Here is a 103,273-nt window from a genome sequence, read left to right as displayed (position 1 = left end):
CTGTATTACAACCGTTATTCTAAAGTATTCAAACTATAAGAAATAAAATTAAAAGCAAAAATTAAGAAGCACACCGCAGCTTGCACAGTGGTCCTAAGACCCTGCGCAATTTTCAAGCGGTCCATGGGGGTAATTTGGGAACCACTGATTTATTGCAAGTGCAGGCGTGTGAGCTTTGTGGCTGCAGAGCTCGAGCAGAACTAGGGTGGCCTCCTGGCTCCGCGAGTCACTTGAGAGAGACCCGCCCTTGTTGGCTGGGCCTGAAGGGAATTGCGCCCCAGTAACGAGGGTGAGGTACAGAGATGATGCTGCCGCAGCCCCTCTAACCCCAGAGCAAAGGGCCACGGCCACAAGCCTTCTGCTATACAGGGAAGAGCTTCTAGTTGTGGGCTACTACCTCCCTTTTCTTGTTACACGTGTAGGTATAGTTGAGATCAGGGGGCAGTTGAATGCCTCCAGGAAGCCCACCAGCAGGGCAGAAGTCTTCTGCAGCGTCTGTTCTCTAGCAGCTGGTATTCAGTGATACCAAACCCCTTTGATAGCCATCTAAGCCGCTAGCCACCACCCCGTCTTGTGGCAGTGAGTTCCAAAAGTTCAGCTGCACTGGCAAAGAAAAAGCGCATTACATGCGTTGCTTAATGCATTCTAACACTGTGACACCAGATGGCGCTGTGGAGTTTCGTTTTTGCTAACCCGATTTCTCATACAAAGTTTAAAACGCGTTTAACTGAAACATTTATTTGATGTGTCTAGATCCTGAATCTCCCTGATCCTGAACGAGAGGGGAAAACTTGCTTCTCTCTCTACTACCTCTGCACTGCACATGCCTTTATCGTATCTTCTGTCACGAGTTCCTTGGAGAAAACTGTGGCAGTATACAAATACTGTAGTACGGTAATAATAATGCACCTGAAATAAAAGTAATCGGCTGCCCTACCATCCGTAGGCCCCAGAGGGCACCAGAGCACCGCAGTACTGCCCGCTGCGTGCTGATGACGGCTGCTGCTGCTGTGTTATGCCGGTTTGCGCAGCAGGCTCTTTTCAAGGAGGGGGTGCGTGGAGGGGGTGCATCTTGGCCAGGGATGAAAGCGGCCCACCGCTTCTGCCAGAACCTCCCGTCGCGTTATAACGGTACGCTAATGAGCCTCATGAGGCAATGTGGGGGTCAAACCACCCCAAAACATCTAGGCGCTTGAGGCTGAAACTCCGAACTGTACGGAGACAATCGGGCTAATTCAAAGGACGCAAAATTCCCCGGAGAGGCGCTGCCAGCCAGCCTCCTTCGGATGAGCAGGCGCTGGCAGCCCCCCTGCGCTGCCCCCTGACTCTTCCAGGGGGGGTTGCGCCCAGTGGTGGGTGCGATCAGCCTGTCCCCCACGCGCCAGGCCCGTCCATCATGCCATGCAGGGCCGCTCCAGCGGCAGGCAACCAGCTCTGGACGTCCTCGGTGCGGGTGGCTGCGGGTGCGCTGGAACTGCCCCGCCAGATGGGCTGCCCGGGTAGCGAGTCCTGCCTGGGATGCCAAGAAGCCCCTGAGCAAAAGGAGGGAGACGCTTTCACCGCCCCCTTTCCCTCGTCCTCGCTGGAGGGCAGGACAGTCGAGCTCAATGCAATGGCGAGTTAATCCTCCAGCTCACGGAGCGTGCGAACCTGCCCTCCCCGGTCTAAATATCATCCGAAGGGGACATGGAGGAGGACGAGACGGGGCTATGCTTGGCGGGGGCGGGGGTGCAGGTGTGCCTCCAGGCAGTCCGCCCTCTCCCCTCTGTGATATGGCCAGGCGACCTGGGCAGATCGCCATCTCCAATCCTGCCCGGGGTCTGGGCGCCCAGGGCTGCCATCACCCAGCTCCAAGATGCCGGGCGCGCACGCAGGCTCCGGGGCCGGGCTCAAGGGATGGTCTCGCTGGGGAGGCGCCTTTGGTGGAGGCTGGGCGCTGTCCGTCCGGCCCCGCGGCCCCCCAGGACGTCTGCCCGGCGAGAGGAGGGGGGGCCGCTAGCTCGCTCGCCTCTTCCCCCGACTTGCGCAGCAGCGGCTGCTCCTCCTCCCCACGCGGGTTGCTGCGGGAGGCGGCCGGGCGGTCGCGCTGGCAACGCGCAGCGCCAGGCGAGAGATGCGGGAGGCGGCAGCAGCAGCAACAGCAACAGCAACGAGGATGGCGCCGCTGCCGGGAAGGACCAGCGCCCCGCCCGCCGCCGGGCCCGCGGCGCGCCTCTGAAGGTAGGCGAACGGCTCCAAGGGCGGGCAGAGGCCGGCGGGCCAGGCACGGCGCAGGTGGGGTGGCCGGCTGGGCCCAAGCTCTTCCCGGCTCGAGAGGACGCCTATTGCTGCCTTGCAGGGCGAGGCTGCGCCACCGCCCCGGCCAAGGGCATCCAAGCGCCTGACACCGTGGCGAGGCGCTAGGGCGCGCGAGAAGGCACTCTCGGTCGCGGGAGGTATCGCCCTGGCCCCTGGCCCTTAGCTCACGGTACCCGGAGCTCCCTGCAGGAGCAGTTCCACGTCCAAGGAACGCCGAGGCTGCCCGCCGGCCCTGCTGCTGCTTTGCCGAGGGGGTGTATGGGACCCCCCCAGAACGTGGAATCAGTCTATGGAAATGGAATCAATCCGAGCTGGGTCGCCGACTGCTTAGGGGCGCTCGGAAAAGCCCTTCCCGGGAGGGTCCGTCCAGCTTGGACTGAAGTCCCCTCCCCCGCCTTGGCTTGGGCCTTTTAAATGGGGCTCTCCGATGGTCCGTCCCGTCCCCCGTCCCCCAGCTGCCCGCCCTCCACCTGGCCTGGTGGTCCAGCCCTGCTCTCTTTGTGGATGGAGAATCCCCTCGGGCATGGAGAGACCCGGCAGAGGCAACCGCCCGGGACTGAGCCTGAGCGAGGAAGCGATTGCTGCGTTGGATCCCTCGGCCTTCCCAGCGGGGAGGGTTCCGGCGCAGGGTCCGTTGGGGGCGCCCCTGAGCCATTTGGGGAAGGGGCAGAGCGCGAGCAGGGTGTAGCTGCGAAAGCAGTTGAATGGAGTAGGATGCGGGCAGGGTGAGCTTTCTTCAAACTACCTGGGGAGGCTCACAAGTGGCAGGGGAGCGCAGGAGTGCGCAGGCAGGGCTGGCCTCGAAGGCGGGGGCTCCAAATCTCAGCACCTCTTGTAGGGGGGATTGAAGCACCTTTGGGCGCGGGGTCAGGAAGGTGTCACAATGACTGCCAGCTCGTGGGGATGCGGTAAGTCATGGCCTGGAGGGCGTCAACCTCCGAAACAGGTGCAGCGCTGCACCTGTTGGGCGCCCGTCAAAGACTGGGGCGGTATGTGTGGGGCTGAGGCGAGGGTCCAAACCCAGCGCGGGCTGGCAGCTCTAGAGCCTCTCCGGCTAGGCGAGGCAAGTGCAGGGCCTGATCCTCAGGCCCAGAGGCGGCCCGGCCCCTGGCGGCCCCGTCTCTACCCGCAGGCCTCCTCCTCCAGCCGGGGCGCGGCCCGCTCGTGCTTCGTCACGACGCTCCGCTTGCTGGCTGGCTGCTTCCCCGGCGGCGGCGGGCGGAGGCTCCCAGGCACACAACGCGCGCGCCCTCGGAGCGGCAGCATTCGGCGTCGGGTGCTCGGCGCTGCCCGCGCAGTCCCCACAAGCAGCAGCCTCGCTCGCCCGGCCTGGTAAGTGCCAACTTTCTGCGGAGCCAGGAGACAGTTGGGGGTACACCTGTTGGGTTTTTGTCTGTCGTAGACTTCTAAAAGACAGGGCGGGGGGGGGGAAATAAGCCAGTCCGGCCTGAGCCCCCTTTCCTCCCCAAGCTAGCTGGGAATCGCTCCTTCCTTCCGCTTCGCCTCCTGCGTATTTGGACTAATTTTGGCGGCCGTCGAGCGGGAGGCGGCTTGGGAAGCGTCGGCCGGGCCGAGCTGAGCTTCTCCTTTCCGAGGTGAGTTCCAATAAGGCACCCCCGGCGGACTCTGCCTTGTTGTTCCTCACAGCCAGGGAAGGGCGAGGCCAAGAGCGCCAGTCTACACGTCTAACCAACCAGATTAAGCAGGGTTGCCAACTTTTTTCCGGCGCGGCTCCTGTGCCACATGTCGAGCTCGAAAACTGCGCGCAGGAACACAGATGGCGGGATGGCGGTCTGGAGTCCGGGGGATAGGAAGCGCTGCTTGACGGCGTGAATCGGGCCCCGTCGGGTCTGGCTGTTGTTAAAGGCACGGGACTCCGGCCAAGAAACGTTGGCCGCTGAGTTTCCGAGGGAGGGTCGTCTGCTGGGGTTCTCCAAGGTACAAAGTTGACTGCGACGACCTTTTCCAAGTTCCAGCCCGAGTCTCCTCGAGAGGCGGCGCCAGGACTGGCCTCGCTCTCGTCTTGTCCCCTCCGTGAGGTGTTTCGGGGTTGGGCCTCCTCCCTGCTCCCTGGTAAAGGCTAAGGGGGGGATCGGGAGCAGCCAAGCCAACGGCTGGCAGGCTGACAGGTCGGCCTCTCCCGGACTGGACGTGCCCGGGGGTCCCCCGAGTGTTGACGAGCGCTCCGACGGGCGTGGCAGCCTCCGACGTCTAAAGTTTGAAACGGAGCTTATTGGCGCAGGAGCCGCTGAGCGCGTAATTCGCCTTGCAAAGCCTCCCTCGACGGCTGCGGCGCTTTCGGCCGCCCCTGCCAGCGATGCCCTCCGCGGTTTGCAAGTGGCGATCCCAGGCGGCGATTCCGGAGCGGGGCCACAGCCCCCCCCCCCCCAAGCTGCACACACATCCAGCGCAAACCGCGTGACGGCTGCTTCGCTGGACTGGGACGCGGGGCCGTTAATACCGGAGCACGTATGTAAATATCTGTCCCACTCGTCGTTCTTCCTTTATTTTAAGGGGAGAAGCGGTGCCAAAGGCCCCCGTTAGTCCCCAACATGAGATCCCTACCCACCTGCAACCTTGGCGAGCTATTGCTGCCAGTAAGTGTGGGCAATGTGTGTTTAGGTGGGCCATTGGTCTGACTGCCCAAGGCAACTTCCGATGCGCGCCTGTGTCTATAACCCCCCCCCCCAAGCTCAGGAGCTCTTTTGTCAGACCCACAAACAGTGCAAGGAAGAAAACGAGGGACGCCAAGGAGGCGGGAAGGGAGCCCAGAATGTTTTGAAGCCAGGAGGGTGTGGCAGGTGAAGCAAACGGCCTGGGAGGGGGCACCATTGTAGAGCAGCAGCAGAGGTCTCTCGGTCCTTTTTCATGCTCCAGACTGAATATCCCACCTGTTCTTTGGTGCGGGAAATTGTCAAGGGGGACAAAGCGGAGGGGGCTGGACTAAATGACCCATATGGTTCCTTCCAACTCCACAGTTCCATGAATCTATGATTCTATGCCATTGGCTGTTATTAAAAGAGAGGGGGGGCAGGCAAGACCCCACTCACAGTCCCATAAGGGGCATCCTGACGACGCTTGGGAAGCAATTTTATGAGGGGGGGGGGAGATTCCTCCTCCTCCATCAAGGGCACTTAGATGGAAGCCTCCCTCAAAAAAACAGATTTCCATGACATGAGATCCCCTTTATCCTCAGAAGTACCGAAGAAGAGTCCTGCCCAGTGGGACAGGAAGGTGTGGGTGTCCATAGCCCCCTCCCCCACACCTACTGGAGGTAGAGCATAGCCATCATGCCTAGTGGTCATCCACAGCCTTCTCCTCCATGAATCTGCCTAAATTCCCTTTAAGGTCAGCCAAGCTGGAAGCCATCATGGCATCACTGGTTGTGGGAGCAAATTCCTTAGTTGGTGCTGAGTGGGAAAAGTCCTGAACCTTGCAACATTCTGCTTCCTTGGGTCCCCCCCCCCCATTTCTAAGCATTTCTTGTGCCGCTGCCAAGTGACTCTGCCCCTTCTCTCTCACAGCCACACAAGACCGCTCCTCTTCTTTCCAACTTTCCCCTTCACCCTCATCACCTAATCGCCCTCATCACCGCACGGCAAGGGGGCTGCAAGTGGGGGAAGTCTCACAGTCTTCATGGGGTGCCAATGGAAGACCTTGGGTGCCATTTTACGCGTCTGTTTTGATGGCCATCCTTATCCACATGCTTACTGATAAGGAGAAACTCCTCTGGGAGGCAAGGAGTATTGGAGGCAGCAGGAGTGCCAGCTTGACCTCGTGTCCATGGGTGCCTGAGGCAGTGGGTGCCCTGGCACAAAAAATTGTGGGTGCCCAGCCGCTTCATGGGAAATTTTGTGGGTGCTCGGGCACCCAGGGCCCCAGGGAGTTGGCACCTAAGGGAGGCAGCAGTGCTGCTGTTTACCAGTTGCTGGAAACCACAGGAGAGGAGAGGGATCTTCTCCCTGGGTCCTGCTGCTTGTGGGCTTCCCAGAAGGGCCATCTCTTTGCCTATTGTGAAAACGGGATGCTGGCCTAGGTGGGCCATTGACCCGATCCAGTAGGTTCTTCTTATGTTCTTGTGTTACATTTGGGGCTTTAGTGAAGTCCTGTGGGAAGGTCCTGTGTGAGTGCCTGGAGGCGGTTGGAGGATGGATGGCGGTTAATGGATTGAGGTTGAACAGTACTGAGGTTGAAGTACTGTTCTTGGGGGACAGGAGGTGGGCAAGTGTGGAGGATTCCCTGGTCCTGAATGGGGTAACTGTGCCCCTGAAGGACCAGGTGCGCAGCCTGGGAGTCATTTTGGACTCACAGCTGTCCATGGAGGCGCAGGTCAACTCTGTATCCAGGGCAGCTGTCTACCAGCTCCATCTGGTACGTAGGCTGAGACCCTACCTGCCTGCAGACTGTCTCGTAGAGTGGTGCATGCTCTAGTTATCTCCCGCTTGGACTACTGCAATGCGCTCTATGTGGTAGCCACCTTTGAAGGTGACCCGGAAACTTCAATTAATCCAGAATGCGGCAGCCAGACTGGGGACGGCCGCCAAGACCATGTAACACCGGTCCTGAAAGACCTACATTGGCTCCCAGTACGTTTCCGAGCACAATTCAAAGTGTTGGTGTTGACCTTTAAAGCCCTAAACGGCCTCGGTCCAGTATGCCTGAAGGAGCGTCTCCACCCCCATCGTTCTGCCCGGACTCAGGTCCAGCGCCGAGGGCCTTCTGGCGGTTCCCTCACTGCAAGAAGCAAAGCTACAGTGATCCAGGTACAGGGCCTTCTCGGTAGTGGCACCCACCCTGTGGAACACCCTCTCATCAGATGTCAAAGAGATAAATAACTACCTGACATTTAGGAAACGTCTGAAGGCGGCCCTGTTTAGGGTAGTTTTTAATGTGTGATATTTTAAATGCATTTTAATCTGTTGGAAGCCACCCAGAGTGGCTGGGGAGAACCAGCTGGATGGGCGGGGTACAAATAATAATAATAATAATAATAATAATAATAATAATAATAATAATATGTTGTTGTTGTTGTTGTTGTTGTTGTTGTTGTTGTTGTTGGAAGGTGACTAACATATGATGCAGATAATTCATCCAGCCTCTCTGCAATTTCCTTTTCATCCTTTAGCACACCTCCCCCCCCCATCTAATGGCCCAACTGCCTCCCTAGTCGGTCCCCTGGTCATGGGCGTAGGCAGGGGGGCAGTTGTCCCCCCCTAGAAGCAAAGGGCTGAGGGGCGCAGCGTGGCGGCCCCAGGCTTACGCTCCCCACGCGCCTCCGAAGCTTCGCGCGGGGAGCGAGAGCCTGGGGCTGCCTCCTCAGAACATCTGAAAGGCGCAGGCCATGTAGCCCCACCCACATTCCCACTGTGGCCCCTCCCCTCCCGCCCCTTGGCCCCTCCCCTTGCCCCCCTAATTTTGATCCTGGGTACGCCCCTGCCCCTGGTACTAATGCGCCTGGCAGTTTGTTTTCATGTTGGTCTTGGTGTTTGTTTACTTTGGTGAGAGATGCTTCTCTTTCCAAACGCCTTGAGCTTTCCAGCTCCTTGTTCCTGGAGCCCATGCTCAGTGAGAGCTGGGAGGTTTCCTGTGTTTCTCCTCCTGGCAAAGGAAAGGGATGTTTTACAAGCCACCTGCACTTCGGAGAGCAGCTCCCTCCTGCGGCTCAGGATAAGGTCCAAATGCCCATCTGGCACCGGTGAGAGGGGAAATAATAGAAGGAGATGCTTCATACTGAATTGGACGAAGAGGCTGAGAGGCAGAAGGGAGCAGGGGAATGTCCCCAAATATGTCTGTCCCAGCTGTTGAAGAATCCTAAAAATGTAGAGTTGGAAGGGACCCCAAAGGTCATCATGTCCAACCCCCTGCAATGCAAGAAACAGTATGTGGGATTCACCAAAATAATACATGATGAAACGGTGGGACTTTCGGAGGGGGGATTAAGATGGACATGAGAGTTGCTTGGGGGTCTCCAGGAAAAATGGGCTGGGGTGGGGGGGGGGAGAGGAGGAAGAGAGAATCAGGTAGGAGGCAGAGAGAGCTGAAGGGAATCATGTCCCCCTTTGGGATATCAGCCACGTGGTCATTTTGGTATGCAGTTCACGAGTTGCAAGAACGTTTGCCACACATTTTGAATGAAGCGAAAGCAAATTCCTGTTGACATAGGCAATCCTGTTAACTTAAAATCAGCTTAGCTGTGAGACGAACTGCGAGATCTAGACCTCCAGATTGTTGCAATGGACAGGGGCGCTTTTGTGTGTGTGTTGCCCCTCTGGTGATGAGGCAGCTGTGACCCTTTTCCATGTCTGAACAAGCGGCAGCTGTCCATCTCCATGGTGCAGGTTAGGCTACTGCGGTGCGAGGAGCTGCCCTTGAAGGCTGATCAGAGGCTTCCGCTATTGTGTGTTGTTACAGCCTGTCTCCTGATAGCATTGGGTTGTGGGGTTCTGTTACCCTTGTGCTCCAGTGTCCTGGCTGGCTCACACTTCAGATGTTCAGTGTTAACTGATAAAGAACAACCACTTGGGGACCAAGACTATAAAAACTGGCTCCTGCCCTTCTATCCTATTTCTCCAGTCTGCTGAGAGCCCCCTTCTGTTCATTTTGTCCCATCCACATAGTGAACCCATCAGACGTTCTGGCAATTTTGTAACTCCTCTGTCAAAGCATTTGTAGGATGAAGCAACATAAGACCTGGTGTTTTGATGCCCAGTGTCCGGCTGGAATGGGTCTGATCCTAATTGGAGATTGTATGGATTTGACATTTGTGCTTTATTCTGTTCTTTTAAAAATGAATTTTGTGGCCTAACCCCAATTTTCAGGGTGTCATTTATTTATTTATCTCATGAAATGTGTAGACCAGGCACCCCCAAACAGCGGCCCTCCAGATGTTTTGGCCTACAACTCCCATGATCCCTAGCTAACAGGACCAGTGGTCAGCGATGATGGGAATTGTAGTCCAAAACATCTGGAGGGCCGAAGTTTGGGGATGCCTGGTGTAGACTGCTTGGTTGTAAAAACACCCCCCCCCCACACACACACACTTAAGTGTATACAAAAAGATAAAACAATAAATATTTCAATAATAATAATTAACAACAAAATTTTAAAACTTTCAGAAAGTTAAATTAAATATAGACTAAATACAGATTATAGTTAAAGCTTTGGTTTTCCCAGTAGTGATGTATGGAAGTGAGAGCTGGACCATAAAAAAGGCTGATCGCCGAATAATTGATGCTTTTGAATTATGGTGCTGGAGGAGACTCTTGAGAGTCCCATGGACTGCAAGAAGATCAAACCTATCCATTCTGAAGGAAATCAGCCCTAAGTGCTCACTGGAAGGACAGATCCTGAAGCTGAGGCTCCAATACTTTGGCCACCTCATGAGAAGAGAAGACTCCCTGGAAAAGACCCTGATGTTGGGAAAGATGGAGGGCACAAGGAGTAGGGGACGACAGAGGACGAGATGGTTGGACAGTGTTCTCGAAGCTACTAACATGAGTTTAACCAAACTGCGGGAGGCAGTGGAAGACAGGAGTGCCTGGTGTGCTATTGTCCATGGGGTCACGAAGAGTCGTACACGACTAAACGACTAAACAACAACAACCACGGATTAAAACTCGCATCAACTTGCTAAACATCTGGACAGCCTTGTCTAAAGAAAAATGTTTTCAGCAGGTGCCAAAAAGAGGGCAGGGAACGTTCCAGCTTTATGTCAATAGGCAGGGAGTTCTGACGTGTAGGTGCTGCCACACTGAAAGACCAGGTTCTTACAAATGCAGAAAAGGTTTGATGTGGCACGTACGCCAGTTCTGCTTATCAAAGCGTTACATTCAGGATGTCACTGAATGTTGCTCCTCTGCGGAGACCTGTGGAGCATCCACACCATCATAGAGGCAGTCTACCTTCAAGTTCTACTTAGCTGTGACAGGTGGCCATTGGCCTCAAGCCCTGGCTCTGAGTTTCTCAGGTGTATCCAGCTGGCCACTCTTGGCAACACAGATCACTGGACTGAAGGTGCTCTTGTGGACCTTTAGGAGGTGGGTCTAGTCCAGTTTGGTCGATTATGTTCTTATATTTATATCTTCCATCATGGAACCCAAGGAGGCATGCATGAGGGGCTCCCAGGTGGTCCCATCCAGGCACTGGCCAGACCTGCCTACTTTCAGCAAAGTAGTGCCCACATATACCTACAGACCAAACACCTGGGAATTAGGGAGGGCTAGTGAGGTCGGATCCAGCAGGACAATGCTTAGGTTTTGTTCTGAGGACTGGGAAAACCAGTCCCTGCTCAATGTGATTGGAGAGTCTCAGAGAAGTGCCAAGAGGTATCCTTAGCATGTTGGCTTCCCAAATGCTGACTTCATAAACAGATAAACCAACCAACACAGTCCTGCCTACTCTCTGGAAAATGTTTGAATGTTGTGGGTAGCAGGAGAGGATATATTGGTTAGCTATTATCTTTCTTAACTCACGTTCATGAGTTTATTCACACAGCAGAGCACATTCCCCTCTTTACACAGCAGGAAGCTAGTTGCAGATTCGTTAGAATCTCTTAAGTTAAGCAATCCAATCTGGCATGCCCAGGTTGGAGTATATTCCTGATCTGATTCCCTCCTAAAAGAATAAAGACACAACAGTCTTCTTTTAAAAGTAATAAGAAGTTTACTCACATTCAGTTCACAGTTGGATCCCTGAAGGCAGACTTTAGCTTTAGCTTAGTTACAGGAGAGGGTTTTAGTTCATCCCATGTAGGAACTCATCCCACATGCTGCTAGCTGAGAGCCAGCAGTGCAGTCCAAGAGAAGGAAAGGCATTAAAAGAGGAAAGTGGCTGTGTGACTGGACCTTTTGTGGGGTCTGGAAGGGTCACGCCCACCTACCAGGTCATATGCAAAGGAAGGATGCTCCTGACCAGGTGTAACAGGAAGTTCAACTGTCTGGACCGACATTCCTCTGAATGTCCACTCTAGGCAAACAGGAAATGTTGTACAGTGTTACCTTGGTTTGCATAAGTCTTGGTTTGCATACGTTTTGGATTACAAACTCGTCAAACCCGGAAGTGCGTGTCCCGGTTTGCAACCTTTTTTTGGACTACAACCCATTTTGGGGGGATTATGAACAATTTTTTTTGAGGCCCCATTGGTGAAAGCACACCTTGGGTTACAACCTGTTTTGGTTTACAAACGGACCTCTGGAACGGATTATGGTCGTAAACCAACGTACCACTGGATTTGACTGCTTATGTTACATCCCACAGAAAAGCCTCCCCCCCCCATCACCCGATATGCTTCTAGGGGGATATAGGAGCTTGCCTTGTGCCAAGCCTAGCCACTGGTCCACCTAGCTCAGGAACCTGGGTTGTCTACACCAGCAATGGGAAGCCTCTTAACCCTCCACCCCACCCTCAAGATGTTGCTGGATCACGACTCCTTTCACCCCCTGCCCATGGTCCATGTTGCTGGCTGAAGGTGAGGGTTACGGGGAGCCCAGCAGCGCCTGAAGATGCCACCGGTTGAACAAGGCTGTTTTCCAGACGTGGGATGGAACTGGGCACCTTTCTGGGTGCAAAACATTTACTCTTCCAGAGAGCAAAGACCCCTTGCCCCTCCCCCGCCCTGGTATGATGCTCCATCTGGGCACCTGGCCTAGTGGTTCATTGTCTGGCTGGGCTGAGCCAGTGCGGGGGGTGGGGGCAAGAAGGCATTGGGCAAGACTGCAGTGGATCCTGCCTGCAACAGATCCTGCCCTGGTTGGCTCTCAGCTTAGGAACACTTCTCTATCCCGAGTAGAGCGTTGGCGTGGAGGACAGGTGACTCCCTTAGTTAAGCAGACAGTCAGGATGGCACAGTTTTTTGGGGGGGAGTCTCCAGCTGATGGGGAAGGGGTGCCCTTCCAGCTGCCAGATTTATACAAGTGCCCTGATCTCCTCCCCCCTCCCCCCTCCCCCATTGCTTCACCACAAAGGAACTTAGGAAATGTCACTCGGCTGCTCTCTGCTCTTCCGTGTTCCGGACATTCAGATCCAGAGTTTTGGGAGTGCTGCAGCAGTGCCCGGGTTGGGCTGCCAGGAAGCTGCCAGGGAAGGCTGAAAAGGTCTGTCTTTTCCCACCAAGCAGCCCTCCCTCATGCACTTGTGGACATCCAGACACACAGTGGATTCCTGGGCAGGCCTTAGATGGCTGATAAGGTTTGTGCCAGAAAGACTCTTGAGAGAAGGCACTGAGGGGCTGGGGATGGGGAGGAGATTGTCAGCCAGTAAGTTCGAGTTTCTTTTTTTATGTTTGAAGGGACCTGATTGCTGCTTCCGCTGCCTACTATATTGCTCCTCTCATTTCTGAGAAGGGGAGGGTGGTGCCATTTCTGTGCCTTAAAAACTCACCACTTTGTACAGTTCTGGTCGCCTCACCTCTCAAAGGATATTGTAATGCTGGAAAAGGTTAGGAAAAGGGCAGCCAAAATGATCAAAGGGTTGTTGCGACACCCCCCCCAAAAGGTTGCAGAGTTTGGGACTTTTCAATTTAGAACAGAGGTTAAAGGTAAAGGGGCCCCTGACCATCAGGTCCAGTTGTGTCCGGCTCTTGGGCTGTCCCGAGAATCCACTGGATAACATTGGGGGAAGACCATTGCCTCAGGAGAGTGAGGAAAATTCTTAGGGATGATTCACACCCTGGCTGGCACTTTCTTGATCTCCTGCCCTCGGGCAGAAGATATAGAGGCATGATTAGTCGCACCAACAGGGTAAAGAACCAAGCTTCTATCCATGGGCTGTTAGGCTGCTAAATGAAAAGATAACAGGGCAACTGACTTTCAGGTTTGGTAGGTGTGCGTCAGTAAATTAGGGGAATTAAGACTAAGAGAGCTGAGTGGGGTGCTCATGTAACCTCACTGTATACAAGTTGTACAAGTGACAATAAAGTATTTCAATTTCGATTAGAGAAATGTTTTTTTTTGGGGGGGGGAGGCTACTAGCCATAATGGCTGTGCTCTGCCTCCACGGTCAGTCAGAGGCAACAATGCTTCTGAATGTCAGTTTCTGGAAGCCACAGGAGGGGAGAGGGCTCTTGTGCTTGGGGGCTTCAGTTTGGGGCATTTGTTTGTCCTCTGTGAGAACAGGAGGCTGGACTAGATGGGCCATTGGCCTGATCCAGCAGCCTCTTATGTTCTTACAAGGCAAAAATGCTGCTATTTGTTCCTTTGTGATGAGTCCCGACTCTTCCATCTTCCTGCATTTGTCCGCCTCCCCAACCCCCGAGGACATTGAGCTTCTGGGTCTCAGGCAGAGAAAGCTCTTTCCTGCTTCCTGATCCTGTTAACTTGAGATGCTGCTGGGGGATTGAACCTGCAGAGTGTCTGTTCTGCTACAGAGCTTTGCAGGGAATTCCAAAGGAGGCAAATCCCTCCTCAGCCAGTGGAAGTTTCCTTGGGTGAGGAAAGAGCACAGTCCTTTTGCTCACAGTGTGGCCTGCCAGCTCTGGAGACTGACTGGACAAGTTCCAACATGGGGGAAGAGGGGATCTCACCACCCAGATTTGAGAGGAGGCGCTGAATAGGGAAAGTCAGTTTGGCGACATCAGTTGAATGATGGCTCTTTCAGGGCAAATATAAAAATCAATCAAGAAGCAATTGCAAGGGTTTTTATGTATGTGGGCAAGAACTGCCAATCTCCTGGGTGTCCTGTGGGTAGCAGAATAGGCCATTAGGGCAGGCTGTGATGATGTTATTCGTCCATAAGAACATATGTAGAGTCTGCATCCTGTTCTCACAGTGGCCAACCAGATGCCCACAAGCAGGATTTGAGCACAAGAGCATTCTCCCCTCCTGTGGTTTCCAGCAACTGGTATTCAGAAGCATTAACGCCCCCAACTGTAATGGCAGAGCATAGCCAACATGACTAGTAGCCAGTCTTTGTGGTCTTGCCCAAGCGAATAACTCTGGATCCCCATGAAAAGCTTTGCAGAGTCCCTGGCCTCAAAACATCCAGTAACTTTTCTGCTGGGCAAGTTTCCTCTCTCCCCACCAGTCCTGGGTGGGTTTCAGATTCCCTGGAGGTCTTTATTGCCAAACTGCGTGCTGTAAGAGAGCCATTTAGTACTGTAGGTTTGTTGCATTTTATAGAATCATCGAATTGTAGAGCTGGAAGGAACCCCGAGCGTCATCTAATCCAACCCCTCTGCAATGCAGGAATTTATATCCCAGCCTTTCCTCCAAGGAGCCCAAGGTGGCGTAGATGGTTCTTCCCTCTCCTCATTTAATCCCCATAACAACCTTGTGAGGTAGGCGAGGCTAAGAGGCAGCAGCTGGCCCAAATTCACCCAGCGACCTTCATGACTGAATAATGACTCGAACCCTGGCCTCACAGGTCCAACGCTCTCTTGTAGCTGGTGAGGAATAAATAACCTCTGAGCCCCAAAGCACCATCTGCACTGAGGCCAATGGGACCTGGCCTCTTACCCATTCCACAAGCACCCACCTTCAGGGCCGCCTTAAGCATATCCAGCGCTGTGGTGCAAAGCTCCCTCCGGTGCCCCCACCCCATTTCACAGAGTTGACAACCTTTTTTTTAGGGAGGAGGTGGGGGGGGGCTGGAGGTGGGGGGCAGTGGCTGGAGGGTGGCTCCTCTGGCAGGGAAAAGACTGAGGCTGGACACAGCACCTCCCGGCTCAGCTGGCCGCTTCATGCCACAGTGGCCACAGCAGATGGAGGCTCCTGGCGTGGCGCTGCTTCTGCGCGGCATGGCAGTGGCAGGTGAGGGTGGCGAGCTTGTGGGAATGATAGGGATGTGGATTAGGATATATTATTAGATAGATCCTATCCAAGCTTGTGTTAGCAAGCTTCCAATATCAGCAGAGTGACATTCCCCTTTTGTGCGCAGCAAAGCATATTACACTTCCTGGCAAAGGTCCCCTTTGTCCCTCTTAAAAGAAATACACAACACAGTGTTTATAAAATAAGATAGAGTTTACTTACAGTTTCATCCTGAGTTAACAGCATAATCTCAGAAAGGCAGGCTTGCTTAGATAAGTTACAAGTATATACATGTGGAGACTACTTAGTAAAGTAAGGCTCCATCTGGTCTCACTCTTGGCAGCAGGCCAAGAGGGAGAACCATCCTAACTGGAGATTCTCTGGAGATGTGTTCCCATCGAAGGATAGAAGGCTAAGAGAGAGAGTGGCTGCTGGTTAGAGGTTTTTGTCAGCAGGTCCATCTCATTTGCATGTCTTTATGTACAGGAACTTAATCAGGTGTCCCTCCAGGTAAGTTCCTGTTAGTGGACACTCTAGGAACTGTTGTGACTTGTCTGCCCCAGTGTTCCATCCCACAGAGCTGATGCCGAGAGGCGCTGCGTCCAGCCTCCACCTCTACCCTGGCACCCTCCAGAGCTCGGTGCCCTGGCGCCCCATGCCACTAGCCTCTATGGGTAAGATGCCCCTCCCAATCTTTCTCCAGCCTTCCTCTGCTGAGAACACGTCATTCTGCTCTGAGGTTCCTGTTTGGTTCCCAGCCCTCCCCCTCCTCTGCAGCCCCGAGAGGCAGCCTCTCTCTCTCCCACGTGCACACCAGAACACGATGAGTATAATCGCGGATTATGCATCTCATGAGCCCCTCCCTGTCTATCAGAACAAGGCAGTGCGGCTTCCCCTTCACAAAGGGCCTGAGTTCCAGGGCTGCCCCAATATATTTGGGTGCCTAATGCAAAATCCCCCCCTTCGCTCCCTCCCCATTACACACAGAGAAATGGACATGGGACCCAGTCCATTGGGGATTTCTCTCCATTGCAGTGAGCAAGCATGCTCTTGTTTCATGTCCCCTTGGCTTCAGGGGACCTCACACAGGAAAAGATACAGGTGGCTTGTTATATTATGTTGCTGTTTATTTATATGCCACCTTTCAGGCAGAAAGGCAGCTCCCAAGGATAAACAAGTATAAACAAATACAGTAATGCAAAGGACAAAATATTGCAGTGCAGCAAACATACCAGCATGCCAATACAATACTATACGCGTCTAAATTAAGCGTCTGACGTTGCAAAAGTATTAAAACCCATTCATTTTCCTGCCCAAAAGGCAGCCGACTATTCCCCACAAAAACATTGAGAGAGCAAGTATGTGGAAATGTAAAGAGAAGGGTGGTGAATTTTATCATATGTGGTGGACATGCGAAAAAGTTAAAAGATTTTGGGAAATGATATGCAATGAATTGAAAAAGATTCTTAAATATACTTTTCCCAAAAAACCGGAGGCTTTTTTATTGGGACTTATAGGACAGGAGATTGTAAAAGGAGATCAAGTACTATTTTTGTATGCGACAACCGCGGCTATGACTTTGTTAGCCCAAAAATGGAAAACCCAGGAGTTACCGACGATTGAAGAGTGGCAGACGAAAATGATGGACTATGCGGAACTAGCAAGACTGACTAGCAGGATCCGAAACCAGGGAGAGTCAAAGTTCCAAAAGGACTGGAGTAAATTTGTGGACTATATGGAGAAGAACTGTAGAAGTTTGAAGACACTCGCAGGACTGAAATAAAGCCTACGAATTGACTCTAGATAGAAGGAATAAAGAAACTGCAAACAGGAATCGACAAAAAAACCGACTGGGGGGAGGAAGGGAAGTCAAAGCTCGGCAGAGCAAAGAAAACTGTAATAATTGATAAGATGGTTAGAAGAAAAATTCTGTGTTTGTTATGTTTATGTTATGTTTGTTGTTGTTAGCTTTGTTATTGTTAAATGTGTTTAATTGGAAAATTTAGTAAAATGTCTTTAAAAAGAGAGAGAGAGCAAATATGAGAATTTCAGCAGCAGTTCCTCCTTGTAAGGGTCCCAGGCTGCCTTCTCCTTGCAGGAGTTGAGAGGCAGCTCAGCTCAGTAGCAATTGGCACAAGCACTGGAGAGGTCAAGAAGCAGGTTTGCACAGCAGGAGCTGCCCTGGAATGCTGAGCCCTGTTTGGGGGTGGCTGAGATCCAAGGCAAGGCTGGGATGCAACACGCCCAGCTGTGTAGCTTGCAACAGCAGAGGAAATGTGGACTTCATTTTTCCACCTCGTTCTGTTCAGCAGGAAACATCAGCCCAGCTGCCGACGCTTTGTCCCACCAGCTTGAAACACTCTCGCCTGCATCTGAAGCTTCTAACAAACTAGACAGTCAGTGTCTCGCCTCTGGTTGCTTGCTTGCAGGAAGCAGGTCTGGTCCATTATATAGTGCTGCCTGAGGTGGAGGGCGAAACGGGGAGCATTCATAAGCTGGCTGACTGGAGGCCATAGACTTCTCTTCTAGGGCATCTTCTAGGGCACCTGCTCTGCCTCCTGCACCTGTGGCTCAGATGCCAGCTTTGGAAATGGAAGATTCTGAGTGGGGCTGGGGGGGGGCATACCCTTTCTGGGCAACTGGCCTAGAAGGAAAAATAGCAGCAGTCAGGCCAGTTTTGGGGGTGATGGTGGGAGAAGCCCTTGTGCTCGCTTCTTGCTCTCTTCCTCGCAGAATGCCAATGCCAGGAAGGGGCTGCTGTTGTCTGCCTTGTGAAAAGGGCATATATATCTAGGCCAGGCTGACATCCTGTATAGAAAAAGGGTGTGGGGCTGTGTGTGTGTTTGTGTGTGTTGCTCTTTCCCTAAGCCTGACTGCGCTCAGCTCTCTCCTTATGGCAGTTTCCGTGCCATTAACTTGGTGGCTCCTACATTAAGATTTCATTGTCTCTAATGGACTCTGCTGAAAAGGGAGAGGGAGGAGGGGCACTTCCTTGAGCCCCCACCCCCACCCCGGCTGCCCTCAGAAATCCATGGGAAACTTGTGGCTTTGAGCTGCCAGTCACTTGTGATTCAATGAAGGCTCTTCAGATGGAACGGGAGAAGTGTACACACACCTCCGTTTACTCCAATGCGCTCCCGCTACTGCTTTGAGGAGTGTGGGGTCTGCACATTAGCCGCACTCCATTTCTCTCTCCTGTGAGATGCTCTGCTTGGCGCAGTTTTCCCCAAAACCAGCTTCAGTCTGAATTGATAGAAGGGGAAAGAACAGCCTAACTGCGTTTTAAGGGGGTAGTGTGGTTACAGCCACGGCTACTAGCCAGGATGGGGCTGCTCTGCCTCCCCAGGGGAGGCAGCAATGCTTCTGAGTATCGGTTGTTGGAAACCACAAGAGGAGAGAATTGCTTTAGTGCAGGGGTGGCCAATTCCCAAGAGTCTGCAATCTACTCACAGAGTTTAAAAAAACTGGCAATGATCTACCCCCTTTTTTGGGGTTCGGGTCAAAGTTGTTGGGCTTTTTTTAGGAAGAAGGAAGGTCCATTTGGGGGAGGGTTGGGTCAAAGTTGTTGAGTTTTTCAGGGAGGAGGTAAAATGTTGAGCTTTTTTTAGGGGAGCCACAGTTGTTCAGCTTCTTTGGGGGGAGCCAATGATCTACTAGTGATCTAATGCAGGCATCCAGTGATCTACCAGTAGATCACTATCTACCTGTTGGACATGCCTGCTTTAGTGCATGGGTAGGCAACCTAAGGCCTGGGGGCCCAATCACCTTCTAAATCCAGCCCGCAGACAGTCCAGGAATCAGTGTGTTTTTACATGAGTAGAATGTGCCCCTTTATTTAAAATGCATCTCTGGGTTATTTGTGGGGCACAGGAATTCCTTCATTCCCCCCCCCAAAAAAATAAGGTCCAGCCCCCCACAAGGTCTGAGGGACAGTGGACCGGCCCCCTGCTGAAAAAGTTTGCTGACCCCTGCTTTAGTGCTTGGGTCCCACTTGCAGGTTTCCCAATACAGTAGAGGCATCTGGCCAGCCACTGTGAGAACAGGATGCTGGACTAGATGGGCCACTGGCCTCATCCAGTAGGCTCTTCTGACGTTCTTGTGTTTCTGTGCTGTTTCTCTTTTCAGGGAATGGCTTTAAACAGTCTTTAAATGTATTGGATTCAAGTTCAGTCACTTTTGCAATTGCTGCAGAAGATCCCGGCCGTCACGGGCGTAACAGTATGTTTCTGAGCACAATTCAAAGTTTGGTGCTGACCTTTAAAGCCCTAAATGGCCTCGGTCCAGTATACCTGAAGGAGTGTCTCCACCTCCATCATTCTGCCCGGACACTGAGGTCCAGCACCGAGGGCCTTCTGGCGGTTCCCTCGTTGCAAGAAGCCAAGTTGCAGGGAACTAGGCAGAGGGCCTTCTCGGTGGTGGCGCCTGCCCTGTGGAACGCCCTCCCAACAGATGTCAAAGAGGAAAACAACTACCAGACTTTTAGAAGACATCTGAAGGCAGCCCTGTTCAGGGAGGCTTTTAATGTTTAATAGATTATTGTGTTTTATTCTTCTGTTGAAAGCCGCCCAGAGTGGCTGGGGAGACCCGGCCAGATGGGCGGGGTATAAATATATTATTATTATTATTATTACTATTATTATTATTATTATTATTAGTGCTCCTGTGTCAAGGTTGTTGTGGCACAACTTCGCATTTCTTCCTCTGCCTTGTTGTGTGAAGTGTTTGGTCCTCTGTGGAACTGCACTTTGGCTCAGAAGAGCATGGTTAGAACACCTCCTGCATTTCTGGCTTTCATAGAATAACAGAATTGCAGAGTTGGAAGGGACTCCCAAGGGTCATCTAGTTCGACCCCCTGCTATGCAGGAATCACAGCTAAAGATGGGAGGAAAGCTACTTTATGTCCCAGCCAGACCCACAAGCCTTTTTGTTCCTGCCCATGCGTGCACCGGAGGCTTCCTGCCAATGCCACTGTAATCCCCATAACAACCTTGTTATGGGGATTACATGAGGTGCGGGGGGGGGGGGGGGAGAACCATGTAAATGCCACTTTGATCTCCTTGGAGAAACAGGTAGGATAAAAATACAAAACATTGACCAGGAACAATGAAACATATGTTGCAGATATTTCCCCCCCCACACACACACATTTATTCTGCTATTTTTTGTGATATACATGAGAAAACTTGGTCTACTTATTTGTAAAACATTCTTGTTTGTAAAACCCAATAAAAAAACAAACAAATCAAGAAGCCTTGGCCAGGTCGTGGGGGTGGGGGGCGTTCCTGGTGCAAGGTGAGGTGAGCTGGGGCTGGGGCAGCCCCGGAGCCTCCCCGATCCCCTGGCCCGACGGGCGCCTCCGCTCCCTCCCTGCTTTGCGGGCCCCTCCGGCTGCTTCTGGAACTTGTGACCCGGCCGAGCGCGCTTCTGGCACCGTCAGCGGCTTTTCCATCGCCGCGGCCTCCTGACCCCGCGAGCTCGTGCAGCCGGGAGAGGAAGGGAGCGAGGCGGGGAAGGCCCGGGCCGCCTGCCTCTCTCTCTCTCTCTCTCTCTCCTCTGCTGTCGGAAGCGCCCTCCCCGCGGCTGCCGGTCCCCGCTCGTGGGAACTCTGGACGCGCTCAGAGGCACCCTTGGGCCTGGCCGGGCGCCCGCGGCTCCTCCTTATCAGCTCGCAGCCGGCGGGCCGGGCGGGGCGCTGCGAGGTTGGAGGGGGCGCAAGCAGGGCGGGCCCCTGCCTGGGCGCGCCAGATAAGCACCACCGACCACCCCGCCGCTTCCCTCGCTGTGCCGCGCGCCGCCGCCGGCGGCCTCATTCAGAGGGCGCTCAGCACCAGCTGAAAGACAGCCAAAGCGCCATTGCGCGCCTCTGCCCCGCCGGGCGCTCCTGGCTCGCTCTGAGTTATTTCCTATGTAGGTCCTCCGGGGCAGAGATCTCGACTGCTGCCCTGGGAGACCTCTGCGCCACGAGGACGTTAACAGAAACACGGCTTGGCTGGAGCAAAACCCGTTCACACGGCGGACCTCCGGCAACCTTCCTCCGCGGGTTTTGGACTACGATTCACATCAGCGCCCCTGGCGCTGCTGGCTGGGGCCGATGCATCCCAAAATATCTGGAAGGGGTCTTTGAGTGTGGCAAAGACCAGCGGGGCCCCCATGCCTTTGTGCCAGGGGGCACTTTGTCCGAGTCACTGCGGGAGATGGTCTGCTTAGCCTTTAGAGGGGAAAACTTCTTGAATGAGGCGTTGCTGCCACTGTGCTGGTCCTTTTAGTCCACCTGGGCAAAGATGCAGAGTGAAGCCAACCTGGTGTCTTCCAGGTGTTTTGGACTACAGCTCCCATCAGCCCCAGTGACATGTGGCTGTGCCTTATACAGGGCTGATGGGAGTAGTAGTCCAGAACACCTGGAAGGCACCAGGCTGGTGCAGAGTCACCCTTTCTAGTTTATTGACAGCTTGGGTCCTATACCAGCCCCTTGTGAAAACCACTAGCTGGGCTGGCGCCTTGTTAAGCTATGGAACTCTCTTTCATAGGAGGCAGTGATGGCCACCAGCTTGGTCAGCTTTAAAAGAGGGCTAGCCTTATATTCCTCTCTGAATTTTTCCACCCATTGCTACCGACCACAATGGCTATGCTCTGCCTCCATCCCCCCCCCAATGGTCAGAGGCAGTGGTGCTTCTGAATACCGATTGCTGGAAACCGCAAGAGGAGAGGCTGTTCTTGTGCTCAGGTCCTGCTTGTGAGCTTCCCGTTATGGGTGTCTGGTTGGCCACTGTGGGAACAGGATGCTGGACTAGATGGGCCATTAGAAGATTCAGGACAGGTAAAATAAACCCCTTCTTCACACAGCAGATGGTTAGCCGGTGGAACTCCCTCCCAGAGGAAGCAGTGACAGCCAGCGACTTGAATGGGTTTAAAAGAGGATTGGACACATTCGTGGAGGAGGAAGAGAGGGCTGTCAATGGCTACCAGTCGTTGGAATGGAAACCTCTGAAGGGGAAAGGGCCCTTGTGTTCAGATCCTGCTTGCTGGTGTTCCCCCAGCATCCAACCGGCCACTGTGGAGAGCAGGATGCTGCACTAGATTAAGGTTACCAGACGTTCCCATTTCCCGGGGACAGTCCCCGGATTTACAAATCAGTCCCCATACAAAACCCATTGAAGTTGAAAAGTGTCCCCAGATTCATTGAAAAAAAAATCTGGTAACCTTACCATTGGCCTGACCCAGCAGGCTCTGCTTCTGTTTTTACGTTTTGTGAGGAAGGGAAGCGGTGCTGGCTGAAGTTGAATGGCTCCCTTTTGCCAGTGACTTCCCAGAAGCCTTACCTGAGGAGCCAACTGGGTGATGCGGCTCAGAGCACCTCAGCAGCTGGCTCATGCAGAAGTCCCGCCCGCCCCACTGAGAGCCGCCTCAGTCATAAGCCCTCTTGAGAACAAAGGGACGTGTCTTCCTCACCCAGTCCTCTTTTCCCTCCTCTTGACTTTCTGAGCTTATGGAAAATGCCTATGGAAAATCTGAGTGGCCGGCCTCTCTGGCACACACAATGTGCCCTTCATGCTCCCTGCCTGCTAACGCTGCCGCCACACACAGACCAGGCTTTCAGGCCAGATGAATGGGACACGCCTGGGCCCAGCATCTTCCACGGGGGATTCCAGGCGGCAGCGGATGCCTCCACGATCCCCTGCCGTCCAGGAAAGAGCTCTTCTGTTTACCGGTAGCTGCAAGGAATGTGAGGAAACTAAGGCACAGAGAGAAGGGCGGCAGGAAGAGACACGCTGGCCTTCCCGATTTCACCCAGCTTTTTCTAGAGCAGGGGTTCCGAACAAAATTTTCTCGAGGACCACTCATCGAGCCGCTATTGTGACAAGGACCCCCATTAATTCCTAATCCTAAAATTAAAAAGTGAGAGCCAAATTAAGAGTCTTTTTATATTTTATATTTATACGTTTTTTACAGTTACAACAGAGTACTCCTTCAGTATACAGTTAGTTTTAATTTTCAGTTCTTAATGAGATGAGTTAAATCTGTCCTTTGAGTCCATTATTTCTGAAATATTAGGTTTGTTTACAAACACTACTGTTTTGCAAAGAGGCAGTGAGCGCCAGGGAGGAGGGAGGGGAATGGAGAAGACCGGGTACCTGCGCAGTAGCGCACAAATGAAGCCGACGCACGCAAAGCATCTTGGGGAGGTGAGCGATAGTAGAATGCGCGCGCTGCCTCTTTGCAAAACAGTAGTGTTTGTAAAGCGCCACCTAGCGGCATACAGCAGAACTACTGCCTCTATCTAATTCTAGTTTTGCGCTAGACTCTGCTCATGCAGGAAGCGGCCAAAACAAAAAATCTGTTATCATACGAAATATATTTAATATATTTTTTATTCTAATAGCATCTTGCGGACCCCTCTGGCATAGCTCGCGGACCCCTGGGGGTCTGCGGACCACCTGTTGGGAACCACTGTTCTAGAGGCTCATTCCTTCTGCAATCATTGCAAGACAAATTCCGGAGGCAACAGCACCTTAAAAACTTGACAGGTTTATTGTGGTTGGGATTGGGTGGCCCTTGTGGTCTCTTCCAACTCTATGATTCTATGACTTCTATCACCACAGTTCAAGAAGGATACTGACAAGCTGGAACGTGTCCAGAAGAGGGCAACCAAAATGGTCAAAGGCCTGGAAATGATGCCTTATGAGGAACGGCTCAGGGAGCTGGGTATTTTTAGCCTGGAGAAGAGAAGGTTAAGGGGTGATATGATAGCCATGTTCAAATATATGAAAGGATGTCATATGGAGGAGGGAGAAAGATTGTTTTCTGCTGCTCCAGGGAAGCGGACACAGAGCAATGGATTCAAACTTCCCTTTGTTTCATCTGTGGCTAATGGCTGCATTCTGTTCCTTTATGTAAATATAAAGGTAAAGGGACCCCTGACCGTTAGTTCCAGTTGCGGACAACTCTGGGGTTGTGGTGCTCATCTCACTTTACTAGACGAGGGAGCCAGCGTACAGCTTCCAGGTCATGTGGCCAGCATGACTAAGCCGCTTCTGGCGAACCAGAGCAGCACACGGAAACACCGTTTACCTTCCCGTTTACCTTCCTATTTATCTACTTGCACTTTGACGTGCTTTTGAACTGCTAGGTTGGCAGGAGCTGGGACCGAAAAACGGGAGCTCACCCCGTCGCGGGGATTCGAACCGCCGACCTTCCGATCAGCAAGCCCTAGGCTCAGTGGTTTAACCCACAGCACCATTATGGATATGTCACTATTGGCTGTTATGAGAGAAGGGGCAAAACCAAATTCCACTTCCTCTGGGCCTGGGACTCTCTGTGGGCTCCGCCCTGTGGATCTGAACCATCATGGAGTTTCCTTTGCACAGGTGCACCTTGAGAAAGGCTCTGTGTCGTTGATTCCTAAATGTTCCTTCTGTTTTTCCTGTGAGATGATCTTCCTCACGGGTCTTTCCAAGTGTCTGCTCTTTGCTCTTCTTCCTCCCTTTCTCTTTGAAGCAAAAAGTTAGGGGCCTAGGAGGCTGCCTTAAAAAGGTAAAGGACCCCTGACAGTTAAGTCCAGTCACAAACAACTCTGCAGTTGTGGCGCTCATCTCGCTTTACAGGCCGAGGGAGCCGGCGTTTTGTCTGCAGACAGTTTTCCCGGGTCATGTGGCCAGCTTGACTAAGCCGCTTCTGGCGAAACCAGAGCAGTGAATGCCTTCCCGCCAGAGCGGTACCTATTTATCTACTTGCACTTTGACGTGCTTTCGAACTGCTAGGTTGGCTGGAGCAGGGACCGAAAAACGGGAGCTCACCCCGTCGCGGGGATTCGAACCGCCGACCTTCCGATCAGCAAGCCCTAGGCTCTGTGGTTTACACCACAGCGCCAAGCAAACCCTTGGCCTAGCTGGCTTGGTATTGGCTCCCCGGAATTCCAAACACGGAATCTTTCCCAGCCCGACATGGAAGTTCCAGCCGGGATGGAACCAGGGAAGGCATGCAAGGCTGATGCTCTGCCCCTGAGCTTTGGCCCTTCCTTCCCCAGGGTTAATGATGCCTGCTAAGGACAAGCAAGCACCAGGGTGAGCAAGAACCATCCTCCCACCTCAGCTCTGCTGCCTCCTCCCTCCTCCTCCCAGAAAGCAGCGGCTGCTCATTAAGGCTGGCTCTGCTTGTCAGCCGAGCGCCTCCGCCCGCATGGCTGTTGCCAGGGCCTTCCTCTGGAGCCTTCCCTGGGGGCCGCTGCTTGCAACAAAAGGGCTCATTACCTCTTCCTTGGCTGGCAAATGCCAGGCGGGCGCGAGAAGCAGGCATGGATCAGTTGCTGGTCACCAGCCCAGAGACAGGCCTCTTTGGCAGACCCAGACCCAGCGGAGCCGGTTCCCCTCCACTGAGCTAAGGGAGAGACCCTCACACGTCCTCAGGCACAGGGCCCCTGCTCAGCAGCCCTTTCTGACATTTTGGGTTGCTGTGATTTTACTGAGTTGCATTCATGGCTCGATAAATTAATGGTTCTGGTTTGCTTTATTTATTGCGTTTGATATTCCAGTGTTTACAGCATTTGTTTTCCCTCCCCTCGTGCTATTGTGATTGTGGTGAGCCGCTTTGAGCTCAGTGTTTGTCGTTGGGGAGGTGGAATAAAAACATTAAAATGGAATAAAAATCAAATGACACCCATGAAAATGGGGGTTGTGGGGAAGAGACTGTTAGTTGAACACAGCTGGGGAGAAGGGACTCAGTTTGTAAATAGTTGTTTGTGGTGCTGCTGGTGCTGCTGGTTTGATCTCAGATGCTGCCCCTGCTTTGGTTTCCTTCTGGAACAGCTAGAATAATAGAATCATAGAGTTAGAAGAGACCACAAGGGCCATCCAGTCCAACCCCCTGCCAAGTAGGCAACACCATCAAAGCATTCCTGACAGATGGCTGTCAAGCCTCTGCTTAAAAACCTCCAAAGAAAGAGACTCCACCACACTCCTTGGTAGCAAATTCCACTGCCAAACAGCTCTTACTGTCAGGAAGTTCTTCCTAATGTTTAGGTGGAATCTTCTTTTTTTGTAGTTTGAATCCATTGCTCCGTGTCCGCTTCTCTGGAGCAGCAGAAAACAACCTTTCTCCCTCCTCTATATGACATCCTTTTATATATTTGAACATGGCTATCATATCACCCCTTAACCTTCTCTTCTCCAGCTCTGGGTCTTCTGATTCGTGCTCAGTTTAGGAAGAACTTTCTGACAGTGAGAGCTATTCAACAGTGGAACGGACTCTCTTGGGAAGTGGTGGACTCTCCTTCCTTGGAGGTTTTTAAATAGAGCTTGGCTGGCCACCTGCCAGGGATTATTTTGCTTTATTCCTGCATTGCAGGGGGGTTGGTCTAGATGACCCTCGGGGGTACCTTCCACCTTTACAATTCTATGATTCTGTCTCCATGGATGGATTTGTGAAGATGGCGTCTGTCAGGGCTGTTAAGACTACTCCTGAGTAACGACCTTCCACATACCTGTCTTTCAAATGTCTTTATTGGTGCACATTATTTACAGTGTAGTGAGCTGTCGGTTTCATGTCTTCTCATTCCGTATCAGAATCCGGCACTGCCCCTTTTCGCGACTTTGACCAACATAAAAGCCTTGGGACAGTGAATCTCCTGCCCTTTCTCCTCCTCCTCAATACCGGTGTGGGGGGGGGAGGGTCTACGGTCTGCCTTCTGCCTGTCCCCCCTTCCCGCCTCTCTCTCTTCCTGCCTGTGGAGCAGGGGCTCTCCCATGCTGCCAGAGCCCTGGCACTCCTTCTCCGTCTCCTGACTCACCCCTTCAGACCCCGCGCTTTCATGACTGCTTGGAGACGGGCTGCTCCTGATGAGAGGGGGGGTTCTCTATAATCCCTCCCCCTTACAGCGTCCCACCAGGCATTCCCTTCTCAGCAGGTGAATGAATCAAGCGCCTGGCCTGCCCCAAATTTCCTCTGCTCTGTGTGCTTCGGGCTCTGAGCCTGAAGGCACTTCTGGGACCTGTCCACCCCCAGCTTACAAGCTGGGCAGCTTGGGGGGGCTGCTCACCAATTGTTATCTCTCATTGCAGAAAGAGGCGCTGATCCAAGTCCCAGCCAGCCAGGAGGGATGGGAACAGCCAGGTGAGCAGGTGGGTGGCCCCACCCACCCACCCATCCCCCCATCTCCAGCAGAGACTGCCTCTTTGGGGCCTCCCTCCATATGAATCTCTTAGCTTCACCTCTGCCATCCTGAGATCATGCTGGCCTGAACCCTCCCCACCCCCAACCCCACCATCCAAGCAGTTCCCCAGCCCCCTGCCACAGAGCCATGAATCTTTCATGTGCCTGTCATCTGCCCCTCATGTTCCATTAGCTTCAGTCCCCCTCCCTCTGCTATCCCGCCCCGCCCCCCTCACCTGCCACCCCCAGTCCACGCTTGGCAACCTCAGCCCCCTAATAGGGTAGGAAGGCAAAGCCCATAGAGACCTGGATATAGCAGAACTGTGGAGGTGGAAAAGTCCTTTGGGGAGTTGCCTTCACCCTTTCTGGTTCCTTCCTTGGCCTTCCTGACTCTTCCCTCATCTGTACGCCTCTTTTCTGTAGTCAAATCATCTTTCACTTTGAACGCTGCCTCCAACTGTGTAGGCAGAGCATAGCCATCCTGGCTAGTAGCCATCGATAATCTTTTCCCCACTGCCTCCAGTGGGAGGGAGTTCCATAGTATAACTCGGTGCTGTCACTGCTGTGTGAAGAAATGCTTCGTTTTTTTATCTGTCCTGAATCTTCCAGCCTTCAGCTTCCTTGGACGTCCACCAGTTCTAGCATTCTGAGAGAGGGAAGAAAGCTCTGCTCTACCCACTTTCTCTGTGCCGTGAATTGTTGCCAATTTGTCAAGGAGTCAAAGGGCCTGGAAAGATGAAGCCCATTTAGGGATGGGGGTAGGGAGGGCGGAGGGAGGGAGGGAGGGAACACGGCAATGAGAAAAGTGGATGCAGCCAGAGTATCCAGCCAGCTTTGCTTTTTGCCTCATTGTCAAATGATCTGGAGCCTTCAGCCAGACAGTGTCCCTTTAAATCCTCATGATGGTCAGTAATACAAAATGTGCTATATGGCGATCCCTTTTTAGGATGCTTTAACAGAGAGAGAGAGAGAGAGAGAGAGAGAGAGAGAGAGAGAGAGAGAGAGAGAGGAGGTACTGCATGTCATTCATTAGCTTTTGCATCCCCTTAAATCAGGGGTCAGCAGACTTTTTCAGCAGGGGGCCGGTCCACTGTCCCTCAGACCTTGTGGGGGGGCCGGACTATATTTTGAAAAAAAAATGAACAAATTCCTAGGCCCCACAAATAACCCAGATATGCATTTTAAATAAAAGGACACATTCTACTCATGTAAAAACACCAGGCAGGCCCCACAAATAACCTAGAGATGCATTTGAAATAAAAGGACACATTCTACTCATGTAAAAACATGCTGATTCCCGGACCGTCCATGGGCCGGATTGAAAAGGCGATTGGGCCGCATCCGGCCCCCGGGCCTTAGTTTGGGGACCCCTGCCTTAAATCAACATGGATAGGGACCCAGGTGGTGCTGTGGGTTAAACCACTGAGCCTAGGGCTTGCTGATCAGAAGGTCGGCGGTTCGAATCCCTGTGACGGGGTGAGCTCCCGTTGCTCGGTCCCAGCTCCTGCCAACCTAGCAGTTCGAAAGCTATACACTGGCTCCCTTGGCCAATAATGCGAGATGAGCGCCGCAACCCCAGAGTCGGTCACGACTGGACCTAATGGTCAGGGGTCCCTTTACCTTTACCTTTAAATCAACATGGAGCCTTATATTAATTTGTTATTTATTTATTCCATTTCTATCCCGCCTTTTTTGTCCACAAGCTCAAAGTGGTGTACGTGGTTCTCTGTTCATTTTCTCAGTCTAATTCTGAATAACTCGGGAAAGTCACTGCCCTTCCATTTTACAGATGGTAAAATGAGGATGAGAGATTGTAGCTGCTGCCTGCTTGGCTGTGATTTCCCAGGATGTGACCTGTCAGTCGGGGGTGGGGTGGGGTGGGGTGGGGTGGGGTGGGGTGGGGTGGAAGCAGACTGCTCCCCTTGGTTGTTTTCCAAAGTGATGACAAGAGGAAACTTATAGGCCAGACTGTTTTGGACTTCAACTCGCAACAGCCCTGCAGGATGCTGTGGGGCTGATAGCATCAAGGCCCTGCTGTCTGGGGCAGATAAGAGTTGGTTCAAAACATCTAGAAGGCACCCAGTTGGGGAAGGGTGTTCCAGGCACTCCTGGAGAAACTGGCCCTGGGGGAATCTGCTCTTTCTAATGTAACCTGCCTCCTTCTCCTTGGACAGGACTTGGTGAATGAGTTGGACCCTCAAGCAGGAGACTAAATGGAGAAACTACAGAAGGTAACAACCGAGATGGTTTGGTCTGTGCCTGCCCTGGGAAACGGGTTCCATGGGTTCTGTGGGGCTCTCGTTATGGGGTGCGGAGGGGATCTCCAGGAAACCAGGTTGTGGGCAGCAGCAGGCAAAACAACTTTGGTGCAGAAATTGTGATGGCTCCCGAGTGCATCGCATGGCAAGTCCTGGCAAACTGGGTCCCACTGCAGAGTTTGTGGGCAGGCACTCTTTGCTTTTCCAAGGGCTCAGGCCAAAAGTTAGATTCAGCAGAATTAAAATGCATTTTCTTGAATTTGCGTGATTTTCACGCAAGTTTCCCTACACCCCGCCCCTCCTTCATATTAATTTACTATATTGATTCATTTTTTAAATAAATAAATGGATTGTTATTTAAATTTCCCTCAGGACAAACAAAAAATACCTAATAACAAACACAAGATGCGTAGCAAAACTTGACTGTGAGCTTAGTCCCGGTGCTGCTTTCTAGACGCATGGGAGGGTGTTGGCGGAATTGAAGTACATAACCAAATGACACAAAAATAGATAATATGTAGAAACGGCACAGGATGTAGGATTGCCAAAAGAGGTAATTCATCCGTTTTTAACCTAAAGGCCCAAAGTGTTTAGGAATAATACCAGTCCACAACAGATGATAAAGATCTGTGGGGGAGGCCTGCCCCCTGTGGTCTCCAAAACAAATTTGACAAACGGAAACTAATAGGGAAGTTTAAGCTTCAGGGCCCGTAATGCCAGAGCAGCCCCAGAAGTGACTCTAGTCCACATTGCTTTAAAATTTTGGGTTTAGTAGACCCAGTTTAAGTGACATGACCCCCAGGGACGTGGCGCGCATTTTGGGGGCGGGACGTGCTGCGCGCAGGGGTGTGGTGCGCGTTTGGGGGGCGGGATGTGCTGTGCGCAGGGGTGTGGTGCGCGTTTGGGGGGCGGGATGTGCTGTGCGCAGGGGTGTGGTGCGCGTTTGGGGGGCGGGATGTGCTGTGCGCAGGGGCGTGGTGCATGTTTTGGGGGTGGGACATGCTGCGTGCAGGGGTGTGGGGCACGTTTTCGGGGCGGGGTGTGCTGTGTGCAGGGGCGTGGTGCGTGTTTTGGGGGCGGGACGTGGTGCGTGTTTTGGGGGCGTTTGGGGGGCGGGATGTGCTGTGCGCAGGGGCGTGGTGCGTGTTTTGGGGGCGGGACGTGCTGTGCGCAGGGGTGTGGCGCGCATTTTGGGGGTGGGATGTGCTGTGTGCAGGGGCGTGGCGCGCATTTTGGGGGTGGGACATGCTGTGCGCAGGGGCGTGGTGCGTGTTTTGGGGGCGGAACGTGCTGTGCGCAGGGGTGTGGCGCGTGTTTTGGGGGTGGGACATGCTGCGTGCAGGGCTGTAGGGCACATTTTGGGGCGGGATGCACAATCTGTGGGGGCAGGGCAGCCACGATAGCGCCCCAGGGATCGCGCTGCCCAGGGTGGCACGCCCTCACCACCCCCACCTTCCTACACTACTGGGTCCACCACTGTCTGGGTGTCAATGTTTTGAGTTTGGCAGGGGGTCCCTAGACCACCGCCTCAGAAGTCTCCTAACAGTGACCTGTTTCATCCAGACACCATGCAAGAACATCACTGTGCCGCTGTGAATAAACAGGAGAGGATGGTCTGTGAAGTGGGGTGATGCAACATTAACATTAATTAAAAAGTAATGCAACATTAACAAGCCTGTGTTTGGATTCTCAAGCAAGCCTAAGACAAGATTCTGCAAGCAATTTTTTATTTAGTTTAAAATCTATGGCTAATCCAAGGAGAGGCCCCTTCACTCTTCTTCTTGACATTAGGATGGCCATGCATTTTGAGGCCTCCAGACAGAGGAAGGACTGTCTTAGCCGATCTGCAAAGGCAGCAACAGCTTTTGCCTTTGTGAGGGAAACATGTGGTCCCAAGGTTGACTGAGGGGAAAGGGGTTACTTGCTCTGTATTAATCTTCTCTTTAACTTCACTGAATGTAATAATCAGTCCAGCCATCAGATTCTTTCAGTACCTGCAAATGAGAAGCTGAGTTACAGCACTACAGGGAGGGCTGTGATGTGACCAGAGATCTAATTACAGTGGTACCTCTACTTACGAATTTAATGTGTTCCGAACACACATTTGTAAGTCGAAAAAATTTGTAAGTTGAATCCCATAGGAATGCATTGGGAGAAAAAATTCGTAAGTCGAAGCAACCCTATCTAAAAATTCGTAAGTAGAAAAAATCCTATCTAAACCGCATCCAAGATGGCGGACGGAACTCCATTTGTATGTAGAAAAATTTGTAAGTAGAGTTATTTGTAAGTAGAGGTACCACTGTAAACGGAGCTATTCTCCTCCGTTTTCCTGCGTTGAGCAAGGTGCTTGAATGGGGTGGCCTTGCAAGGTCCCTTTGGACTCTGTGAAATTTTAAAACCCTGTTGACAGGATTCATGTCCTTCAAAAGGTTGCTGTAGAATTATTTGCAGAGTGATCAGTGGGTTTCTGTTCTGTTCAGCAGAAATATGCAAAATGGGGGAGCAGTTCTAGTAAAACAGATTCCAACACCCATTTGGAAATATTTTTGGAAGAAAAAGCCAACTCCCTCTGTTGACATTTTATTAAGTCGGTGAAGGGGATTTTTTTTTTTAAGTGGCATGTTAGTGACATCCCAGAAGTCTGTGATTCTACTTGGTGAACTGAATTTGATGAATGTTCAGTGGCTCCAATGTCTCTGCTGGGATTACATTCACTCCAGAATCCACACCCAGGGGGGAGATGGCTGAAGCACGGAGCTTCCCAGTCTCCAGCTACCCAACACCCCTTGAGGTTTAGCTCGCTCCATCCTTCCCCAACCTGGTGCCCTCCAGATATTCTAAATGGCAACTCCCATCAGCCCCAGCCAACACAACTGGCAAAGACTGCCGTGTGCTCTCTCGGTTGCTTGGCTAAAAAGATGAAAACGTGATGAAAAGGTCAGAAAAAATACCCCCAGATCAGGTTTCTGTCATCAAGAAGATAGGCTTATTATTGACAAACACAAAAGGCTGTAGAATTGCAGTGAAGTCAGTGAAAAGAGAAAAATAAAGTTCTACCTTGAAATGTTTGCCATGGCTGAGATAATCAGCAAGTAAGTGGCAGAAAACAAAGCGTGGAGTCAGGCTGGCTACAAACTCCAGTTTGGGCTGTATATTCATAGGAAGTGAAATATACTCGGAGTCGAGAGTGAATTTCATGCTCTTTATTCAGCTCATAGTCATCAAGGAGGAGAAGAGAAGACGAATACTCTTTTCCCAAAACCATCTGCTTATATACATTATTTACACAATGGGCCTTGCGTGATTGGCTACTTCAGGGCTACACCTGTGGGCCAATTATATTGTGGATTGACTTCTGCCTGCAGCCTGATTGGCTGCTCCTACAGGCCAATCAGGTAGCAGATTCACTTCTGCCAGCCGCCTGATTGGCTGCTCCAGCAGGCCAATCCGGTTGCGGATTCACTTCCACCTGGAGTTGGATTGGGTAGCTCCCGCTGATTCTGAATCCTATTGTTCTAGGATTCAGCTCAGTACATAACACCCCTCCCCTCTAAGTTCCAGTCCTGCCCGGGAAGTTGCATTCGTAGTCCCCAAGGTCTGCTGGCCGCCTCCGTGTGCGTTGTGGCCTGGGGTGTTCCTTGGTCAGGGGTTCTGGTTCTGGCTCGTGTTCCGAGGCTGCTGGCTGTGCCGGGGCTGTCTGGTCTGGCGCCACTGAACCACTAGGTTGTAGCTCTGGTTCCGGTGTCCTTCCAGCCTCGGGGCGCCCCTCTGTGCCTACTGCTTCTGCTTCCCCTGCCCACCCCTCTCGCTCTACAGGCCTCACTGCCCTGCTGTCCCCTTGGGACCCCTCTGTCCCGCTCTCCTCCCGGGTTCCTCCTGGGAATCGTCGCCGTAGCTGGTCGCAGTGGCGGCGCCAACATTGCCCCCCTTCCGTTAGTACCTCGTACGACACGGGACCGGTCACCTTGGTGACTGTGGCGGGTAACCATGCTGGGCCTGCCCCAAAATTCTTTGCATACACTGGGTCCTGGGCCACAAATGTCCGGGGGTTCCTGCCTTTCCCCACCACTACCTCATCCTGAGCTCTGTCGGGGTGAAGTCGGTCCAGTCTAGTTGCAAGGCGCCGGCCCATTAGTAATTCAGCTGGGCTCCGGCCCGTCGTTGTGCTTGGGGTGCTGTGCTGTGCTAGAAGAAATGCAGCAAGGCGGTATTCCCAGTCCCCTTGTGTCATGCGGCGGAGGCTGTCCTTGGTGGTCCGCACCATGCGCTCCGCTTGGCCATTGGTGGCAGGGTGGAATGGTGCTGAGCGGATGTGGCGGATGGCGTTCTGCGCTGTGAAGGTCTGGAACTCCTCTGACGTGAATGCGGTTCCATTGTCCGAGACGAGGGTGTCAGGGAGCCCGTGGGTCGCAAACAGCTTACGTAGTACCCGGATGGCTGCCGCCGTAGAAGTGGATGGTACCAGTGCGACCTCCAGCCATTTGGTGTAGGAATCCACCACTATGAAGAATGTTTTTCCCTGGAAGGGGCCAGCGAAGTCCAATTGTTGCTTTCGCCCTCGATATTGCACCCTGAAGGTCCCCACCCCCATAGTAGGGACCTTACGTTTCTGGAAGTCCCGGAGGGTGAATGGGGCCGGCCTTAGTTTGGGACCCCCATTAGGGCACAGTTCCCTTAATGTTCGGGCCGAGATTATGGATAGAGTTGAACCCGTGTCCAGCTCCATGCGGCATGGGGCTCCCTCTATCTGTACCTCTATATAAATTTTCTCTGTGCTGGGATGGGGCAACTGGAATACCTGGTAGTCCGTGATCTCCGTTGAGTTGCCTTGGTGCATGGTGCCGTGTGACCTGGGGCTTCTGGGTCGGTCATCTGATGCTTGTCGACGGGTGAGTCGAGCCCGACACACCCGGGCGATGTGTCCCAATTTTCTGCACTGCCTGCACTCTGCGTTGCGGAAACGACAGGTCCTCCTCTCGTGGTTCTCCCCGCAGCTTGCACAGTTCCCTCCTTCTCGTCGAGGCTGCTGTGGTGTGTGTGCTGCTTGAGTGCGCCGCTGTACTCGGTGTACTTCCTCCCTGTCAGATTCGGATTCGTCGGTGAGGTCTTCGTGGTAGACCCTCGGTTGGGATGGCGGGGCCGGTCGTGCCTCTTGCGTTGACCTCTCGGCGGCTTCGGTTGCCAGGGCTTCCTCCAGAGCAATCTGGAACGTGAGGTCTTTTTTGGCGTAGAGGCGTCGTTGCAACATCTCGTCCCTCAGGCCACCGACGAGGCGGTCACGAAGCATGTTCTCCAATTCTGAGAAGTTGCATAACCGGGCGGCTTGGCGGAGGGAGGTCACAAACCCAGTTATGGTTTCCCCCGGGGCTTGCCGCTTTGCGTAGAAGGCATTTCGGCAAGCTACCACTGAGGGCTGTGGTGAGAAGTGCTCCTTCAGCCGTTCCATTATTGTTTTGTAAGAGACGGTAGCGACATCTCTAGGTGCAAGGAGAGCCCGGGCGATTTCAAACGTCTCCTCTCCACAGACGCTGAAGAATGTCGCCCTCTTCATGGCATCGTTGGTGACTTCTTTCGCTTGCAGGAGGAAGTTGAAACGGGCGGCGTACCCTTCCCAGTCTCCTGATGCTGGTTTGAATGGCGAGAAGCTGCTGTTGGTTGCCATTCTGGGTTCCTTGGGTCCTGGAGCTGAAGCCTGGATGCACGGTGCGATGCAGCGGTGCAGCAGGTGGCGGTGCTGCGGTGCAGTGCGTGGTGGCGGTCAGCTCAGCAGGATCCCACCTTCGTCGCCAGTGAAATATACTCGGAGTCGAGAGTGAATTTCATGCTCTTTATTCAGCTCATAGTCATCAAGGAGGAGAAGAGAAGACGAATACTCTTTTCCCAAAACCATCTGCTTATATACATTATTTACACAATGGGCCTTGCGTGATTGGCTACTTCAGGGCTACACCTGTGGGCCAATTATATTGTGGATTGACTTCTGCCTGCAGCCTGATTGGCTGCTCCTACAGGCCAATCAGGTAGCAGATTCACTTCTGCCAGCCGCCTGATTGGCTGCTCCAGCAGGCCAATCCGGTTGCGGATTCACTTCCACCTGGAGTTGGATTGGGTAGCTCCCGCTGATTCTGAATCCTATTGTTCTAGGATTCAGCTCAGTACATAACAGGAAGCTTGGCCAGTGGGGGCAGCGGTTCACAATTTAAAGCAGTACAGAGCCAGCACCGAAACACATTCCATGTTTGGTGTGAAGCAAATGCGACTCTGTCCCCTTAGAAATGGGGGCAGGTTGGTTCATTCAGGCGCAGACCGACAGGATTACAATAGATGTCACTTCATTCCTGCATCGCAGGGGGTTGGACTAGATCACTTTTTGGATCCCTTCCAGTTCCACCTTTTTATGATTCTGTGGACACTGAAAAGCGCAGTCTAGCAGGGACACTTGCCAAGCCTTCTCCCCACTTCTCTGTGACAAACCAGGAAAAAATTCTTCAGAATCTTGGAGATGTCAAAGAGGTTGCTATCACTGCAGATGTATTTTTTATAAATAAGCCAGACGTTGCAACAACAACAAAAAACCCCTCTATACTCCATGATTTTGTAGTGGTCCAGCAGGGGGGTCTGCTACGTTACATTGAGGATGCTGTCAGGAGAAAGTGCACAGATCTCGGAGGAAGTTTGATAACTGCCGCAAGATTAATACTTGCAATGATGATAATAATCACAAACCCCCGGAGTAATAAAGGAACACCTGCTTTAGCGGTGGGAGGTGTGGCTTATATTGTTAGGGAACAGGCTCCAGCATCTGTGGGGACATGCAATTGTGCCACAAGCTCTCTTAGGGGAAGAAAAGGCAATTATCTGTTTGTCATATTGGAATAAAATCTGACTGCAGAATGATGTGAGGCAGCAATACAGGGGCTGTGTTTGAAGGACTGTCAGGTAAAAGATCAGCTAAGGATGACTCAAAAAAGGGAAAGAAGCTGTATGTGTTTGTGGAGGGGGGGCCAGCAGCATGAAGTCCCTCATGCGCAGTAGGCAGCACTTGGACGGTAGATGGAATTATAAAATGACCCAAGGGTCATTTATTCCAACTTTCTGCAATTCAGAAATCACCACCAGGGCCGGATTTAGGTTTGGTGAGGCCGTAAGCTACTGAAGGTAATGGGGCCCTTTAAATGTCCAGCTGTCCTTTGCCTACAACAAATTGTCACAGTTTTTTGTGTTGAATATATTCTTAATGGTAATTTATTGACTTAATAGGTATCTAAAGCCATTTTGAGGAAGCAGGCTAGCAGGGCTAACTATTACAGTGGTACCTCAGTTTATGAACACAATTGGTTCCGGAAGTCTGTTCATAAACTGAAGCGCTCATAAACTGAAGCGAACTTTCCCATTGAAAGTAATGGAAAGTGGATTAATCCATTCCAGACGGGTCCGTGGAGTACTCAATCTGAAGCGTACTTAACCCGAAGCACGGGTGTAATTGGTTCCGGAAGTCTGTTCATAAACTGAAGCGTTCATAAACTGAAGTGAACTTTCCCATTGAAAGTAATGGAAAGTGAATTAATCCGTTCCAGACGGGTCCGCGGCGTTCGTAAACCGAAAATTTGTAAACTGAGGTGTTCATAAACCGAGGTTCCACTGTACTTACATCAAAGGAGCCTACACAACACAAACACTGTTGCTGTATGTAGGTTTTATTTTCTTTGTAATTTATCTTATATTCTGGAGATGTACATCCAGTTGTTGTTTTCCCTTAAATTTTTTGCCCCCCCCCCCAAGAGAGTGGGGCCCTAAGCTATAGCTTGTTTAGCTTATACGTAAATCCGGCACTGACCACCACTAAAAAATCTGTGACGGATGCCCTCCCCTCCCAACCTCTGTTTAAAAACCTCCAACAAAGGAGAGTCCAGCACCTTTCGAGGGAGTCCGTTCCACTGTCAAAGGGCTCTTACAGTCAAAAAGTTATTCCTGATGTTTAGTTATTCCTGATGTCACAGCTTTTTCCACTACAGTGAGGCAATGCCCCTGCAGTTTTCTCTCAGCCATAGTAATTATTTATAGTTTTGCACTTACACGTACAAATTAGCCTACATAAATGGGTGTCCTCTTTTGGGGGGCGATGCATAGAATAGTTGTAGAGTTGGAAGGGACCCCGAGGGACATCCAGCCCAACCCCCTGCCACCGTGGGCAGTGTGCCTTGGCCTTGCTGCCGAAGGAGGGAAATAAACAATCGAAGCCGCATTGAAATGGAAGTCATTGATCAAATGTCAGGTGTGGAGGATTTATTCTGTTTTGTAATTTGACTGCTACGAAGCATCGCCAGATATCTTGGATCCAAAGAAGGCAATCTCTTCCGCAATTCTTTTTGTAGGATTATATTGTAATATATGTGTTATGTATTAGTGTATATAGTTTTCCCTCAGCTCCTCAGGTCCTTGACAGTTGTTTTAGGAGGGAACTTTAGGAGGGAACTTTGAATTATGTTTGATACATTGTTTGAGCCAGCCTCTATAAAAGCAGGCCGGCTCGGCAATGCAGTTCAGTTCTGTTCTGGCTCCCGAATAAAGAGCTTTTTGAAGAACTGCTGTGTTGTCTACCCACTATTTAATACTGGCGACGAGGATGGGATGGAAGGACAGCAGAGCACAGCCAGAATCGGACATGCAATGAGCTGATCACTGAGCGAAATCACTGAGCGAAATCACATTCAGAGCTGACCGTTCTGGCTAGAGCACTGTGTGCCCTCCATCGCCATCCATGTAGGCATCGGAACCATGGCTTCATTCGTGCCTCTACCGCTGTTCGCACCAGCCTCTGAATCATGGGATACGTACCTTGCTCGGTTCGCTTGCTTCCTCCAAGCAAATGCGCTGAAAGCGGTGCCTGATAAGCGGAAGCAGGGTCTCTTCCTCAGTCTGTGTGGCCCCAAGGTATTCAAGACAGCCCGGGCCTTGGTTGCACCCCTAGCTGTCAAGGCAGCGCCATGGGACACGCTCCAAGAGAAGCTCCGTACCCACTACGCGCCCAAGCCGTATAAAATTGCTGCCCGCCACGCCTTCTACCACAGGAACCAGGCCAAAGGGGAGTCCATGAGCAATTACATCGCTGCTCTCAGGAAGGCTGCCCTACATTGTGAGTTCCAGGACCTTGATGACGCCCTGATGGATCGAGTCGTCTGCGGAATCCGGAACATCCGTCTGCAGCGGCGCCTCCTCGCCAAGTCAGACCTCACGCTACAGAAGGCCATGGAGGAGGCCGCAGCCGCAGAAGCTGCTGAACTCTCCGCCCAGGAGATTCGCAAGGCCAGCAGCCCACACTCCACTAAGAAGCCAATTCAGGTGCACCACGAGGAGGTTAGCAGCCACAAGACTTCTTCTTCAGATGAAGACGACTACGTGCACCAAACCAAGCGAGAGCGCAGAAAATTTAAATCAAAGCCCAGAGACCAATCAGCTTGTGCCGGTTGTGGAGGCCGCCAGGACCACGCTAAGTGCCAATTCAGGGACGCCATCTGTCGGCGGTGTTCAAAAAAAGGACACATCGAGAAGGTATGCCGGTCAGCTCCGTCTGACACGCCCCCTTCACCATTTTGCAAGGCCAAGTCTTCACTCCGGTCCACCAACGAAAGCTGTTTCGCACTAACCAACTGCCACTGCGCATCAGGAACCGCGATTGGACAAGCCAACTCGCTGACACAACGCAAGCTACACATCACGGTGCTCATCGAAGGAGCTCCATGTGATATGGAGATCGACACCGGGTCTGCCATGTCCATCGTGTCCTGGAACACACTCAAAAAACTTCTGCCCAGGCTGTCGAAAAGGCAACTTGACCAGCACCGTGTACATCTCAGAGACTACCAGGGAAATGACATTCCCGTAGTAGGCGTCGGCAGGTTCCGGATTGCCTTCAAGGAATTATCGGGCCTGCTCCGACTGGTGGTGGTTGAAGGTCCACGTCCTAGCCTCCTAGGGCTAGAATGGTTTGATGCCCTCGGCATGGAAGTCACCGGCATCAACAGCATCTCCAACGCTGAAACAGAGGCCCTCATCAAAGACTTTGCCGAGGTTTTTGATGGCACCCTGGGCCAATACACGGGCACGCCCATATCTTTCAGCTTGGATCCACAAGTCACCCCCATCAGACTTAAGCCACGTCGGGTTCCGTTCGCCCTCAAAGCTAAGGTGGATGAACAGCTGGACAAGTTGATCGCCCAGGGCGTCTTGGAGCCAGTGGATCATGCCAAGTGGGAGACTCCCATTGTTACACCAGTCAAGCCAGACGGGTCGGTGAGAATATGCGCTGATTACAAGTGCACAATCAACAAGGCGCTTCAGCAGCACGCTTATCCGGTTCCCGTCGTCCAGCACCTGCTGCACTCCCTGGGTGAAGGCAACGTATTTGCAAAACTGGACCTTGCCCAAGCCTATCAGCAACTGCCAGTCGATGACGCCACCGCGGAAACCCAAACGGTCGTCACCCACCGAGGGGCGTTCCGGTGTCGCCGGTTGCAGTTTGGGGTGAGTGTGGCTCCTGGCATCTTCCAAAGCCTTATGGAGCGTCTCCTGCAGGGGCTTCCGGGCGTGGTGCTGTACTTTGATGACGTATTGGTGCCAGCAGAGTCTACCCAACAGCTGTTCGAGCGCCTCCGCACTGTGTTGACCAGATTCCAGGAGGCTGGATTCAAGGTAAAGAGAGAGAAGTGCAAGATTGCTGTTCCGGAGGCGGAGTTCCTGGGCTATCGTGTCAACGCCTCCGGTCTCCACCCGACGGAATCCAAGATCCGGGCCATCCAGCAGGCCCCCACACCAAAGAACAAAACTGAGTTGCAGGCATTCCTGGGACTGCTGAACTTTTATAACATGTTCCTGCCCCACAAAGCGACTGTAGCCGAGCCTCTCCACCGACTCTTCAGCACGAAGACACCTTGGTCCTGGGGTCATCGGGAGACGACGGCCTTCAATGCGGTCAAGGCTCTCCTTTCATCGGACAGTGTGCTGGTACAGTACAGTGAAGCCAGGCCGCTGGTCCTTGCCTGTGATGCCTCACCTTTTGGCATCGGCGCCGTCCTCAGTCACCGTTTTCCAGGACGTTATCTCCAACCGAACGGAATTACAGCCAGCTTGACAAGGAGGCACTGGCACTTGTGGCTGGAGTGAAGAGGTTCCATGAATACCTCTATGGCAGGATTTTCTACCTCATCACCGACCACAAGCCGCTCCTGGGCCTCCTCGCGGGTGATAGACCAACACCACCGGTCCTCTCGCCTCGCCTGTTGCGATGGACTGTCTTTCTGGCAGCTTACCACTACCAACTCATCCACCGCCCGGGAAAGTCGCTGGGCCACGCTGACGCTCTGAGCCGGTGCCCTCTTCCAACGCTGGTGGAAGACCCAGCTCCAGCGTCATCGATCCTCTTGATTGAAGACCTTCCAGCAGCTCCGGTGTCGGCTACTGATGTGGCCTCCGCATCTGCCCAGGACTGGACTATCAGCCGTGTGCTCAACTGGGTGTGGAGGGGATGGCCACAAGGTCCCTTCGCCTCAGATCTCCAGCCGTTTGCAACCAGACAACACGAGCTCTCGGCTCATCGTGGCTGCCTATTGTGGGGGGACCGAGTCGTGATTCCTCAAAAGCTCCGCCAACGCGTCCTCGAGGCTCTGCACGTCGGACACCCGGGAATCGTCAAAATGAAGGCGTTGGCTCGGTGTTACGTCTGGTGGCCGAACATGGACGATGCCATCACTGCATGGGTTGCCGCCTGTCAAAAGTGCCCAGAGTCGAGACCTGCATCACCAGCAGCTAAAGGACACACTTGGGAGACGCCCAAGGCACCCTGGTCAAGGGTACACATTGATCTCACCGGCCCTTTCCACGGACGGACCTTTATGGTGGTGGTCGACGCCTACTCCAAGTGGCTGGAGGTGGCCCTGATGACATCCACCACTTCCGAGGCCATCATCCGGGTGCTGCGAGGCCTGTTTGCAATCCATGGGTGTCCTGATGTTCTCGTCTCCGACAACGGACCACAGTTCACCTCTGGTACATTTGAACGGTACCTCCTGGGACTGGGCATCCGACATGCGCTGACAGCACCATTTCACCCCGCCAGCAATGGGCAGGCAGAAAGAATGGTGAGATCGGCAAGAGGCGCTTGCGCGCCTGAACCAGGGGGACTGGCATGAGCGGGTCACTGAGTACTTGCTCGTGCAGCACATCACCCCTCATGCGGCCACAGGGTGGAGTGTGGCCGAACTGCTGATGGGCCACCGCCTTCGATCTCCACTTGATCGACTACACCCGGACTTTGGTGTGGCCGAACCCCCAGGCTGTGCCAACGCACCACGGTCTTTCATTCCGGGGGATCGGGTTTTTGCCCGGAACTTTGTGGGAGACATTCCTTGGGTGCCGGCCACGGTAGTAGGAGTCACTGGACCCCGCTCATACCAGGTGGCACTTGAAGACGGACGCTTATGGCGCCGACACATTGACCAGCTGAGGCGCAGGGTTGGGAATTTGGACACAGCCACAGTGCCCCCAACTGCACCCCCAGCTCCAGAGCAAGCTCTAACAGAAGGCAAGGCTCAATCTACACCTCCCTCACAAGCTGCGGACGTGGATCCTAGCCAAGACACGTCAGAGGTTCAGCAGGGCCCCCCAGAGACTAGAGCCACTGCTGTGCCTGACCATCCACCGAGTCCGCACATGGCGGTTCCTTCGGCAGTCACAGAGACAGGGAACTTGGACTAACCACCAACATCGGTGGCGCCACAGGCTCAGCAAGAATCGGCCAACCCCCTGAACACTGGTACTGGCCCTCGGCATTCCACCAGGGTCACCAAGCGGCCATCCTACTTACGGGACTATGTCAGTTACTGCACTTGAAACGTTGCATTGTAAATAGAAGCTATGTACCTTGAAACTGTTATGCTCTTGTACCTAATTTAAACCATTACGAATTTAACTAATACCTTTTCTCGGTGGGGAGGGGTGTTATGTATTAGTGTATATAGTTTTCCCTCAGGTCCTCAGGTCCTTGACAGTTGTTTTAGGAGGGAACTTTAGGAGGGAACTTTGAATTATGTTTGATACATTGTTTGAGCCAGCCTCTATAAAAGCAGGCCGGCTCGGCAATGCAGTTCAGTTCTCTTCTGGCTTCCGAATAAAGAGCTTCTTGAAGAACCGCTGTGTTGTCTACCCACTATTTAATAATATGTAGGCTGAAGGAGGTATTCATTTGAAACCTTTAAAAAAGACTGCCCCATTTCGCAGACTGGCTTTCCAGTGTGCCCCTCCCCACCCTGCTTTTTAACAGCCAGGCAGTGAAACTTGGCAGCCAGCTCGCTCCTGGCTTTGTGATGTGTAGCCGGTTCTAAGAAAGGTTTTCTGTTTCTGTCCCTGCCTGGATAGCCAAGAATCTTATCAGTCAGTCTCCAGTCCCCTTTTGGTGGCACATTTGCAAGGGGGCTGGAATTCCACAGCACAACAGTCGGCAGCTCTGCCCAGAAAACAGCACTTTGGGGACACACAGCAACCCATCTGATTGGCAGGAGGGAATACAAATGTATATTTGTGGCAAAGCCAGAGTTTACTGTGCCTGCTGGAAGGAAATCCTTGCTGGAAACGGCTCTTCAATACGCTGCCTACATGGCCAATACAAATTTCTGTTTGGCCCCGTTGAGTGGCACTGACTTTCTTTTTTTAAATAATTTTTATTGAATTTTACCCAGAGAAAAATACAAAAAAGAAGATAATACAACAATCTTATTTCTTCAATATTATATGAAGAACAGCAATAATAATAATAATAATAATAATAATAATAATAATAATAATAATAATAGAGAGAAAAAATAGAAAATACAAAAAAGAAAAAGAGAAAATATGAGAAAAAGAGAAACATCAAAAAATATTATCATACTTCTCAACTTCAGTTCTAAACATTTCAGACTTCCTCGTACCCCCTCCTTGAGTTCTCATAAATTCACTAATTATTGCAGTTTCCAATTCTTCACCCTTTCTTTCTTTCCAAATAAAATTCTTTTTAACTATTAACCCTTTATACTTCACATTGCCTTTTTTACCCAATATTCTCTACCCTTTTACCCAGAAATATTTCAACTTAGTCCAATTCTTTTACCCCCTTTTAGTTCCCACTTAGCAAACTAGATCTACCCCCTTTCCTTGGAATCGGTGTCTCCAGAAGTTACAGCCCGCTCCTAATACAATCCAAAGTCAGACCATTTTTTAATCAGTCCATAAAAAATTCATACAATTCTCATTCACCCCACTCCTGCTCTGTCCCAGTCTAACTTTTGCTGAACCCTTCCCCCCCCTGCTGTATTCCCATCACTTTATTTCCATTTACCTTCTCTTTCAGCCCCCTCCCTGTTTCCTTCTCCCCCTCTCTCACCAGGGTAGCCGCCTTTTTGTTTTCCCTTTTGGGGGGGGGCATTATCACCACCCTTCCCTGTGGCACTGACTTTCTTTCCTGCAGCAGCAGCAGCTGCTGTACATGTATGGAAGACGGAAGTGGATTTTTAATATAATAATAATAATAATAATAATAATAATAATAATAATAATAATGCACTCATATGCAAGCCTTTAATCCATTGGTAGCCATGCAGGAAGGTGGAGTTGCAATTGCATTCAATCTTCTGCCATGTAACTTAAGAACATACGAAGAGCCTGCTGGATCAGGCCAAGTTTAGTCCAGCATCCTGTTCTCATACTGGCTGACCAGATCCCCTTGGGAAACCTTGCAAGCAGGATGCAAGCAAAAGAGTGTTGGCTTCTCTTGTAGTTTCAAGCCACTGGTATTCAGAAGCAATGCTGCCTCCAACTGTGGAGGGCAGAGCAGAGCCATCCTGGCTAGTAGCCATCAATAGCACTCCATGAATTTGCCTAATCCTCTTTTAAATAATAATAATAATTTATTATTTGTACCCTGCCCATCTGGCTGGGCTTCCCCAGCCACTCTGGGCAGCTTCCAACAAAGATTTAAAATGCATTAAAGTCATCTAGACTGGTGGCCATCACTACCTCCAGTGGGAGGAAGTTCCACAGTTTAACCATGCCCAGAATGAAGGGCTTCCTTTTGTGTCACTGAACAGAAACGTTTTATCAGAAGTTCCCTTTTAGCCTGACACCCGGCATTTTTTCCATAGAGTTCTGCACATTTGGCATGAATTTATACACACACACACAATTTTTAAAAAAACTTTTCCTCCCCTTGCAAAATTCTCCTTTTGGCCTCTGGTAACAGACACCCCTTCCCTTTTTCCTCCTCTTTCCTCCTCATTATATATACATCACAGGAATTTCCTTTGCTGCCCCCACCCTGGTCTCTGTTGTTGGAAGTTGGAGGGAAGCCGAGCAGATTTCGCTTGGCCTGTTTCTTTGTGTGTTGTGATGTCCCCCTGTGTTGGTGCTTCTGCGGCCGAACTGACCTATTTTTAACACCCCATCAGTGGAATTAGCCCCCCACCCCGCCCCCCACCTTGGAAGTTTCATGGGAGTCCAAAGTGTGGAACGGCAAAGAAAATGATCTCCGTTGAATATTTCAACCCCACAGCCCAATGAAATGAAATGAAATAACAATAAAAATATGCAGGAAAACAATATACAACCATAGATTGATCAGTAGATTAACAGTTCCATCAAAAACGGAACAAAACTCAACAGCAGTGAGGACAAAAATTAGAATTTCCGTGCAGCTTATGGGGAAGTCAATACCTTCTGCCATTGCCCGGGGAGGGAACCTGAATCGCTGCCCACAAGCCTCCACAATAGAAAATTCCCACCCTGCTTTTCCATAAATGCAGGTAGAAAAGAGAAAGAAGGCAACCCCTTCATAGAGCCCCCAAAGTAAAGAGTCCCCTCCCTTTTGGCATTGGGGCAGCAGCAGCCTTTAATCAACAATATCTGGGCTAAATTTAAGGCACCCCATGAGCCACAACTGGGTTTCCCTTATCCTCTTCCTCCTCCCAGGCCTCAAGGTTGGTGATAGGGGCCGCTAGGAAAAAGGCAGGCAGGCAGGTGGATTTTCTAGTAGCCACAATTGCAATGGATTGCAATGGGATTTAAGTGGAGACAAATAATGGCCAAAGGTGTTGTTCTCATGCACTAGCGCTCTCTCTCTCTCTCTCTCTCTCTCTCTCTCTCTCTCTCTCTCTCTCTCTCTCTCTCTCTCTCTCTCTCTGTGTGTGTGTGTGTGTGTAGTGACATTAAAGGGGAGAAAGAAGCTTCTCGAATGGCCATAAAGCTCTTGCAAATGCAGCGGTTCTAATTTTTGGCCACACGTTCTGGCCTTTAGGGAAGCAGCGCCACCTGGTGGCTGTTGACTGGCGGCTGCTGCCCTGGAGAAGGTGACTGCCGTCAATCTCCACCTGCCCACCCGCACCCACTGCCCCTTCCTTAAAATGGCATCATTTTTAGAGCGTTTCGGAGCACCTTGAAAGGTAATTTAGACTGTGCACCAAGGGCTCCACAAAGCAAAGAGGCAGGACGCCTGATCCTTTTTTCCATCCCTCAACATAAAACACTTCCGCCCCCCACCCCACCATCTCCTGCAGGCCATCAGGTTGATAATGCCTGCTTTATTATTACCTCCTTAGTGGAAGAGCTGCTTCCCCATCTGAGTCAGTTCCCTGATTTTTTTAAAAAATATATTGATTTGTTAGCCAAGAAAACAACAACCCTACAAACATAACAAAGAGAAATCTTATGAGTTACAGAGAGGTAAATTGGAAGTCAATTCTGATTTTTTTTCTTTTTTCCCTTTTCCCTTTTCCCTTTTTTTTCTTTTTCCTCTTATCTTATACTTTTTTCTTCTTTTCCTCCTTTCTTTTTTTCTGCGCCCATCTGATATGAGGTATATGTTTTTGTTTGTTTGTATTCTTTAATTGTGATTGTGTTTTTTCCCCTCTTTGGATTCATTTGAGATAGATATTTGTCATGATTTTTGCTTTTGTAATGTTGTTGTTTACTGTGATCTTTTAAATGGAAACTAATAAAATTTATTTTTAAAAAAAGAGAAAGAAAAAACAAAGAATCAAATGTTTAAACCGTAAAGCATCACAGTCTGGAACAGGAATCCCCAAACTTTGGCCCTCCAGATGTTTTGGACTACAATTCCCATCTTCCCCGACCACTGGTCCTGTTAGCTAGGGATCATGGGAGTTGTAGGCCAAAACATCTGGAGGGCCGCAGTTTGGGGGTGCCTGGTCTGGAAGAACAGCTCCAAAGGGATAATAAAGTATTAACTCATACAAAGGTTCCCTTTAGAAATAACAAAGATTTGTTAAAAATACAAGCTTTCTCCACCTGTGAGTTCCACCATTCCTTAGAACAAAGGTCCTTTTTAGTCTTAAGTGAGCCAGACATTTGCATGTACTGATGGCGCTATATAAGAAATAACATCATGTCATATATAGACTGTATATTTTTAAAGGTTATTTGAGCTCGGCACTTTAGGTACGTTTAGTTTAGATCAGGCATGTCCAAAGTTCTCTTCGGGGCCTAATCCGGCCCCTGTGGCAGTTTATTTCCTGGGGTAAAATCCTAAAAAAATCCTCAACAACCTCAATCCTAAAAAAAACCAAGACCTTCAACCCTTAAAAAAGCTAAGCAACTTCAATCCTTAAAAAAAAAAGGTCAACAACTTTGGTCGGCCCTCACGGCCCTTCACTTCATCAAATCTGGCCTTCTTTGAAAAAAGTTTGGGCACCACTGGTTTAGGGGATATCTTTTCAAGAAGGGTGGTTTGCCCAAACCCTTGAACACCGGCAATCCAAATTATTAAGATCAAAGGCCTTTCCAGGATTTGGCAATACAACCCTGGGCTGCTGCTGTCAAGAGATGAGAAAGGAGTTCTTTGCTTTTCACATCCCACCTGACTCGTGTCTTTTCCCCTCTCTCCAGCACCAGCTGACGTCCCCAGGGAGCCTGTGCTCTTCCCGGGGCTCCAGCGTCCCTGGGTCACCCTCCAGCATTGTGGTGAGTACCATGCAGATGGACTGTTTGCTTTTAAATGATACCTCACCTCCATGCATGGATCTCCCAGTTGATTAGAGTGTGGTGCTGATAATGCCAAGGTTGCAGGTTCGATCCCCGTATGGGACAGCTACATATTCCTGCATTGCAGGGGGCTGGACTAGATGATCCTCAGGGTCCTCCCAACTCTTCTCCAGCAAGCATCTTTCTGGGGCTTCATTCAAAACACACACACAAAAAAAGCTTAGCACCATAGCAGGAATGCAAGACTACAGCAGGAGCAGAACCAGAAAAGATCAAAACCATCTCATTGGCAGCAGATAAGGCAGGTACACCCTACCTGGCTGAAGCTGAGACCCACACTGGGGCTGGAAACTATTGTTTATTAATATCCTTCCTAACTTACGCTAGCAAGTTCCTTCACTTAGCAGAGTTTACATTCCCCTTTTACATGCACAGCAGATAGCTGGTTGCAGGCTTGTGTAAGCCTCTCACTATTATACAATTCAGTCTGTGTTAGATTGAATTGATACGTTCCTGGTAAGTTCCCTTGAATCCCTCTTAAAAGAATAAAGATGCCACAATCTTATTCAAAGTCAATAAAATGAGTTTACTCACATCAGTTCACAGTTGGATCCCTGAAGGCAGACTTAGTTACAAATATGTACATGTGGATCTACCCCATATGGGGGAATGATCCCAGTGCTGCTAACTAGCAGAGCAGTCCTAGCTAAAAGCTGGTCAAATGACAAAGGAAGTGAAAAAGAGAGAGGTTGCTGCATGACTCGTCCTTTTGTTACCTGGACAGGTTAGGTCACGCCCATCTTTAGCCACATGCAAAGGAAGGATGCTCCAGCCAGGAGGAAACAGGAAGTTTCGACTGGCTGGACTAAACATTCCCTCGCATGTCTTCTCTAGTATTACAAGGAATGTTGTACTTGACTGCCTCTCATGGATCACATCTCACAGAAACTTGTGGGGTGGCTGGAGCAGGGAAAGCGGTGTGGCTGCATAAGGAGGTTACAGATGAGCTGAGATTTAAGAAGGGCATGAATAAGAAATGGGAGAAAGGGGAAATTATGAAGGAAGGAAGAGTATACATGAGTAGCCAACAGCTGCAGGGGGAAAGGTCAGGCGGGCCAAAGCTCAGGATGAACCAGCAAGTATTAGGTCCTCTGCGTGGAGAAGATAGAGATCACCCAATAGCATTTCTCCATCACCCAGCAGTGTGATGCAGCAGCAAGCAAAGCCAATGCTATTCAGCCGAAGTCTAGTGTCTCCAGATCAAGGGACGTAATAGTTCTGTTTCATTTTGCTTGGGTCAGACCACATTTGGAATACTGTGTCCAGTTCTGGGTACCACAGTTTAAGAAGGATATTGAGAAGCTGGAAGGTGTGCAGTGGGAGTCCATTCCACTGTCAAACAGCTCTTTAACTGTCAGAAAGTCCTTCCTGATGTTTAGTCGGAATCTCCTTTCTTGTCATTTAAAGCCATTGGTTCGAGTCCTACCCTCCAGAGCAGGAGAAAACAAGCTTGCTCCCATCTTCCGCGTGACAGCCATTGAGATATTTGAAGATGGCTATCATATCATGATTTCAACCAATTTGTTATCAAAAAGAGATTGTTTGCTTTGGTCTAGCTGTGTTTCTACCCCCATGATATTTTATGTAGCCCATCTTCTATCAAATCAGGTTCAAAAGTTTGTAGCTTTTAAGTCGGCTCAAATATCCAAATCCATTGACACGTTGTGCAATGTAATATAGCTTTAGGTTTGGTTCTGAAAGTGGGTGCGTATTTGAATGCCTCCTGAATCAAGACCTGGAACGCAAATGCTTCTGTCTTCCTTCCCAGGCAAAAATGGACAATGAAGTCTACAAAGACTTAGCAGCAATCCCCAAAGACAAGGCGATCCTGGACATAGAGCGGCCCGACTTGATGATCTACGAGCCCCACTTTACCTACTCCCTCCTGGACCACGTGGAGAGGGCAAGGAGCCGAGAGGTGGGCAAGCCCAACCCCCCTTTTGGACCTGGGTGGGGTGGGCCCTTTGCCTTGCCCAGAGCACCATAGCAAAGGCTATTTTGAGGTTATGATTCTGTAGCAGTTGTTAGGAAACAGTAAGGCCAGTTCTGTAATGGCTGGCTGGCGGCTGGCTAATTAATACCGTTAGGTTTTTATGTTCTCTGAACTTCCACAAGCCCCATTGTGGCTTGCAGTATAGACATAGAATCATAGGAAACTAGGGTGTAAGGGACCCTAAAGCTCTTCTAGTCCAACCCCCTGCAATGCTGGAATCTAAACTAGATCATACATGACAGGTGGCCATTCAACCTCTGTTATAAACCTCCAATGGGGGGGAGCCGTAGCCGCCACCTTCCAAGGGAGTCCCTTCCATTGTCGAATGGCTCTTACCCTCTTACCGTCAGAAGTTCTTCCGATGGTTTAGCCGGAATCTCCTTTCCTGGAATTTGAATGAATCTATCAGTTCAGGTCCTCCTCTCCGGAGAGGCAGAAAGCAAGCTTGCCCCATCTTCTGTAAGAAAGCCTTTTAGACATAATAAATGACTCAGATGTGAGCTTTATCAAGCGAAGTTCTCTTTCTCTCTCTCTCTTGACTCTCTTCTGCAGCGCTCCCTCTCGCCCAAATCCCTCTCTCCTCCTCCTTCTCCAGAAGTAAGTGTTTCTCAAGGTTGCCTTGGAGATGGGTTTCCAAGTTGGGTTACCAAGAGCAGAGAAGAGGCCAGTGGGAGGGAGGGAGGGAGTGGGGGAGAGATGTGCAAGGCTGTCAATACGACAGGGTGGCGGGGGGGGGGGGGAGAGATGTGTGCGTGCATCTGCACGGGCAGCATTTCAGCTCCTCCTCTGCCGGGAGCGCCTCGGGGCCTGCGAGCTCCAGAAGCCCTCTAGCCAAGAGGGAAGCTGGTTTGTAGGACGTCTTGCCAGCACAGCTCCTCGGCTGCTGACCGTCTCTCGTGGGTGGCGGGGTGCAGGCTGGTCTTCTGCAACGGGAGGGAAAGGGCTGTGTGGCAATTCGGGCAGGGGCCGGCCCACCCATTACTGCTGATGAGGCAGCTGCCTCAGGCTGCAGGCTGGAGACAGCTGGGGGGGGGAGCTGCAGATCTGGGGACCCCAGGAACCTGCCGTCCGCCACCCCCTGTGCTTGTAGCTTGCAGCTGCCACCAGAGAAGAGCAGAGCCACTGTTTCCACCTGCTCCTCTCCAGCCCCTCCTATTTTCTCCCGTTTTGCCTCAAGCAGCAAAATGTGTCGGGCCGGCCCTGAAACCAGACTGCTGGCCTCCTCTGACCTCCTTTGCTCTGCCCACAGGTCACCCGCGACTGGATGGAGGAGAGCAAGTCTCCAGGGAATGCCTCCCAGTCAGGCAGCCGCCGAGCCAGCAGCACCAGCCGCAGCAGCGGAGTCCACCATTTCCACCGCCCTGGTAGGGCCCCCCCTCTTGCCAAAGGCGCCTCGAGGCTTTCCCTGACACCCCAACCCACACCTTTGACTGCTCCCCCAGACCCTTCCCCCCTCCATGAGCTGCAGCCTCTCCAGGGGGTCTCTCGGTCATAGAATTGTAGAGAGTTGGAGGGGATCCCCAGGGGTCATCTAGTCCAGCCCCCTGCAATGCAGCAATCACACGCTACGTGGGGCTGCCTTTGAAAAGAAATGTCAGCTGGCTCAAAGAGCTTCAGCCAGACTGAATATTGACCCCCTTATTAGAACAGCTCCACTAGCTGCCAATCTGTTCCTGAGCTCAATTGAAAGTGCTGGTCGTGACCTATAAAGCCCTATATGACTTAAGCCCAGGCTCTCTGAAGGACCATATTCCCTTCTAAGAACCTGCCCGGTCCGCCAGTGGCTGGCCTGGTCCCCTCCTTGCGGTCCTTCTGCCAGCAGGAGGAGACCTTCTTATTCCAACAGGCCTTTGGGAACAGACTGTTATTTTTTAAGGAAAGGGCTTTTAATAGTGCTGTTTTATTATTTGTATTTTAAGAGACTTGGGGTTTTCTTTATTTTAAAAAATTGCTTTAATTCTATTAGAGTTTAATTACTTTTTATATGTTTCTTAACTTATTTAATTGGTGGTGTTTTAATTTGTGTAAGCTGCCTTGAGCCTGGGGAAAAGGCAGGATATAAATGATGATGATGATACTACAGTGGTACCTTGGTTTAAGAACAGCTTAGTTTATGAACAACTTGAATTAAGAACGCTGCAAACCTAGAAGTAGCTGTTTTGGTTTGTGAACTATGCCTTGGAATAAGAACATGTTCCACTTCCTGTTGAGTGTGTTCCATTTGTAAATTGAGTCCCCTGCTGCTATGGGAAAGCACACCTTGGTTTAAGAACGCTTTGGTTTAAGAACGGACTTCCAGAATGGATTAAGTTCGTAAACCAAGGTACCACGGTAATAATAATAATAATAAACAACTCTCATCATACCCAGCAAAGGCTGCCCCAACGTAGAAAAGTTATAATACCAAAGAGGGGATTTATAAGAAGCTGCTTTAGAGAAGTCCTGAAGGGCACAGGTTAAATATTCCCTGCCTGGAACCCTGAAGAGCAGCTGCCAGTCACTGTACAGTGAGCCAATGGCCTGACTCAGTACATTTAAATCAGGCATCCCCAAACTTCGGCCCTCCAGATGTTTTGGACTACAATTCCCATCTTCCCTGACCACTGGTCCTGCTAGCTAGGGATCATGAGAGTTGTAGGCCAAAACACCTGGAGGGCCGCAGTTTGGGGATGCCTGATTTAAAGTAATCTATGAAAGTCTCTGAAAGTCTTTGAATGAAGCATGATGCCAGACTTTATCCGGTGGAAAACAAGCTGTGACGCTTTGTGTAATAGCAAATATGATGTCCAACACTGAACAGTGATTCCGGATAATGACTACTGTTTCGTAGAATTCTTCATCAGCGCAGTAGAAGGATATAGAATTGCTTCATAAACTGAAAATAAAATTTTTAAACGATGACCTGCACATGCATAACAACTTGCAATAGCAAAAATTATAAACTGTGAATATGAAAAAGAGTACATACCCCATCATTTTTTTGAATAGATATACAGTGGTGCCTCGCTAGACGAATTTAATTCGTTCCACGGGTCTTTTCTTATAACGGAAAATTCGTCTAGCGAATCCCATAGGAATGCATTGAATTTTTTTTTGAATTTCTTTTGCCCATAGGAACGCATTAATTGAATTTCAATGCATTCCTATGGGAAACTGCAATTCGCTAGACGAATTTTTCATAAAACGAATTTGTCTAGCGAGGCAACCTCTGCTCAAAAAATCCTTTCGTTAAGTGGAAATTTCGTTAAGCAGGGCATTTGTTAAGCGAGGCACTGTATATGATAATGTCAATTGCTATGGAACTGTGCTCATGTAATTATGTAGTCACTGCTACTGACAACATTTTTTGAAAGATATATAAAGCCGACTCCAGGTGGTGCTAATAATACTTTTGATGTTTTGAAAAAATTCCATAAAGATTTTCACATTGTTCATTGTGTTGCCTTTGATATTGTTGACGTACTTTTTGCAACACAGGGGTTTGCTTGTTTGGTTAAAAGGTAAAGGGTAAAGGGACCCCTGACCATTAGGTCCAGTCGTGACCAACTCTGGGGTTGCGCGCTCATCTCGCATTATTGGCCGAGGGAGCCGGCGTATAGCTTCCAGGTCATGTGGCCAGCATGACAAAGCTGCTTCTGGCAAACCAGAGCAGCACATGGAAACGCCGTTTACCTTCCCGCTGTAGCGGTTCCTATTTATCTACTTGCATTTTGACGTGCTTTCAAACTGCTAGGTTGGCAGGAGCTGGGACCAAACAACGGGAGCTCACCCCGTCACAGGGATTCGAACCGCCGACCATCTGATCAGCAAGCCCTAGGCTCAGTGGTTTAGACCACAGCGCCACCTGGGTCCCTTGTTTGGTTACTCGGTACATTTAAGGCAGCTTGCTACGCTCCAGTGTTGAAGGGCCTGGCCCAGGGGAGTTCAAGGTAGGGGGGAGCAGGCGAGCAGAGCATATCTTGGGCCATGTAAGAGGAGAAATACGGGCAGCAGCAGGCTGGAAGACCCCCTGAGAAGTGGCCCCCAACTAGTTGCTGCATCCCCTAAGCGCCTCCTTGCTCCTTCCCCAGATACCAACACGGCAGAGATGAACATCTACAAGAAGCCCCCCATCTACAAGCAGAAGGGTAGGTGGTGCTCCCCAATGACCTCTGGGGTGGGCGAAGGTGGGGCTACACACAGCAGAGGCTCAGAGTCACCCCCCCCTTTGCACCTTGCAGAGCAGTCGGTGATGCCAACTCCGCAGAGCAAACACATGATTGAGGACCTGATCATCGAATCCTCCAAGTTCCCGGCTGCCCAGCCGCCCGACCCCAACCAGCCGGCCAAGATTGAGACGGACTACTGGCCCTGCCCACCCTCCTTGGCAGTTGTGGGTAGGTGGTCCTTGTTGTCTTTTTCTGCCAGCCAGTGGGGGTAGTGGATGGGGGGATACATAGCTGTGGGGCTCTTTCCAGAGCTGGAGCAATGATGCCATCGGCCAAGGTGCCAGGCAGATTGGTCTCCTTTTTCTGGCAGACGAATGAGGCGATAACAAGGCTTTCTAGTTTGCTTGTGAGAGATTAGAGAGGGTAGAAGATTTAATGGGTATGAAAGAGAGAATGAATGTAAGAATTCGTTTAAAAAAAATATGATTTAATTTAAGATTACGTTTATGTTCTTTATGAATTTATGACTATGATTATGTTTATGATTATTATTATTTCTATTTGTTTTGTAAATGTGTGATTTTGTTTGTCTTTTTGTTTTTGTTCTTTTTAAAAGTTTGGTTATTGGTTGTTATGATTTGGACATTTTCGTTTATTTTTTTGGTGTGATTGTGAATGTATTTTTAATGTGTAATTCAATAAAGTTCAAATTTATTTAAAAAAAGCATAGAGGAAGTTGGACAATGAGGAAAAGAATCGAGCAGAGGCTGGGTACTGCTTTCCTTTTCTGCGATGGCGTTGCTGCTTCGTACTAGCAGTTTTAAATGGTAGCGATTCCTGGCGAGATCCTTTGCATTTCCAAAACAGCTATTTACAACATTCAAAATAAATAAATAAATAAAAGCAGATTAAAATATGCATCACCATTCTACATGTCTGGGCAGGCTTGTCTAAACAAGAATGTTTTCAACAGCCACCCAAAAGAATACCTACACTGAAGGCGCCCACCTGATCTCAGTAGGCAGGGAGTTCCAAAGTGCGGGTATTGCCACACTAAATGACCAGTATCTTACAAATGAAGAACAGGTATTACCGTATACGGCCCTGTAATAATGCCAGCTACACAGATTGTGGCGGCTGAGCAGACGTCTATGGGGTGAGGCGATCTCGCAGGCAAACTGGTCCCATGTTGTTAAGTAAGGGTGGTTGATATAAGAATAGCAACCCCTTGAACTTGGCCCAGTAGCAAAGCAGCCACCAGGGCAGATTTATCAGCGCAGGTGTTCTGTGCTGCCAAGGCCTCCCTACTGTCAGCAACCATGTTGCCGCATTCTGCACTCATTGCTGTGGGATGGAACACTGGGGCAGACAAGTCACAACAGTTCCTAGAGTGTCCACTAACAGGAACTCCCCTGGGGGAACACCTAAATTCAGTTCCTGTTCCTCCAGATATGCAGATGAGATGGATTAGCTGGCAGACAAAAGCCCCTAGCCAGCAGCCATTCTCTCTCTTAGCCTTTTCTCCTTCAACGGGAACACATCTCCAGAGAATCTCCAGTTAGGGTGGTTCTCCCTCTTGGCCTGCTGCTCACGCTTTGCTGCGCACAAAAGGGGAATGTCACTCTGCTGATATTGGAAGCTTGCTAACACAAGCTTGGATAGGATCTATCTAATAATATATCCTAATCCACATCCCAAACATTCCCACAATTGCAACCTCCAGATCCAGGTGCAAGGCAAGCCCCACAAAAAGCGCATAGCAATAATCTAGCAGTGAAGTAATCCATGTGAATGCTCAGGTAAACTGGCCCCACATGATAATGGGCTTTATAGAGTCCTAGCTTCACTCCTCTGAAATCGGGGTGGTGGGGGTGGTGTCATTTTTGAAGGTGAGGAGACCCTCCGCCCAAGAAGCTGCCCGTTTCTTTGTGCGGCTGCCGCGTGTGACACACCCTCCTGCCTTGTCTTTCCGCAGAGACTGAGTGGCGGCGGCGGATGGCCTCCAGAAGAGGCGAGGGCGAGGACGAGGAAACCACGGAGGATGGGAGCCTGCGAGAGCTGCAGAAGCAAGAGCTGAGCAAGGTGGGCAGGGGGCTTGGGGGCAGGCGAAGCCGGGGGGGGGGCTCCTGGGTGTCAGTGGATCCATGTGTGGCTGAGCTCCCCCCCCCCCGCTGCTCTCTCTCCCCACCAGGTGGCCTCCAACCTTGGCAAGCTCATCCTCAAGGAGGAGATGGAGATGGAGAAGTCGCTCCCCATCCGGAGGAAAACCCGTTCCCTTCCAGACCGGACACCCTTCCACTCCTGTGAGTAAGCCACCTCTCACCCCACCCCCTGCTAAAACCAGGGGGTGATTTCCCATGCTTCTCATTCTTTTTGTCTTAAAACAGGAAGGCAGTGGGTACATGAATTTGTCTAATCCTCTTTTAAAGCCATTTAGTGGCTCTCATTGCATCCTGTGGCAGAGAGTTCCACAGTTCAACTGTGTGCTGTGTGAAGAAGCAGGCTTGGCCAGGAGACACAGAGGTGGCTGCCCTCCTGCAAGTGTGCCTGAGCATTTGGCCCCATGAGAGCTGTGCCTGGTGCCCTTCGTGGCCTACAACTCCCATCAATCCTTGCCAGCCTGGCCACGCTCCCATCAGCCCCTGTACCCAAGAGCTGTGCTGCCTGGGGCTGATGGGAGCTGTAGTCCAAAACAGCTGGAGGGCACCTGGTTGGGGAAGGCTGGTCTAGAGCAGCAGGTGTGCCCCTTGGCCAGAGCTGCTTGTCATGCGGCCGCCCTGAGCAGCAGCCCACGGCTTGCCCCCTTTCCAAGCTCCCTTCCAGGACTGCCATGTGCCCGTGTTCTTGAACTGCTGCTCAACCCAGATTAAGAGGAGTCCTTTCCTCAGCCATATTAATCGCTGGTCTTCCTCTTTTTCCAGCTCTTCACGGTGGAAGCTTGAAATCTTCCTCCCTTCCTGCCTCCGGGAGAAGCACCCTCGCCAGGGTAAGGTGCCAGTTAGGAGCCTCTGCCCTGAACCTTCCAACCTTCAGCTTCTATGAGTTCTTTTCTTTTTCTTTGAATATATTTTTTTTATTAAGTTTTACATAACAAATTTAAATTCAAACACATCATTCACCTCCTCATTTAGGATTCTCTGAATCCCTTGACTTCCCTCCGCCCTTCCATGGTTACCATGATCAATCTTTTTTTTTTATCTGCTTATTTTCTCTAATTTGTTAAAAGAATAACAACCCATTTTCCCATAGTTTTTCATACATTACAAGCCTTACTCAAATCCTGCCAAAGTTTTTTAAAATTGTTTGCAGTGTTCTCTTGAGCACATTATAAAATTCTCCCATTCCTTCTTAAAATTCTTCTCTTCCTGCCTTCTGATTTTCCCAGTCAGTTTTGCCATTTCGGCGTAGTCCATAATAGTCCTTCAGCTTCCCTGAGTTCTAGTGTTGTGACAGAGAAAGACTTTTCTCTTTCCCCTTTCTTTTCTTGGGACTCTCCCCAACCCACGACCTTATGCTGCACTCACTGCAAGCACTTTCACGGGGTGGATTGGGCCCATGAAATGCTATAATGCCCCTTGCCTGCCAGCTGGCCGGCCTACCTGAACATGATGTTTGTGTGTAACTTTTTTGCTGCCGTAATGTATGTAGCCTGCTATGAAATGAGAGCAATGCATTTGCTGCTTTGACCTGTTTTGCCGCTCGCCCTGAGCTCCATTGCATGCAGACCCTAGAAGATTATCCACAACGGGGTGCAGGTCTTGAGTTGAAACACACTGCCCATCTCTGCTCTATCCCTTGGAGGGAAGTAGAAAAAGTGAAGGTGTTTGGAGGGAATGTGCAATATTCCACACATCTCGAAGTCCTCCGGTTTCCTTTTTATGAAAGCAGTATTGCCATTGCTGGTGCAGAGAGGACTCGAGAACAGTCCAATCTGAGGAGGTGGAAATAATCTCAATGATCAGAAGAAGGGCCGCCTTTCCATATTGTGCCTGTCCCTCTGGTGCCTGCTTCCATTCTGAAATCATAGAATGATGTAAAGTGATTTACATGAAAGGGAGAAATGTAAAGTATTACACTTGGGCAAAAAAAAATGAAAGGCACAAATACAGGATGGGTGACACCTGGCTTGAGAGCAGTACATGTGAAAAGGATCTAGGAGTCTTGGTAGACCACAAACTTGACATGAGTCAGCAGTGTGATGCAGCAGCTAAAAAAGCTAATGCAATCCTGGGCTGCATCAATAGGAGTATAGCGTCTAGATCAAGGGAAGTAATAGTACCACTGTATTCTGCTCTGGTCAGACCTCACCTGGAATACTGTGTCCAGTTCTGGGCACCACAGTTCAAGAAGGATACTGACAAGCTGGAACGTGTCCAGAGGAGGGCAACCAAAATGGTCAAAGGCCTGGAAACAATGCCTTATGAGGAATGGCTTAGGGAACTGGGTATCTTTAGCCTGGAGAAGAGAAGGTTAAGGGGTGATATGATAGCCATGTTCAAATATATAAAAGGTTGTCATATAGAGGAGGGTGAAAGGTTGTTTCCTGCTGCTCCAGAGAAGCGGACACGGAGCAATGGATTCAAGCTACAAGAAAGAAGATTCCACCTAAACATTAGGAAGAACTTCCTGACAGTAAGAGCTGTTCGACAGTGGAATTTACTGCCAAGGAGTGTGGTGGAGTCTCCTTCTCTGGAGGTCTTTAAGCGGAGGCTTGACAGCCATCTGTCAGGAATGCTTTGATGGTGTTTCCTGCTTGGCAGGGGGTTGGACTGGACGGCCCTTGTGGTCTCTTCCAACTCTATGATTCTATAAAATTGTAGAGTTGGGAAGGAACAGCAGGGAGTTGGGTCATGTAGTCCAACTCCCTGCAATGCAGGGAACCACAGTTGAAGAATTCCTGACAGATGGCCATCCAAGGAAGGAGGGCCCGGCGCCGTCTTCTGAGGGAGTCCGTTCCACTGTCAAACTGTTCTTACTGGCAGAAAGTTCTTCCTAATACAGTTGTACCTTGGATCCTGAACACCCTGGAACCTGGACATTTTGGCTCCCGGATGCCGCAAACCCGGAAGTGATTGTTCCAGTTTGCAAACGTTCTTTTGGAAGCTGAACGTCCGGTGGGGCTTCTGGAAATCAGAAGCTGCGATTTGGTTTCCAAACGTTTTGGAAGTCAAACAGACTTCCGGAACGGATTCCCTTCGACTTCCAAGGTACGACTGTATTTAGTTGGAATCTCCTCTCTTGCCCTTTGAATCCCTTGCTTTGGGTCCTCCCCTCTGGAGCAGCTAGGAAACAAGCTTGTTCAGTCTTCCATGGGGCAACTCTTCAGGTATTTGAAGATGGCTGTCAAATTCTGACCAAACCCATCTTTGACCAAGAATCCCACAGCTGGCATTGGCCCTGCAGAGACCTGCTGGTGACGCTGAGGTCCCACAAGTAGCCCACATCTCTTGCCATTATTGGGAGGGGGGCGAGAATCCTTCTGCCACAAGCAGAAAACCTGAGTAATAAAGGTCGCCTTTCTCCCACAAAGCTGCAGTTCCCAGGAATCTTTGGGGAAAGCGATGTGTGCTTTAGATGTGTGGTTGAAAGACCGAAGTGCCCCTGACTCTTCTGTTTTGTTTTTCGCCTTCTACAGCTGCAGTCCACAGAGTTCAGTCCTGCCGGCAGCGAAAAAGGGAGCCCAGGTAAGCCAAGCTACGGGGTTGGGGCGGGGCAAAGGCAGGCCTCTCGACGTCAGCCACCTGCCCTAGCTTGGACCCCCCTTCTGCTACTTCTGAGCCACTTCTGACCTCCCTCCTGGTCACGGAATTGTAGAGTGGGAAGGGACCCCAAGGGCAGTGTTAGAAACTGGGATAGAAAAGCTAGGAGCCAAATGGCTCCTGGGACCTGGGTTGCAGGCGCCAAAACAGAATGTCTAGTCGCCATTTGGGGGAAGGGGGCGGCAACGCTTTTTATTATTTTGATAGGCATGAATTAATACGCAATTCACATAAGTGGCACATTGTCAATATCACGTTTTAAGCAGAAATTGCTAATACACGTTTGATTTGGTGTTTGCAATAAAAATATTGGTACCGTACTTCAGTTTTCAAAACACTCTACTTTTTATTAACATCTTGCCTATCCTTAACATATACTTTGATGCTTCGAAGCACATACGTTTCAGTAATCCTTGAGTGTCAGCCAGGGGCAAAAATAAAGCACCCAGACTTTTTGAGGTGCTCACAAATGGAGAATCTTTAGGTGCGAAATGCCTGGTGCCCTGCTAATTTCGAACCCTGCCAGAGGGTCATCTACTGCAACCCCCCCCCCAATGCAGGAATCACACTAAGTGGTCTCAACTGAAGATGGCAGGGGACTGTTCTCTTGTCACCTTCAGCCCCTTTCCTTCTGTCTTGCAGGTCTACAGGTGAGCACACGTGCCCAGCTACAGGTGGTCTCCCCGAGAGGTGATGTATCAGGCCACTTCCCCCAAGGATACCTGGGAGAGTGACCCCAGAGGAAGGCTGAGGAGGGTTTGGGGGGGGGGCAGGAGGGAATAAGGTGGTGCAACTGGCTGGCTCCTGTGGGTCCTGAGCCACGCCAAGCACTATTTCCATGGGGGAAGGTCCTGCAACTGTGTGGGTTTATTTTCCCTCCGCAGAATGGCCAGAGAGGGCGGATGGACAGGGGAAACTCCCTCCCCAGTATGCTGGAGCAAAAGGTGAGAACCACCCTTGGGGCCATGGAGGAATACCCACCGTCCTTTCTCATGTGTGTGTGTGTGGGGGGGGTGTCCTGATGCACCCACAAAGAAATGCAACCAAGTGGCCCCTTCGTTAACGTTCCTTTTCTTCCTCCCTGAAGATTTACCCTTATGAGATGCTGATGGTGACGAATCGGGGAAGAGTGAAACTGCCTCCAGGAGTAGACAGGACAAGGCTAGAGGTACAAAGGCATAGCACTGGTGCAGATCTACCTTTCTCAGCCCTGGCACCCTGCAAATCACTTCCTTGCTATTATCCTTAATCATTATTATTATTACAGTTGTACCTTGGATCCTGAATGCCTTGCGACTTGAACATTTTGGCTCCCAAACGCCACAAACCCGGAAGCGAGCGTTCCGGTTTGCGAATGCTCTTTGGAACCCAAACGTCCGACGTGGCTTCCACGGCTTCCAATTGCGTGCAGGAAGCTCCTGCAGCCAATCGGAACCCGCGCTTGGGTTGTCGAATGCTTACGGAAGTCGAACGGACTTCTAGAATGGATTCTGTTAGACGACCATGGTATGACCATGGTATGACTGTATTGTTATTCTTTTAGAAAATGTATAAGCCGCTCGATTGTCAGAAAAACTCAAAAGGGCTTACAGAAAAGATAAAGCATTTAAATTGACAGTAAGAAGAAATAACAAGACATTGGAAAAGTTAAGACAGGGGTCCCCAGACTTACCGCGCAGCGGGCCGGTGCCCGCCGCACCGACCGCGCGGCGGGCCAGAGGGCAGGGGAGTGCGCGCGTAGCGGGCTGGAGGGCGGGGGAGTGCGCGCCCGTGCGCATGCGCACACGCACACGGGCGGGGAAAAATCACCGGAAATCGCTTGTGCGCATGCGTATGGGCCTCCCCCGACCCGGAAGTGCATCGGAAATGACCTCTTCTGGGTCGGGAGAGGCCCATACGCATGCGCACAAAGGATTTTCAGCGATTTTTTGCCGATTTTTAAGACCGTCGCCGCGCCGCGCGCCGTAAGAGCGGGCGGCGGCAGCGGGCGGCGGGGGTCGTCACGGGCCGGATTGGGAGGCTGATTGGGCCGCATCCGGCCCGGGGGCCGTAGTTTGGGGACCCCTGAGTTAAGATAACCAGAGACTAAAAAACATATTAAGACTCGCATCAACTTTCTAAACATCTGGACAGGCTTATTTAAAGAAAAATGTTTTTAGCAGGTGCTGAAATGAGTGAAGGTGCCTGTCTGATGTCAATAGGCATGGAGTTCCAAAGTTTGGGTGCTGCTGCACTAAAATATCGAGTTCTTACAAATGTGGAACAGGTATTATGTGGCACTTGTAACTGTGCCTGTCCTGCAGATTGAAGCAGCAGAGGGGCCACATGTGGGGCAAGAAGGTCCAGATTATGCTTGGGCTTCAACTCCGAGCAGCCTTAACAGCCTGCATGGCCAGTGGGCAGGGACAATGGGAGCTGTAGTCCAATTTCTGCAAGGCACCAGTTGGTGTACATATTGAGCTAGACGAACCACTTGGTTCAAGATAAGGCAGCTTCCCATGTTCTTTGAATCTGACATGAGATACAGCCCCTTTCAAGACAAGCACTTTGCCTTATCCCCTACGTGCCCACTCAACCACTTTGATCGGCAGAACCGGCCTTGTTATAGGTTCCACATTTGTAAGAGCTCTCTTAGCTTTCAGCCTGGCAGCACCTACCCTTTGGAACTCCCTGCCGATTGATAGACAAGCAGGCACATTCACTGTACCCTTTTGCAGCGCCTACCCAAATGTTTTAGAAAGTTGGTTCAGGTTTTCATTTGCTTCTAAAAAGTCATTTTAACTTTTCGTGCTCCTTGACCGTGTAAACCATTCAAGTGGTTTCATAAATCGTATGAAATGAATGAACGAACGAGCAAGCCCCCACCTCCTTCCTTCTCTCCCCATTCCAGCGCCACCTGTCAGCCGAGGATTTCCTGCGTGCATTCGAGATGTCGCCAGAAGAATTTGGCAAGCTGGCCCTGTGGAAGCGGAACGAGCTGAAGAAGAAAGCCTTCCTCTTCTGATCCCGGCCCCCGCTCAGAGCTGACATGCCCGGCGTGACGCTCCGTGCGTGTGTGTCGACCCGTCTTTCATCACAGACGCTTTAGGGCTACTCTTGAGCTCGTTCGAAGAGACGTTGCTCCTTTCTCCCCACCACCACCCACCCGCCCTCACTGCAGAGGTGGCTGCCATGCCTTGACTCTTGGGGCAGAGAAAAGTGGGTCAGGAATCTGGTGGGAATGAGTGGTGAGCACCCTGTGCTGGATGTGGGGGGTGCCAAGTCCCTTCCCCACTCCCACCCTGGTGAAAATCAGAGCAGCCATGTGTGGGGTGGGAAGAGGTCAGGGTGGAGATAAGGTGTTCTGTGCTGCCACCCTTAAACTCATTCTGTTGCTGGCTTCACTCCCAGACCATGCATCCTTTGGCACACAGGCCCATCAGGTTTTCTAAACTTGGGCAAGAATGAGCCCCCGACTTGGATCCGAGCATCATGGCACCAGGCAGACTCCCACCCTGCAGCAGGACCAGATTGAAGAGGGTCTCTCTGCCTCAGCATCCTCTTCTCACAGGGGGCAGCATTGCCACACTCTCCCACTGATTTCCGCCCCCTTGTGATTGGTACTCAGTGCCTGCTGGATGTGCCTAGCCTCCGCTGGAGTGAACGTGACCTGGGGCTGCTGCTGCTCTAAATGGCTACCAAGCAGCAGGGTGATGGCTCCCTCCCCAGCAAAAAAGCTTCCTTTGCTAGCTCCTGCCCCTCTGCACAAAGGGAAGTATTTTGTGCCCACTCTCTAACATGTGCTGTCTACAGGAGGAATGCAGCCACTACCACGGTGCCCACAGGCATGGTGAAGGGCATAAAGGTGGGCTTCATTTGGAATCGAGGCATGTGTCCAGGCCTCAGTTCTGCAGAGGGTTGGACTAGATGAGCCTTGGGGTCGCTTCCAACTCTATGGTTCTAGTTTCTTCCCCCGCTGCCAAAAGCTCCCTTTCCAGGCCAGCTTCCTCTACCCCTTTCCTCCCCAGCGTTCCCAACTCTTCCTGCAAGCTGGTCCTGGGCCAGCTACATGTGGCACCTGTTTTCTGCTCTCCCTCTGCCCTGCCATCCCACCGTCTAGGCTGTAACATTATTCTGTGCTGCACCTGCTGCCTGCCCCCACCCCACCCCAAATTCTGGGGGCTCCTGCCACCTACCCTGCAAGCTCTATTCAGCGAGACTTTGAGGATGTGTCTGAAGACAGGAATGCATTTACCTGCTGCCTGTGGTTCAGGCCTGCCTCTTCAGCCTATGTGCCTCCCCCTCCACATATCCTGCACTCGTATGTACACAGATCTACCTGCCCTGTCTCCACAGCTTCATGCTAGTCCTGTGGAAAGGACTGCAGAAAAGGTGGCTTGATGCAAAGCCTGGGTATGGCCCTGCTCCTGCACATCCCTAAAAGCCAGAGGAGAGCTCTTTTCTGCTTCAGCCACCGCAAGGCCCACAACTCTCTGCCATAACCCCAGGTCTCTCAGAAGCTACTACAGTCAGTTTAAGACATGCAGGGCAACTGCATTTGCACCAAGGGACAGGACCCTCCTAGCCAGCCCCTTCTGTCTTGCACATAGAGGCCAGGCTCTGCAAAGGATCACCTTGGGAGTGCAGTCACTTCACAGGCAAGATCCAGGCTGCTCTGTCGCTTTCTTTCTTTTTGAGCCAAACAACTGTCACGTCTCAACCCAGACTGAGCGGCGAGAGCCAGGACAGAAGATTAGGCTGTCTCTACACTGCCACACATTTCTGCTCACCAAGAGCTGAGAAGCACCTGCCCAGCCCCCATCTCCTCCTCCTGGAGACCCAAGGCTCCTTTTTGCCCATCACTATCACAGTCCCCCTGCCCCAGGGAGCACACAAGTGGCTGTGTGCAATACACAGGCACCCATGCCTGTTGAAACTACCAGGGCCTATAAGTCAGCACAGTTGGACTAGATGATCCTTTGGGTCCCTTCCAGATTGTATGATTCTAGGAACACAAACCAATGTTGCACAGGCTGCTAGACATCAGCAGGGAGTTGCCAAAATGGGTTGGCTTCTGCTGGGGCAGAAAAGATTCTCTCTCTCTCTCTCTCTCTCTCTCTCTCTCACACACACACACACACACACACACACACAAACACACACCTAAAGCAGGGTTGGGGGGGCACTGTCCCAATGAGCACCTTCCTCCACAAAATCTACCAGCCCTTAAGTGGTGGCTTCTGACTGGTAAAAGTACTGAAGTCTAGAGGTCCTTTTCATCAGGCTATTTAAAGAGGGGGAAGTTTGCCAAGGAGGTGAGGGGTGCTTCAAGCCACACTCCCAAGGAACATTCCCCAATCCAGACCAGCGTCAGGCCTACCTGTCTCACTTAAGGGGTCCTGCACTGCACCAGCAAAAACCTCCCACCCACAATGCTGTCCTGGCACTTTTCAGTCTAGTAAGGGTGCCGCCATTTGCATAGTGGGAGGGAGAAGAGCAGAGCCTGGAAGGGTTTGCTGCCCTTGGTGGGGTGAATCAAAGCAGCAGCAGCAGCAGTCTAGGCCCAAGTAAGTCTATCTTTTGAGTCAGGAAGATGACAAGGGAGGTGCTTTCCCTCCACCTGGCGCTTTCCAATTGCTTTTGATGGCAGCTCCCACCAACCCCAGCACAATTCCAGCGTGCTGGCTGGAGCTCAAGGGAGCTGCAGCCCCAAACATCTGGAAAGCAGTAGGATAGATAGCACCCTGGCCCTGAAATCCAGCCACCGAGACTGCCCAATGAGCCATTCCCCAGAGCTGTGGGAGAAACTGCCTTTCCTGACTCAGGAGCCCCGTGTTCAGCTCACCCCTTTTCCCTCCACACAGCCCCTGCCATGCTGCCCCCCTTACATTTCCTCCTTCCTGGCCACTCCACTTTGTGCAAATGTAAAGAATGTAATTTATTAGAAGTCACCGGCCTCTACTTGCTTTTCACTGCTATTCTGTGAGCATATCTATAAATGAGGACCTCCTAGTGCGAAGAGCGGCCTACCCCTTTTCCACTACCCACTTCGGCTGTCAGAATCTGTGTGAAAATGATTTCCTCCCTAACCCCCACCCCCTTTTAATTAAATGTGAAGTGGCTTTATTCAAAAAGGTCTTGTCCTTGCTTTGTTATTTGTTTGTCAGGACTGGTGTATGAGCTGCACCACACTGTTAAATCCTTTCTAGCCTCTCCTCTGTTTATTATTTCATAAAATCTATGCACCGTTTGATCATTAAGAAAAAACAAAACCTCAAAGCGGTTTACAAACAGAATGAAACAATAAAATTACCAGTAAAAACCCTAAAGCAAAACAATAAACTGAAAACAGATTAAAACATACAGCAATATTCTACATGTCTGGGTAAAAGGTAAAGGTAAAGGGACCCCTGACCATTAGGTCCAGTCGTGACCGACTCTGGGGTTGCGTGCTCATCTCGCATTATTGGCCGAGGGAGCCGGCGTATAGCTTCCAGGTCATGTGGCCAGCATGACAAAGCCGCTTCTGGCAAACCAGAGCAGCACATGGAAACGCCGTTTACCTTCCCGCTGTAGCGGTTCCTATTTATCTACTTGCATTTTGACGTGCTTTCGAACTGCTAGGTTGGCAGGAGCTGGGACCAAGCAACGGGAGCTCACCCCGTCACAGGGATTCGAACCGCTGACCTTCTGATCAGCAAGCCCTAGGCTCAGTGGTTTAACCCACAGAGCCACCTGGGTCCCATACATGTCTGGGTAGCCTTGTCTAAACAAAAATCATCTGGTCACAGAACCAGAAAGAGTACAGTGGAAGTGGCTGCCTGCTATCAAAAGGCAGGGAATCCCAGAGTGTAGCTGCTGCCACAAGAAAAATCATTTTCTTACAAATACGAAATGAGTATTGTATGGAACCTGTAACAGTGCCAGTTCTGCCAATCGAAGCAATTGAGTGGGTGTCTACCTGGTAAGGTGATCTTGCAAGTACTGCAAATCTCTGAGCAAAGGTGTTCTATGCTGACAAGGCCTCACTCAGTCAGCAGTCATGCTGCAACATTCAATTACAGCTTCCAGATCAAGCACAAGGGAAGCCCCACACAGAGGGCATTGCAGCGTTCCAGTCTTGAAGTAGCCAATGCATGAACTACTGCAGGAGAAAGAGCTCTGGACTTTGCTTTCACGTTTGGATGAGGATACAGGGAACTGGTAATTTTTCAAGCCCTCCCTGGCACCTTCCTCCTTAAAAAAGACACTGCCCAGCCACTTCTAAGACAACAGACCACAGGCACTAGAAGAGAAAACTAGCAACCTACTCTGAGACCGCACATTATTCTTCCTCTAAGCCAGACTGGGCCTTCAGGTAACTGCACATATAACCTACTGAAAGACGACAGAAGAAGCTGCTGGATCGGGCCAAGGACCCATCTAGTCCAGCACCCTGTTCTCACGGTGGCCAACCAGATGCCTCTTCTGGGAAACTTGCAAGCAGGATTCAAACACAATCACATTTTCCCCTCCCGTGGTTTCTACCAGCTGGAATTCAGACGCGTTGCTGCCTCCGACTGTGGAGGCAGAGCATAGCCATTGTGGCTGGCTGCCATCGATAGCCCTCTCCTCCATGAATGTGTCTAATTCTCTTTTAAAGCCTTCCAAGTTGGCAGCCAACACAGCTTCCTGTGGGAGCGAGTTCCATAGTTTATGTGCTGTGTGAAGAAAAATGCCCACTAAGAAAATAGCACGAGTGAAGGGTTTTATTTAATCCAAATCCAGCCAAGCTCCTGGACCAGCCACCATTGTGATGATAAGACCACATTCCCAGGGCCATGCCTACCTGCGATGCCAAGCACTTATCAGTCTTCCTAATGGGATTCAGTTGAGAATTACTTTGCATGGAAGGCGATTTAGACTTTCGTTCTTTTCAAGGTCATTCTATAATGACCTGGTCGTGTCAGTCCAGCTTCAGGCATCACCCACAAAAGGCAGGTGGATAACAGCAGCTCCACCATCCCATTATTTCAGCCAGATCCATTTGTCGCCAACCTCGGCATTGTAGCCTTTGTCATATTTACGTCCAGGAATCTGCAGTAGAAAGCACAGAAGATCCATGAGGATCAGGGCGCAGCTTCATTCTCGTCATCAGTCCCCAAACACCTGAAAATGTAGGAGCAGGCCTGCTGGATCAGGCCAAAGCATCCTGTTCCCACTGTGGCTAGCCTGATGGCTATGGGAAGGCAGACCTGAGTGCCACAGCAGCTTTCTCCCCTACTTTGATTCTCGGCAAGTGGCATTCAGAGGCATACTGACTCCAGTAAAACAGGCAGAAGAATATTGTCGCCGTGGCTCATAGCCATAAACAATTCCCTTTTCAAAGGTGGTAGCTGCCACTACATCTTATGGGAGCCAATTCCACGGCAGCACAGCATGAAAAAGTCCTTCCTTCAGCTTCTCCAACGTTTAGTCTTGCCGCATGACCCCATTAGGTTCTAATATTATATGAGAGGCAGAGAAAGCTTCTCTCATTCCACTTTCTCTACACTATGCATGGTTTTAGACACCTCCTAGCGTGTTGCTATAATAAAACGTTCCTTTCTGCTTGGAAGAAGCCTGACCACGTGGGCATGAGGTGGTAACCATCCTTCATAGGGAGCTGTTCCAGTTTCATGATATTTTGGTTGCCCTTTCTAAGCCCTTTGTGGGATGGCAACCAGAACTGAACACAGTTTTTCAACATGGTTTTTTCAAGCAGGCTGTGGAAAACACTGACCCCGTAAACTTATAATGGACTGATAGCCATTCTTTCTCCTCCCTGGTTCTTTGAAGGTGACCTGGAAACTACAATTAATCCAGAATGCGGCTGCTAGACTGGTGACTGGGAGCGGCCGCCAAGACCACGTAACACCAGTCTTGAAAGACCTACATTGGCTCCGTCCAGTATACCTGAAGGAGTGTCTCCACCCACATCGTTCTGCCCGGACTCTGAGGTCCGGTGCCAAGAGCCTTCTGGTGGTTCCTGCACTGCAGGAAGCAAAGTTACAAGGAACCAGGCAGAGGGCCTTCTCGGTAGTGGCACCTGCCCTATGGAACGCCCTCTCACCAGATGTCAAAGAGAAAAACAACTACCAGACTTTTAGAAGACATCTGAAGGCAGCCCTGTTTAGGGAAGCTTTTAATGTTTAATAGATTGTTGTATTTTAATATTCTGTTGGAAGCTGCCCAGAGTGGCTGGGGAAACCCAGCCAGATGGGTGGGGTATAAATATATATTTATTATTATTAATTATTATTATTATCTCATAAGAACATTAGAAGAGCCTGGATACTGGATCAGGCTAATGGCCCATCTAGTCCAGCTTCCTGTTTTCACAGTGGCCAGCCAGATGCCCCTATGGAAAGCCTGCAAGCAGGATCTGAGAATGAAAGCCCTCTGTCCTCCTGTGGTTTCCAGCAACTGGCATTCAGAAGCATTGTTGTCTCCAACTGTGGAGGCAGAGCATAGCTAGTAAGCCATCAACAGCCCTCTCCTTCATGAAATTCTCCAATCCTCTTTTAAAGATATCTAAGTTGGTGGCCATCACTGCCTCCTGTGGGAGTGAGTTCCATAGTTTAAGTGCTGTATGAAGAACTGCAGCTGCAGATCTCCAGAGAATTCTTTTAAAGAAAACTGCAAATTTCAGAATTCTTTTTTGGGGGGGGGGATTGGGCAGAAGTTATTTTTTTTATAACTGTACATTTTTGTGTGTGCAAAATACCACCTCTCTCAGGCTACAGATCTAAAAGGCGAGCTGTTTTCAGGATCAAATAACCTCATTTTAAAAACTGCTAAATTTAAAAAGATGGGTGGTATGTACGAGGCACCTGATGTATCCGAGCATAAAACCAAAAGAACATTGACAAGACGAAGGTTCACAGCCCATCACCATGAACAAGTACCAGCATGCTTAACCTTAAATATGCAGAATGCCTCTTGGGAGTTCATCTTCTGCTTCCTTCCAAAATTACATTTTACTGTACCACCACTGAATGTTCCCCTCTTACCTCCTTGTATTCGGTATATGCTTTATCAAAATCGAGGCCTCCCACTGTGATTTCAGGTATGTAGAAAGGGAGAGTCGTAGGAAGGATCACACTGTACTTGTCCTGTGCCCTAACATGCAAAAAATAGTAACAGCAACTTGGTTATGCTTGCTGAAAAGGCAGCAGCTTTTGTGATTCATACTGGGGTGGGGGGTGGGGAGGAGAAAAATGACAGGGGTTTTTTTTGGGGGGGGGGTAAGGAGAGATGCTCCTTTCAATCTATCAACATCAGAATTTACTACCCACCCAAAAGCAGGCCAGAGTTCCACAGAGGGGGATAGACAAGCAGCTTCTCTTTTTCCTCGGCTTGGGCTTGAATTAAGTACCAGCTTCAAAGGGTACTTGCTGCCTCTCTGCATGAGTCACTACTCTGTTTTGCCTCTGCCCAGGGTGGGCATCTCTACCTAGCAAATGAATGGCCCATTAACTCGGGCACAGAGATGTAGCTGCACTATCCATAGGAGCTGCCCACTGCTCCCTCTTGGCTGCTAATCAGAAGGCATTAAAAAAAGAGGGTTAGCATCCCCCATGAGGGGAAGGCAATCCCCACTGTGAAGCACCTCCAACTTCAATCCTAGATAAAAAAAATAAAAGGATATCAAGAGTATGCCTTGATAATCCAATATGTAGGAAACACTGCTGTATGTATTCAATTCTGGAAGAAACATTAAAGCTGTGCCACGCTCCGCAGCAGGAGGAGGCTCTGAAATGCTTCTGTAGCAAGAGATGCAACATGAAAAGAAACTAGTTAGAAAGTCCATCCTTACAGAACCCTCAAGTGATGAAAAGTGACATCATCCTGTTCGACCCAAGGTGCCTTGTTGAACTTCAGGAACTCAATATCTTCTATTACCTGCCAAGAGAAAAGGATTAGCATCAATGCAACCGGCCATCTCTCCACAAGGACATCAGAGCTTCTTTGCTACCACAAGGCTGCAAGGCCAAGATGACCAAGGGGTATGCTGCTGCACCACAGACGTTAAAGTACAGAGTTTAGATGGGTTTTTAAAAATCAGCTTAACCTGGAGAATGAACTGGAGTGAAATGTGGTGGAGAGTCTACAACAGGAATGCCCAAGCTGCAGCCCTCCAGATGTTTTGGCCTACAACTCCCATGATCCCTAGCTAACAGGACCAGTAGTCAGGGATGATGGGAATTGTAGTCCAAAACATCTGGAGGGCCGAAGGTTGGAGATGCCTGGTCTAAAATTTGCGACAAGGAACTCCATTAAGTGCAGAGTTCAGACAAGGGGATTAGAAAGGAAATGAGGGACTGAGCGATTCCTGTTCCCAGCAAGCCAATAACCTGTAACCCCACCCCCCCCACACCCCATTTTTTTGGTTTACGGTACAATCAAATCTCTACCTTACTTGGAAGGTAAGGATGGTCTGTATAGGGGGAAATTCCAAGGGAGTGGTTCAGATATACACATTTTTGCATCTATGTGCCCCCACCACAAGACACGATCATACTGTGATTTGCCTACCTTCCCAGTGGGAACACAGAGTGGCTAACAGTTCAGGCTCACATACACAGAAAAATAATAAAGCACAACATTAACAACTTCATAGCATAGACACCACTGCAGTATCACCAAGGAGGCCATCTGAGAACTTCTGCATGCAAAAGCGGTGTTCTTCCATTCAGCCCTGAGCCCTCCCTTCGATCACTTGCAGGGGAAAGGACACTCTCCTCTGATCCCTCTCTGGAAGTTAAAGGGACAAATTCTTGCCACCTCCTTCCTACAGCCCCCCCCCCAATACTTCAGGGGAAGAGGTGAAGGTGCATGTGTGATAAAACACACCAAGAATTCAAGGCCTTTTGTAAGCTTAATGCAACTTTTGCCCCGAGGACAGCCACATTTCTTTTCTTAAAATCATAGAACTGTAGAGCTGGAAGGAACCCCAAGGGTCATCTAATCCAACCCCCTGTAATGCAGGAATCACAGATAAAGAATCCCTGACAGATCGATAAAACAAACACATCTCAAAACCAATTCTGATACAGGTGCTGGGAAATTCCCTACTTGAAAGGCTTGGTGCACTAAGACCTGTCAGCTTCCAGCTGATGCAGTTAGTTCACTCCCACTTCCATAGAGGGAGGAAATACAATGGAATAAAGGGAGAAATATCACACACACACACACACACACACACACACACACCTGCCCCGGCTAGAACGAGCAGGCAGGGGGTGTTGGAAACGGCTTGTTCTGCTAGTCTAGTTGCTCTTCTCTGAACATGCCCACTTTATTTCATCCTTCCTGAACCTGACTAAGCAAAGCTGGAAAGATGGACAGTAAACACACAAGCAGCCTCCACCACTATCAGAGCAATGGAAGGGATTCTGCAAAGGAGGCCACACAAAGAGAGAGACAGCTCATAGCAACTTACTTTTTCCACGTGTTCAGCCTCGCTTGTGGTATACTGCAAGACCTCAGAAGTCTCACTAGAAGGAAACAAGGTAACATTGAATCACTTTATTTGATATGGGGGGAAACTAGAGAGGCAACCCCCAAATCACGTATGTCCTGCATGTATGTCACAGAGTCGCTACAGAATGTGCCACATCCCAGAACTGCAGGAGAGATGAGAATGGATTCTGGAGGAGCAGGACATTTCTGGGGTAACACAACAACCTTTCAACAACAACATGCTTGGGAGAAGGTGGGTGGAGGGCGGCAGCAGCAGAGATACACAGCTGTTATTGCAGATTTTGGTGAGGCTTGTTTGACAACAAGCAGAGCCTTTAGTGTCATTGGCCCAGTCCTGTGGAGCACCCTTCCACTAGAGATTCAGCAAGCACCTTCTGTGCCAACTTCTAAATGCCTGTTGAAAACTTTTCTATTCCGCCAGGCCTGTGCAGGCTATTCAGAAGACATCCCTCCACAATGGTTAACTGACGCCTGTTTGTAACTTGTTTATGACTTTTATCATATGGCTTTATGTTTAACTGCTGTGATAAATTTTTTTATGACGTAGTGGTACATACTGTATATTCCTGCGTATAAGACTACTTTTTAACCCAGGAAAATCTTCTCAAAAGTTGGGGGTCGTCTTATACAGTAAACATTTTTATAAGTAATAAATAAACATGGAAGGGGAAAGCCAAAAAATCATAGAATTGTAGAGTTGGAAGGGACCCAGGGGCATCTAGTCCAACCCCCTGCAATGCAGGAATCAAGAAGAATTAAATATGCATTGAATGTTTTCAATAGCACAGAAAGGCGAGATATACATTGTTTCATTAAATAAATTCCAACTTGCAGAACTATCGCCTAAAAACATACAAGAAACAAAATATTAGTTAAAAGTAAGAAATCCCTTATTGAAATGGATTAAGTTAAGCAAGTACAGGAGTTAAGAACCTGGGAAGGTGGAAGAACCAGAGCAGAAACAGAGAGGTGCAGCAAAACAGAATTTTTAAAAAAGAAATAATTAAGTTAATCTCTTCAAAGGTAATTTATATAAACTGGAAGTTTCTGAAATAATGTGGCAGAAAATAATGAGTTGTTTGGAAAGGAAAATTAACGAAGATGTAGTTTTGGACAGGACAAGAAGGGGGCAAAAACAAATGCAGTGTGAAGATGAAGAACCAACTAGGACAGGCCACACCTGAAGATGTGGGAGTAGAAGTCCAGAAGCAAATGGAAATGGGGCAAAAAGGGTGCAGCCACATGTGAACCTGGAACGGGTAACACAAGGCAGAGAAAAAAGAGCAAAGAGAGTTAAGACAGATCAGCCTATGAATGGAAACACCCAAGAGGGAAGCACAATCCAATTCTTTTCTTTCAGTTCTTTGACAAGAGAGCAAAGCCGAGATTTGCACTGTAATTTCTAAGGCCCATCGTACATTAAACACCAGAATACAAACAGTATGACACAAAGCTGCTGATGTACAAGCAGTTTCACTAAACGGTGCTTGTTTCGTGTTAACGCATACTAACCTTATCTGAGGCAGGAAAGATTTCTTGTAGCCATCTTCAATGCTCTGAAGATACGCAGGTGATACTTTCTTTTCATACGGCTTTAAAATAATAAAATAAAATCACACATTCAAACTCAATGTGACTGAAGTTACTGCTGCTTTATTCATTTGACCAGCTAAAGTCGTTTAACTAACTATCACCTTTATTATAACATCATTCTATAATTTCCAGAGAGGTTTCAGAATTATAAAGTTGAGTATTTGTACCACTGCAGTGCTGGTCAAAGTCAGAAGATGCACTTGTCCAGGCAGGACTTTCCCTCTTGCCCTTTAGTAATACCAGTAGGGGAGGGATGAAAAGTCACACCACAAGATGCTTTTGTAACATTTTTTTAAAAAATTGCTTTCCTACCCCCGTTTCCTCCAAGGCACTCAAGGTGGCATACATAGTTCTCCCCACTCTGCTGGAGCAGAAGGAGATGGAAGTGGAGCCACTCATTCCCTCCACTCAGTTGAGATCAGATCCTCTCCCCCACCCTGAAATGTTCCCATTCCACCTGGCCATTGTAAGAAACCATGCAACTTTAACAACCAGTGTCTGGGTTTGCTTGTTTTCCTCTTCCCTCCTCGTACCCCTTTCCTTTTGCCTTGTATGTTTTAATTATAAGCCCCTGGGGCATGGACTGCCTTTTTTATCGTCTTCTGTAAACCACACTACAAGCCTTTTCAGCTCAAGAGGTTGGCAAAAATGCTTTATATAAATAAGGAAGCAGGCCGACTTGCAGAGTTAAAACATAATATATTCCTATGAGGACATTCTTCCACACCCTAAAGTGATTTGCCAGTAGAAAATAATCCCGGCGCTACAAGTTCTACACTTCTGGAGGAGAAGCACTCTTTAGACGTGGGGGTTACAACCCTGGGATCACACCTAAAGCCAAAATCGCATGTAGTCAAAACACACAGGGTTCAATGGTTCAATGGTTGGTGGGATTGCTAAAGTCTCCCTCTACCCCCGTACACTCTCTTTCTTTCCAACTCCTTTATTTGTTATTTTGACAAGGTGATAAAGCTGAATGTGCACAAGTTACATGTGTGTAAGTTGTGGGCTTATTGAACACAATATTATTCCCCTGCCCAAACCAAGCATACCTTGCCTCTCTCTTCAATCCTTTTCATTACTTCTGAGACAGGTACATCAATATAAATGATAAGGTGAGGGGGCAAGAAATCAGAAAGACTAAGATCCTTCATTCTATCGTAGTGCTCCACACCTAGAAAGAAAGCCAGCAAGAGAATGCTTTCATCAGCTAAAGGCATACCTTGTTCCAGGCAGAGAAGTTTTACAGCAGCTATTCAAACCATTCTGTAGCAGATGCATACTGAAATGTACCAATGTATCACATTGTGCCTGTGAGACCACCTTTAAAAATCACTTGCTGATAGTAATAATAATAATAATAATAATAATAATAATAATAATAATAATAATAATAATTTATTTATACCCAGCCACTCTGGGCGGCTTACAACAGAAAAATGAAATAAAATAATCTATTAAACATTAAAAGCCTTCAGATGTCTTCTAAAAATCTGGTAGCTGTTTTTTTCCTTTGACATCTGATGGGAGGGCGTTCCACAGGGCGGGCGCCACTACCGAGAAGGCCCTCTGCCTGGTTCCCTGCAACTTGGCTTCTCGCAACGAGGGAACAGCCAGAAGGCCCTCGGTACTGGACCTCAGCGTCCGGGCAGAACGATGGGGGTGGAGACGCTCCTTCAGGTATACTGGACCGAGGTCATTTAGGGCTTTAAAGGTCAGCACCAACACTTTGAACTGTGCTCGGAAACGTACTGGGAGCCAATGTAGATATTTCAAGACCGGTGTTGTGTGGTCATGGCGGCCACTCCCAGTCACCAGTCTAGCTGCCGCATTCTGGATTAGTTGTAGTTTCCAGGTCACCTTCAAAGGTAGCCCCACATAGAGCGAATTGCTGTAGTCCAAGCAGGAGATAACCCACTTGCGGGGTCCCCTTCCTCCTGCTACAACTCTCTCTGCTCCCTCATTCTTCTACCCAAGAGCCAGGAAGCTCTGTGGTTAGATCAGCACACACCAAGACACACAGCAACTCTTTGTACAAGGACAAGCCAAGGAGCTCCCTCATTGCCTAGCTCAGAGGTCATAGAGCAGGCATCCCCAAACTTTGGCCCACCAGGTGTTTTGGACTACAATACCCATCTTCCCTGACCACTGGTCCTGTTAGCTAGAGATCATGGGAGTTATAGGCCAAAACATCTGGAGGGCCGAAGTTTGGGGATGCCTTGCAAGTAAAAAGTCCCAGATCAATTCCCTGCATCTCCAGGGAGGATTGGGAGAGACTCCTACCCAACAGTAAATTCCTTCTGCTTACATGATGATGCTATATCACAACCCACCCCCCAAACACACACACAAATACCACAGTGGTCATGGGCAGAGTAGAGAGAGGTAGGTTTTGGGTATGGGGGAGAAGTAGAGAGAGAGACCTTAGAGTTGGGCTCCCCTGTTCCAGTCCTACCTTCTTCCAACAGGATTCGGGCCTTGTTTGTTCACACCCCCTAATCCAAAGCAGTACCGATGATGGCTGGGTTATAAATCTTTTAAATAAATAAAAAATTCAAATGATGACTTACACCTCTTGTGGATGTAGCCCTGCTTATACATCGCCTCCAAGAACACAAAGTCACTGTAGGGGGAGCGCTCCAGAACCACTCCTTGCCCTGAAGTTAAACAGGGACCACAATTTCAATATGAGAAACACCATCACATATTATTCATACAAGTTATGGGGTTTGGGCTTAGAACAAGGCTGTTTTTATTTAGGCAACCTTTATTTAAAGCTTGTGCTCCCCAACGCTGCTTCTTATGATTTTCTCCCAGTTTGCAAAGCAGCATTATGCATGCAATACTGCAATTAATTTCTTGACACCATATCCTAAAGCCCACTTGTTCAAGGTCTGCTAACCACAGGAAGAACCTGCAATTGTATCTTAAAGTTGGCAGGTAGTGCAGTGCTCTGCTTTGGCAAACCACTCAACCCTCCAGATCATATTTGTTCAAAATACCTTTGAAGAAGTACAGTACAATCAGATCTTATACAGCAGGGAATTATGTTCTGGGGGTGGCACATATACACAAAAATGTGCATACTCAAACCACCCTATTTACTCTTCTGGAACCGTGTACCAAACAGGCCTTGCCCACCAAGCAAGGCAGAGAACTTTTAAGCAGGCAAGGCCAGCTCAATGTGTTAGCTCTGGGGTGCTCCTGGAGGGCTATCTGAGCTCTCAAGATATCTCACAGGGCTGTCCCTGGGCTTCTAAAGCCAGCACACTGAGAGAGCCTGGCCCAGCAAGGAAGGTAGATAGTTTAAAAGCTCTTTTTCACCCCTGAAAAAACGTATGCATTTAATTTGCTAAATTTCAACCAGCCTGTCTTCAATCATGCAAGTTGCAATTGCACAAGTACCGCTTCCCAAAACATTCTAGTCTTCATCAACCTGGTATCTGCAATGTCCAGGAAGCCTGCAGCCAATGAGACTTGTAATCCAAAACATCTGGAGGGCACCAGGTTGAAGAAGACTGAAGAACCAACTATGGCTGGCTGCTGCTCTGTGCATTCCCAGTTATGTTTTTATTTTGCCAACATTTTCTCTAAACAGAATCCACATTTCAATAAGTAAGTTTATTTCAGGAACAAAAGGAACTACGGTACATTACCTGTGGTCAGCAGGTGTTCCAGGGCATCAGCATACTGTAGGAGGCGGTTACTGAATAACCAGGTTTGAAGCCGATATGAGTGTCCATCTGGGTGTTTAGGACTGCTGTAAAATTTCTCCAGGCTACAGTTACCGCTTAATTTTGAATCCAATATTGTTCCATCTCCTGTGACCCTGTCCAAATAATGAATATCTGCTTCTGGAAAGTATCGCAAACCTGGAAAGAGCAATCAAAGATTTGAAAGGGAAAGCTAGATATTGATGTTCATCTTAAGCCACTCCAGAATACAAGCTCAGTTGTGTCTCTATACACATGCAAGGACTTTCTTTACATTATCTACACCAGTGTTTCTCAACCAGTGTGCCTCCAGATGTTTTGGGACTACAACTCCCATCATCCCTAGCTAGCAAGACCAGTGGTCAGGAATGATGGGAGTTGTAGTCCCAAAACATCTGGAGGCACACTGGTTGAGAAACACTGATCTACACAGCACTCTTCAACGATGTTCCACTCCAAACCCACTTTTCAGAAGCGAACCAATGCAAGACAACTGGAAGTCTCTGTCTTTAAAATAGCCTTCTCAAATCCCATCTTCTCTGGATGGCCACTGCTGTATATTTATTCATTTATTTTATAAATAAATGAGGGATCAGGATGGATCAAAGTGTAATATAACACTATAACACTGAAAACCTATTATCTAGGCCAGTGTTTCTCAACCAGTGTGCCTCCAGATGTTTTGGGACTACAACTCCCATCATTCCTGACCACTGTTCTTGCTAGCTAGGGATGATGGGAGTTGTAGTCCCAAAACATCTGGAGGCACACTGGTTGAGAAACACTGATCTAGGCTATTAGAAGTTGATTAAAAAGTGTTTCTTATTAACAACAGATTCTTCAAGTTATTAATTATGCTTAAAATAAGCAACCAAAAATCTACAGGGCTGACAGATGCTCTCATACAAGGCATTTCTCCTCCTCCATCACATATTAGGGAACATCTCTTCTGAGACAGCAGTTGCCAAAACATAGACACACATTTATAAACAAAATGGTTTGCTGTTTACAAAGACAGGCAGTGTCACACAATGGTTAGAGTATCAGACTAGGGCCTGGAAGAACAGGAGTCAAATACCTACTTGGCCATGAAGCTCACTAGGTGACCCAGGTCAGGTACTGCCTCACCTACCTCACAGGGTTGTTGTGGGAGTTAAATGAAGAGAGAAAGAACTATGCACCTTAAGCCCCTTGGAGAAAACAATGGAATATAAATACAATGATGCAATAGTTCCATTTCATCTCCAAACGTATGTAGATTTGACTCACAAAATATAACTTGTAACTAGCTTGCTATGCTTTTGTTAATTATGCAATAGGCCTATATGAAATGAACCCTCCAACCAAGGGCCAGCCATCAAAAGTCAACCAGAATGAAGAGGGCTGTCATTGATACACACCGTATTTTTTGCTCCATAAGACGCACCTTTTTCCTCCTAAAATGTAAGAGGAGTTTCTGTGCGTCTTATGGAGCGAATGCATGGTCCCTGGAGCCGGATTGCCCAGGGGCGAAAAGCAGGGCGTGCTTTTCTTTTTTAGGAAGAGCTAAAGGCTAACAAGAGAAAGAGAGAGTTGAAAGGAACCTGCTCAGCAGCTGATTGCAAGAGATTGGGGAGGGAGATAAGGGACGCTAGCTCCCTTCCAGACCCCGCCCCCTTGCCCAGGTCCCCATTGTTGAATGTTCTGCAAAGGAGGCTGCAGGGACATGTGACTGGCTGATTAGATTATCTGTCTGGAAACTGTAGAAATGGCTCCCTTTCCTAAAGAAAATGCAGAACTGTGAGTTGAACCCCATAAAAACAGGATTTTTTTCCCTTTGCAAGGTAACCTCAGCAACTTTGAGCTGATCCTCAAAAATGGAGCTTTCCCCCTTTGCAAAAAAGCTGCAGAACTGTGAGCTAATCCACCCAAAAATGGGACTTTCCCCATTTGCAAAAGAAGCTGCACAACTGTGAGCTGACCCCCCCCCAAAAGTGGGTCTTTTCCCATTTGCAAAATAAGCTGCAAGAAGCTGCACAACTCTTAGCTGATCCCCCCAAAAAACAGGGCTTTCCCCTTTTCCTCCTCTAAAAATTAGGTGTGTCTTTCGGTCAGGTGCGTCTTATGGAGTGAAAAATACAGTAGATATTCTATGCTGCTTCCCAAAGAAGCAGCAACAGAAACTCACACCCAAAGTTCTGATACAAAAATTAAATAAAAACAGGGTGGGTGGGCAAAAAAAAAACCCCACCTCCGCTTGAATAGCCAAAGACCTAGTTTAAGAGGAATGCTTTTGTCTGCTACCTAAAGATATGTAACAATGGTACTAGGTGAGCCTCCCCCAAGGAGGGCATTGCACTACCCAAAAGGTTACAAATTATATGTGGGTTCCAACAGCAATACAGAAGTACATGCCTAGCTTCTCTGCTACTTGCTGTGCAAGCTTGCCCTTGCCGCTTCGTAGATTGCCATCCACCGTGAAGACTTTGCTGTATTCATTCAACCTTGGAGTAGTTCTCTCTCCCAAAATATATGCCAGCCAGCTATACCGTATGTTGCACCGGGAACTCACATGAAGCCTTGCCTAGAAGGGAAAAATCAGCATCAGATTGAATTAACTATATTTAAGATTTAATGTTCTGCCATATTAACATTACATGCAACAAAACCATACAGGTTTTTTTGGGTGGGGGGTGGGAGAACCACAGGATTGACCTAACTCTGGCAAAAACTTTTTCAAAAAGAAACATTAGACGTCATTAGATAGCTTTATACTGGTTTCACCAGAAATGCAACAGAACACTAGTATTTATTTAATGTTTATTAATTGCATTTACACCCCAACTTTCCCCCTCAAGGAGCTCAAGGTGGCATACATGGCGCTGCTGCTTCTCATTTAATTCGTAAAACAACCCTATGGAGTAGGTTGGGCCCAGGGTCACACCCACTGAGCTTTGAGGCTGAGTGGGGATTTAATCTCTGGCCTCCCAGGTCCTAGTCCAACACTCTTACTACTATATCACACTGGCTCCCTATAGTGAACAGAACCCTCCCCAACTTTAACTGAGCTTTCTTTCATTGGACTCAGCTATACAGCTGCAAACAAAATGTTTTAAATGTGTTTTAAGTGTGATATACAATGTGACACAAGATGGCAATGGTGAGCCTTATGGAAAATTCAATGTATTTCAAAAACGCTTTTTAAAAAGCATTTTCAAAACGGTTTATATGTGTAGATTCCACCATTAATACCAGCATGTCACCAATTGTCACATTCACAAATTAAGATGGATTCAAACAATCATACTATGACTGAAATACTGCCAGCAACAACTTAATAGGATTTTTTTATATACAGTATACATTCTGGACACCTTAAGGGCCACCTTCTCCCCTATCTACTGTCTTATCTGTCTTCTTCAATAGCTGAAGTTCTGATACGTGTGCTCCCAACTACCGGTAGCTGAAGTTCAACAGGAGCGAAATAGGATCACGGCCCTCTCAGCAGGAGCACCAAAGTCTGACAAGGAAGCCTGCAGAGGCCCCAAACTATCTTTAGACAACAGCAAGAGAAAGCAGGACATAAATATTTCCAACAAATACCATTGGTACCAACTAGAAATCTCAAGTTTCTGTCATACAAGAGATCAGTGTCACATTTCACATCAGTTACAAAGCAGACAGCTCCATGTCATACAAAAAAAAAGGACAATTATTAAAGAGCAAAGGTTTCTTGCAATATTAGCAACCTTATCTGAGGCATCTTAATGACTATTCTATGTAAACCTACAACTCCATGGTGTGTGTGTGTGTGTGCAGCTGTTTAACTGTGAGTCTTCAGTGATTCTCTAAATCTGCATTTAGCTAAAAGTACTACTTCCCTGAAACGAAAAACATAATCCCCTCAACACCGAAACCCCCTCAGAAAATGCCTCTTGGATGACAATGTTTGCCATCTACAGTACTGTAATTTACCAAATGGATGCTTACGTTTGGCAATGACCTTTACGCAAACCGCTTTGCGGCGGTATATAAATACAGTAAACAAAACAAGCAATAAGAAATCTGCAAAACGCTGTTTAAAAAAGGTAAGAAAACTGAACATTAGGAGCGGGGCTGCGGCAGCTTTCAGTCAATTAATTCCTATAGTGGTTGCTGTCGACCAAAGCGATGCGGCCCCAATTCCAACCCGAGGTGGGCCTGCTCGCCATCCTTCCTCCCCGTCCACCTCGCAGGGTCGCAGCCTTGGGGGCCAGACGCCGCCTCTCAGCCCAGCCTACCTCGCAGGGTTGTTGTGGGAGAGGGAGAACCAAGGGCGGGCGCCACCTTGAGCTCCTCGGAGGAAAAAAGGTGGGTCCACAAGGGAAGCCTCCCCCCCCCCACTTCCTACTCACCACCCTGAGCGAGCTGAGTCCCGCGCGAGCCCTGCCAGCCCGCAGCACCGGCGCCAAGGACATGGCGGCCCTCAAGGGTAGCAGAGGCCGCTCGGCAGCCGCGCGAGAAAGACAAGCAGAGCTCCCGGAGAGCTCCCTCCCTCCCGCGCCGCCAAATCCGTCGCGCCCCGATGACGTCCCGCGGAGACGGCGCAGGCCGCGCCCCTTTCCGCCCACCGCCCCGCCCCCGGAAACGCTCAGATGGACCAATCAGGGCGCACTTCGCGGCCTCCTGCCCTCCCTCAACAGGCTTGGGCAGGAACGGCTGGGGGCGGGCGGAGGAGCGAAGGGGCGCCCTGGGCGGGGAGGCTCCTCTTCTCTCCTCCCGCGGAGAAGCCATGGCTCTCCTGGGCCGCCTGGGAGCCTTCCTGCAACGGGCCGTGGAGACGGTGAGCGGCGGGGCGAGGGAGTGGAGCTGGGCGAGCTGCTTGGCTCCCTGACTAACTGGCTGGCTGGCTGGCTGGTCAATCAACTGATCAGGGAGCTGGCTGGCTACCTGATTGGTTATCTGGCTGGCAGACTAGCTGGCTGGCCACCTGGCAAACGAATTGATTGGTTGGTTGGCTGGCTGGCTAGAAAGCTGGCTGTTAGGCTACCTGGCTGGCTACCTGGCTACCTAATTGGTTGGCATGGGCGTAGCCACCCCCATCAATACAGATCTGAGGTTCTGCCCCCCCCCACAAAAATCCTGGCTATGCCCATGTTTGTCGGCTCACTGGCTACTTGGCTGGTGGGCGACCCATGCAGATGGGATCAGGGACAGATCTCATTCCTTAGAAAACCGCTCCCCTCTTTGTTCCCACCTGCCTGTCCTTTTAGGGTGGCCTGAGGAGTAGGACCGGATTTAGGTTTGATGAGGCCCTAAGCTACTGAAGGTGATGGGGCCCTTTGTATGTCCAGCTGTCGTTTGTCAACAACAAATTGTCACTGTTTTGAATACAGTGGTCCCTCCAGCTGCGGACGGGATTCATTCTGGAGCTCTAGTCGGATCCTGAGGTTTCCGACACAGGAGGTGCCGCTTCTGCACATGCGTGCGGTGTGCTAGAGCACTTCTGCGCATGCGCGAGTGGCGAAACCCGGAAATATACTTCCAGGTTTGACGCTTTCGCAACCCGAGGTTCTACTGTATATGCTATATGGTAATACCGTGTTTCTCATATTATAAGACATGTCTTATATTTATTTTTTCCTCAAAAAAACACACTATGGCTTATTTTCAGGGGATGTCTTATATTTTTCCTCCTCCTCCTGCCATGGCCGGTATTGCTGCTGTGCCTATCACTATGTCTTATTTTCGGGGTATGGCTTATATTCCTTGAATGCTTAAAAATCCTGCTATGGCTTATTTTATGGGTATGTCTTAAAATATGAGAAACAGGGTATATGGACCTAACAGGTATCTAAAGCCATTTGCACATAACAAAATATGTATTTTATCAAAGTAGTTGTTGAACTGAAATACAATAAAGAAGTATATTAATAGTGAAATACAATGAAGAAGAAGTATTGGGGGGGGCAAGGGAGTGGGGCCCTAATCTATAGCTTGTTTAGTTTATATGTAAATCCAGCATGGCTGAGGAGGCATACGAGCAAGGCAGCAGCGTGGGCCCTTCCCTTCACAGCAGCTTTCTTCTCCTCTCCCCCCCCCCCTCACAGGAGGAGCCGCGCCTGGACCTCCCGGCCGCCTTCACGGACCACTGGAAGGGCATCACCCACTATTACCTGGAGACCACCGGTAGGAACCCCTGTGCCCACGAATGCCAGACTCGCTCCCTTTTGTGTGCAGCCACATCTCACTTTTCTTCTTGTTGAGCCATTGCTACTTTAGATAATAATAATAATAATAATAATAATAATAATTAATTTGTTATTTATACCCCTCCCATCTGGCTGGGTTTCACCAGCCACTCTGGGGAAGCCACTTTGCGTGGCTTCCAACAGAAATATTAAAATAGATAGATCATCTTTATTGTCATTGTTCCATGCAGAACAACGAAGTTGAAAAAAACTCTACATCAGACATTCAAAACCAACAAGTCTGCTATCCCATCCTGATTTGCCCCCCCCCCCAGACTCTGGTACCCCATAATTAAATACAATCTACTCCCATAAAGACTACCTTACACTGCATTTAAAACCAAACTAGCATTTGGATAGAAACTGTTTCTCAGGCGGCTAGTTGTTCTTACTGTTGATTTATGGAAACGCAAAGCTTATTATACACAGTTATTTTGTGGAGGTGGATAAAGTTTCTTAGATTAAGTTAGCTGTGATTCCTGCACTGCAGGGGGTTGGGCCAGATGAAGCTTTGGGTCCCTTCCAACTCCACAATTCTATGATTCTGTGAATGTTCTTTTCCGAAGGAAGGCAGGTGACATGCAGGCTGAAAGGGAAAATACTGTAATATCTTTGTGGCCCAAGTTGTCCTGACCTGTTAGACCAGTGTGGCACACATTGAAATGAGACTATATATGGAGTTGAGATGCTTATCTCCCACCTTCCTGCCTAAAAAGTACCCTGGAGACACTCATATCAAATTGATAATAAATTTTTCCCTAAAAACAAAACAAAAACAAACCATGAAATCAAGGTGAGGAAAGGGGAATCTACAGGGACAGAATGGGCTAGCTTTGTTTTCTGCCATTTCCCCCTTTTAAGGATACATGACAGCTTTTGGATCCAGCTGACATTTCAGAAGAACTTTGAAAGGCAGGAGTATATGATGATAGTATGAGAAAATGCCATAGAGTGGGCTAGAACCACCCTGCTGTTTTGCGAAAGGGCAAGTAGAAATACTTGTACAAATAAAATCATGGATAAATGCCAGTTAACACTGGCAAAAAAAACCCAAATCCTCGCCCATAAACCAGCCTCCACCTATGTGGTGTCCTCCAGATGTTAATGACCTGCTACAATCTCATCATCCCTGACCTCTGGTCTTGCTGTCTTGGAATCTGGAGGGCACCAGGTTGGGGAAAACTGCTACAGTGCTTCTGGAATCAGAGTCTGGTTGAGAAGCAGCACAGATCCTTTAGGATTCAGAATTTGCCATGCAGTTACAGAGAGGTCTGCAGCTGCATTCTGCAGGTATTAGTTCTGGATATTTATTTTTATTAAATTAATATAGGACCCTTCCTCCCAAAGGAGCCCAGAGGAGCAAACAACAAGGAATAAAGCAAAAACATATTCAAATGTTTTTAAATGATGCTGTTCAACCATCTATTCAATGCTTGGGTAAAGAAATGAATGAGATCCCTGTGTTTGATGAAAAAAAACGGGTGAGTGGGTATGCTTGTGACAAGCTGATGGTCTTTTCTCAAGATGAAAACAAGCCAGCAAAAGAGACGGACATCCCCTGGCGCTTGAAACAGATGCTAGATATCCTAGCGTACGAGGAGAAGCAGCAGCCATCGGGGGAGACAGGACCCTGTTTGGAGTACTTGCTTCAACACAAAATCCTGGAGACCCTCGGCACTCTGGCAAAAGCAGAGGTACCACAGCTCCCTTTCTGAGGCAATCTTGTGCTTTCTGCTGTCCCTAACACCCAAGCAGTGTCTGCTTTGCTGACATGCAATAGGAGCAGGGCCTTTCTGGCGGTGGTGCCACTGGCTACAGGCATGATTCTCACTTTGCATGGAGGAGTCAGACAGTGGAAGAGAATTGCATGCCCAGTTTAAGGGGTTCCACAGAGGATGTCTGGTCCAAGAGCCCTCCAAAATCCTGTTGCTGGGTTTACCTTTTAAACCAAGGATGGGGAACCTGTGCCACTGCAGGTGCTGTTGGATTGTCCTCCACCCCAGCCAACATGGCCAATGAGCCTCCCATGTACTGTTTGTGAGGCAGAAACAGAAGCAAGCTTGAAACACCTCCTAAAGATCCATCTCTTTAAGCAGGCACTCCCGGCCTCTAAAGATTCACCACGCGATCCTACCTGATTATTTATTGATGTTTAACTGAATGTTTTATTGATGGCTTCTCTGTTTTTACTGATGTATTTCTTTTAAATTTTGGTTTAAAATGTTGCATAGATATTTTTCTTCTTTAAATCATCTTTCCGTGTTTTACGTTAACCGCTTAAAGATTTTACATACTAAGTGGTATATAAACATTGATGAGGATGATCATGGAACTCTCCTGCAGAATAAATTCAACACACATGCACCTTTTCTTTTTCTTTTCTATTCAAGTAGGTGTTTGGAGGAAGCAGCTAGGCCAGGCATCCCCAAACTGCGGCCCTCCAGATGTTTTGGCCTACAACTCCCATGATCCCTAGCTAACAGGACCAGTGATTGGGGAAGATGGGAATTGTAGTCCAAAACATCTGGAGGGCCGAAGTTTGGGGATGCCTGAGCTAGGCATAACTCGAAGGGCTGTTGCTGGGCTATTTTATGCTTTCTGGTTTGGTTTTTTTTTTTTGCGATTTTAGGCTGCTTAACTGAACTCCTAATTTTTGGTGTTGTGTTTCATTTTGCTGTTCTCATTGACTTGTCTGAGTCAGGCTCAAGGCTCCTTGAGGCCTGGTGCCAGGAGGGACAGGGCAAGATCGTCCGAAGGACCCTCTGTAGCAGTACTCTTGTCTCTCTTCTGATCCCCAGTATCCCACGGGGATGAGGTCTCACGTGCTCCTCTTCTTCAGCCGCTTGCTGGGACAAATGCAGTGCCCTCTGCTGCATTACCTGAACGTGTACAGGCCTGTTCAGGTGAGTGCCTTTCTGCTGAGCCAGCCAGGGTTCGTCTGAGTTGCTCATGCCAAAGAAGGCAATTTCTGACACTCCCCTCTTCGTCAAATCTGGTGAAAGTTCCAATTAGCATGGTACTCTGTGCTGACCAAAAAAAAAAAAACCTATTCTGTGCCAAGGCAGCTCAAGTTCTGTGACAAGAGCAGGATTCCATTTTTTAAAACAAAGCAGACTTGCATGTTTTCTCTTGGTTCGCATGATTCTGAGCCCTGGGCTCAATACTCTTTTGGTTACAGTATGATTGCATCTTTTTCCCCCTTTTTAAAAAAAGATTTTTATTGAAGTACGAGAATTTTTACATACATTATATTCTCTCCTTCCAATTTTTAATTGCATCTTATGTGTGGGTTTTCCCTGCGCAAAAAAAAAGGTTATGAATCCCTCCAACTTGCTTGCATTTAACTTGCAGGATTTCAGCCAGCAGCCTTCAACCACGTATGGTTGAAACTGAGCACCTTAAATGTGCGTAAGATGCGATTGTACCGTATTCCTAAAGCATCTTTCTACCCATTTGCTCCTTGGAGACACTGCTACCCTCACCCCACCCACTGTCCTTCTACAGAAACTCCTCCACCTTGGGAACGATGCGCTAGGCTCTGAGCCTGAGAAGGAAATGATGCAGTTTGTTGCTGCCCTGTGTACCAAGATCAAACAGGATCCAGCCCTGCTGCCCTACGTTCTAGAGGTGAGAGACTCTTGGATCTGCTTGCCTACAGGTGCCAGTACCTCTTTTAACAGTCTGGGACAGACTGCAGAGTGCTCTGTTTTCGCAAGGTCTCTATGTGCATGGATGGCAGTAATACACATGCCTGATCTTTTATTGCTTTATTTTTCAAAAGTTATATAGCATTTACTCAACAGAAATTATCTTAAGTTAGTGGTTCCCAAACTCTTCTCTCCTGGCCGCACCACTTAAAAATAACTGAGAGTCTTCTTTTTCTGCCTGTTGCCACAGTTGTTCTGTGTATGTGAGAGAGAGAATGAATCCCCAGGGGAGGAAGTAAGTTGGCGGAGTATCGACATCCTCCCTTCTGACCTCCGTACTTTACTGATCTGTTTTTAAGGTTTTTTTACTGTTTTATATCGTGTTTATATTTTATTTTTGCTTTATTCGTATAAGAATGAATCCCCAGTGCTCCCAAAGCTTGCACACCGAGCAGGCCTTTCATGCTGGGTCTGCAAATCAAGCAGTGTATGGATTGTATGAAATAGCTAACTCATTTTGTTGTAGGAATCAAGCGGTTTACTTATTATTTGAAGGTGCTCAGGGGGTGTTGCTTTCTGCAGTGGGTGCTCAGCTGCAAAGCTCAGGTTCGTTCCAAGAGTGTTGATTCTGGAGGAGCCACCTGTGGGTTGGGCCCCTCTGGTGCATTGTGGCTTTGCTTGATTTCCCATCTTAAACCCAGCATGCCAAACAGGGATGATGTAACCAGATTCTCCCCCCGTTTTCAAGGGCAAGGATGTGGCAAGTGGGCAGAAAGTGGACCAGGCCTTCCAACCTCAGGGAGCAACAGCAGAGCCTGCCTTGGACCTTCCCCGGACCCTTCCCGCCCCTGTAGAGCAGGACAGAAGACTGTGCCCAGAGGAAGCTTCCTGCGAGGTGCGGCTTGTGGAACCAGCCTCCTCTGCCCCAAACCTGGTGACCTCCCTCATCAGCTTGTGCAAGAGCAAGGTAAAGGGCCGTGGGGTGGGGTGTGCGTTGCCTCTTGCTAGGGCAGGTGGGGAAGGTGAGACTCCATATCAAGGAGGGGCTTCAAGGAGGAGCGTTGTTTTCTCTCCCTTGCAGAGGAGGAAGGTTGCCCTCAAAGCTCAGGAGAACCTTCTGCTGCTCACCAGCATCGACCACCCAGCAGCTGCCCTGGCTCTGGCGCGAGGCAGCAGGCTTTGCCCCCTGGTGGCTGACCACCTCTGCATGCTGTGCGATGCCATCCCAGCCACCGTCAACCCTGCCGATGTCACTACGCTTCAGCCGGTCAGCTGGAGGTAAAGATACCCCCCAGAGTTTTGGGGCCACAAGGAGGCCTAGACCTTGGTCCTCCACCAGCAAGTAAAGTGGGCTAGCTGGTTTTGCATGGCTTGTTCCCTGGGAACCAAGGAGCCCTCATTGGGGCTGTTGAGGAGGAGGTATTGCTTCTGAAGACCAGTTGCTAGTAACCCCAGGAGGGGAGGGTGCTCTTGTGCATTTCCCCATTGGGAATCTGGTTGCTGTGAGAAGAGGATGCTGGACTAGATGGGCCCAGTAGCCTGATCCAGCCAGGTTCTTCTGAATGCAATGCTGCCCATTAATAATTACATTGAACTTACGACAACATGTTAAACAACATTTAATTGAGAGCACAGAATATTTGGCACCATTAAGACTCCAAGTTATATTGAATCGGTACTAGATTCCCTATCAAGACTTGGGCAGGGAGAGAGACTGCCGGAGTCATTCTAGATGGTGCCAGGCCCCGGGGGTGTTTTGTTTCATTCTTCCCTCCCTCCAAACAATGCCTGGCACTGCTACTGAGTGGGAATAACAGCCCGCCCACCCCACCCCCACTATAGGTCTTGGGGGTCCCAGTGCCCTCCTTTCAGCATTAACTGTGCCTGCGTGATATCTGGCACTGTGGGGGAGCATTCCTCCTTTTACATATATATTTCCATAACTTTTTATTATTTTTTTTGCAAAAGTAATACAGAGGCTTACACATGTACAAGGGAGATAACAGTACAATAGGATAGCATCTTGTGCACAATAAACTTGCACAATTTCAACCTTGTGTGGTTTAAAGCTGGCTGGTTGAAATTGTGTAGATTAAAGTCAGACACGACTAAACAAAACAAATGCAGGCAAAGTGGAGAGCTTAAAATTTGTTTTCTGGCGCCGGGTTCTCGCGGCGTTGAAAGAGCTTTCAAACGCTCTGTCTTGCTTCCCGGAATCTTGCAAGATCTTCAAAGCTCTCTGCCTTGCTTGGGGAGTAAGTCCTGTTCAGTGCACCAGCTCCGGAAGATAAGGATGCTCATGTGGGGGCAGGTTTCAAGGGGTTAGTTCAGGTATACAGGTTTTGGCATATATCTGTGATCCCTGGAACGTAACCCCCACACAAAATGCAACCGTAGTTTAAAGCTGAAGAGCGTATGATTGACAAACTGGTATACGTAGAGATATAGTGGTACCTTGGATCTTGAACTTAATCCATTCCAGGAGTCCATTTGAAATGGTTTGAAAACCAAGGTGCAGCTTCCGATTGGCTGCAGGAGCTTCCTGCACTCAACCGGAAGCCGCATAAGCCACATCGGACGTTTGGCTTCCGAAAAACGTTCACGAACCGGAACACTCACTTCTGGGTTCGCGGTGTTTGGGAGCCAAGCCGTTCGGGAACCAAGGTACTACTGTAAAACTGTGACTTTCATATAATGTCAGGCAAAGTACACAACTCCCTCCCTATTCTGTGTCTGTATAACCCAAACCAGTCTGTGTTGAAGCTGTCAGACTTAGTTTTGCCTCTCACCCTCAGTCTGTGTCTGGTGGGATGTTCAGACAGAGCAGTGCGCCATACATTGCTGAACTGTGTGCCTCTCGCCCTTCCAGGCTTCAAGGCAGCTGCGTTGAGGAGAACGCCTTCCCAGGCCAGGCCAGCCTGGAGGCTTTCTTTGCCTGGCTCGATCTCTGTGATTGCCTAGCGAAAGAGGCCCACCCGGTAAGAGACCTCCTGCTGAAATCTCCACCCACAACCACGTGGTTAAGTCTTTGGAAGCTGCCTCAGGCTCTTTGCCTCTTTCCCTCCAAGTTGCAGAGGAGCTTTCTGCGATTTCACTTGGGCTGCTAGCTGACTTGGGTTTCTGAATGAGGAGGAGCTGCGGAAATACTGATGAGTCATTGTGGTGTTTCACCCCACCAGGTTGTGGCAGGTGCTGTAAGTGAGATGGTGGCTCAGAGGTTCTTCCAGGGAGTCCTGCAGTCCCAGCTCCTGCAAATGTGAGTCCAAGCTTAACATGGAAAGAGGGGTGAGCACCAAGCCTTGTCTTGCTCGGGGGAGACCTGCCTGATAAGCCCAAATGTCAAAGTCAGCTCCCCTCATTCATCCCTGTCTTCCTTGGCAGGTCAGAACGCGGCATCCTCCTCTCGACAGCTGTCCTGACTGCCTTGGTAAGACACATCCGCTCTCCTGCGCTCCTCCAGGAATTGGTTGGGTTTGTGCTGGGAACCAAGGAAGAACCTGCAGTGCCAACGGATGCAGGCCACCAGCCGCAACACCTCCTCTGCTCCCAACTGATTGAGCGCTGCAACCACCTGTCTGACGAGGTGAGCTGAAATCCTGCTGGAAAAGGTCCACCTGAGCAGGATTCCTGCAAGCGCCAGTGGAGAGAAAGCTGCAGCAGTGGCCCAGTGCTCGGGTCAGACTGCCCTTAGGGGGGCAGCAACTTGCTGGACCTCAGGCTGTTCAGGACTTCATCTTGATGAGATCTTCAAGCCTTTGAATGCCAAGCATCAGCTCTTCCTTGTGAGAAGCAATCAAAAGCCTCAGAGCATGTGCAGAGGACTTTTTTCTGAGTCATGAAAACTGCCAGGCTCCCAGGAGTTTCAGAGCAGGGTTGGGGATTGTGGGTTTTGTTGGGCTTGAGGTCTTCTCCCCACTTGTTTGGAACTTAGCCCTGGGGCAATAGGGATGACAGAAGACCACAGCAGGCCAAGGAGATCCCAGCATGGGAAACACTTTTCCAGCCCCCACCCCACCCCCCGAATCTTCCCTTGCAAAATGGAAACTCCCATAGTGCCTTTGAGGCCTAGTGAACCCAAGGGAAGGAATCAGGCTCAGCTCTTTAGGAGGAAATGTAGCCTTCAGCAGCAGCCAAGGCTTTCCCCAGGATAGCAGTGAGCACTCTGGTTGAGTCTGCCAGGCCCCTTAGTTCAGAAAAGGGCCACCAAAATGATTAGGGGGAAGGAGCAACTCCCTTAGGTAGAGAGTTGCTCTTCTTCTTGGATCCTGCTTGCAGGTTTCCCTTTGGGGCATCTGGTTGGCCACTGTGAGAACAAGATGCTGGACTAGATGGGCCATTGGCCTGATCCAGCAGGCTCTTATGGCCATGGCTTGATCAAGATGGGAAATGACAGTCTGCAAGCCCCAAATCCAGCAACTTGGTGCCCTTGTCCGTCAATAGTTGCTCTTCCTTGTCTGCTACCAACTGGCATTGCCTGTCGGCTGCCTGGAATTTCTGTGGGTCTCCAAGGGTTGGCTCCAGGCTGCCTGAAGTGAGAGCTTCTCTTCCAGAAGAGAAGGTTCCCATGGCCAACCCCTGGCTTCCACCTCCCTACACCTTTTCCCAGGTGGCAGGAGGTGGTGGAACTCAGCAGCTTCCACCACTCTTTGTGGGCTTTCCTGACTCCTTGCCCTTCCTCCCCTCCAGATCAGTATGGCCACCTTGAGGCTGTTTGAGGAGCTGCTGTGGCTTCCGGATCGCCGTGTCATGCAGCACCTGGTCCTAGACCACCTGGAGGATCGCAGCTACCTCCTGAGAAGCCCACCTGGGCAGGAGGAGCCCCTTGCTCGTGAGCAAGAGCCCTGCGAGGATGGGTTGTAAGTGAGAGCGGGAGAGGAAAGTTGGGGGGCGGGGCCCTCGTCCAGGCCAGCCACTCAATGCTTCTGTTCTTCTCTGTCCCTGTAGAGAACTGGAGGAGGATCCCTACTTCATTGATGGGTTCCCAGGTGCCAGCTTCCAGGTCTCTACCAAGCCGGGCGTCCCTGCCCCAAAGCAGCAAGCCCAGCCTGAGGACGTGAAGGAGGTGGTCAGCAGGTACGAAGGGGGGGGCAGGTAGACCGGCTCACAACCGCTTAACTGAACTCACAAGGCAGGCCTTCGCCAGCCTCCTCCACCCCACCCCACCCCGCCAGGCCCAAGCATTTCAGACGGGCTAGATAACACTGTGGGTCCCTTCCCCCCAACTCTACAGTTCTATGATTCTAACTTCCATGAGGGCCAGCCACGTGCCGCTGTCCTGACCACTGCTGATGGGAGTTGTAGTCCAAAACATCTGGAAGGCACAAGGTGGACAGGGGGGGGTGTCATCAAGGGAGCTGTGTGGCTTGGCTGCTTTGAAGGATTTTTTAAAAAACGGCTGAGCATTTCGGTTGGAGCTTGTATTATATATTAGGCAAACAACAACTTGGCTTTCTGCATATACCTAAAGGAGCGTCTCCACCCCCGTCGTTCTGCCTGGACACTGAGGTCCAGCGCAAAGGGCCTTCTGGCGGTTCCCTCGCTGCGAGAAGCCAAGTTACAGGGAACCAGGCAGAGGGCCTTCTCAGTAGTGGCACCCGCCCTGTGGAACGCCCTCCCACCAGATGTCAAAGAGGAAAACAACTACCAGACTTTTAGAAGACATCTGAAGGCAGCCCTGTTTAGGGAAGCTTTTAATGTTTAATAGATTATTCTATTTTAATATTCTGTTGGAAGCCGCCCAGAGTGGCTGGGGAGCCCCAGCCAGATGGGCGGGGTATAAATAATTCCTGCCTGGATTATACCTCCGATAGATAGATAGATAGATAGATAGATAGATAGATAGATAGATAGATAGATAGATAGATAGATACCAGTAGATAGATTAGATGGATGTATGGGTCATCTGGTCCAAACCCCTGCAGGAATGACAGCTAAAGAATCCCTGACAGGTGGCCACCCAACCTCTGCTGAAAATCCCCAAGAGAAGGAAAGGCCACTGCCTTCCGAGGGAGTCCATCCCACTGTCAAAACACCTGCTGCCCTGTTAAGGTTCTTCCTAATGCTGACCTCTTCCTAATGCTGACCATCACACCTGTGTCCTGGGCCTCAGAGGCTTCTTTGCCCTCTGTCATTGCCATCCTTCTTCCTTCTTTATCAGCTTCCTCTGCCTGGTTCCCAGTGAAGCAAAGACCTCTGCCTACCTGGAAGAGGCCGGATATGACACCTATGTCCACGATGCCAGTGTGCTGGTGAGTCACTTGTCTCCCTGCCTACCTGATCTCTGCTTATGTCTGATGCCTGGCATTGTTCTCTGCTCCTGTGATTCACAGCATTTAAATTCATTCTCCTTTATTGTCTCAGCTGGGCCCTGCAAGAGCCTCTCCTTAGCCCCTCCTTCCCCTGCCCACCTGCGATCCATCCCCTCCAGGGGCAGAGGAACGGGGGGGGGGGGCGATGGGAGCGCGCCGCCCCCGGCAGCGTGATCCCGGTGGAGTGCCATTGCGGCTGCTCCCCCGCCCGTGCTGGGTGCCCCGCCCCTACAGGCACCGGTCCCCGCCCCCAGAACGCGGTCCCCGCCCCTGCAGGCGGCGCACCAGGCCCCCAGAACGCGCGCCACACCCCTTTAGGCAGCGCGCCCCGCCCCCGTCTGCTCTCCGCCCCTGGTGCCGGAGCATGAAGCTCCGCCACTGATCCCCTCCCCTTCTGTCAGTTCCAGGAATGTTGTACCAAGGCGTCTCGCTGGCATTGGCCAAAGGCCCCTCGGCCCCCGGAGACCTGCTCTGCCAGCACCAGCTTCTACGAGGGCCGTTTCTTGGAAGTGCTCTTTGACCGGCTGATGCGCATCCTGGACCAGGTAAGGATGGGAAAGGGGTCCTTGCTGGGAGTGGAAGCGGCAGGGAGAGACAAGTTTCAGGGGCTGCTTCCTACTCTAGGATGGAGTGCTAAGATTCTCTACCGGACTGCCTCAGCAGGGGAGCTGGAAAGCAGGGCTCTGCTGTGAGAGGCCCGCTCCATCAACCGCCTCCTCTCCCCTCACCTGTCACCTGGGGGCAGCCATTCCATCAGGCGGTCTCAGTGGAAGAGAAAGGGGGAGGAGCAGCAGGGCTCATTGCATCAGCTGTGCTAGAGGCCCAGCTCCATCAGCCGCCTCCTGCCCCTGAACTGGGCCACCTGGTCAACTATTTAGAAATCTCTGCCTGAGTTTTTGTTTTCCTCCTCCCTCCCTTTCCCTTTTCCCTTGTGTTGTGTCTTGTCTTGTATGTATGTAAGCCACTCCGGGAGCCTCTATGGCTGATGAGGAGGGTACCCAAATGCTCTAAATAAATACATAAGAGGGAAGGGGAAGGCCCTTGATGCTGGATTTTGTTTTGAATAGTCATTACTTTAGTGCCGGTCTAATGTAAACACTGTCTGTTTAAGAGAAACAGGTGCAAACGTTTCTCTTGATTGCTCACAGGCGTGGGCTCTGGTTTTTTGTATATAAGGCTCTGCTAGAAAGCCTTCATCATCTCTTGCTAGATCTTGCAGTTTGATACATCTCGTTATGGATCACTCTCTGTTTGTTCTTAGTTTAAGAGATCCCCTTTAGTTAAACCTTAGTATAATTACTTTGTTTGCTGATAGTTCTCGGGTAGTTTAATGAGGGTTTTTGTGGGAGGTTTTGTGGGAGGTTTTGGATGTGGGAGAAAGTATGTATATTTAGTTTAAAGCCTTTAGAGTCAGTTTGTTTTTTGCGTTGAAGAAACCCAACAGTTAGTTTTTCATCTGTATGCTTTGACAAGCATACAGCTAGTAAGGGGTTTCACACAAGGCAGATTATACCTACACTCTTGGTGGTGTTTTGCTTAGCTAACTGCGCATACTCTGTGTGAAGAATACTTTAAGGGGCCACTGGTAACTGGGTGATTTGTGTTTAGTACCCAGCCATTCCCAATATTATTTTTACTTTATATATTACATTCCAATACTTGAAATGCCACCTTGCAGCTGGGGCCCATTGCATAATGTAACGAAAGGGTCTTGGTTGCAGAGAGCAAGTGCAGAATGTAGTTGGGGGGGGTCGCTTCTCTCCTGCTCTCTTCTCTCCCCCTCCGGTGACCCTCTATGCCTGGCAGTTTGTGCAGGCTGTGAATGACGCCCTCTGCCCTTCTTCTTATTCCTCCCTTGCAGCCCTACGCAGTGAACCTGCAGGTGACGTCGGTGCTGTCCCGCCTGGCTCTCTTCCCCCACCCTCACCTCCACGAGTACCTCCTGGATCCCTACTTGCCTCTGGCCCCCGGCTGCAGGACCCTCTTTTCCGTCCTGATCAGGGTAATGTCTAGTCTTGGCAAGGCAGGCGGGGTGGGTGGGGAGAAATGGGGAATTCTGCCTAGGGAAGAAGGTGCCTTTTGGGGCCTCTAAGATAAGGGGAGCCCTGTCGTCCCTCCCCCCCCCAGCTCCTCCTCTCCACCTGACTTGGAGGCCTGACTCACAAGCAGCTCCGCTGGTCTCTCCTCCTTCCAGGTGATTGGAGACCTAATGCAAAGGATCCATCGGATACCAAACTTTCCCACCAACTTGCTGCTGGTCCGGAGGTGGCTGATGGGGCTGGTCCCTGCTGAAGAACAACAGTGAGTGTTGGGGGAACATGGCATACAGCAGGATTCCCAAACTGCGGCCCTCCAGATGTTTTGGCCTACAACTCCCATGATCCCTAGCTAACAGGACCAGTGGTTGGGGAAGATGGGAATTGTAGTCCAAAACATCTGGAGGGCCGAAGTTTGGGGATGCCTGGCATACAGGTTGAAAGTGCTGGTGCCAACCTCCAGTTTGGAGAAAAGGAAAGGTAAAGAAGAGGCTGCATGAGAGAACCCTAAAATGATAGACAGCATGCAGCAAGTGAATAGAGAAAAATGAAGCTGAATGATGGACGATTCAGAACAGATAAAATAAAGGACTTCTTCCCGCAGCACAGAGTTAAACTATGGAACTCCCTTCCACAGGAGGCAGTGGTAACCACCAACTTAGATGGATTTAGAAGAGGATTAGACAAAGTCAAGAAGGAGGAGAGGGCTGTTGATGGCTACAAGCCAGGATGGCTCTTTTCTGCCTCCACAGTCGGAGGCAGCAATGCTTCAGAACACCAGTTGCTGGAAACCACAGGAGGGGAGAGGGCTCTCGTGCTTGAATCTTGCGGGTTTCCCACAATGGGCATCTGGTTGGCCACTGTGAGAACAGGATGCTGAACTAGATGTGCCCCCTTTGGCCTGATCCAGCAGGACCATATTATATTCAGGCACATCCCAAACTCTCGGGCGTGGGGGGGGGGGGCGACTGGACCTGTCATTTTCATATTCATCTATTCCTTTCACAGTCTAATGAATAATAATAATAATAATAATAATAATAATAATAATAATAATAAATTTATTTATACCCCACCCATCTGGCTGGGTTTCCCAGCCACTCTGGGCGGCTTCCAACAAAATATTGAAACACAGTAGTCCGTCAAACATTAAAAGCTTCCCTACACAGGGCTGCCTTCAGATGTCTTCTCAAAGTCTGGTAGTTGTTCTCTTTGGCATCTGGTGGGAGGGCGTTCCACAGGGTGGGTACCACTACTGGGAAGGCCCTCTGCCTGGCTTCTCACATTGAGGGAACCGCCAGAAGGCCCTCGGCGCTGGATCAGACAGAGCTGCACAGACCATATAGAATCATAGGCTTGTAGATTCGGAAGGGACCCCAAGAGTCATCGAGTCCTTCCCCTGGGATGCAGGAATCACAGCTAAAGACTCCCTGACAAATGACTATCTGCATGGAGGAAAAGAGGCTGACCTGTAAAGGAGGCAGTCTTTGGTTTAAGTCTCCCCTTGGAGACTTAAGCGATAGGTTGTCATTTGCAAGCTCCTGTCCTCCTGGGCATGACGCTGGCCTCCTTCACTGGGGTTGCAAAGGACTCGGTGCGTATATGACGAAGGTGTTTTGCAAGTGTATAGTGCTGTCATTCTTGAGAAGCAGAAGTGGGGAGGTGAGCAATAGGAAAGGAGGGCAAGGCCACTTCCTCAGCCTCACATTCTGCTTCCTTACAGGATCGGCCATCGTACCCTCCTGGAGGGGGTGGTTGTCCTCGAAGAATTCTGCAAGGAGCTGGCTGCCATAGTCTTCGTCAAGTCCGTGCGCGAGGTCTCCGCCTGACGTTCCAAGGGGCGCGCTGCATCTTTTGGATCCTACACTTCTCCAGGAACAGCTGGGGTCTGGCGAGGGCACTTGCGGCAACTCTAGAGGCACTTTGCAGGCTCCTAAGACCTGGGCCGCAGCAGTCGCTGGTTGCCTTCATGAGGGGAGAGCAGAGGCAGGCCCCCTGTGCTTGAAGGGCTGCCCTGGATCCCCACAGCAAAAGTCTCAGAAGTCAGGCTGTGACAAGGCGAGACCTAGCTCTTCCTGAGACCTGCTCCAGTTGTGATTTCAGAGCAGCCATGGCTCCCTTTCTCCCTGCAGGAGCCTAGAGCCCCTCCATGTAGCACCTTGGGGCAGTCTGGTACGGAAGATACTAAAGGCTCCTCCTGGACTTTCTGGGTTTTTAATCTCTGGCTTGTTTTATTTAATGATGTTTGCCCAATGGGAAAGGGGGGCAGGCAGGGTGACCGAAAGCTGCTTTGTGAAAGGAAGAATCTTCCCACTACCCATGGCTGGGCATTTGGTGCTCTGAGGTGGTGGGGGCTCCTGCCTCAGTTCTGACCCTCTCTGCAGGCTGGCAAGGCCAGGCCAAGAGGGGGAAGACACAGATATTTTCTTCTTCTGCCCCTCTTGCCTGATTGATCTGTCCTGTCTCAACTCCTCAGGAAAAGAGCCCTTTCCCTTTCGTTTTTACTTTCTATTCTAACAGAGTGTCTGCTAGCCTTCCTCTCACCAGCGGCAACTCAACCCCTCCCCAAAGAGCCTTTCTCAATGTTGGTTCCCCCGGATGGTGTTGGACTACAGCTCTCCTCACCCTAGCTTGCAGGACCAGTTGTCGGGGATTGTGGGAGTTGTAGTCCAATAGCATCTGGAGACCTAAGGTTGAGAGAGGCTGGGTCACAGGGTGGAATAGGACCTGGGAGACCAGGGTTTGAATCCCCACTCAGCCATCCTGAAGCTTACTGGGTGTGATCTTAGGCCAGTCACTGCCTCTCAGGGTTGTTGTGGTTGGGATTAAATGAGGGAGAGAAGAAGCACGTGTACTTGAGCCTTGAGCTCCTTGGAGGAAAAGGTGAGCTATTCGTTTCAATATGTAAATAAATAAATGCCACCTGTTGGCCCAAGAGCAGCCCTGGCTGGGGCAGGCTCCACCCCCCATGGCCAGGCATAGCATCCAGGCCATTGTGGGTCTAAAGACTTTTTAAGTGCAATACATGTGAGGAAGGAATCTGCCCCCCCCCCAGTAAGCTGGGAAGCACTTTGGTGTCTCCACACTCCAGCTACAGATACATTGCTTCTACCCTGATGGGTTTCTTACCCGTGCCTTGAAATAAATCTGTGGTAAACGTGCTGGCTTTGCTCACGCTCATGTTTAGGACCTGTGGGAAGTTGCTGAGCCCCCTTTTCTCATTTACGAACAAGAAGGACACACAGAAACAAACAGTAGAACATGAAGGAAAACTGGCCTTTTTGTTTTATTTTTACCAAGCCTGGCTGGATTCTACAAGGCTGCAAATCATCCAGAAGGCAGAGATAAGGGTGGCAAGAGCTCTAAGCTCCTCCTGTCAAGGTCCTTTCTCTTGCAGCGGTGGGGAGAACCCAGAAGCTGGGCATGGGGGGCGGGGACATGCAAAGGCATTGCCAAAGTCCTGGTGTGGAAAGGTGGAAGAATCACAGCTGTGAGCTGGCACTCTGGAGCAAGAAAAGGTTAATACTCCTGGCCGGTTCCAGAGTTCTGGCGCCATCAAGCCCTCAGCTGTTGTGTCCTTTCCTGCAAAGGTGGCACTACAGACTCCCAACGTCCCTTGTTCCAGCAAACAGCTCAGGATCAAGGAGCATTTTTGGCCCAGCTGGGGCTCCTCCAGGGATTCTCGCCTGGCCCAAGTCACCCAAGCGCAAAGCCGGGCCATCCTGTATCTCAACAGGGGGACCTTAGCTGTGAATAGGGACAAAGGACTCCTCATCAAGCCTCTGCAGGATCCGGCTCCGCAGGGCCTCATCCTCCACTTTCCGCCAGAGGAAGGCTCCACTCTGCAACTCCGGGGGCGTTTCATTCGGCCACCGCCCCTTGTCGCCTACAGCCGCCATGATGTTGAAGCAGATCCCATCGCTCTGCCCGGGCTCCTTCCCGAGATGCTGGACCCCGAGCAGGCCTTGGATGCGGACGGGCACCTGGGGGTGTGGCAGGGAGTCCTGGAGTAGGTGGCGGAAAGCCACCAGGAGCCTGCGGCCCAGCTGCGAGGGAGCCAGGCCGCTTGTGGCCAGAGGAAGGCACGGAGCCCCCGTTGTCCCCTGAAGCACCCACAAGTCACCACTGCTGCCAACGCAGACAAGCAGCAGGCGCTGGCAGATGAAGGCGGAAGGCAGCTGCACGGGCAGCAGCCGTGGGTGGGCCGGGCTGGCTTGGTACCGTAGAGCCAGCTCTATTAAGGGCAAGATGTCCCGGGAACGCAGAGGCAGGGAGGGCGTCTCCCTGTTCCACCACTGGGCCTGCAGGGATTCTGCGTCAGCTTCTTGAAGGGTCTTCAAGGCACCACCTGGAAGGAAGAGAGAGGATGGCTGGTGTTAGGTGGGAGTCCAGACAATTGTGCCATGTGTGTGCACGCACAGGGATTGATTTTCTCGGCTATATACCAACCCGATCCAGGGTTCACTTTCCTTGGAATGCTCAGTGGAGACTGATGTTTTTAGGATACATGTGAAGGCCATTACCTTGCAGAGAAAATTATTCCGCAACCTCCTCTAATTAGATTGTAGCCCTCACTGGGTTCAGGACCCCAAGAATCAGAAAGGACTCATCCAGTTTGAGCCCCACCCCACCCCAAATACACTCCAGATGTTCAGAAGTGGCCTTGGAATACATCCACACCGGGACACCCTACTTCTTGCCCAGTTTAATGCTTTGTCCTTTACTGGGGAAAGGAAATCAGCTTGGAGAAGGGATTCATGCTTTGCAAAGGCATTGTTAGGGCCCAGCACTTTTGCCCTGGGTCCCAGATCTCCTGCCCCTCTCCTGGGTCCCTTCTTATTAAGACCTAAAGGGCTGGTGAAAATGCTGAAAGGCCCAAAGCCAGTAAGAACTCAGGCCATTGGTTCCCAAAGTGGGTGGTACTGCCCCTTGCAGGGAGGCGGCAGGACTACCTGGGAGGTAATGGGGGGGTGAGGGGGGACGTGGGCCCCTCTGAGGGCATTGACAGCTTATTTTGGATTGACCAGGCTGGCACCTCAAGTGGAACACCTTCCTTACTTCGTATTTACTGCTTTTATTGCTTCCAAAGCTATTTTGTTTGGTCACATTTGTTTGTCTTTATGATTCTAAATTATCTCATGATAGCCAATTACTGCTAACAGTTATTGATTTTCTTATAAATTAGTTGCCGTACATCTGTGAAGCTTTGTGTATGTTTGGGAAGTACATAAATGCAGACATTTCATGCTATAAATTCCCTTCGTCTGTATGTTTTTGTTAGTAAGAATGTATAAAAATACTTTTCATGCAAAATTCGTTGTATATATTTTTAAGCTGCAAGATCGGATCAGAGCATGTGTTTATTTTTTGAATAAATGTGCAACTAATTCTTACTGTTTTGAATTTTTTTGTGCTATTATCTTCCTTAGTTGCTGTTCTGGATGCTTTCTATGGGATAGGGCAGAAGGGCACTGAAGAAGTTTGGGAAGCACTGTGCCCCAGATGGGCATTTCTGCATGCAAATCAACTTTTGCAAATGCATGCCCTGGGCCTAGGGAGGCCCAGCAGGCTTCCTACATCCCTCTGCTGTTGTTGCACCCCCCCCCCCCAGCTGGCTCTGCCCACGTGCATCGCCCTTGCATGCACCGAAGCAGGGCACCTCTTGCAAATAACCCCGACCTCCCAACCCGCGCAGCTCCAAGCCCCCCTGAGATGCGCCAGGGCCGCACCGGTGGGTCGGGCGAGGAAGACGAAGCGGATCCAGGCGGGGCCCCTCTCCTCCACGGCCAGCAGGGTGAGGGGCTGGCACTGCAAGCCCGTCTCCTCTTGGACCTCCCTCCGCATGGCCTCCACGATGGTCTCCCGGGGCTCCATCCGCCCCGCCGGCAGGTACCACCGCCCGTGGCACTGCGGCTTGGCCTCCTGCATCATCAGTACTTCTTTCTGTTGGGGAAGGAGGCAAGGAAAGGTATACACACACATATATATTTTGGCGGGGGGGGGGTGCAAAGCAGCTGGCTGCGGGGAAGGATGCTTTGCAACGTTGCTTTGCCTGGCGCGCCGTCGAGGGGTCACAGGGGCGGGCGCAAAGACCAGCCAGCCGCGTCCAGCCTGGGGTCCTGGGCAAGCGAAGGGCGAGCGGGGCGGGCAGCGCTGGGCAAAGAGAGGGGAGCGCCTCCCCCCACCGGAGAAAAAGCCGCAGCGTCAGTTTCTCCTTCCATCCCGTAGCCGCACCTCCTCGTTGAGCAGGACGGCCAGGACGATGTAGCAGGTGTTCCTCCGCAGGCGCGCCGGCTCCAGCTCGCGGCCCTGCGGCGCCACCACCGGCCAGCCCCCGCCGCCCAGCACCGCCGCCACTTCCTCGTCCTCCGCCGCCACCCCAACCCCAGACTCCAGCGAGGACATCCTCGCCAGGGGCGCGGAAGACGCGGCGAAAGCGGGGGAGGGGAGGGCGTGCGGAACTCTGCACGCGCTCAGGGACTCGCTCGCTCGCGCCTGCTCCCGGGGCATGGGAGGCGGAGTGGAAGGAATGCAGGAAGGAAGGAGAGCGGCTGCTCGGGCCGTTGAGGGGCGAGGCGATGGGGAGGGAGCCGCCTCTCCCGCACCAGCTGGCTGCTGCGCTCGCTTCCTGTTGGACAGGGGCAGCGTCAATCGCCTGATGGCATTATGACGTGCCTGGTTGTCAGACGTTCAAAAACAACAACACCGCTTCGCTCAGCTGGTCATCTCGTAGGAATCGAACATCAGGGGAGCCTGCAGGATCAGTCCAGCACCCTGTTCTCACAGTGGCCAAACCTGCAAGCAGGAATGGAGCGCAAGAGCCCTCTTCCCTCCTGCGGTTTCCAGCAATTGACTTTCAGAAGCATTTGCTGCCCATGACCGCGGAGGCAGAGGATAGCCATCATGGCTAGCAGCCCTCGATAGCCCTCTCTTCCTCAAGGAATTTGTCTAATCTGCTGCACTTCACTTTACCTGTCGTGAATCTTCCAACATTCAACTTCACTGGATGCCCGGGAGTTCTTAGTTTTCCTCCTTTATGAGAAAGGGAGAAAACATTTTCTCTACCAACTTTCTCCATGTCAATGCATTATTTTACTTTCTCTGTCACATCTCACTTGCCTTTTTTTCTAAACGCTCAAGTCCCAAGTGCCATTACCATTATGCATAGGGGAGTCTCTCAAGCCCCTGGATCATTTTGGTTGCCCTTTTCTGAACCTTTCCCAACTCTGGTGTCCTCTTTGAGGTGACGCAACCAGAGGTGTACATGTTATTGCAAGTAGAGTCACACCTTAGATTTATTCAACAGCATTATGATATCAGCAGCTTTGTTTTAATTTCCTTCACTGATGATCACTAGCACAGAACTTGCATCTTTTTTTAAAGCTGCTGCACCAACATCTGACTCATGCTGTCTACTATGACCCAAAGGTCTTGAGGAGATACAAACAGTAATTTCATTTCTCTTTGCCTTTGACGCTTCTCTTTAGCTTATAAATAATCTGATTCCATTTATAATTCTTATTTTTAAAATCTGATAAGTCCAATTTCATTTGAAAAATTGTTGTGTGAGTGGTAATCTAAATTTTATTTTGTTTTATTTTTGTATCTTTTTTTTGTATTTCTACTTTTTCTTTCTGTGCATACAAATGTAGCATCTAACTCATTCTTTCCTGTAAATAATAATAATAATAATAATAATAATAATAATAATAATATTAATCCCTTTCAAACAAGATACGTGAACCTCAAAGAGAATTCAGAACCACATAAGGAAAATGTTAATAACTTATCGATTGTGTCCTAATTAACAAAATTTTTGTCCTTTGTTTCCTCCACAGCCAAACTAGGTGAAGTAAA

At 50.1% G+C, this 103,273-nt stretch overlaps 4 protein-coding genes across 14 annotated transcripts; 2 read left to right on the top strand and 2 right to left on the bottom strand.

Annotated features, from left to right (window-relative positions):
* Positions 1 to 2,084: 2,084 nt before the first annotated feature.
* DMTN (dematin actin binding protein) lies at positions 2,085 to 65,540 on the top strand. 11 transcript variants are annotated; one of them, XM_088671463.1, is made up of 16 exons: positions 2,093 to 2,220; positions 27,095 to 27,154; positions 29,360 to 29,416; positions 47,372 to 47,446; positions 49,296 to 49,445; positions 50,073 to 50,117; positions 50,770 to 50,884; positions 53,591 to 53,647; positions 53,741 to 53,896; positions 55,644 to 55,750; positions 55,860 to 55,971; positions 56,590 to 56,654; positions 59,304 to 59,369; positions 60,312 to 60,371; positions 60,515 to 60,595; positions 62,318 to 65,540. In XM_088671463.1, exons 3-16 carry the CDS (start codon positions 29,399 to 29,401, stop codon positions 62,429 to 62,431), a joined length of 1,221 nt encoding a protein of 406 aa, XP_088527589.1. In that variant the 5' UTR covers positions 2,093 to 2,220; positions 27,095 to 27,154; positions 29,360 to 29,398; the 3' UTR covers positions 62,432 to 65,540. The 11 variants fall into 11 exon arrangements, with proteins under 11 accessions (XP_088527585.1, XP_088527580.1, XP_088527588.1 ...); XM_088671459.1 differs by lacking the exons at positions 60,312 to 60,371; positions 60,515 to 60,595; positions 62,318 to 65,540 and adding an exon at positions 60,070 to 60,276 and having other exon boundaries at positions 2,085 to 2,220; positions 27,095 to 27,146; positions 59,304 to 59,352; XM_088671454.1 differs by lacking the exons at positions 60,312 to 60,371; positions 60,515 to 60,595; positions 62,318 to 65,540 and adding an exon at positions 60,070 to 60,276 and having other exon boundaries at positions 2,085 to 2,220; positions 59,304 to 59,352.
* Positions 65,541 to 67,136: 1,596 nt separating this feature from the next.
* On the bottom strand, positions 67,137 to 81,736 carry NDUFA10 (NADH:ubiquinone oxidoreductase subunit A10). The gene is made up of 10 exons (XM_035118029.3): positions 81,590 to 81,736; positions 79,611 to 79,779; positions 77,160 to 77,375; positions 76,074 to 76,160; positions 74,556 to 74,677; positions 73,423 to 73,502; positions 71,870 to 71,924; positions 70,244 to 70,329; positions 69,438 to 69,546; positions 67,137 to 67,482 (listed from the first exon to the last, which is right to left on the bottom strand). Exons 1-10 carry the CDS (start codon positions 81,650 to 81,652, stop codon positions 67,414 to 67,416), a joined length of 1,056 nt encoding a protein of 351 aa, XP_034973920.1. The 5' UTR covers positions 81,653 to 81,736; the 3' UTR covers positions 67,137 to 67,413.
* A 20-nt stretch (positions 81,737 to 81,756) lies between these two features.
* FHIP2B (FHF complex subunit HOOK interacting protein 2B) lies at positions 81,757 to 100,809 on the top strand. Its single transcript, XM_035119854.3, has 17 exons — positions 81,757 to 82,017; positions 83,285 to 83,363; positions 84,950 to 85,119; positions 86,224 to 86,328; positions 86,930 to 87,052; positions 87,821 to 88,039; positions 88,154 to 88,350; positions 89,942 to 90,050; positions 90,252 to 90,328; positions 90,454 to 90,655; positions 91,759 to 91,928; positions 92,017 to 92,145; positions 93,230 to 93,320; positions 93,782 to 93,925; positions 95,242 to 95,382; positions 95,575 to 95,681; positions 97,140 to 100,809. Exons 1-17 carry the CDS (start codon positions 81,760 to 81,762, stop codon positions 97,243 to 97,245), a joined length of 2,427 nt encoding a protein of 808 aa, XP_034975745.3. The 5' UTR covers positions 81,757 to 81,759; the 3' UTR covers positions 97,246 to 100,809.
* On the bottom strand, positions 98,672 to 102,017 carry NUDT18 (nudix hydrolase 18). The gene is made up of 3 exons (XM_060276379.2): positions 101,651 to 102,017; positions 101,146 to 101,359; positions 98,672 to 99,764 (listed from the first exon to the last, which is right to left on the bottom strand). Exons 1-3 carry the CDS (start codon positions 101,924 to 101,926, stop codon positions 99,160 to 99,162), a joined length of 1,095 nt encoding a protein of 364 aa, XP_060132362.2. The 5' UTR covers positions 101,927 to 102,017; the 3' UTR covers positions 98,672 to 99,159.
* Positions 102,018 to 103,273: the final 1,256 nt, after the last annotated feature.

The sequence above is a fragment of the Zootoca vivipara genome, chromosome 6, assembly GCF_965207765.1.
Source record: "Zootoca vivipara chromosome 6, rZooViv2.hap1.1, whole genome shotgun sequence".
Lineage (NCBI taxonomy): Eukaryota > Metazoa > Chordata > Lepidosauria > Squamata > Lacertidae > Zootoca > Zootoca vivipara.
Note: the sequence above shows the minus strand (reverse complement) of the source record. Positions and strands in the feature narration are given on the sequence as shown.

Coding starts and splice junctions, on each gene's coding strand:
- NUDT18 (XM_060276379.2), bottom strand. CDS start 101,926: ATGCCCCGGGAGCAGGCGCGAGCGAGCGAGTCCCTGAGCGCGTGCAGA. Junction 101,360..101,650: donor CCGTCCTGCTCAACGAGGAG/GTGCGGCTACGG, acceptor CTTCCCCAACAG/AAAGAAGTACTGATGATGCA. Junction 99,765..101,145: donor CTTCCTCGCCCGACCCACCG/GTGCGGCCCTGG, acceptor TCTTCCTTCCAG/GTGGTGCCTTGAAGACCCTT.
- DMTN (XM_088671463.1), top strand. Junction 49,446..50,072: donor AGAGGGCAAGGAGCCGAGAG/GTGGGCAAGCCC, acceptor TCTCTTCTGCAG/CGCTCCCTCTCGCCCAAATC. Junction 55,972..56,589: donor CCGGACACCCTTCCACTCCT/GTGAGTAAGCCA, acceptor CTCTTTTTCCAG/CTCTTCACGGTGGAAGCTTG.
- FHIP2B (XM_035119854.3), top strand. CDS start 81,760: ATGACGTCCCGCGGAGACGGCGCAGGCCGCGCCCCTTTCCGCCCACCG. Junction 87,053..87,820: donor TGCTGCCCTACGTTCTAGAG/GTGAGAGACTCT, acceptor CCCGTTTTCAAG/GGCAAGGATGTGGCAAGTGG. Junction 93,926..95,241: donor TGATGCGCATCCTGGACCAG/GTAAGGATGGGA, acceptor CCTCCCTTGCAG/CCCTACGCAGTGAACCTGCA.
- NDUFA10 (XM_035118029.3), bottom strand. CDS start 81,652: ATGTCCTTGGCGCCGGTGCTGCGGGCTGGCAGGGCTCGCGCGGGACTC. Junction 77,376..79,610: donor GCAAGTAGCAGAGAAGCTAG/GCATGTACTTCT, acceptor TGCTCTTTCCAG/GTTTGCGATACTTTCCAGAA. Junction 67,483..69,437: donor CATATACCGAATACAAGGAG/GTAAGAGGGGAA, acceptor TTTCTACTGCAG/ATTCCTGGACGTAAATATGA.